General features: G+C 45.9%; 1 protein-coding gene across 1 annotated transcript; it reads left to right on the forward strand.

The window, feature by feature from the left end:
* Nucleotides 1-27,712: 27,712 nt before the first annotated feature.
* Nucleotides 27,713-106,068, forward strand: VAMP2 (vesicle associated membrane protein 2). Its single transcript, XM_069216278.1, has 5 exons — nt 27,713-27,835; nt 87,160-87,274; nt 89,773-89,931; nt 90,928-90,979; nt 98,745-106,068. Coding segments are annotated over exons 1-5 (345 nt in total). The 5' UTR covers nt 27,713-27,833; the 3' UTR covers nt 98,762-106,068.
* The last annotated feature ends 38,111 nt before the right edge of the window (nt 106,069-144,179 follow it).

A 144,179-nucleotide genomic window follows, 5' to 3' on the forward strand; every position in this document is an offset into this window, starting at 1 on the left:
TTGAGATATCTTATTAACTGAGGAACATGGAGTCTGCAAGATGCTGAAAACTAAGAATTGTTGCAAATACACACCACACGAGAGCAGAAACATTGTACAGTATGCAAAGAATATTTCCGATCTAAAGCTTGATGTAGAAATTCTAGAAACTACAAGTATAGTTTTAAGCTCTGCAAAAGGGTTCATAACAGTAACTAGTTGGCTTAAAGCAATTGAGGGAGGAGTTCTTAAAACAATATTAGTTTCTATATTAATAGTAGTAGGTTGCTTTCTTTCTACACTAGCAATATATACAGCAATAAAAATGATTTTGTTAAAGAAGAAAAACAGACACATGAATAAAAGAATGAAGAAACATTTGGAAATTTAGTGACAAAGTGAATGAAGAATATGAGGGATTGAAAGAAAGAGAATGTTTGAAAAGGAGAGATACTGAAGAAGAAGATGAAAAAGAACTCCACAATAAATTTGAAATTAAAATGTGTGATGGTTCAAAACCATCAAAGGGGAAATGATTTTAGATTTTAGTAGAAAATAAAATCCATTAATTAAATGCCATGTATGAGTGAAAACAAGGCCTAACCAAGGGCCACATTTAAACATGAACTTTGCTTTCAAAACTTTGCATGGTCCGTACTTGTTTGACTTTCTTGATTTGTTAACATTGACAAATTCCAATAAACTTTAATTCAGCAGGAAAGTTTCTATTGTAACTTTTGCATGGCCTATGTATGACGCCATCTTCCTATATCTACAAAGAAAGATATATTTGATTTTAACCGCCTGACCTGCATTGGAATTCCATAACTTGCTAAACTAATCTGAAACTTGCATCTTTATGAATAGGCTTTACTGCGGAGATATGTGGGATAGGAATTGTTAGATCTGGCATCCTTGGCATGGTTTCCCATAACCTTTTGCCTTCTGACCGCTTGTTTTTCTGGCTTCAGTTTGTGGTCGCTTTAGGATTCTGTGCACGTTACTACCGTTAACCAGTGCTAAATTGCAGGTGCTCTGTACTTTAAAACTTGGTGCTATTGACTTTCCACAATTGGCTTATTTATTTACTTGTAAGTCCCTAGTAAAGTGAACTATATGTGCCCAGGGCCTGTAAATTAAATGATACTGGTGTGCCTGCAACACTGAGTGTGCCACCCACTATAGTAGCCCTTTAAACATGTCTCAGGGATGCCACTGCAAATTCTGCATGTGCAGTTTTAAACTGTCATTTTGAAGTGGCAAGTGTACCCACTTGCCAGGCCCAAACCTTCCTTCTTATTATATATACATCATCCCTAAGGTCGTGCCTGATTAGCCCCAAGGGCAGGGTGCAGTGTATTTAAACAGCGGGACATGTACATTTAAGTTTACCATGCCCTGTGTTGGAAATGGCCTTTCTGCAGGGTCATCCCCAGACGTTTTGCCTTCTTCCTTCTCTTTTTCTGACCTCATTTTTGCTGGCTTTAGGACTCTGCGCTCTTTCCCACTGCTAATCAGTGCTAAAGTGCATATGCCCTCTCTTTAAAACATGGTAACATTGGATCTTACCCATTTGAACTATTTAATTTACTTATAAGTCCCTAGTAGAGTGCACTATATATGCCCAGGGCCTCTAGAATAAATGCTACTAGTGGGCCTGCAGCACTGATTGTGCCACCCACTTAAGCAGCCCCTTAACCTTGTCTCAGGCCTGCCATTGCAAGGCCTGTGTGTGTAGTTTCACTGCCAATTCGACTTGCCATTTAAAAGTACTTGCCAAGCCTAAAACCCCCCTTTTTCTACATATAAGACACCCCAAAGGTATGCCCTAGGTCACCCAAAGGGCAGGGTGATATGTAGGCAAAAGGCAGGACATGTACCTATGTGGTTTACATGTCCTGGTAGTGTAAAACTCCTAAATCCGTTTTTACACTGCTGTGAGACCTGCTCCCTTCATAGGCTAACACTGGGGCTGCCCTCGTACATTGTTTGAGTGATAGCTGCTGATCTGAAAGTAGCAGGAAGGTCATATTTAGTATGGCCAGAATGGTGATACAAAATTCTGCTGACTCGTGAAGTTGGATTTAATATTACTATTTTAGAAATGCCATTTTTAGGAAGTGAGCATTTCTCTCCACTTAAATCTTTATGTGCCTTACAATCCATGTCTGGCTGGGTTTAGTTGAAAGCTCCTTGTGCATTCACTCAGACACACCCCAAACACAGGATACTCAGCCTCACTTGCATATCTGCATTTTGAATTGGTCTTCCTGGGCTGGGAGGGTGGAGGGTCTGCCCTCACACAAAGGACTGCCACACACCCTACTGGGACCCTGGCAGACAGGATTTTAACTGAAAGGGGACCTGGTGCACTTATAAGCCACTCTTTGAAGTCTCCCCCACTTCAAAAGCACATTTGGGTATATAAACATACCCCTACCTAAAAGACACTTCTGAGGTAGACACTCTGCCCATGCTGGCCTACTTCCTGGGAGAAGGAAACTGGAACCAGAACATGCATCCTGCCAAGAAGAACTGCCTGGCTGCCGAAAGGACTCACCTGACTGCTTTCTGTGAAGGACTGCTGCCTTGCTGTTGCCTTGCTGCTCTCTGGCTGTAGTGAAGAAGTGCTCTCCAAGGGCTTGGATAGAGCTTGCCTCCTGTTCCCTGAAGTCTCAGGACCAAAAAGACTTCATCTCTACAAGAAGGACTCCTTGTGTGGTGAAATTCGACGCACAGCCTGCCAGAAACGATGCACAGCCTGCATCGCTGTGAAAACTTCACTGATCGTCGATCCAGAACGACGTAGCCCGACTTCGCAACGAGAAGATTGACGCAGCGCCAGCGTAGCGACTTGAAATTCGACGCACGGCCCACCGGAACGACGCACAGCCAAACCGGAACAACGCAGCCCAACTTCCAGAGAGGAATCGACTCAGCGCCTACCGTGCGGAAGAAAATTAGACGCAACGCCCACTGATTCAAATCAGTTCCTGTGACTTAGTCCCGCCAGCGCAGGCAATCCACACATCGTCCCCGGGGCGTCTGAAAACCCCGCAACCCGAAGAGGATCCACGACCGAGCACCAGAAGTTGCACAGCTGTCCCTGCGTGAAAACTAAGTGACGCATCACTGTGTGCTGCCCGAGAAATCAACCCACACCCCTTTGTTTCCACGCATCTCCTCCTCTGCGGCCCTTTGCAGATATTTTTCACACAAACCAGGTACTTTGTGCTTGAAAGAGACTTTGTTTGCCTCTAAAAGACTTAAGACACTTTGGCCCTCATTACAGCCCTGGCGGTTGGTGTTAAAATGGCGGTAATACCGCCAACAGGCCGGAGGTAAAAAAAATTGGATCACGACCACGGCGGAAACCACCAAAAAAGCCAGCCACTTTAACACTCCGACTGCCATGGCAGTAGCAACAAACACTGCGGCGGTAACCGCCAACAGACAGGCGGAAGACAATGTACCACCCACTCCATCACAACCCGCCAATCCGCCAGCTTTTCTGGGGCGGTACCAACGCCATCAAAAGCACGGCGGAAACAGGATTTGGAAGGGAAACTGCTCACCTCTCGACACTCAATGAAGAACCAGGACGCCATGGAGCCCGAGCTGCAGGTTCTGCCCATGCTGGTCTACCTCCTCATCTACCAGGAATACGAAAGGTGGCGGTGACAACCACGGTGAGTACTGCACCTAGTACCAGGGGAGGAAAAAGAGGGTGACACACATATGCAACACCCCCACCCCCACCCTCACCCCCAACACCATACACACAAACACATGCAGCAACATTACATTAACATCCCGTAACCCCCTGGAAGAAAGCAAGGACAAAAGGAATTGAGTTAAACAGTGATATTTTAGATATAGGCAGATATACGTAATACATAGAAAAACAGTATATACAAAAATATACAATATGTACATATGACGGTACATTGTCCATTCAAAATGTCCATGGGCCACTGGGCCAAAAATCATGGGCCAAGCCCACACTTGACTCCTGCCTCAATACAGAAAGAACACTGCAGGGGCATCAGGTCAAAAACACACAGGCACCTCAGGGGGATGTCGAAGGGGGGCACCTCAGCCGGAAGATGAAAAAACTCCACTGCTCCTCGAGGGGGCTCCAGGCCCACTGCTTGGTCCTGGGGAGTGCAAAGCCACATTCTCACAAGTCTCTCAAGTGGGTGGGTTGCCCACTGCTTGGTACCGGGGAGTGCAAAGCCACAGTCTCACAGGTTTCTCAAGTGGGTGGGTTGCCCACTGCTTGGTCCTGGGGAGTGCAAAGCCACAGTCTCTCAAGTAGATGGTTTTCACCCTGCTTCGTCCTGGGGAGTGCAAAGCCACAGTCTCACAAGTCTCTCAAGTGGGTGGGGTGCCCACTGCTTGGTCCTGGGGAGTGCAAAGCCACAGTCTCTCAAGTGGGGGGTTTGCCCACTGCTTGGTCCTGAGGAGTACAAAGCCTCAGTTTTCCAAGTGGATGGTTTCTTCCACTGGTCCTGGAGGGGGCCTTGTGCCCAGTCTGCTTCATCCTGCCAAGGATAGGGTGAGTGGATGCATTTCTCCACTGGTTCTGGAGGGGGCCTTGTGCACAGTCTGCTTTATCCGGCCAAGGATAGGGTGAGTGGATGCCTTTCTCCACTGGTTCTGGAGGGGGCCTTGTGCCCAGTCTGCTTCATCCTGCCAAGGATAGGGTGAGTGGATGCCTTTCTCCACTGGTTCTGGAGTGGGCCTTGTGCCCAGTGATGCGACACTTGGGGTGTGGCAGTTCACAGTCCCTGAGGCATGAGATTTGCAGGGAACAGGTTGCATGATAGTCCATGGAGGCAGGGCTAGACTCCATCCTGCGGCGGCTAAGGCTGCAAACTGGTGGTAGTGCCGGTGCTGGTGGGGGTGCTGCCAGTGGTGGTGGGAGGCTCCAGTCCTTCTCCTGCAGCCTCAGACAGCTGCCCACTGGGGCTGCTGCTGCTGGTAGTGGTCCTACTGTCAGCAGTGCAGGTGGCAGTGCTTGCGGCGGGGCCTGTGGCGGTGCTAGTGGCGGTGCAGGTGGCGGTGCTGCTAGTGGTGGAGGGAGGCTCCAGCCCTTCTCCTGGAGCCTCGGACAGTTGCCCACCAAGGCTGATGCTGCTGACAGTAGTGGTGCTAACGGCAGTGCAGGTGGCGGTGTTAGCGGCGGGGCTGCTGGTGGTGCTGGCTGCGGTGCTGGTGGCGGTGCTGGTGGTTGTGCAGGTAGCAGATGGTGGTGTGACCGAGGAGGCTTTTCTGGGTGGTTTGTGCTCCTTGGCCTTGCTGCATGCTGTCCCCCTCTTCACCTTGGCAGGTGGCGGAATGGTTTTGTCCTTTGCAGGTGTTGGTGGCACACTGGCTGGGCTGATGGGTGCCCCCATTGAGGCTCTGTGAGTTGCAGGTACCACAGGAGACGTCGACTTGGTGGCTGTGGTGCTGGCCTGGGTTCTGGACACCCTCACCCGAGGGGAAGGATGGGGGCGGAGGGGTAGGGAAGAGGTCAATGTTTGCCAGGAAAAGCTTCTTAGACACACTAAAGGCGGGAAGAGGGAGAGGGTTTTGGAGTGGAGGAAGAGGGACTGGTTGTAGGAAGTGTCTGTCTGCTGTGTTTAGGTGCAGGTGCATGGGCTGGATGCTGTTGTGAAGTGGATGGCTGGTGGGTGGGTGGGTGCTTGCGTTTGGGTACTTTGGGAGGAGGGGGCACAGACACACTGGTAGAGGACACAGGGGACGTGTGCATTGATGTGGGGGTGGTGACTGCCAGTGATGGGTGTGTTGTGATGGGCGTGCTGGTGATGGAGGTAGTGGATGATGATGTAGTGCATGCAGGTGTGAGTGGAGACGCAACTGGGAGGGAGATGGATGATGAGGAGGAGGGGGACACAGTGGAGGCAGTGGATGTTGGTGTTTCTGCATGGGGATGGTGCTTGTGTGAGTGCCTGTGAGATGAAGTGTGGTGCTTGTGTTTGCCTGAGCCACTTTTGTGTGGTGATTTGGGTGAATGCTGGTCTGAAGGTGTGCTTGGATAGGCTGGGATTGAGGGGATTGGGTCTGGGTAGAGGAAGTTGGAGGGTGGAGGCTAGAGACAGGTACAAGAGCTGCCATCAGGGAGTTGGCCAGAGCCTGAAATGCTCTCTGTTGGGCCGCCACGCCAGAGTGAATGCCCTCCAGGTATGCATTTGTTTGTTGCAAATGCTTCTCGACACCCTGGATGGCATTCAGTATGGTTGACTGCCCAACAGTGAGGGATCTCAGGAGGTCAATAGCCTCCTCACTGAGGGCAGCAGGGATGACGGGGGCAGGGCCTGAGGTGCCTGGGGCGGAGGAGATGCACACCCTCCTGGGTGAGCAGGCACAGGAAACACGCTGAGGGGCTGCTGGGAGGGCAGTGCTGGTAGGAGGGGTGGCAGCTGTACCTGTTGTTGGGGTGGTCACAGAGGTATCCGCCACCACCAGGGAGCTTCCATCGGAGGAGGAGTCACTGTCTGTGATCTCCCCTCCTGTCCCCGTCGTGGTGCTCCCCTCGCCCTCCGTCCCACTGGTGGCCTCACCATCAGTGGATTCGGCCTCCAGGCCCATGTGGGATGCAGCTCCCTCCGTCGCCGGTGCCTCTGCTCCTCCGCCAGATGATGCTAATGCACACAAGCACAGGCTGACAAAACAAAAAGGGGGGGGAGAGACAGAGGATACACTTGGTCAATGCCAGCAACACCACTACCGTTGACGTACACAACACACAGGGAGCAGCCCTATGCACTAGGCCATGCATTACCAGTCACTAGCCCATGGGGTACAATGCCTACCGCCATTAGCTGCACATCTGAAACCCACAGGACCCTGTCCAGTGGTAGATGCCCAATAACACTATTGGGGTAGGAGTCATTCTGAGCCTGCCCAACAAGGGACCTACCCTGCCATCTTCGCCCTGGCATAGGGGCACCCATTGCCCACATCCCCCACCCAGGTCACTCTTAACTCGTGCAAAGTCAGGTTTCAGAATCTGTACTCACCCCTTGTGGCTGCAGTGATGCCTTTAAGCGCCCATCCAACTCCGGATAGGCCACCGCCAGGATGCAGAACATCAGGGGGGTCATGGTGCAACGGGCACCCCTTCCTCGTTGGGAGGCCAGCCCCAGCTGGGCTTCCGCCGTCTTCTTTACCCAGTGGCGCAGGTCCTCCCACCTTTTGTGGCAATGGGTGCTCCGCCTGTCAAAGACCCCCAGGGTCCGCACCTCCTTGGCGATGGCATGCCAAATACCCTTTTTCTGGTGGGCGCTGACCTGCAGGGAAAAGACAGCAGAAAAAGGATTAGTCATACCGTCCGGACTGTCATACTCATAGCCCACCATATCCCTCCCATCCCCTTACGCACATACAATGACCACCATACATGCAGCACTCTGCCCAGGACCTCTCTGCCCCCCCCCTACATAAGGCTTACACACACAGCATTCCATACATTCATGGCCCACGCATCATGCCTACAGTGTACTCGCCTGTTTGTCTGGAGGACCGTAGAGTAACGTGTACTGGGGTAGGACACCATCCACCAGTTTCTCCAACTCCTCTGCAGGGAAGGCAGGGGCCCATTTCCCAGACACATGAGCCATTGTCGCTTCCAGTCACAGGTCACAGCAGCACTTGCAGCGTAGGTCCTCTCCTGTTGAAGGTCAGGTAGCAAGTGAGTGAAGAGATAGAAAATGGCAGTCACGTCCTTGGTGTGCCTACCTTCACCACCGACGTACATCACCATTGGCTCCTGGAACCCATAGGGTCCAATGATAACCAATGTGAAGTTGCGCGGCGGTCTTCGACCACCTACCGCGATGGCACACAATGCCAGCGGAATTACCTAATTTCCACTTGTCCCTCCTCACAAGTCAGGCAGCCGGCATTTCAGGGGGGGCACAAGGCCATGGCCTCTAACTGCATCACAGCAGACACTGGCACAGTAACTGACTGTCGGATTCACATACTGATTCTGTAAAGGAATAAAATCTTCATTAGTGCAATAGATGTGTGAATATGACCCTCTGCTCACCGTTTTCTTCCATAGGCTTGAACCGCTGAGGCTAAATATGAGATGGCGACATCCTCCGGTGTACAGACCCCTGGTGGACCTAGCGACAATGGAGGACAGACACATTATCATCACATACAGACTTGATTGGGCCACAATCCAAGAACTGTGTGCCCAATTGGAGCCAGACCTGATGTCAGCTATCCGCCAGCCCACAGGTATCCCCCCTCTAGTGCAGGTCCTGTCAGTGCTCCATTTCCTGGCAAGTGGTTCCTTCCAAACAACAGTGGCCATGGCATCAGGGATGTCTCAGCCAATGTTCTCCAATGTGTTGACCAGAGTGTTGTCAGCCCTGCTGAAACACATGTGCAGCTACATCGTATTCCCCCAGGTGGAGGATTTGACCACAGTGAAAGCTGATTTTTACACCCTTGGACATATCCCCAATATCATTGGTACACATGTGGCATTTGCCCCCCCCCCCCGGAGAAATTAACAAGTTTTCAGGAATAGAAAAAGCTATCACTCTGTGTATGTGCAGATGGTGTGTTTGGTGGACCAGTACATCTCCCATATCCTGGCTCTGTGCATGACGCCTTTATCTTGAGGATTAGCAGCATCCCATATGTGATGGGCCAACTCCAGAGGCACCAGGTGTGGCTAATAGGTAAGCTCAAGGTCCCTACACAGTATAAGTAGGTGTCTGGGTATGGGGTTGTCCCTAAGGGTTAGTGTGTGGCTCACAGTTGTCCCTCGATATTTGCAGGTGACTCTGGTTACCCCAGCTTCTCATGGCTACTGACCCCAGTGAGGAATGCCAGGACAAGGGCATAGGAACGTTACAATAAGGTAAATGGGGGTACAAGGAGGATTATTAAAAGGACCTTCGGCCTCCTGAAGGCCAGGTTCCGGTGCCTCCATCTGACAGGTGGATCCCTGTACTACTCACCCAAGAAGGTGTGCCAGATCATCTCTGCATGTTGCAGAACCTAGCCTTGAGACGCCAGGGGCCTTTTCTGCAGGAGGATGAGCCTGGAGATGGTTTTGTGGCAGCGGTGGAGCCTGCGGACAGTGCGGAAGAGGAGGCAGAGGAAGAATATGTTGACAACAGAAGTAATATAATTCAGCAGTACTTCCAGTGACACACAGGTAAGACACTGTAGCTTTACTTAACTTTCCAGATTTGTATTTGTTCCAAGGGTGTTTATTTAAGTGCTCATAAGTATAGGGGGATGTGCAATGGGCTGGGGTGATGGTGGAGGAAAGTCCAGGGTAGAGTCCAGTCTCTTGGTATCACAGGTGCATTGTACAATGGGGCATAGGAAGGGGAGTAATGGCAGTTCAAGGTGGACAGGGTGACAGAGTGGGACAGAAGGGTGACATTCAGGAGAGTCCTGGCAATGTTCTCTGGCTTCTGCCTGGATCACAGGGACCGTTTGCGGGGTGGTTCTCCTTCTGCAGGCGGTGGGGTGCTGGTGGGCTGTTGGTCCTGTGGCGGGGCCTCCTGTCCACTAGCGCCGGTGGATGGCTGTTCTTCAGTGTGGCTAGTGTCAGGGGCCCATTGGCCTGCCACTGTCTCCCTCATGGTCTTGCCCATGTCAGCCAGCACCGCTGATTGACGTGTCCTGGGAACAGTGGCATGGGCCCACTGGGTGGGTGCTGTGCTGGTGTTTCCTGGGGGGGGGGCTCTGTGGTGGTATGGGACTGTGGCAGGGTAACCTACTGTTCTGAGGTCCTGATGGGCCAGGTTGGTCATCGTGATCCAGGCGTGCAGAGCTGCTGTCATCACTGTGTGCCTCTTCTGTGGATGGACTGGATGTTGCTGGCACCTCCTCTCTGGTGACATTGAGTAGGGGTCCTGTGGGGATGAAAATGCAGTGTTATTGTATCTGCGTGTGCCATCTTGTGCATGGGTGTGTTTCCCTGTATGGTTGTGATTGCCCTGTCAGCTTTGCCTTGTGTGCGTGGTGATTTTGTGGGCTAGGTGATTCTCTCTAATGGGCATGCTGTGGTGATGGGTGTCCATGCAGGTCTGTGATGAGGGTCCATGGATTGGTGTGTCATGCAGGGCTTGGTATTTGGATGGGTGGGTTGTGATGGTGGGGTATATGTGAGGTGATGGAGTGATGGGGGCGTGGGTAGGGGTAGGAGTTTGTGATGGCATGCAGGTAGGGTGGGGGATATAGTAGTAAAGCTTTGACTTACCAGAGTCCAGTCCTCCTGCTACTCCTGCTAGGCCCTCAGGATGCATTATTGCCAAGACTTGCTCCTCCCATATTGTTAGTTGTGGGGGAGGAGTTGGGGGTCCACCGCCAGTCCTCTGTATGGCTACCTGGTGTCTTGCAACCACGGAATGCACCTTCCCCCGTAGGTTGTTCCACCTCTTCCTGATGTCATCCCTGGTTCTGGGGTGCTGTCCTACGGCATTGACCCTGTCCACGATTCTCCGCCATAGCTCCATCTTCCTAGCAATGGACGTCTGCTGCACCTGTGATCCGAATAGCTGTGGCTCTACCCTGGTGATTTTCTCCACCATGACCCTTAGTTCCTCCTCTAAAAAACTGGGGTGTCTTTGAGGTGCCATGGATGTGGTGTGAGTGGTATGTGTGAGGATGTGTGGGGTGATGTGTGGGATGTTGTGTTGTAAAGTGCGTGGATGGTGTATGGGTGATGATGTATAGTGCCTCTGATTGAGTGGGTGCTCCTGGCTTGTCTCTCTCTGCTTGCTCTCTTTTTTTCGCTGTAAGGGGTTGTGGGTAATGTCGGTGTGTGTTTTATAGTGGTGTGGGTGTGTGGGTGTGGTGTGTGTATTTGTGTCAGGTGTGTGTAGTTTGAATTGTCCAATGTGGTGGTGTCTTGTAGGTGTGTGTGTATTTTGAGCGCGGCGGTGTGTACCGCCAATGGTTTACTGCGATTGAAAGACCGCAGCGGTGATTCGTGGGTTGTGATACTGTGGGCGTACTCCTGTTGGCATAACGGTGTGGGTTTTGGTACCGCCAGTTTATCACTGACCTTTGGTCTGGTGGACTTGTGTGGCTGTCTGTACAGTGGCAGATTTCTTAGTGTGGGTCATAATACCCATAGCAGAATACTGCCGCGGTCATTGTATGTTGGCGGCCGTCGGCACAGCGATAGGCGGCATTTACCACCAGGGTTGTAAGGAGGGCCTTTATATCACTTTTCAGTGATGTCTGTACATTTACTTGCATCTTTGATCGTTTTGACCTGCATTTATCCAGATAAATATATATTTTTTTAAACACTGTGTGGTATATTTTTGTGGTGCTATATTGTATTATTGTATGATTTATTGCACAAATACTTTACACATTGCCTTCTAAGTTAAGCCTGACTGCTCAATGCCAAGCTACCAGAGGGTAGGCACCATAATTTGGATTGTGTGTGACTTACCCTGACTAGAGTGAGGGTCCTTGCTTGGACAGGGGGTAACCTGACTGCCAACCAAAGACCCCATTTCTAATATTGGGGATCAGCGGTGAGGATAGGACTTGTATTTGTGCAGTGATATACAGTAGCTAAGTATTTCACTACCTACCCACAGTTGAAGGTCAACTTGATTTTTTTATCTTTTTCTGCAATTTCATTTTTCGTGTCCATTTGTGACTAAAATCCTTAATCAACAAGACTCTGGCAGGGTCTCAAGCAGGAGATGAAGATTTTGATCTGGTTATGTTGGAGAACTACACTGTTAAACAGCTGAGGGCGTTCTGCAGGGATATGGGTGTACCTACCCAGAAAGCCTCCAGGAAGGAGGAATTCCAAATGGCGCTGAGGGCCTTGGCCGAAGCCCCTACAGAGAAGGATGTTGAGGAGGAGGGTCCAGAGGATGACCCCCTCAGAGGATTTTTTGCCCTCTTTAGATGAGATTAGCGCTGCAATTGTGCCCCCTGCAAAACCAGGGAGCGGTGTCTCTGATCAAGGCCTGACCGCAGAGGAAAGGAGAGAGGAGAGAGAGTTTCAGTTGCAGATAGCAAAGTTAAAAATTGAGGTTCAACAGGAGGTAAGGAGAGCAGAGAGATAAGTCAAACAAGCTGAGGCTGAAAGAGCAGCCAAGAAAATTGAAGCTGAGAGAGCTGAGGCTGCAGCTGAGAGAGCCTTGGCTGAGACAATTTTTTTGTTGGCTCATGAACTGAGTCTCAAGGAGCTAGAGATCAAGGCGAGACAGTCTGAGTCCAACAGTGATAGTGGCAGCATACATGCAGAACAAGCTGGAGAAAGAAAGGTTTGTATACCTAAAAATGTTGTGCCCAGTTATGTGGTGGGAGATGACATTGATAAGTGGATGGCTGAATATGAAGTTGCACTAAGGGCTCATGGGGTTCCTGTAGGGCAATGGGGGGCAGCCTTCTGGTGGTATGTTCAGAGACAGCACCAAACTCTCCCCACAAACTTGGGTAGACTGTTTTGATTTCTCTGGCACTGAATGGATGGGTGCGGGGCAGCAAAGTGGAAGATTACACAGGGCTATTTAATTTAATTCTGAGAGAGCATATACTCAGTCTTTGTTCTACAGAGTTGTGCCAGCACTTGATTGACAGTAAGCTGACTGATCCCAGGAAGCTTGCTGAGGAGGCGGACCTCTGGACTAGTACCAGAGTGTCCAAAAGGATATCTGGGAGTGACCCCAAGAAGGGTGGTTCCGGTTCCCCCCAACAGAGTGAGGGGGAGGAGGAGATGACCCAGACAAGTCCCAGAGTAAGGGGGGAGGAAAGAGATCCCATGCCCCATCTGAGAAACAGGGTGGTAGTTCTGGTGACAGTGGCCTAAAGCATCCCATTCCCAACCCTGCTGCTTTGAGTGTTCCCAGCTAAGACACAGGAAAGGGGGCGCTCTCTATCCAAAGAAATCACCCCCTGGTGGAACCTCTACCGGGGTGGCCATTGTGGCCTTAGGGGAACGTATTCCCCAGGGGCAGGTCGTAGACCATGCCTTCATCTCTTTTAGTTGGGAGGTGGACTCAGAGGGTAAGCTGGTGTTCCCTGAGGGTGGGAGCCATCATTTCCACCAGTTGGGAGTGAATGGGGTCCCAGTCACCGCTCTGAGGGACACAGGGGCTAGTCTTACCTTGATGGTGGAAAGAATAGTGTCACCAGAACAGTACACCGGCCAGGTGTGTAGAGTGACTCCAGCCATTGGGGAGGATTTCTTCCGCCCCATGGCCCTGGTGTCCCTAGAGTAGGGTGGGGTGGTGACCCAGAGGCGGGTCATAGTTAGTCCCCAGCTACGCACTGACTGCATTCTGGGGAATGAGTTACCCCTAGTGTCAGGAGAACTGAGAGGGTTGACCCCTAAGGGCGCCCTAACAGTAAAGCTGTCTGGCAGTACCACTCCCCAGAGGAGGGTATGTGTAGGAAAATGGCTCCTTGTTGCAGTTACCCCCTACTTTTTGCCTGGTATTGATGCTGACTTGACTGAGAAGTGTGGTGGGACCCTGATAACCAGGCCCCAGCACCAGTGTTCTTTCACTAAAAATGTACCATTGTTCCACAATTGGCACATCCCTGGCACACAGATAAGTCCCATGTAAAAGGTACCAGTGGTACCAAGGGCCCTGTGACCAAGGAAGGTCCCTAAGGGCTGCAGCATATGTCCTGCCACCCTAAGTGACCCCTCATCTAACACATGCACACTGCCATTGCAGATTGTGTGTGTTGGTGGGGAGAAAAAGGCATAGTCGACATGGCATCCCCCTCAGGATGCCATGCACACAAAATGCTGCCTGTGGCATAGGTAAGTCACACCTCTAGCAGGCCTTACAGCCCTATGGCAATGTGCACTATACCACAGGTAAGGGCATAGCTGCATGAGCAATATGCCCCTACAGTGTCTAAGTCTATTCTTAGACATTGTAAGTACAGTGTGGCTTTATTAAGTATATGGTCTGGGAGTTTGTCAAAACAAACTCCACAGCTCCATAATGGCTACACTGAATACTGGGAAGTTTGGTATCAAACTTCTCAGAATAATAAGCCCACACTGATGCCAGTGTTGGATTTATTACAAAATGCACACAGAGGGCATCTTAGAAGATGTCCCCTGTATTTTACCCAATCCTTCAATGCAGGACTGACTGGTCTGTGCCAGCCTGCCACTGAGACGAGTTTCTGACCCCCTGGGGTAAGAGCCTTTGTGCTCTCTGAGGCCAGAAACAAAGCCTGCACTGGGTGGAGGCGCTTAACACCTCCCCCTGCAGGAACTGTAACACCTAGCAGTGAGCCTCAAAGGCTCAGGCTTCATGTTACAATGCCCCAGGGCACTCCAGCTAGCAGAGATGCCCGCCTCCTGGACACAGCCCCCACTTTTGGCGGCAAGTCCAGAGGAGATAATGAGAAAAACAAGGAGGAGTCACCTACCAGTCAGGACAGCCCCTAAGGTGCCCTGAGTTGAGGTGACTCCTGCCTTTCGAAATCCTCCATCTTGGTTTTGGAGGATTCCCTCTATAGGATTAGGGATGTGCCCCCCTCCCCTCAGGGAGGAGGCACAAAGAGGGTGTAGTCACCCTCCAGGACAGTAGCCATTGGCTACTGCCCCCCAGACCTAAACACCCCCCTAAATTTAGTATCTAGAGGTGCCCCAGAACCCAGGAAATCAGATTCCTGCAACCTGAAACAAGAAGAAGGACTGCTGACCTGAAATCCCTGCAGAGACGACAACTGCTTTGGCCCCAGCCCTACCGGCCTGTCTCCCGACTCAAAGAAAACTGCAACAGCGATGCATCTGAAAGGGACCAGCGACCTCTGAAGCCTCAGAGGACTGCCCTGAAATCCGAAAGATCAAGAAACTCCCGAGAATAGCGGCACTGTTCACCCACAGCAACATTTTTGCAACTTTTAAAGAATTCACTCTTCCTGCGGGAAGCGTGAGACTTCACCCCCTGCACCCGACGTCCCCGGCTCGAGCTCCAGAGAATCAACACTACAAGGCGGACTCCCAAGTGACTGCGACCTCGTGAGTAACCTGAGACAACCCCCCTGGACCTCCACATGCAGAGAGGATCCAGAGGCTCCCCCTGACCACGACTGCCTGGAACAAAGAACCCGACGCCTGGACCAAGCACTGCACCCGCAGCCCCCAGGACCAGAAGGAACCGAACTCCAGTGCAGGAGTGACCACCAGGCGACCCTCTGCCTAGCCCAGTCGGTGGCTGTCCCGAGAAGCCCCTCCTGTGCCTCCGGTGCCCTGCACCGCTAGAGTGACCCCCGGGTCCCTCCATTGATTCCTATTGAATCCCGACACCTGCTTTGCGCACTGCACCCGGCCGCCCCTGTGCCGCTGAGGGTGTGTTTTGTGTGCCTACTTGTGTCCCCCCCCAGTGCTCTACAAAACCCCCCTGGTCTGCCCTCCGAAGACGCAGGTACTTACCTGTTGGCAGACTGGAACCGGAGCACCCCTGTTCTTCATAGGCACCTATGTGTTTTGGGCCCTCCTTTGACCTCTGCACCTGACCGGCCCTGTGTTGCTGGTGTGGTGACTTTGGGGTTGTCTTGAACCCCCAACGGTGGGCTGCATATGCCCAGGAACTTAAACTTGTAAGTGCCTTACTTACGTGAAAAACTAACCAATACTTACCTCCCCCAGGAACTGTTGATTTTTGCACAGTGTCCACTTTTAAAATAGCTTATTGCCATTTTAACTAAAACTGCGTATGATACTGCTCTAATTCAAAATTCCTTACTTACCTGTGTGGAGTACCTTGCATTTCATGTATTTACTTCCAATCTTGAATCTTGTGGTTCTAAAATAAATTAAGAAAATATATTTTTCTATATAAAAAGTATTGGCCTGGAGTTAAATCTTTGAGTGTGTGTTCCTCATTTATTGCCTGTGTGTGTACAACAAATGCTTAACACTACCCTCTGATAAGCCTTCTGCTCGACCACACTACCACATAATAGAGCATTAGAATGATCTAATTTTGCCACTATCTTACCTTTAAGGGGAACCCTTGGACTCTGTGCACACTATCTCTCACTTTGAGATACTATATACAGAGCCAACTTCCTACAGTATGTGAGCCCAGATGTGGAGGCAAGGTGAGGAAGGACTCACCCTTGTCCTCTGTTCAGCCTCAGGGTACACACCCTGGGCTGAGTGACCAGTATCAGGGGCCCACCCCTGAATTGGTGAGAATGGAGAAGGGGTGCAGGACCCCTGGGACTACTGTCCCCCATTCTGGGATGCCTCAGGAGCCCCCTAGGAGCTCCTTACCATCCCCCCAGCTAGAGGTGAAGCTCATCCAAAAGCCCTAATCAGGTTATCCACCTAGCAGTGGATTGTCTAGGGCCTGGCTCTTGATACTGACAGCTGTCAGTGGCGTCTGTTGGTTTCTGTCCTTGTGAACAGAGTTTTCCTTGGGTTGGGGACAGAAGTCAGACCCAAGGAATGGAACGGGCCACCTCACTTTGTTGGCCATGGTGGTACTGTCTACATACTGGGATGCATCTGTGAGCAAATTAAAGTTAGGAGCTTCACAGATGGGGTCCTCGGCTGATGAGAAGTGTTCCCCATGGGTCAATTCAGTGGCCCCAGAGAGTATAGACAAAGAAGCCTCACTGAGTTCAGAAAGGCGTAGAACTGGGAAGTGCCCCTGCAGTAGCGGGCCATTGTCCATGTTCTATCGCCTTAAGCAGGGAAGAAGTATTGGTTAGTCTACCCTGGCTTTAGGCTGGAAGGGGGATATGTTGGAAATGGGCTTTCTACAGGGTCATCCCCAGACTTTTTGCCTTCCTCCTTTTCTTTTTCTGACCTCATTTTTGCTGGCTTTAGGACTCTACGCACTTTCCCACTGCCAATCAGAGCTAAAGTGCATATGCTCTCTTCTTAAAACATGGCAACAGTGGATCTTACCCAATTTGACTATTTAATTTACTTATAAGTCCCTAGTAGAGTGTACTATATGTGCCCATGGCCTGTAGATTAAATGCTACTAGTGGGCCTGCAGCACTGATTGCGCCATCCACTTAAGTAGCCCCTTAACCTTGTCTCAGGCCTACCATTGCAAGGCCTATGTGTGTAGTTTCACTGCCAATTCGACTTGCATTTAAAAGTACTTGCCAAGCCTAAAACTCCCCTTTTTCTACATATAAGACACCCCAGCCCATTGGGCGGGTTGCTGTGTAGGCAAAAGGCAGGACATGTACCTATGTAGTTTACATGTCCTGGTAGTATAAGACTCCTAAATTTGTTTTTACAATGCTGTGAGACCTGCTCCCTTCATAGGCCAACACTGGGGCTGCCCTCATACATTGTTTGAGTGGTAGCTGCTGATCTGAAAGGAGCAGGAAGGTCATATTTAGTATGGCCAGAATGGTGATACAAAATCCTGGTGACTGGTGAAGTTGGATTTATTATTACTATTTTAGAAATGCCACTTTTAAAAAGTGAGCATTTCTCTGCATGTACATCTTTCTGTGCCTTACAATGCACGTCTGGCTGGGTTTAGTTGACAGCTCCTTGTGCATTCACTCAGACACAACCCAGACACAGGATACTCAGCCTCACTTGCATACATCTGCATTTTGAATGGGTCTTCCTGGGCTGGGAGGGTGGAGGGCCTGCCCTCACACAAAGGACTGCCACATCCCCTACTGGGACCCTGGCAGACAGGATTGAACTGAAAGGGGACCTGGTGCACTTCTAAGCCACTCTTTGAAGTCTCCCCCACTTCAAATGCACATTTGCGTATATAAACAGGGCCTCTGCCCCTACCTAAAAGACACTTCTGAGGTAGACACTCTACCTTAAAGACACTTCCTGGAGAAGATTACTGGAACCAGAACCTGCATCCTGCCAAGAAGAACTGCCTGGCTGCCCAAAGGACTCACCTGGCTGCTTTCTGTGAAGGACTGCTGCCTTGCTGCTCTCTGGCTGTGGTGAAGAATTGCTCTCCAAGGGCTTGGATAGAGCTTGCCTCCTGTTCCCTGAAGTCTCAGGACCAAAAAGACTTCATCTCTACAAGAAGGACTCCTTGTGCGGTGAAATTCGACGCACAGCCTGCCAGAAACGATGCACAGCCTGCACCGTGGTGACAATTTCACCGCTCGCAGATCCGGAACGACGCTGCCCGACTTCGCAACAAGAAGATCAACGCAGCACCAGCATAGCGACTGGAAATTCGACGCATGACCCACCGGAACGACGCACAGCCGAACCGGAATGACGCAGCGCCTGCCGTGCGGTAGAAAATTAAACGCAATGCCCGCCGAATCGACGCAGCTCCTGTGACTTCGTCCTGCCAGGCAGGAAATCCACGCATCGTCCCCGGGGCGTCTGAAAACCCCGCAACCCGAAGAGGATCCACGACCGAACGCTGGAAATCGACGCACAGCCGTCCCTGCGTGAAAACTAAATGACGCATTGCCTTGTGCGGCCTAAGAAATCAACGCACACCCCTTTGTCTTCTTGCATCTCCTCCTCTGCGGCCCTTTGCGGAGATTTTTCACGCGAACCAGGTACTTTGTGCTTGAAAGAGACTTTGGCCCTCATTACAACCCTGGCGGTCAGTGATAAAGTGGCGGTAATACCGCTAACAGGCCGGCAGTCAAAAAAATGGAATTACGACCATGGCGGAAACCGCTAACACAGACAGCCACTTTAACACACCGACCGCCACGGCGGTAGAAACAAACACCGCGGTGGTAACCGCCAGCAGACAGGCGGAAGACAATGTGCCACCCACACTATTACAATGCACCAATCCGCCAGCTTTTCTGGGGCGGTACCAACGCCATCAAAAGCACAGCGGAAACAGTCTTTGGAAGGGAAACCACTCACCTCTCGACACCCAACGAGGAACCAGGACGCCATGGACCCTGAACTACAGGTGTTACCAATGTTGGTGTATCTTCTCATCTACCAGGAGTACGAACGGCGGCGGTGGCGGCGACAACCACGGTGAGTACTGCACCTAGTACACAGGGGAGGGGAGGAGGGAAAAGAGAGTGACACACGCATGCAACACCCCCACCCACAACAACACACACACACACATATCCAATCACATCACAGATACACCCCGTGCCCCCCCTGGAAGAACGCAAGGACCAAACAAAATGAGTTTAACTACTGTAATATTCGAACAATCAGATAGCCCAGTAAATAATCAGTATATACAAATATTTACAGCAAGAACACAACTCCGTACACTGTCCCATGAAATGTTCGTGGACCAGTGGTCCCAAAAAACATGGGCGAAGCCCACACATGACACCTGCCTCAAAACGGAGAGAACACTGCAGGGGCATCAGGTGGAGAAAAAAAACAGGCACCTCGGGGGGAAGGGTAAGGAGGCACCTCAGCCAGATGATGGGGCAACGCCATTGCTCCTCGAGGGGGCTCCATGCCTACTGCCTGGTCCTTGGGAGTGCAAGGCCACAGTCCCTCAAGTGGGTGGTTTGCCCACTGCTTGGTCCTGGGGAGTGCAAAGCCACAGTCTCTCTAGTGGATGGTTTGCCCACTGCTTGGTCCTGGGGAGTGCAAAGCCACAGACTCTCTAGTGGGTGGTTTGCCTACTGCTTGGTCCTGGGGAGTGCAAGCCACAGTCTCTCAAGTGGGTCCACTGCCCACTGCTTGCTCCTGGGGAGTGCAAAGCCACAGTATCTCAAGTCGGTGACATGTTCCACTGGTTCCAGAGGGGGCTTTGTGCCCAGAGTGCTTCATCCTGCCAAGGACTGTGTTAGTGGATGCTTTTCTCCACTGGTTCTGGAGGGGGCATGGTGCCCAGAGTGCTTCATCCTGCTAAGGACTGTGTTAGTAGATGCTTTTCTCCACTGGTTCTGGAGGGGGCTTTGTGCCCAGAGTGCTTCATCCTGCCAAGGACTGTGTTAGTGGATGTTTTTCTCCACTGGTTCTGGAGGGGGCTTGGTGCCCAGTGATGCTGCACCTGGGGTGTGGCAGTTCCCATTCCCTCACCTGGGTGTCTGAGCCACAAGATTTTCAGGGAACAGGTTGCATGATACTCCATGGAGGCAGAGCCACACTCCACTCTGCGGCGACATAGGCTGCAAACTGCTGGTAGTGCCAGTGCTGATGGTGGTGCCTCATGTAGAGTGTGCAGGGTCCATGCCGTCTCCAGCAGCCTCAGACGGCTGCCCACTGGGGATGATGCTGGTGACTGTATTTGTGGCACCTGCCATGCAGGTGGCGGTGCAGATGGCGGTGCAGGTGGCGGTGCAGGTGGCGGTGCAGGTGGCAGTCATTGCGGCGGTGCTCACCGTGGTACAGGTTGCTGGCCTGTCATGAGAAATGGGGGTCACCAGTCCCTCACAAGGAGGCTCCGTGCCCTGAGGTGACTTTCCTTTGCTTTTGTGTCCCATCCCCACCTTGGTAGTTGCTGCTAGGACCTTGGCACTGTCCTCTTTGGTTCTGGATGAGGCCTTGCTGGGTGGGTGGTGCGTCTTTTCCCTTCTGCATGCTGGCCCCTTCTTTACCTTGGCAGGTGGCGGAATCGGGTGGTGCTTAGCTTCAGTAGGTGGCACACTGGCAGCCCTGATGGGTGCCCCCTCCGATCCTCCCAGACTTGCAGGGACCACAGTGGACGCCGATTTGGTGGCTGAGGTGCTGGTCTGGGCTCTAGAGATCCTGGCCCTAGGGGAAGGATGGGGGGCAGGTGTAGGGAAGAGGTCAATGTTAGCCAGGAAACGTTTCTTTGACACACTGGGACGGGAAGATGGAGGTGGTGTGGGAGTGGAGGACGAGGTAGTGGTTATAGGAGGTGTACGTCTGCTGAGTTTGGGTGAAGGTGCATGGGCTGGAGGCTGTTGTGAGGTGGATGGCTGTTGGGTGGGTGTGTGCCTGTGTTTGTGTACTTTGGGAGGAGGGCTCACAGACACACTGGGAGAGGACACAGGAGACGTGTGCATGGTTGTGGGGGTGGTGATTGCTCGTGAGTGGTGTGTTGCGATGCGCGTGCTGGTGATGGAGGCAGTAGCTGAGGATGTAGTGCATGCAGGTGTGAGTGGAGATGAGACAGGGAGGGAGGTGGAGGACATGGAGGAGGGGGACACAGTGGAGGAAGTGGATGTTGGTGTGTCTGCATGGGTATGGTGCTTGTGTGAGTGCCTGTGGGATGTGTGGTGCTCATGTTTGCCTGTGCAACTTTTGTGTGTTGATGTGTGTGCATGCTGGTCTGATGGTGTGCTTGGGATAGGCTGAGGTAGAGGGGATTGGGTCTGGGTAGAGTAAGTTGGAGGGGGGAGGCTTGACACAGGGACAATGGCTGCCATCAGTGCTGAGGCCAGAGCCTGAAATGCTCTCTGTTAGGCCGCCACGCCAGAATGAATGCCCTCCGCATATGCATTTGTTTGCTGCAAATGCCTCTTGACACCCTGGATGGCATTCAAAATGGGTGACTGCCCAACAGTGAGGGATCTCAGGAGGTCAATAGCCTCCTCACTGAGGGCAGCAGGGCTGACTGGGACAGGGCCTGAGGTGCCTGGGGCGAAGGAGATGCCCACCCTCCTGGGTGAGCGGGCACGGGAAACACGCTGAGGGGCTGCTCGGAGGGCAGTGCTGGTACGGGGGTGGCGGCTGTACCTGTTGTTGCGGTGGGCACAGAGGTGTCCGCCACTGCCAGGGAGCTCCCATCAGAGGAGGAGTCGCTGTCGCTGGTGTCCCCTCCTGTGCCCACTGCAACAACAGGTACAGCCGCCACCCCCCCTACCAACACTGCCCTCCGAGCAGCCCCTCAGTGTGTTTCCCGTGCCCGCTCACCCAGGAGGGTGTGTTAGTGGGTTGTCCTGGGGTCCCTGTAGTGGTGGACACACTGCTGATTGACGTCTCCTGGGGTCAGTGGCATGGGCCCACTGGGTGGGTGCTGTGGTGGTGTTTCCTGAGGGGGGAGGTTCAGTGGTGGTTTGGGACTGTGGCAGGGGAACTGACTGTCCAGAGGTCCCTGATGGGCCAGGCTGGTCATCTTGATCCAGGCGTGCAGAGCTGTTGTCATCACTGTGGGCCTCTTCTGTGGGGGGACTGGATATGGCTGGAACCTCCTGTCCTGTGACGTTGTGTAGGGGTCCTGTTGGGGTGTAAATGCATTGTTATTGTATCTGTGTGTGTCATCTTGTGCAATGGGTGTGTTTCCCTCTACTACTGTGCTTGCAATATCGCCTTGGCCCTTGTGTGAGTGGTGATTGTGTGCCCTGGGTGAGTCTCTCCCTTGGACATGCTTTGGTGATGGGTGTCCATGCAGGTCTGTGATGGTGTTTTGCTTTCATTAATGACCGAGCTGAAAACACTCTCTGGAATGCACTTCTTAGTTTAAAGAAGACATTTATTATTACTTCACCACGAGGTTCCTGAGAGAAGAGATTAGTAGGTTGGAGGCACACGTTTAAAAGTAGTCACAGCAATGAAAGGAAAATATATCAAAGTGATTCTCAATTGCAATGTACACAGCAAATACATGTGATTATATTATAGCATAACTTCTAAGCAAAGAATAAAAGTCAAAATTCCTCACCGTAGGGCCTATCACTGCTCTTCATCTTTCTCATGCCTGCAAGTTGATGACTCCTGTTCAACTGCGAGAAAGAGATTTTCCATCCATACGGGAGGTCAGGCAGCTGACGTCCGCTCCTGACTGAAGTCTCTGAAAATTCCCCCTCCCTGCTGCCCAGGGACACCGTTTTATAATGAAAAAACCTGCTAACAGGCCCTTTCGTCTAATAGTCAAAACATGCTGGCTACTGTAGATCAGAGTTGGAAAAGAACAAGCGTTGGAGAGTGGCCAAGTCTCCAAAGCTCGCTCCTTCTCAAGGCTGGGTTGAGGGGAAAAAACACAAAATATACGCTCCCTTATCACGCTAGGGTTTGGTGAGAACAAAATACGAAAAACACAGCTTGGTCTACCATGTGGAAAAACACACCTCATCTGCAATGTCTCAACTGCAATGTCTAACGCCACGATAAAGCCCATAGGCAGCTAAACTGAATACAGAATGTAATGTCTAATGCCACGTTAAAGCCAATAGGCAGCTAACCTAAATACACAACGTAATGTCTAATGCCACGTTAAAGCCAATAGGCAGCTAAACTGAATACAACATGTAATGTGCTACTGGTGAACATTGAACAACTAATATGCGCAGTGGTGAAACACAAAGTCAGTGGTCAAACACAATTAATGGCATAACAGATGGGTGTCCATGCATTGTTGTCACATGCAGGGCTTAGTATTGGGATGTGTGGGTTGTGACAGTGGGGTATATGTGAGGTGTTGGAGTGATGGGTGTGAGGGTAAGGGGTGGGGTTTGTGATGGCATGCAGGTATGGTGGGGAGATATAATAGTAAAGATATGACTTACCAGAGTCCAGTCCTCCTGCTACTCCTGCGAGGCCCTCAGGATGCATTATTGCCAAGACTTGCTCCTCTCATGTTGTTAGTTGTGGGGGAGGAGGTGGGGGACAACCACCAGTCCTCTGTACGGCTACCTGGTGTCTGGATACCACGGAACGTACCTTCCCCAGTAGGTCATTACACCTCTTCCTGATGTCATCCCTTGTTCTTGGAAGCTGTCCCACTGCGTTGACCCTGTCGACAATTCTCCGCCATAGCTCCATCTTCCTTGCAATGGACGTCTGCTGCACCTGTGATCCGAATAGCTGTGGCTCTACCCAGATGATTTCCTCCACCATGACCCTGAGCTCCTCCTCAGAAAACCTGGGGTGTCTTTGAGGTGCCATGATGTGATGTGTGATGTGATGTGTTGGGTGATGTGTGATGTGATGTGTGGGGTGATGGGTTGAGGTGTGTTCTTTGAGGTGTGTGGGTGGTGTATGAGTGATGGTGTTGTGTGCCTCTGGATGATGGTGTTGTCTTTGCTTTTCTCTCCATCTGCTTCTTCCAAATATTTTGTTGTAAGGGGTTATGGGTAATGTGGGTGTGTGTTTTATAGTGTTGTGAGTGTGAGTGTGTGGGTGTGGTGTGTGTATGTGTGTCAGGTGTGTGTATTTTTAATTGTCCAATGTGGTTGTGTTTTGTAAATGTGTGTGTATTTTGAGCGCGGCAGTGTGTACCGCCAATGGTTTACCGCGGTTGAATGACCGCTGCGTTGATTCGTGGGTCGTGATAGTGTGGGCATATTCCTGTTGGCGTGACGGTGTGGGTTTTGGTACTGCCAGTTTATCACTGACCTTTGGTGTGGCGGACTTGTGTGGGTGTCTGTATTGTGGAGGATTTCCAAGTGTGGGTCATAATACCCGTAGCGGATTTCCGCCGCGGACATGGTATGTTGGCGCCCATCAGCACGGTGGTCAGTGGACTTTACCGCCAGGGTTGTAATGAGGGCTTTTGTTTGCTTCTGAAAGACTTAAGACACTTTATATCACTTTTCAGTGATATCTCTACATTTACTTATTGCATCTTTGATCATTTTGACCTTCATTTATCCAGATAAATATTATATATTTTTCTAAACACTGTGTGGTGTATTTTTGTTGTGCTATATTGTGTTATAGTGTGATTTATTGCACAAATACTTTACACATTGCCTTCTACGTTAAGCCTGACTGCTCAGGGCCAAGCTACCAGAGGGTGGGCACAGGATCATTTGGATTGTGTGTGACTTAGCCTGACTAGAGTGAGGGTCCTTGCGTGGACAGGGTGTAACCTGACTGCCAACCAAAGACCCCACTGGTAGTGAAAAACTATTACATTTGTTTTTCAATAATGCAAGGCCTATCTCTCTCATAAATTAACTTTGGGGTTACCTTAAAGCAACCTTTAAGTGTAGCTTCCAGTAGGGAAAGATAGAATTTTGGAATTTGGACTCACAGTTCAAAATCCCAACCTATGGTAAAGTCGGATTTTAAATTGTAAGTCTGAAAATGCTAGTTTTAGAAAGTTGGCATTTTCTTACTTTAAAAATTCTGTGCCTCTGCCTGTCTCTGAATATACATCTGGGATGGGTGATAGCTGGGCTCTGTGCATTCCCTCTAGACAGTCACACACAAAGGGAGTTGGGGTGTGACATTTGAATCCTGGTGGCTCATCACCAGGCTGATGGGTCTTCCTGGGCTAGATGGGAGGGAGGAGCTGACACACCTGAATAGGGCTGTGCCTCTTCCCACACAAAGGGCTGCATAACGCCATGTAGAATGTCTGGAGCCAAGGATAGAAGGGGAAGGATCTTGTGCACTTCTAAGACCTCTCTTTCACGTCTCCCCCACATCAAATAATCAACTGTGTATAAGTACTGGACCCCAAGCTCCACCAAATCAGTACACTTCTGGATTTGAAGAACATTCTGCAAGGAAGAAGGACAGCTGTGCTGCCAGGAGGGACTGCCACTCTTCTCAACTGCATTGCTTTGTTGGCCTGCTGCCTCTTGCCTGGGAGTGAGAAGGACTGGACATTGCTCTCTACATCCTCTGTAGAACCAAGTGACACCAAGGGCTTGCCTCCTGTTCTGGAAGTCTCAGGGTCATCAAAGACTTCCCCTCAACTCTGCTCAGCTGCTGGACTCTGCCAACTGTGAGTCCTCGCTTGCCTGAGGTGCCAATACAGTCCTAGCCATTATAAGTGGGTTCTGCAGCTGTTTTTATTAAAATGTGATGCATCGAGGCTGTTGCACCACCCGGAACCGGCGCAGTACCTGCGATGCATTGCAGATTCGCCTACAATGCAGATTGTGACCGTGATGTCAAGGTTCAACGACGACACTGTGCTGATCCAAGGACACCGCTGTGAGGTTTGATGCCGATGCATCACATACACACATTCATCACAACAGAGCTCGACGCCAAGGAGGGATCCAACTGCGAGACTCGACGAAGGCGCATGTACCCGATTGCGCGGATCAGAACCACACATTGCATCTTCAATGCTTACTCCATCCCAGGTACTTTTTCATTGGGTTCTGCGTAAATCCTGTAGCCAGCCTGCCCTCCATCGCAGCTGGCCTGAACTGTAGAGTTATTCGGTCTAGCGTGACCTTAAGTAACCTTTCAGCGCTATTGACTTTACTGCACTATATTGCAGTTTATTCTTTAAAAATTCATAGTTTGAGTTCTACTTATTGGATTTTTGTCGTTTTGGTCTTGCTTTTCTCAGATACTCTATTTTTCTAAACATGGTGGAGTCTTTTTGTGGCGTTTTTCACTGTGTTACTGTAATTCAAGTCTTGCACAAATACTTTGCACATTGACTCTTAAGTTTAGCCTGCCTGCTCTGTGCCACACTACCGGAGGTTGAGCACATGTTAATTTAGGATGTGTATCTGACTTACTCTGACTAGGAATGTGGTTCTTACTTGGACAGGGTGCATACCTCTGCCAACTAGAGATCCAGTTTCTAAGAGGAATGATCTAAGTTAACTCGTACAAAATAGTTATGTGTGTCCTTTCTTTCAGAGACTAAGTGGGAAAGATTCCACATATACAAACTTGTGTAGAAATGTTAAGTATTGTATCTTGTAGTAGTACTGTTTTTGTTAGATAGACACTGTCATCCCAACTGAAGCTGACCTCGTCATCCTAATTTCAGCATATTTTATTGGCTGTTTAATGTCTGAGATTAAACTATGTATTAAATTGTGTATCTTTTTGTATTCATGTATAAAATGTCCCAGGGAAAGAACAGAGGGGATATGCTTGGCTTTTGCTTGGTTTGGCCAATTGCTCTCAGATTCAGTCTGTCTCTGAGGTCTCGACACAAGCAGATTTGCTTTCTGCCTGGATTATTCTATACCAGATGTCTATAACAGTATTCATTATGAGTACTGATAGTGTTGCAGACTAGACTGCTTCTTAAATCTATTCTTTTTGTCTAAAATGTTTCACTTTTACTGATTTAGAATACTAGAATAGGGATTGGTTGAGGAACATGCTTTATATGCAATGTTCTGTAAATGTAATTGACTAATAAAGAAAGACTTAAAATGTATGATTAAATAAAATCTTAAAAATTCAGTTAAACTCTTGATTGACTCCTGAAACATTATTAAACATATTGTTTATGAGAATTGCAGCTTGCACCTATAGCCCATACCTAAGATCCCCTCCTGTGTATTTAAGAGATGTGGACTATTATATAATTATAGGATCCTACGCTCTCCCAACTCCCAGGCATCACTGGTATGCTTGTCCACCCGGTTCCCGTAAAATGAAAGGAAAAAGACGAGACTGTGAAAAAATGCTACAGGAGATGACACGGACCTATTTGGTAACCTTGCTCCTCTGTTTAGTCTAAGGCTACTTTTCTCCTCTCTCCCAGAAACCTCGCGTCACCTTATAAAACGCGTCGCCATAAAATAACTGTTTCGTGAAACCTTCTGCCTGCCCTGGGTTTTCAGTAATCAGCTATTCGCATGCCCCCGTTTTTGAGGGTATACTAGCAATGTTAAAAAGAAAACTACAGCTCCCATAATGCACTATACCCGTGGCTAAAAAAAATGAGTTAGCTTGTGGTGTAGCAGAGGCCATACAGCCACATGAAGTTTCTCTCATCTGTGCCCCTTTTTGTCCAATGTCTCATCCTAAGGACTGGTTTCTCTCTCCCTGCAGTCCTTCTCCTGAACGTTTTCGTTCTATTTCAATTTCTTTTCGCCTTCCGTCCGGCGGTCTCGCTAGCTGTCACTCCCGTCCCACTTCTCAGTCTCTTCCAGTCTCCTCTCCTTCCCCGAGGATGCCGGGGTGAGTCAGGGCTTTAGGTTTGGCCCCGCCCTCCTTTCCATCTACAGCAGGGCCCGGATGTCCGTGACGTCAGTCGGCCATTTTTGTGCCAAAAGAAACAACACATCCAAGAGCCAGTGAGATATTCAGGGAGAGACAGGACCCGTGCACCTGCTCCAGCTTCAACATGTGAGTACAGAGGGGTCGGGGGGCGGGGAGGATATGGAAACAAGGGGGCACAAGGGGAGGGCTGTAGAATGTGCACAGGATGCCAGGGGTTGTGGAAATGGATGGGATGGGAAATGCATGGGGGAGGGGAAGGAAACGGAAAATTATGTAGAGCCGAGGGTGTAAATCAAGGGAGGGAATAAAATAAGAAGGAAAATGCAGAAACTGGGGTATACAGTTAGGAGGGTCATTCGGAAGGGAATGCAAACGAGCAATAAATAAGGATGGGATATGCATAAACTAATGCAGGCGAGTAAGGAGCAATTATGAAATGCTTCTAATTTAATTGCAAGGGCTAAAGTACAAACAAGGATTGGGAAGAAGAACGGAAAGCAAGAATGGGGATGCAAGAACGGAATACACGGAATTTGTAAGAAATGCAGGCACTGGTTTCGGAGAGGGGGAAATGGACAGACACTGGTTAAAGGGCAAACTCTGGAGTTTAAAACATGAAAAAGAGAGAAATGAAAAATTAAGGGCAGTTAAGAAGCAAGGGAAATATAAAGATGTATTGGTGAAATAGGCAAAGAAGGTAGGCCTGCTTCTGAGATTGCAGGCCTAAAAGGGAGGAGAGGGGACTATTCAAAGGTGAGGGGAGAAAATACATAGCTCGCTATTTATGCCGTGTACTGCAACTGCCATGTGTTTGTTTTCATGAGTTTCTGAATTGTTGTACCTAGCACACATCTGTTCTCGTTGTGCAGATGTGTTTCTTTTCCACTGTTGGTGTGGATCTGTGCTCTAGTTTGGGCGTTGATGTGCTGGCCAGAGTCTGCCTCCAACAACTGTCATTGGTGTGCGTGGATGTGTTTACCTTGGTTAGTGTGTTTTAATGAGTAGAGTTGGATTTGTCATGCAGAGTTAGCCGTGGGTGTGTTGTTTGTTTGAACTTGATTTAATATATTGCCTCAATGAATGTCAGTGTGCTGTATGTAGTTAAGTTGTCATCACCTTCATAGAATATTTTGCCATTTGTTGGATTCTTAGCACTTTTTGAGTCGGGAAGCCTTCTTGCATTTTTTGAGATGCTGGTCGTGACAAGGATATGTAAGGGACTGTTGTTCGTTTTAAATATGTTACCCAGTGTGCCTGGATCCAATTCTCGCTGTTGGTGTGGCTTTGTTACTTAAAAGGATGTGTTCGATGGTCAGGTGGATATTTAGTGTCAGGTGAGCATGTTTTCCAGCGCCGGAAATATGATGTCCGGTAAGAGCGTACATATTATTGTGGAACTAGCCTGGATAGGTTTAAACGCCTATGTTGTGTACGTGGGTAGGTTTTCTGTGGCAGGCGTGAATGCGTTTTCTTGGTTGGACTTTGACCGATTGTCCGGTATGTAAATTGTGCACTCAAACCTTCTTCTCCCCCCCCCCCCCCCTTTTTTGTTTTTGTTTTTTGTTTTTTTGTCTGTGCTGAATTTTGGCATGCCATCAAAACGTCTATGTTTTGTCGGAGGTTGGTCCGCTCTTGCCTAGACTAGGTTTCTATTTTTAGTCTGTGGTGGATATATTGGCCATGCTCAGTTTGTTTTGTTGTGTGTTGGACATGCAGAAATCTTGTACAGGATGGAAATACATATTACCTATGCTGGGCCTGAAGGCCTTTCCAGGGTGGACATAGATGTGCTGCCTGTGTTGCCCAGGGTGCACCTACTGGTGCTGGAGTATAAGTGGTAGCTAAATGCATTTTCCAGGATGGGAGTCCTGGTTATGATGTTTAGAAGCTAGCTGTTGGGGTCAATGTGATGTCAGGAGATGTAATCAACATGTTGTCTAAGGTGAAGCTGGTTGTGTTGCCAACGGCTTTATGCAGTGGACGAAAGGGAAAAATAATATGATGATAATGTAACATTATCATATTATTTTTCCTCTGGGAGCCACGTTAGGGCAGGACTGGAGGAGGAGGAGGGCTGGAGGCGGAGTGGTTAACGCACATAAGTGCGCATGACGCTTTGGCGAGCCAAACAGTCATGCGCACTGCATTTCTACATCCGGCTGTCCTGAACAGCCGGGAGGAGAAAGAGCACAGGGCCCTACTCCCTGTCTGAGTGCTGAGGCAGGGCACTCAGACCAATTACGATGCTGCTGTCATGCTGTTAACAGCAGCATCGTGATTGGAAGGGAGTCTGGAAGCCTTGTGCTTTCAGGAGTCCGAAGAGGATGGAGAGACTGAACTGTCTCTCCCAAAATAAAGGTAATTAAAAATGTGTGTGTGTGTGTGTGTGTATATATATGTGTATATGTATGTGTATATATATATATATATATATATATATATATATATATATATATACACACATATACACACACCAACGTTGACAAGTGGCCCCCACTCTATATTACAAATGGCTGGCACCAATATTTTGCGCATAGTTGGTGTCGTCTTGTCAACTGGGCTGTAGATGTTTTGTCCTAGAATGCAGCAGATTGTTGTTCTGAGTGGGTTTGCATGTTTATTCCGTGTTGAACCTGGATGTGCTATTCATGGTTGATGTGGATGCATTGTCTGTTGGAAGTTGATGGCTTATCAGGGATGTGATTAAGGGCCACATGTACAAACACTTTTTCCCATAGACACAGAATGGGGAAAAACCTTTGCTACATCTGGCCCTAAATGTCTTATCTAGGGTATACTTGGAAGGGTTGTCCACAGAATTTCCAGAAGCAGTTTCTTTGGACTGACTAAATGGAAGAGGTTTCTGGGGAACTCCAGGAAGGTGCTATCTTGGGAGGTCCCAGATTTCATGCTTATGATATTTCTGCATGGGTCTAGCATATGCAGGTTTGGGTTGCCTTGGTCATTCCATCTAGAGGTGATGCCTATTATAAGCACAGAGATCTTGTATAGCATGGGCCCAGATGCCTTATCCAGGGTGAGTCTTTGTGTGATGCTTTGAGAGGGTCTGAATTTATTTTCCATAGTGGGCATGGATGTAGTAGTGTGAGGCATGGAAGTGACATCTAGGTGGGGTTTACTGTTGTGGTCTCTGTGTTGGAGGGGAGTGCAGCTATGCAGTTACTGTAGTGTCCAAGGGGGTCTTGATTTGTTATTCAAGAACTGAAGGTACAAGCTGTAGTATATCGGGGTAGGTTGAGGATATCTAGATGTGGGAAATGTGTTGTTTTTTTGTTGTAGGTGTCAACATTTTATCCTGGGCGAGTATGATTGTGTTGCACATGACTGGCACAGATCTTTTGTTAATGGTTGTTGTCACTGTCAGAGCTGTGGACGTTTTGTCCAAGAATGTTATGGATATATTGTTTAGAGTGGATTTGGTTTACTTGCAGCGTTTGCCTAGAGTGGGTGTAAATGTGCTGTCCATTTCTGGCTCAAGTGCATTTTTCTGGGTTGGAAATAGCTGGGTTTTTTTTGGGGGTGGAGGGGGTATATTGTTTACTGTGTTTTCTCTTTTGACCTTAAAAGAATTTTGGGGTAGTCTTGAATTGGTTGTCTGTGATATGCATCGATAAGCTGATCCAGGGTATGGCTAGATGGGTCAGGTGGTAGCTAGGACTGAATGGGTTGCTGGAAGGGGAGACCATAGAGTAAATGGTGCAATCTACTGTGAAGTCTTTCAGATGTCAGACTGGGCCTGAGGGTGTTGATCTAGTATATGATCCTGAGTCCCAGGAAGTGTGGAACAGTGCAGACGTGGAGGTGTCATCCATGGTGTTTAAGGATCTGTTCTTTGGAGGCTTTAATACGGGTCTGTAGTTGGAGCCAGAGATCTGTTTTTTAGGGTCCTGGATTTTGATATTCTGGGCAATGGGACACATGCTAGTGGCTGTGGCTTTTTTTGGGTGGAGATGTGGCAAAATTCAAGTATCTGGTAGCCGGTATCTGGTGTGTAGGATGTGAACAGGGATCTAATATCCAGTCTCTGAGGCACATGGATCCGTTGTCTTGGGGTTGGGTTTGGGCTCTTTGTCTTCTGAGAGGGACATTGCTGCTTTAGTGTATGCATGGCTCTGGTGTGTCCACGGGCTTTGATCTGATATTGGACGCCTAAGGGGCATGGATTGGATGTGAAGGGTATTGAACTTTTTCCTGCCCTGAGGGATGAAACTACTCCTTACAAGACATAGAACTGTCTGTAAAGACCTATATTTGAAATATAGGGGGAACATGGCTCTAGTGTCTGGGACATACCTCCAGTATCTGGAGCTATGGCTCTATATCTAGGGACATAACACAATTAAGGGAGGACTAGGAGCGCATCTTGGTCTAGCATACACGCTCCCAAAATGCACATGTATACAGGTGGAGTATGCAGTTCTTTAAAGAATATGAAATGGAAGCAGAACAGGCAGTAGTTCGGAATACAGGGAGTGCAGAATTATTAGGCAAGTTGTATTTTTGAGGATTAATTTTATTATTGAACAACAACCATGTTCTCAATGAACCCAAAAAACTCATTAATATCAAAGCTGAATATTTTTGGAAGTAGTTTTTAGTTTGTTTTTAGTTTTAGCTATGTTAGGGGGATATCTGTGTGTGCAGGTGACTATTACTGTGCATAATTATTAGGCAACTTAACAAAAAATAATATATATCCATTTCAATTATTTATTATTACCAGTGAAACCAATATAACATCTCAACATTCACAAATATACATTTCTGACATTCAAAAACAAAACAAATCCGTGACCAATATAGCCACCTTTCTTTGCAAGGACACTCAAAAGCCTGCCATCCATGGATTCTGTCAGTGTTTTGATCTGTTCACCATCAACATTGCGTGCAGCAGCAACCACAGCCTCCCAGACACTGTTCAGAGAGGTGTACTGTTTTCCCTCCTTGTAAATCTCACATTTGATGATGGACCACAGGTTCTCAATGGGGTTCAGATCAGGTGAACAAGGAGGCCATGTCATTAGATTTCCTTCTTTTATACCCTTTCTTGCCAGCCACGCTGTGGAGTACTTGGACGCGTGTGATGGAGCATTGTCCTGCATGAAAATCATGTTTTTCTTGAAAGATGCAGACTTCTTCCTGTACCACTGCGTGAAGAAGGTGTCTTCCAGGAACTGGCAGTAGGACTGGGAGTTGAGCTTGACTCCATCCTCAACCCGAAAAGGCCCCACAAGCTCATCTTTGATGATACCAGCCCAAATCAGTACTCCACCTCCACCTTGCTGGCGTCTGAGTCGGACTGGAGCTCTCTGCCCTTTACCAATCCAGCCACGGGCCCATCCATCTGGCCCATCAAGACTCACTCTCATTTCATCAGTCCATAAAACCTTAGAAAAATCAGTCTTGAGATATTTCTTGGCCCAGTCTTGACGTTTCAGCTTGTGTGTCTTGTTCAGTGGTGGTCGTCTTTCAGCCTTTCTTACCTTGGCCATGTCTCTGAGTATTGCACACCTTGTGCTTTTGGGCACTCCAGTGATGTTGCAGCTCTGAAATATGGCCAAACTGGTGGCAAGTGGCATCGTGGCAGCTGCACGCTTGACTTTTCTCAGTTCATGGGCAGTTATTTTGCGCATTGGTTTTTCCACACGCTTCTTGCGACCCTGTTGACTATTTTGAATGAAACGCTTGATTGTTCGATGATCACGCTTCAGAAGCTTTGCAATTTTAAGAGTGCTGCATCCCTCTGCAAGATATCTCACTATTTTTGACTTTTCTGAGCCTGTCAAGTCCTTCTTTTGACCCATTTTGCCAAAGGAAAGGAAGTTGCCTAATAATTATGCACACCTGATATAGGGTGTTGATGTCATTAGACCACACCCCTTCTCATTACAGAGATGCACATCACCTAATATGCTTAATTGGTAGTAGGCTTTCGAGCCTATACAGCTTGGAGTCAGACAACATGCATAAAGAGGATGATGTGGTCAAAATACTCATTTGCCTAATAATTCTGCACTCCCTGTAGGTCTGAGCAAGCAGATCAGGAGGCGTCTGATTGGTTATAAGCAAGAGCCCTCGCACACCCAGACGGGTCTCATGCTTCATCATTGAGCAGCTCCTCGGGCTGGCACCGCAATGCCCAGCAGGCCCCTCGAGGGTCCTCTTTGCCAGAGGTCTTATAAAATAATATGCCGTGATGAAGTGTAAGTGGAGGTGCTATGTGTGTAGATTGGTGAAAGTGTGGTATAAAAATAACTAAGAGGGCCCTGAAAGTTATTTGTATACCACACTTACACCAATCTAAACACTCAGCACCTGCATTTACACTTCATCTCGGTATCTTATTTTAAAAGACCTCTAGCTATGAGCCCCCTAGAGGGGCCCGTTGGGCATTGAAACACCAGCCGAACAAGGAGCTGCTCAATGATGAAGCATGACTCCCCTCTGGGTGTGGGAGGGCTCTTGCATCTGAGCAATCAGATTCCACAATATGCTTGCTCAGACCTATTCCGACCTACTGCCTGTTCTGTTTTCTTTCCTGATTCTATATCTGGACAGCTGTGGCCCTGGCATCTGGGAGGAGTTTGCTCTTGTCTCTGCCCGACAATGATCCTATACCTAGTGATTTTGAATCTGTCTCATATGGGACCTTCATCGGGTATTGAGAACCATGAATCTGCAGTATGAGAATGTTTTCTCTGTTGGGCCTGGTGATCCTCTCTGTCCAGGCATGAGACTGTACTCTTTCGGGGAACTTAATTCCTCTCCATCGCTCTCCAATATTGCTCTATTCTGTCTCTGCATGGATCTGTTCTGTAGGGTCATGGGTGTGTTCTGTAGAGGGCTTGTATTTGCTCTCAAAGTGATCTACATCTTCTCCTAGTGGGATGTGACACTAGGAGTAGGAGCCCTTGATATAATGTCAGGGAGTTTTGGTCCTGTCCCTGATCCCTTCCACCCCCACCTATCCAGACACCAGGTCCATATCCACCTGCTCAGACATCCCTTACCTTTGTGGTATCGTTCATTAGCTAGGGGGAACATGTCTTTGATGTCTAAAGAGGCATTCCTCTTTTGTCTAGCACTCTGTAGATTGCTTTCTGGGGTTATGATTTGTTCTTGGAGGACTGTTCTAGGGGGCGCGATTTGTTGCCTGGCTGTTAGAGGAATCTTGCTTGTATGTTCCCATGGATCACATGTTTGAGGGGCATGAATCTGGTTTAGTGCACCTTGTGAGATTTTAAAGTGGATAGATTTTACTCCCCGTTTTTAAAGTAGTTTAAATACATTAAATTAAGTTGTCTCATTTATAAGAGATGCATGTAATTCCTTTGAGCCGCTTGCATGAAGGTTCTGTGTAAGGTGGTTAAATACCAGTTGTTCGAGTTTCTTGGAAAAAATCATAGGTTGTACAGTGAGCATCAGCAGGAGGTTTCTTTAAGATAATACAACAGCTGTTTTGTGAAAGAAGGAACAATGCTGCGGATGAGAGCGGTTGAACAGATGGAAGACCTAGTGCAAACTCTAGAGATAAGAGTCCGATATTTCATTATATGACACCTGCATGGACGTGAGGATGTCCAAGACGGTTTCACACTGGGTGAAGTAGAAAAAAATGAAATATAGGAGAGGAAGGAGCTGAAGGTATGTAGGAAAGTATGGGGCTGCTTAAATAGTAGCCATTGAGTATATGTTGGTAGTCGAGAGGAATGATGCAGTGACTGTTTTAGAAGCATGACATAGTAATGAGAAAGTGTTTTAAACTAAACCCCAGTGTCGATTTCTGATAACTTCCTGAATGAAGGCCAATTTGGTGGAGTTGAGGGTTGAAAAAAGATCCGAAAGGGTTCAATATGTGTTAATTAAGGTTTTTAGTGATATAGCACTTTCTCCACATACGAATGTGGGAGCATGTTTTTGTTAGAATGTTGCAAATGAAAGAACTGACCTATGCTTCAGGCCAATATTTTTTGGGAGTAAATGAGTGAGCAGGTTATTGAGAATTGAAAGCTAAATGGTTATTGAAAATCATAGGAAATTGAGTTGACAAGTAGGGTAAGATTATAATGAGCCTGATTATAGTAAGATGGGCTTGAACTGGTTTTGTATTTGTGTCTTGTGACCATGAATTTGGGGGCTAATTTTAGAGCCGGGCACATGTTTCCAACTGTGGGGTTCGACTATTATGACTGTTTGTTTATGGACCTGATTATGGGAACCTGAGAGAGTGCAGATTTTTATTTGTGGCTAATTTTGAAAGAATAACATATCTGGAAACATGTTTGTAGGTATGATTGGAGGATAGCTGTCAATTGTTGGGAGATAAGGTGATTGTGAGCTTGGGTCGGATTGAGGTCAATGTAATTTCTGTATATATGGGTGGGAATATAACAGAAACATCTTCTATTTGCTGTCTTTTACGTGTTTTATTTGGTTTCTTAGAATAATGCAAGGTTTGGAGAGGAGATAGGAACGAGTGAACAGGAGTACTGCTGTTGGGGGGAAAAAAAGATCCACTTCTGCCAGGTGGTCAAAAGCATCATAGAATCTGTTCTAGCTTTTTGAAGGGATCTCTAGTGATTAGGAAGATGAATTTAAAGAAGGGCGGGTGAGTTGACTGAGAGAAACATTTGACTATGAGATGGTTGTGGAGGGAAACTTTTGCATTGTAATTTTGCTATTCATATATCGGAGTGGAGGTGACATTCGTTCCTTCAACTGATCTATCACTGTTTTCTTAGCTGGTGGGGTACAGCCCATTCTTCTTCAAATGTCTAAGATTATCACAACAGTAGCACATTTTCCAGGGGCTTTAATTTTGTGAGGTTCATTTTGGATTTACCAAGCAGTTCACCTTTGTGACTTGCTGTTGTAAAGAACGGTCCACCGATTCTCATTAGCAATATATTTCACTAGAGAGGTAATCCAGACTTTTTAATCCAGAGTCGGTTCTGTTATTGTACTATTCTTATTGCATCATTCCTCTTCTAATGCTTGAAGGTGGGTCTTGGCTTTCTGTCTGTGCAGGCATTTTCGGACCGGACGTTCAGATTGCTCCCAAGCAACACTAGAAAAACTGTCACTCACACCCTAGTCACCAGCAAGTTGGACTAAGAGTTAACACCCTCTGTGCGGATCACCATGCAACTCCCAAGAAGATTACAAACCATCCAGAACTTGGCAGCAAGGCTCATCCTCAACCTCCCTCAATACACAGATGTACTCAATTGAAATTCCTCACACACACAGTGTACTGCAAAACTCGTCCCCATTTACCGGAACAGTCTCATCTTCTTATACCAGTCACCAAGACACCTCCGGTCTGCAGGACTCGCATACACAGAACCAGATCAGGAGGACTGGCATTCTCCTACATTACCCCCAAAGCATGGCACGGCCTCCCACTCCACATCCTAGCCTCATCCTCTCTTCTTGAATTCCACAAGAAGCTGTTGACCTGGCTTTTCAATTAAACAACCTGCCATAGGCAGGTCTGTGCACAACACATGCTCAGCGTTGATATACCCTTGCAGGTGATGGTGCACTTTACAAATACACATAACCACTGTGTCTGCTCTGCCAAATGTTTAATTTAATACCTAACCCCATGGATCTCAAACCTGATACTGAAAGATTATCTCAGATAGGATGCAACCTATCCCTTCTGAGCATGCGTTGGCGTAGGCATACAGCAGGCATGGAAGCCCTGTGTTCCACTTCCTCTTCAATGAATTTTTCAGGATGAAGACTTGTGAAAAATGTGCATGCTACCCCAAACTCATCCCCTGTGGGTTTCTCATATTATGAAGTTGCCCCGCCCCCAATGCTTTGAAAAAAAATAACAAGTAGAGCTAGCAAGAGGTGAGTGACAACGCCGTTCAATGCAACTTCCTTTGATTATACTGCCATCAAAGGATGTCTCTAGGCCTCTGGGGCAGATTGACTTCTCCCGCCATCCTGAGTAGTTCAAACTCCACCTGGCAGTAGTATCAGACTAACGTTTTGAAATGCCCAAGTTTGGAAAGTACAGGACTCTGCCAGATTGTTTTCTAAAGCACCTGTGGATGAATCTTCAGATGGGAGTTATGACACGTCCTATAGTGAAATTCTGAGTTTCTTTACAGGATTGTGCAGCTTGCCAAACAAGCTTTAGGGAATCCAGTAAGTCTGCATTATATTGCAGTCCTAATATTCTTCAAAAAGAACTACTGCATTGGAAAAACATTAAAATGGTTGATTTATATATACACAATGCATCTATGAGATAAATAATTTGATAATCTATGATACAGTGTACTTTTGAAATGTAACATTGTGCCTTATGTATTGCAATGGAAGCAGTCCTTACGAAGTGCAATAATACCCAAAACAGCCAACAGTATGAGGTGTGAGAGAGATTCCTGTGGGCGGAGCAAAAACTTACTCTTTGGAAATAGTAACAGCAGGTGGTGCAGAGTGCTGTGCTGACAAGTCCGATCTGAAAAGAAAAAGGATCGGTCTTTTAAAGAGTGGTCCCTGACGGAACCAAAGTTATCCCTATATACCGTACAGAGCAGCTTGGCAAACTGTGCCACATTTTTCAACAGTGGAAAATTATTGTGACCCGGGGCACAGATGACATTCATAATGTAGTCCGAATATATTAAAAAAAAAAAAAAATGTGGAAGGGGAAAATGGGGCAGGGACCCATTGCCGTTCAGCGGTCCAGGATCTGTTGTGTGAGGTGAAATTAAGACAAAAAATTTATCTTGTGGAGCAGGAGGTGTCAGAGGCCTGTTTGAGAGGACATCGAGGCAGAAATCAACTGCACTTGTCGGGGTCAGGGGTAGTTTGTTTAAGGTCAAAAATAGATCCATTTCTGTTGTAAAGGGCAAAGGATGTCTTGTTTGGGGGGGGGGGGGGGGGACACGCAGGCAGGGATCTGTACGGTATCTTCTGTTTTCTAAGTACAAATGTTTCCTCTCTTTATATACATACCTCTAGCGCTGGGTCTGATGTGTAACCTTGATAGGCAGGTGATTGGAGCTAATTACAAGTTGGGGCGGGGATAGATACAAATAGACCAAGGGATGTCGTGGAAAGGAATGAAGGAGACGAGGCAGGAGAAGAAAATTGAGCTGAAAGGGGAAAATGCATGTAAATAATACCATCAAAGACTGAAATAATAAAAGACCTGGACTGAGCAGAGGAAACGCCTGAAAAGAAAGAAAACGGTCCGAAATAAGTAGAAAATGCCTCACATGAGTATTTATACACACGTTTGCTCCGAGTTGGTGTTTTTTCTTGGCGTTTGGTGACAGTGTCTGACACGCTCTCTGCTTGTCCTTGCTGTGCAAACCCCCGCAGTTTCCCTCCGCCGAGTGGGATGCCTGCCCTTGAGGCCTGTAATCGGCCCAGACGGCTTTTACCCTCTAAATCCTCCCCGTGTCTCCTCCCACAGAATCCCATCCTTCCCTCCTAACTGGACAGAAAGTAAACGGTTCACGGGTAAGTAAGGGATAGTGTTCGAATGGTGGAAGATGAGGGAGTAAAGCTGTCTACTAAATGTGGGTCTGTGGAAGATGCGGCCTAGCATATTTCATCTCTCCTGTGTCATGTGTCTTACACCTTACCTCTTCTCATCCTGAAGAAACTACCTCGGTGCTCAGACTTTTACTTGTGGAATCCAGGACAGGACCCGGCTGCCGCCTGTAAAACATTCCATGCAGCCCTGTTATTGAGGATAAGGCAATGGTGGGATTCATCCGTCATCAGATTGTCCATGCTAAACCTGGTTTGTCCCCCATCCACGAGGCTCGACATCTCTGTAACTGTTTCACGTTCAACCCTGTTCTACTTAGTACACCATCTTTGCAAGAGGGATAGATTTGCTGCTGATTTACAGGCAGTGGCAAAGCCAGTAGGTCTGGCTTTAACACGCTAACATATTCAAGCTTTGTTTGCAAAAATGCTTTTTTGCCTACTTTGGCACATTAAAGCTAGACCTTTTGACTTTGCCAGTACTGGGTCACCCTGGAGATACAAGGATTTTACCGTTTCTCCCCCTTTCCACTTGCAACCAGAACATTTTTCGGCCTCTACTGGCAAAATGATACCATCTTGTGACTATTTGTGGTGGCAGCGGTAGACACTTGCCGACAGTGACCTTAATAGTGATCCCTCTTGCCATAGAGGCAAACCTGTGCATATTTGTTGAGGTAATATACTTGTCTGCCCATTCTTTAAATTCATGAACAGGAGTTCAATAATACAACCCATTATGTCTTCTGGGGGTGTTTTGCATTCCTTCTCTCAAGAATAGCTAATTTTGATTCCCTCTTTTGAAGCTATTGGCGAATATCTTAACATTTTTGAATGAATGAATGAACTTACCAACCCCAGGTCATGCTCCATCGACCTCCCCCCATCCCCCCTTCGCAAGACCTCTGCGACTCCCTTAACACCTTTTTCCATCGCAAGATCATGGACATCCACGATAGCTTCAACTCCTCGCCCCCCATGACCACTGCGGCCACCACTAACCCCAACGCACCCAGCCACACCAACCTCTTGCTCTCCTGAATCCACATCAACGACGAGGACACCATCAAAACCATGAGCACCATCCACTCCGGATCACCCTCCGAACCCTGCCCCCCCCGTCTTAAACCAAGCGAGCCCCATCATCACCACCCAACTCCGTATGATCATCAACAGCTCCTTCGAGACCGCCACCTTCCCGGAGAGTTGGAAGCACGCCGAAGTCAACGCCCTGCTAAAGAAACCCAAAGCGGATCCCGGAGACCTCAAGAATTACCGGCCCATCTCCCTCCTTCCCTTCCCGGCGAAGGTCATCAAGAAGATTGTCAACGGCTGACTGACCCGCATCCTGGAAGACAACAACACGCTGGACATCTCCCAATCTGGATTCTGTAGGAACCACAGCACCGAGACCGCCCTCATCGCCGCAACCGACGATATCAGGACCATACTCGACAAAGGCAAAACCGTGACCCTCATCCTCCTGGACCTCTCGGCCGCCTTCGACACAGTCTGTCACCACACTCTCCGCACTCACCTCCACGACGCCGGGATCCGCCACTAGGCCCTGGACTGGATCACATCATTCCTCTCCGGTAGAACTCAGAGAGTCCGCCTCCCTCCCTTCCTGTCTGAAGCCACCAAGACCCTCTGCGGCGTTCCCCAAGGATCCTCTCTCAGCCCAACCCTTTTTAACATCTACATGGCACCGCTCGCCAACATCGTCCGATCCCACAACCTCAACATCATCTCCTACGCGATGACACCCAGCTGATCCTCTCACTCACCAAGGCCACCGCCAAAACCAACCTCCACGACAGACTGCATGCCATCGCCAACTGGATGGAGACGAGCCGCCTCAAACTTAACTCAGACAAGACAGAGATCTCCTCCTCTGCTCCAAACGCTCCTCATGGGATGACTCCTGGTGGCCAGCCACTCTAGGAACCACACCAACACCCACCACCCACGAGCGCAATCTAGGTTTCATCCTAGACTCACTGCTCACCATGACCCAGCAAGTCAACTCCGTCTCATCTTCCTGCTTCAACACCCTCCACACGCTTCGCAAGATCTTCAGATGGATCTCCACTGAAACCAGAAGGATGGTCACCCACGCCCTCGTCAGCAGTAAACTGGACTATGGCAACGCGCCCTACATGGGAACCACGGTCAAGCTCCAGAAGAAACTACAACGTATACAGAACACCTCCGCACACCTCATCCTCAACATCCCACGCCAAGACCACATCTCAGCCCACCTCACAGACCTACACTGGCTTCCTGTCAACAAGAGGATCTCCTTCAAACTACTCATCCACGCCCACAAAGCTCTCCACAACGCAGTCCCTGCCTACCTCGACGAGCGACTCGCCTTCCACACTCCCATCCACCAACTCCGCTCCGCCAACCTCGCCCTCGTCACCGTCCCTCTCATCTATCGAACTACAGCCGGTGGCAGATCCTTTTCCCACCTCGCCGCCAAGACCTGGAACACCCTCCCCGTCCACCTCAGCAGACCCAGGACCTCCTGACCTTCAGGAAACGCCTCAAGACCTCGTTATTAGAGCAGTAGCAATCTTTCCCCTGTAATCCCCCCCCCCTTTCAGCACCTTGAGACCCTAGCGGGTGAGTAGCGCGCTTTACAAATGATTGATTGATTGAATGTTTAGCTATTGACAAACCACAATTGTATACTGTAAAGGCTTTCCATAATGTAACTTATTGAGGTATACATCCCACGTTTTTGGAAAAACTTAACTATCACCTTAGGCATTTTGTTAAAAAATATTTAATAATGCAACACAAGTGTAGGAAGTCTCCACCCTCATCCAGTAATGCAGTGTAACTGGGATTTTCAGCTTCTGTACCACTGGGGAGTGGTCTGAGAGCATGTGCTGTATATAGTTTATTATATACGCACAGTATGTGATATCAGGTCTGAAGGCCTAGTAGTCTTTTCTTGAAAAGTTGTTGCATGTTTAGGAATAAAATGAAAACCTATACCTCTACCCCTTATGCTTGATAAGCTATGTTCCACCAGCATGTGGGGTGGTGGTTTGATCTGACATGTATATCCCACTGGTGGCAAAACCGACATGTTAAGTAAAGAGTCCACTACTAAATTAAGGTCTCATCCACATCTTAATCCCGACTCCACATAATTTTGCAGCAGGGCATCTAGTTATTCAAAGTGCAAGGGCTAGTGTCTGTTAGGGGCTTATACATTTACATCTTTGCTCACAAAGTCCCCCAGCTTCCACGAAGAATCTACCTCCTGTGTCAGATCATATATCCACAGGAATTGTATTGATTGCCTAATAATAATGTCTACTTCTATTTGGCAGGAGTTGTATGATGAAAAATATCTACATGACCTCTGTTTCTGAGCAAAGTCCCATGAGTGTTCTGGGTCCAGGTTGGTCTCCTGAAACATTTGAGCCTTTCTAGAGGGGCCAAAACTAGCCTTGTGTTCTTTGGTTTTGAATGCCTCATATGTTCCTGGTTACAGATGTAAATCTATGTGAAACTGTGTTTCGCAAATATGTGGCAAGTAGTAACCTAATGGGACATCCAGTTCTGCATGTACTGAACCACAGCATCTATGAATTCTTGCTTGGCATAGAACCAACCCCACCTCAACACCCCTCCTTTACCCACCCCACCCCGCATCGACTCATACTGTTTCCCCCAAATTAGAGCGTAGATACCATTAACATTCTCAACCATTGACACTTTTGTGTGGATTGCACTGAGAGATGTGAACTATCCCCTCAACACACTTAAATCCACGCCGTAGCTTTTGTAGTGAGAAGCAATATAGCAACATAGGCTAGTTTCCCAGGCCCAACAAAATCTAATGCAATTAACAATCAATACCACTGACATAAATAAGGTGACAGGAGCAACAACGAGCCTCCGGCATAAGATCCATCGTTCTATTATAACTTGCAAGATCCTATTCAGAATAATTCGAGAGTGTCTGGGACCCAGGTTCACCGGCAGGAGAGTGAGGTGGTTTTTTTCTTCACAAGTTTCTTTCAGAACTTCAATGTCACGTCTGGCTTGGTAAAGAAAAAGGTGCGACCCTCGGATGTAGATTTGGTAGGATACAGCATGGAATTTGTAATCGTTGTAGAGCAGAATCTTTTGGCTGCTGCACCAATTTTGTGGAATTCAGGAAAAAAAGATGATCTTGGATCCTTGATTCTCAGTTTTAAGTTTCTTTCTTGCCATTTCTAAGATAAGGTTTTTATTTCTGTGTTTGAGTAGCCGGTCTATGATATTGAGTATGGGGGCATTTGGCAGGGCCCTCGGGGTTAAAGACCTATCGGCTGTCTCTACTATGAGCCAGTGTGAGAATTTTTCCCCTCTGAAGTCCTCCGACAACAGATATTCCACAAACTGTTGTGGTTTCCCAAAATCGGCTGATTCAGCAACTGCCAGAATTCTTAGTCCATTGCGCCATCAGCTCTCTTCCAACTCTTCGTTCTTTGCGCGCGTTGCAGCCACCAACTTTTCAATTTGGCCAAATGTGTCATTTGAGGACTTGCCTCATCTTCTAAATCCAAGCTGCTCTATTCAGCTTAATCAAGTCTGCTAGATTGCCTTTGTGGCACTTTTTCATTTGATCTAGTCACAGGGCCAATGTGTACTTTTTTGGCCAAGTGCCATAATATTGTTTGAATTTCAGTGGGATACATTTCATGTGATTCATAGCTAAGTTTAAGCAGTTGCCCTTGAACAAGTCCTACTGTTGTGTTGTGTTTTTTTGTTTGTCTTTCTTTCTTTCTTTGGGTTGGGGGTGAGACTTTGGTCCTTTTTCTGTCTATCCTACCAGGCAGCACAAGTTGTCTGGTCATAAGATATTTTGTAAATTACCAAAAACATACAGGGGCTTGGAGGCCACTCATTGCTTACCGTTGGTTGGGTTCACTATCTTATTTTCTTGCTTTTCTATTGGATGGCTTTTCTTGTTTCAGCCTGTCCATCTTTGTGTAGTCCCTTCCCTGGAGCACAGCCTTTTTACTACCTCTAGGATTGGCTGCCTTCTGTGCTTCCTCTGCTCCCTTTTAGAGAACTACTTTTTTTTTTTTTTGCTAAAGAGTATCAAGTTCTCTCCTTTTTAAGTGACAAGTAGTGAAGTAATCTTCAGTATGGCTTGATCGTCCATAAAAGTGCCAGGCTTTTCTTACTTGGTAGGTGGTATAAACTGTGCCGGAGTAGTCCGAGTCCATGGTCTAATAGGGTGATTTTGTTGAGAGTTTGGTTGGATAGCAAATAGATATAAACCTGTATCTGGGCTTCCATGTTACATTGAGAATGAAAATAAATTCTGTCTCTGGGAGATTCATATTTAGAATAAAATCTGTACTCTGATAAAACAGCTGGTTGCGAGGCAGGTGATTGTGAAGGTGAAGATTAAGCTTTCAGGTAAAGTTGGGTTTCCTGGGCATAGTGGTGAATCTTAATGCTATATATGGAAAGCAGTTTTTTTTTTTGTTTCACTGCTGCAGATATTTCTAAATCAAGTAGTCTGGGCTTAAAATACAAGCCAGGCCTATTTGATTAGACAGTGCTTGTTTAATTATTATCTTTTTTGCAAACGCATGCTTGGCCCCCTTTAACTGCAGCATTTTTAATTCTTATACTTTTGCACTTGAATGCGTATTGCATGTGTTTTCAAATGAAGAGAAATTTTTAAAAAATCACAAACCTTCCAAGGCCAGTCTAGTTGACTTTGCCTGTCTATCTGATTTGTTCTTAACTCCCTAGGCATGTTGATATTGACAGGATGGGTTGAGGGATTCTGGGGCAAAACTTTAATAAGAACTTGAGGAGTCAGTACATCACATAACCTTATCAAGGAGCACACATGGGTGTTCAGCCTAAAACGCTTGTTTACTGCACCGCACCCACTTTCCTAAAGTGAACCCTCCCCCAAATGGCTCCACTGCAATCCAAAACTGAGATCCTGGGCTTGATGCACTACTTCGGAATCTTGTTAGCATTAGAGTACACAAAAACGATTACTTTCCATTCCCATCTTTTGGATGGATTCTATTTGACATTTTCTGGACGTCGTTCAGTTCCATTTTCTGGACATCGTTCAGTTCCATTTTCTGGACATCGTTCAGTTCCATTTTCTGGACATCATTCAGTTCCATTTTTAGGTCGAGCGCGCAAGCACTCTGGCATGTTTTAATCTATCTGTGGGCTTTTGACCACGTCTGGGAAGTTTTGAAGTGTGCAAAAACTGAACTATATTAGAAGCTTTGATTACCAATAAATGTTCTCTCATGGATAGTGGGGAACCCTCCTTCATCTTTCTAGTCTGGTGTTGGTACCAGCTGTCTGTTAATGACTTACCCATTTTGCTGGGTCATGCTGCTCGTTTACCTGTGGGTATTGGCAATTGACACATTTGGTCATAGCAAAGTTGGGTGAAGTATAATCAGTTTGCCAGAAAAAAATCGGTAGAATTGAGGAGGTGATCTGATACTGAGACTTTTAGACATCAGTAGTGCTTTGTTTGTGTACAAAGAGATTATATCATTCAATATTCTCAGATTATTTTATTTGCTTCTCATTACACTAATCATGGGTCAAGTTACAGTTTTAGAGGAGACATGCCGTAGCCCTCCTGCATTGTGCTTTCAAGATAATAACTTTTGTGGACTCTGAATATGCATGCTTTCAGTCTTTTTTTATAAACCTTTAAATAGTGTGACTTGGTGCCCCCCAAATTCCATCTTCTCTAGAAGTTTAAATATGGAGCTCAGACATTGCGTCAAGAGTTCTTGTCATTGAGTAAGTCAACCACAACTAATATTTGTTTGCTTTTTGCTTGACCATCTTCAATAAATAGGTCCTGGAACTGCTATTGAACTCCCACAAGGGTTTACTTATAGAACAGAGGCAGGTGGCATCAAAATACAACTTATTTTTGCAAAATATTGTAATCTTGATCAATGTAGAAGAAGGGTCGTTATGAACAACATATTCAGATGTCCTTCCTTTCTATGAACAATTCACCAGTGATGCTTACACTCTATTGCTTGCTTGCTTGTTTGTTTAGATCCTTCCTATAGCTTTGGCTTTTACCACCTTCTAGCTGGTTCAGTGCAATTTGAGAATCTTCAAGACTAGAGAAGTACCAAAGCACTTTGGTATTTGAATAGTATCTTCCTAATCCGTTTTCATTGCACAACAAGTGGTACACACTGGGCCTCATTAAACCCTCTAACCAAATATTGACTATTTATTGTTTAAAAATAACACTGGAGCAGTCATTGTTTACCATTTTGCTCACTCTCAACTCTTGGAAAGCACCAACCATTTGTTTTAATTTTTAGGGGCATCTAGAGTTTGTATGAAGTCTATACACCTCGCTTCTTTTCCCTAAAGGAGTCTTCTGTGTTATTGTTCTCCACTATTTTAATAATTAGTGAAGTATTTTCTAAATACCTAACATACGTTTGTTTGTTTTTTAAAGATGTTTATTAACCCGAATCACAACTCTCCTGTTGTCTTCCCTTTTATTCCTCTGCCAAGTCCCTTCTGCTTTCTGTCTTTCTAGTGAATTGCAGCGCAGGTAGTTCCCTGTATAAACTTTGTGAGTAGTTCATTATCTAGCTAGTCAGCTAGAACTGCTTCCCGTTCACTACCAGGTGCCTGGTGTTTTTTGGGTTTTTTCTTACCCATTTTTTCTGCCTTCCTCATCGTCTTCACTGTTGGGGAGTTAGGAGTTTTGGAAACAGACAAATACCTTATAGAGTTGAAGTAACACTTGACTGACTTTGAGATTGCAGATCCTGAGTTGCCTTAGTGGGAGCAAGCCTGATGGCAGTGAAGGACAGATGCAGTCACAGAGTAAGCCAGGTAGGGAGGAGAACTGCCAAAAACCAATGCAGGATTATCAGGTGTCCAAGCAAGGATTGAAGGCTCATGCCACCCGTGGCTTCCATCAAACCCAGAGCACAACTGACGCTAGTGATCACTAACCCAGGGAGATTTAGTTTAGTTTTTGAGCATAAAGAGCTGCTGTGCTGGGTACAATGCGACTTCAAGCTCTCCGTGTGCCATCCTGCTGTTCTACATAGAAGAGTGTCCGACCAGTGTCTTTTTTTTTTTTTTTTTTTTTTTTTTTCTTTTCTCCAACAAGGTAAACTTTGTATATTTTGCAACAATTTGTGGCTCTTCTTGGGTGTTTGTGTTTGCTGTACTTGTATCGCAGGTGATAAGTAGTGCTCTACAAATCATCTGATTGATTGCAGGAGATTGTTTTGTAGGCCTTGCAGTTGTCGCTTTTGTTTCTCTTTCTGTGGTATCTGATAGACTAACTATATTGTTTGGGTAATTGTGGTTCAAAGTAGCTTTGACGATAATTATTTTTTTAATTAAAAAAAGGGCTATTCTTCTGTAACCATCATGTTTTTGAAAGTGCCGTTGTATTCACATAGTTAATTGTGGTGCTGCTGAGTTCCAAAATTATTTTAATGGGTGTTGTATGTGAGTGGTTGCAGTTGCTGAAAGCTGTGTAAATGCTCTGTTTTAAAACAGTGCTTCCCAAACTTTTAGAAGGACAACACATTTTCGGAACCCACCTGGCTTTGAAAATACAAAGGGGTGACCTTCTAATGTAATAATACACATTCTTTTTAAAATGCTGTGAATAACCAAAATAACATACTCTTTTGAATGTTTGTGTTCCTCTCTAACAGTAATTGTAAATTTCATGACCTTGACCAATCCCATTAAATAGGACTTTATTTATCTGCCGATAAAAGTGGCAGGGTGTACTGCCAGGCTAATGCCTGACAGTTGACCTCTATCTTTGAAGCACAGCAAATGTGACAAAATGTGGGTCTGGAACACTTTTTAGAGCTGGGTGCTGGCCATCTGTTCGCTCAAATCACAAGGCCTCTTTAAAATCTTGGTGTTGGTACCAGTGATTTTAGCAAATTTGAAAACGCTTTTGCAGAGGAGTATGGGGTAAGGCTAAAACCCAGTGGTGGTCACCATCAGGTAATTATAGTTAGGACCTAGTTTCCATAGACAAAAGAAGGGGGAGTCCCAGAACACGTTTTCCCCATTCATTTTTCCGTCGGACCTACACACCTGCAGCCCGACCCACTGAACGGAATTACACCAAATTTGCCATGAAGCTAGATTGTGTTCCACAGATTACACTTTTTGTGGTTTTGTGTGAATCTGTTCAGTAGTTTTGGAGTAATTTAAGGCCAAAAATTATAGATATCTAGGGACGTGGATCTTCAGCGTATCCAATTGTCCTCATGCTGATATCCGATTAGCTGCCGACACTTCAACAAGGAAGTGTTGGTAGCCATCTTGAGACTCTGCTTCAGCCGAATCCCAAGAAATAAAAGCAAAAAAGAAAAGGGGCCAATGTAGAGTCACCCTTATCCCTGGTGCCGGGGTCCCCGAGGGACCCCACCAGGGCTCAAAAGCATTTTTTTAACAAAAAACAAATCAGAAAAATCCACAGACGGATCTGCAGATTTTTACTAAATGTAAAAAAAAAAAACATAGAAATTCACTGGAAAAAACAAAGTTTACAGGGATGTTATAGTTAGGCACACATTTTAAACGTACACAATCATAGAAATTCACCAGTTATCGTTAGAGTTAGCTAAAGTAACTATAACTTGCCCCCTTGAGGACCATATGTGTCCGATACATTGTATAACCGGGTCCCTGGGATATGGGTTATTTCCCTGTGGTCCAGATGCATGAAATACTGGAAGGTTCACCTGTAGTCCTTCTTGGGAATACTTGTAAGGTTTTGTGCTAAAATTGGACGTTGGGACATAGTTCAGCACCTTTGCCGCAGTGGTGCTAGAACCATTTCCAGAGTGGGGGTGCTGACATCAATGTTACGTCACTGAAGATGCAGGGATTGTGAAAAATCTTAGCTTCACACAAAGTGTAGCAAACTTATTTAGCAGCAGAGTGGTAAGGGTGTACTATGTAGCTGGTGGTGCATTTTGGAGCACACTATTACAAATATATTACTAAGGTATCACTTGCAGTTAGCACATTTTCCATTGAAATTGCCACTAAATTTGCACCAACTTAGTTTTACTGAAACTATGTTTCGCATAAATGATAATGTGTGGAAATTGTGTTTCAGTGATTATTTATCAATTGCATATCGCCAAGTAAAAGTGTCTTGATTTGTTTTGATCCTATTAAAATCTTTGTTTCCACTTCAGAATTACAAAAAACAGTGTTTCATTTTTGCTTTCCTCACTGCTGGTAGACTCTGAAATATGTGTAGAGGTCATTAACAGGTTAAAAAAGTGTTACAAATGAATGACATTGTATAGCCTTTTCTTTCACATTCCAGCTAGATTCTCACATAGCTCACTTTAAAGACTCCTCTCATTTTGCAGTCAGAGAAGGAAAATTAAACACCAATACCGATGTTAAAAGAATAAGCAGCAATTTGTTAGATGACATAGCCTGAAATTTGACCTTTGTCTTCAATGCACAGTAAATGTAACAAGATAAATACAAAATGTAAAAGCATCTTTATGTATTGCTTTTGTGACCCAACAGAAATTAGCTGGCGACCCACAGTTTGGGACACGCTGTCTTAACAGAAATCATAACGTATGTATCCTGGGACTTGAAATTTTACATTTAACGTTGTAACTATTGGTTCAACAACCCCAGCAGTAAAATGCAGTTGGGTAAAAAGCCAAGATTAGCATATGGTGCCACACATAACAATGGGACACCTTGCAGCTATGAACGTTTTTGGTATGTGAATAGTCTTGTCATGTTTTTTCCGCTATCCATGTGCATGGTGACAACAGTCTTTTCAAATGTAAATGTCACTACCCCTTGCATTGAATATTTAAAGCCTGGGATGTTTGGCAGGTGACCTGCTATCATGACTGTGTTTGTAGGTCAATGACATAGCACATATTGGCCAGATTCTTATGAGCAAGCCATATCACTATTAGTGAAAAAAATTAAACATTTCCTAAATATCAAATATGATTTTAATGTTCCCAGGTTCTCGACATTGTATAAAATAATCAGGCAGGCCTAAAACATGCTACTAAACATTGAACTTCTAATCCGAGCACACAACTGGAGGAAGCAGAAGTTAGAAACAATATTTTAGTGACCTTTCTAAACAATAAAACTCGAGCACAGTAACCTTGTATAACAAAGTTACAATGTGTTGGCCCATTCAGGAAAAAATACAAATTACTCCCCTCTCACTTTCCTTTCTTTAAATGATATTTTACTTTGTGGTTGTGCTGGTGTGTCGTTATATTTTCACTGATGATAGATGTTTCCCTCTTGGTGAGGGTTTATCAGTTATCATAGGTGTAAACCTAAAACAGGATAGCATAAACATTTACCACTGGTGTCCACGAATGGGCAAGTGAAGGACACAAGTGAGGATTACTGGGCTGTAAATACATGGACTCTGGAAAAGAGAAATATCTGAGCGCAATGTGTTGACAGCAAAACAAGTAGGTTCGCCCAACGTCGGCCATTTCTATGTAAGAAGGATTTTTGAATGATGTACAAGGAAACTTGAGGATATGGTGTAATACATGAATGTCATGATTTTATAGCTTTCATGGGTCCCATTGTCCCTTTTATTTAATGGGGGGAATTCAAAAGTGGAGTAGTGTACGCAGACAGTGGAAGAATCCTTCCAAACTGGTGGTGTGAAACGATAGGTTTGAGGATATAGTTGGGCCACCAGCAGCACTTTTGGTGCGGCATCGGCAACACATGCTGCCCCTGTTAGTAGCAGGGCAGTTCACCGTCATGTTGTAGGTGCAGCACATAAAGCATGTCAGACTTTAGGCTGGGCTTTGGAGGAGGGCTGCCAGCACATTAGATTCTCTTTGTTCTTCCTTGTCAGGCATGTCCTGCTGCTGTTGCAATTTATTCACAGAAGCAGTGGGGTTTGCTTATGCTGCTAGATGTTGAGCGTACCCAATCACCATCTAGGCTTCCATTATTTAGGCTGTGTGATGTTGCTCAGTGTGAGTTTTTTTAGCATGCTGTTTCACTATTAGAGGAGTGTTGAAGATAGCCCATGAGCAGCAATAGGACAGGATCATTTGTTCTTGAAAGGCCGTCTCCACCATCTCCCTCAATGGACCTTGTAAGCCTTGATTCCTTCCAAGAAAAGAATGCCAGAAAATCACAAACTAAATTTCAATTTGCCTTTCCTAAGACTGCCAGGTGGTCCACTCCCATGACACAATCAGCTAATCCTGGCTTTGCATCCAATGGCACGTGGCCTTCCTGGCTGGTTGTTTTGCTTTTATCCCTGCCCTTAAAGACTGAAAAATCCCAGTATGGAAAGTGATGTTAGCTGAAAAGCCAGGACTAGCTGTATATGTCATCCATGACATCAAACCACTTGGTAGGCATGTTTTAGCTTGTAATCATTTGTAATAGTGTTAACCTGATAGACATATCAAAACTCACCCTTTAAACTTAAGAGTAAAGAAATAACCTGCAAGGAAGTTTCTACATTATGGGCTCACTGTCTTCTTTCACTGCCTTCATACCAATGCAAAGTTATCTCAAACCATGTCTAAATGTGAACCATCTAACGCTTCATGTGGAGTATATCTGTCGCCACCGTCTGGAAGCAGCTTGTCCTCACAAAAGAGTGAGCGCATAGGTTCCATGACTGACATCTCAGGACCACAGAGGCATTCCCAAAATTCAGGTACAAGGTGCCCTGCGGTTGTTGTCCGCAGCTTCCTCCGTGCTGTACAACACTATCCTAACACTTACTGTGTCTTTCAAATCACTGTGTTCTTGGAAACTCTTCTGCAGTCCTCAGGAGCGCTTCTCGAACAGTCGTACTCTATACAACCAACATCATCAGTACTCTCTCAGGTCCTGCTACTCTGAAATGAGTTGGCTTCAAATTTTTCACCTTGTCTGAGGTCGATTTCTCAGATGTATCTAGTTTCTTCCTCCCCTGGATACCCCTAAGGACAGGTCAGTTTAAGGACCCATGCCCATCCTGCAATGTCCTCTTTAGAGTGGCAGGTCTTTGTGGCACCTCACTCATCAGCAACGCCGTGCCTCTACCCACCATTTGGCTGTATCTTCAAAAGGCCAGACAACAGTATCCGCTGCATTACCGCCAAGCGATTTCTCCTTTGGTAGATTGAACCAGTCACCTCACTGCTGTTTTCTGTCCACTGTACAACCTTCCCACAGTGTCTTCAGTTCCAGGGGCAGAGGCCGAAAGCCTCGACATGAGGTCAGCTATGTTAGCCTAACAGGATTTCAGCCTTCCTGCTCTCCACTACCCCTTCTGGCAGGTATGAAAAACAGCTTGTTTCTCATCCAAAGCAAAAATTATTCTCAGCTCACAAACTTTGTGAGGAGTTACTCTTTCTTTCACATTGTGTATTAAGAGGACATTGATAATGCCAAGCTCTTGAGCCTTTAATGGGGAAAAGGATAGTATCATCCTTCACTAACACATAACAAAGCTACAACATGGGAATAAACCATGGTAGGCCCACAGGTGCCTTGATGCCACACACAAATAGCCAATCATGCAACTTCAGGGTGGTCTCTGGTACAGGTTATCACATAGAATGGATATGTGTCACATTTTATTCGTCTGAACAATAAAAGTGTAAAGGTATCCAAGGTTAAAGGTGTTAATCACATTTATTATTGCATTGAAAAATTTATTCACATTGTATAAGAGTTGGCTTTATTCCTTTGTTCACAGTTGCGTGGACACCTTTCTTTTCTTTCTAAATTTACAAGAATTGTGACTTTATTTTGCATAGTGGATCAGTCAACACGGGTATTGCCCTGGGGCAATTATGCGCGAATCTTTTTCAAAGCTGTAAATCATTATGTAAGCTACTACTAATGTTATTACAATGAAGCGGAATATTGAAGAAAGGCCGCTTAAAAGCAGAGTATAGCAACTTACTGAGTGTTTTCACTGGGAGGGCACAGCAAAGCAAATGTGAATCATACGAGAAAACAGAGTAGATGGTGGCGCTGACTGTTGTACCATGTAGTGCCGGTCAGCCTATGTAGATCTGAGGAGCGGCACATCACAGACAGCAAGTGTTTTTTTTTTTTTTTAAGAATGTTCAAATGTTATTGAAACAGAAGAGGAAGGAAATAAAAGCATATGAGTAGGAGAGCCCCTTGAAACTACAAGTTATTTTGTAGAATTATACTGTAACTTAATTAGCTTCCTCTCCATTCCGACCCCCTGCCGATTCTTCTCTAGTGAGGTCTTTCCCGAGACTGAATGAAAAACACTATTCGGGGGTGAGATGGCGGGCAAAACAAACACGGTCTGGGATGCGGCCCGAGTATTACCTGTGGCTGAGATTATTTCAAGTTTTACATCCATCGCCTTATTGTATGCTTCATATTCGGTGTCTGAGTGCGAGGGGTATGAGCAGATCTGGGTCCCTGAAACCAAGCTGCACACGACCGGAGAGTCACAAAGAGGCCCAAACTGGCCCTGAGTTGCTTGTGTTTTCATTTGAAGAGGTCCTGGCTTGGCAGTTTGGACTGGACTGTTCTTAGTGAAGCAGGGACAATGCTGACTTGCATATGGCGTAGCGTAGCCTAATCTGAGGTGCAATGGCGAGCAAACAAAAATGATGAACTGAATAATTTCCAGTGGCTGAGATTAATTGAAGCAGTCCATCATTTATTTGTTGCATTCTTCTTCTGAGGCCTATACTTGCCGTCCAGGGCTACATGGTACAAAATAGTCATCAATTTCCTAGTATTTGCTCCCACCAAGATGCCCCAGCGTGCTAGCATCACCACATTTCGGTCCCTCCGTTTCCCATGACATCATGCCTGTGGGTCCCGAATCCCATTTGCATTCCGTACTACATACCTCTCAACTACAGACCACATGATACTTCCTATCCTGTTAACACAGGTGGCACGAAGCTCCCAATTCCTTCTTTCCCATTCAACAATGATCTTGCGTTGATCTAACTCATTACAGAAATACCACCGCCGGCTGCACAAGCAGCACCACCCTTCCCCAGTAATCCATTCTTCGCTTCTTCTGTGGCTACCAGTGATCCTTGCTACCATCACCTGACTAGGTTCTCTTTCCCATTCATTTATGAATTACCACTGCGATCTTTTTCTTGGTTTTATCCAGGCTTGAGAAACTATGCAATATGGCTGCCTACCTTTACCTGTCCTACTGTCTATTCTAGTTGATTTTGTTTTTACTAATTGGATATTCAAGCACTGACTAGAGGAGATTCTTCTAATAATTTTACTCTTGTAAACTTGTCTTTATATTTGATGTAAAAGCTATACTACCAAGAGCACTGTCCCTCTTTTTTGTGTACTTTGCGACTGATTGATTGATTCATTGATTAGAGCACTGATGGCAACAATGCAGGCTTCACCTTTTCACCGATTAGGAACAACTGGCGAATCACCAGTGCAATCTTTTCTCCCTCAAGAGTACAAATGTGGCAATTGCTGAGGCTGGATTCCTTCATCAAAGTCTAGATTCAGAATGGCAGCAACAGTGCAAGCTTCCCACTCTCACAGAATAGATTCAGGTTCGGCACTAGCATTGCAAGCTTCTGTTCCCCTCCAGAGAGCTGTTGCTTAACTAGCAGCAATTTAAGCTTCTTTTCCTCAAAGAAGACGAAAAGCATGAGAGAAGCAGAATCACCTTCCCTCGTCACGCAAGGCAGCTGCAGTGGGGGCTTCTCTTCCCTGCAGAACATAGTCAGCGCTGTAGCAGTAGTGCAAGCTTCCATCCATCATGAAGCATTTAGAGTTATGTCATCAGTGGTAAGCAGATTACACGCAGATCTCTGAAGCAGGTGCTTAACCCCCTGCAATGAGTGTGCAGGTGGATAAGAGTGTGACTGTGTGAGTGCTGCTACCACGCACTCGGGCATCAATCCAAATCGGCACTTTTACGGCGCTTTGTCACGCTTCCTGTTTTTACCTGCAGTGCTGTCCGTGGTGTTGTCATAACCTGAAAGCCCTACCGCAGTCTGCAGCCTTGCTGCTGCCACTTCCTGTAAATCTGACTGTTGCCACTCCCGGGCATGTTTGTGCCCTCAGATCTCTCACGCTGGGGCCTTGTGGTGTGGAATGGGCAGAAGAGAGTAGAGGGGGAGGAGAGTGGTTTATGCCACACGAGACTGTTTAAAGATCAAATATCAGAAAGAGTGTGAGCGTCGGTGCTGCGTTTGTGTTCTCCAACTCCTTTGGTCCTCCTGGTCTCTATCTTCACCTTGACCTATTAGACGTACCCAACCACCTCTCTCTATTCATTAATCAGTGCTATCTGCCCCACATTCCCTCCATATGTCTCTTTCGTGCTCTTTCCACCCTCGATCTCCTCGTACTCCTAACTCAACTCTCATTTCTCTCTTCTCATCTCACTCTTTCTTCACTATTTGTATTTTCACTCTCCTCCCTTATCCTGTTCACCCTCACACCCTTCATTCACAGACCCCCTTTTGCAGAACTTCTTCACTCCCTCCCTACTGTTACACATACTTCCTTCTCATTGTCCTCTCTCTCACCCCCTTTTTATCTCGCCTAACTTCTATCTTAGTTCTTTCTAATTCCCTCCTCAGTACCTAGGGCTGGTGAAACAGTTTTTGCTATTCTAGGTGAAGACGTTCCTCTGACTTTCCCTAGCGCACGCACGCACGCACACACACACGCACACGCACACGCACACACACACACACTCTTTCTCTCTCTAATCGTTAATATCACTTTACTTTTTCTCAATCCTTCCTTTGCCTCACTTATCTTCCTGTCTTCTCGTACCCTTCTATCTAGGATCCACCCCACTCTCTCGAACATGTACTCCTGCACCCTCCTTTCACTGAAATGCTACACCTACACACTGCCTGCCACCTCTTAAATCCTCCTTTCTTTGCAATCCCTCTCCGTTGTCTCTTACACCCCAAGGCTCCCTCCACTGACACAGCTTAACTTCCCTTACATTCGCCCTTCGCTCAACCATATACCTTCTTTTTTCACCTCCTGTTTCCTACACACACTTTAATTTTTTCAATCTGCTATTGAGACAGACGCACACATGCCAAGGAGGGTTGTGGTTTTTAACTCTCTCTGTCACCAGTTGAAATGTTAGATCAAAAGCTGTGTGCCACAATTGGGACATGTTGGCTCTATGCTCTGCTAATTATGCCTGAAGAGAAAATCCTCTGAAGGATACTTCGTGCAGTCAGGATTTCTACACGAAAGAAGGGTAGTTAGTTGTGAAAAAGAAGCAAAATAAATTTTAGGCTAATACACAACTGGCAGGACTTTGTGTTGATTCCTTGGTTTTTCACATATTGAAGAGCAGCGGAACAATAATAAGTCTGTACTGCATGGAGCTGGCTGGCTGTCTCGCAAGTAACTGTGCTCACGTCATGTACACACATACCAACCTGTTCGAAAAGGTTTTGAATGCGCATCCACTGGGCGCCTTGTGATCCATCCTCGGCACCTGTTCAAACTCTTGAGGACCACCACTGGCTACGGTGATTGAGGTACCAAAAATTACTTTCACTAAACAGGAGAACAACGACTAACGAGACATTTGTAGGAGTTAGAGAGGTATATGTTGTTTATATGACTGATTACCATCACCACACAAACTTTTTAAGGTTTAATTACAATGAAAATGTGGTCCAGACAACCAGGGAGTATGTTTTAATGGGTGTTGGAGGGTTGATGACAATTCGTAGATAGAGCATTTCAAGCCAAGGGTAGTGTCAGAACGGATACTGTGATATGCTAAATGTTTGTTCAATTTGGGAAATTGATTAGAAAAGGCTGCGCTATAATTGGGCAAGGAGTAACGAGAGGAGAGACATGCACCACAGTTGAGAGAGGGTCAGAGAAGTTAAGAATTATGATTGGCGAACCTGAATATATTCTGAAACACAGAAACCATGATACAAAATGTATGGTTTTCAAAACTATAACCCATGGAAGGCGACCAGAAGAAGCTCAGTACTGGTATATGGGGGTCTGTGCTTGGCTGGTGAATTTTGTGAATGGATGGGTCGCAACACTAATTGTGCTAAGAAGATGCTTGTGTTAAGGGCGTTAAGGGACCACCCTCCCTATTTAATGGTGAAAGGAGGGGATTCAGATCAAGGGGGGATTTATGAAATAGCAAATGACAGTGAATGATGGGTTAGGAAACGGCAGGTTCAGTAGTAAGGAAAACGCAAGGTGTGTTGTACTTCCTGTGGATGCTGTGGAGCCCCAGGTAAAAGGAAAGTAAGCTTAAGACACAAATTGGGCCCAGAAGGGATTGAAACTCGAAGTGTGTGGAGCTATAGAAGAGAACTCTAGCTGTTGTTTGGGCCGGTGTGTCAATTTGGAAGTATACAGAGACAAGGGATACCATGAGAGTAATAATATACTCCTATGGAATAACCCAGCTCTTCTGGTGCTGGAAGGTCCGGGAGTTAGATGAGGGAAGACCAGTAGATAGATCTAAGGATATACAGGGCTCTGGAGATCACAAGGGGTCATTAACTCCAGGATGGTGAAAGAAGACCAGTAGCTTTCACAGGGAGGCCACAACGGCAACTTGGGTGTGATAAAGTGGGGACTGGCATTTATGGAAGGGGTGCTAAGCTGAAGAGGGCTGCCAGGTGGCAGCGTTGCCGAATGCCAAGGCTGTTTACTCTTTATTTCACTTCATGTCTCTTTCTTTCACTGCCCCACACTTTCTTCCTCTCTGTCTCATACTTGAACGTTCCTCTCCCTCCATTTTCATCCTCTGTCACTGTTTCCTCATCCTTCTCGTCTTCCTTCCTTTTTCGTTCTTTCTCTCTTGCTGTGGGTCAAAGTCTAATGATGAAAAGTAGGTCCTCGTTCCCCAGAATGAGCGTTAGTGTCCGTCATCTTTACAAATTAAGCCCGCTGGTTAAGGTAATGTGAACAGAACAGTGCAGCCGTGTGTGTGAGCTCACGCTTGTCACATTATTATATAGACGCGTGTGGTCGGTCGCGGCATTTCGCCCAAAGCAGCTTGCTAACCGGCCAAGTGCGCAACGCGAGAGCGGGGAGCGCTGTGCAGGAAGAAAGCACGAAGATTAGAGCGCACAACCCTTGACCAAGGTAGACGCGGCTTAGGAGGAAAGCTGATTTAAGATCGTCATTATCCGGTAGAGCCCACAGTACAGATGGACAGGGTAGGAGGCGGCACTTCTGAGACAAGCGGTGCCAGGACCATCACAAGCCGTGGCCATTTAGCAACAGAAATCTACCGATTGCTGGCGTAACGGCAAATACAATTACAACGGGGTTCTACGAGTTACATTTAGAAGCAGAACGTAAGATCACGCACAGAGAAAATCGTTAAGACCCGACAAAACGGTCATAGGATGGGCACTTTTTTTTTTTTTTTTACTGGTACTCCGAAGTGTTATTTTGAAAAGCGCCAAAACCTTTTGTCACACTTATCAAAGGATAATAAGCTGCAAACATGTCTTACCATTTTTGAAAACTTCTTTGCACAGATCAGCAGTTTAGCGACTCCTGGAGTACCTAAGAATGTTACTAATTCTTGCCTTTAAAAAAAATGGTATATCCCCTGAACGTACTGGTCCCAAGACTTCCATTTCGCGCACCTAAGCAAATCCTGGATTTTGAACCTGGACTAAAATACTTCCGGCTCCAGTGAAAGATTACAATCAGTCCCTCCGGTGGCCGCGTGGTGTCGCGGTTGCTCTACTCTTGGAGAAAGCCGCAGGCAGATGGCTTGGCCATGTCTGCGACTTGCAGGTGGTGTGTGGACCTCTCAGCGCTAATCCTCTTTCACAGCAGCTACAGTATTAGTAATCTTCTCCCAGTGCCGCTTCCACAAATGGTCTTCTAAAAATATCTGTACGACTGTCCATAGAGATGGCTAATAGCCCTTTTCACGCAGGAGATTGCCCATGGTATTCTCTAAATAGAACCCAGTAATTGGTTCCAGTGGGAGAATATTCTGAGAGGGGGTATATTTAGTTTTGGGACACTCTGTCCGCTTTCTCATTGAAACGAGGCCTGCAACTATCTCCTCCACAGGGAGTCCTTCCCGGCAGCCAGCGGACCTCCACCGAAGCATCTGTTTTTGCAGGCCCTCTAAACCTCCGCTTACGGGGGGCGTGTAAACCAGACACTTCTCAACCCTTATCCCTGCTCCTTGGCAGACATACCCTCTGTCCACCACAGACCGTGTCCCCCACATTTCGCTCTTCCATTGCACCTCCTTCTGGCCGCACTAAACTATCCATGCACGCGCTTGGATAACCTCACGGGTGATTAGCCGCGCTTTACAAGTCCTGATTGATTGCTCCATGACTGCCCCCTCCAGTCATTGCTCTGAGTGTCCCTCAGTCCGCACTCTGCACCCGACGTACGAAGACCGGTCGCAAACAGTGGTCACAAATTGTGCAATGACGTTTTGCAATGCAACCTATGTACTACTAGGTCGCATCACAAAATTGCCAGTTGCAAGTAGGTTGCAGAATGATCTGCTCAATTAATATTTATTACACAGGTTACAATTTGAGACCCCGTGATTGGCTGTAAAGGGAGAGATGATGGCATGCAAAAAGCAGCAGAGCACCACTGTATGGTATTTGCATTTATATAGCGCTTGCTTTCACTTCCGAGCAGTTGAAGCACTTTGTACCAAACAGCATGTTGCTCTGATGCCTAAGGTTAGCGTTAATCTAGTGGTCATTGGTCAGTGAGGGCTAGGGGAGTAGCATTGTGCTCTCAATAAATGAGACAATGAAGCACTTTGCGCCAGGTAGCATGCCCCTCCGGAACCCAATGTTAGTTTTTAATCTAGTAGTTATTGGGAAAAGTGTTTTGCTCTCAAGGGAACTGTTCCATGCATGTCCACAGGTATGTTTGTGGAAGATTAACTTAATAGGAGTTGGGTGTGATAATTAGCAGAGAGGGTTATGTGAGTTTATGCAGCTGACACCATCCTTGTGTTTGTGTTCCTAAATGAGAACTGTTTTAAAAAGGAGCCCATAAACCTTACAAAAACTGCTGTTGCTTTAAAAAAAAAAAAAAAAAAACTCAATAAATAGTTTCTTTTCTGGGGAAAACATTGGGGGGTAGCAGCCAGCGATCTCCTGGACCATTGCCTACTACCTCCCCCTAAGACTACTGGCACTGTTCACAAAGGGGAATGAAAAACAAGGGAAGACCTTACCACCTCTGTTAGAAATGGGGTCTTTGGTTGGCAGTCAGGTTACCCCCCTGTCCAAGCAAGGACCCTCACTTTAGTCGGGTCAAAGGAGAAAAACACCTGGTTAACCACCACTCACCCACTTGGTAGCTTGGCACAAACAGGCAAGTTTAACTCCAAAGCAATGTGTAAAGCATTTGTACCAACACACACAGTAAAGCAGTGAAAACGCTACAAAATGTACACCACACAAGTTTAGAAAAATAGGTAATATTTATCTGTCAAACAAGACTAAAACAACAAAAATCCAACATTCACAAGTTAAAATATGAATTTTCAAAAGATTAAGAGTCTTACTCCATAGAAAACAATAGTAACATGATTTTACACAAAGTACCTAGTTTGTGTCAAAAATAAAGCTGCACAGGCAAGTGAGCATTGGAAAAGTCAGCAATGAGTCTATTCCTTACTGCAAGTGAGGCCGTGCGTCGTTTCCTCTCCGGTTGGGTCGATGAGGCATTTTTTTCCTCCCTCGCAAGAGAGTGATTCATCGGTTTCCGGGCAGAGCACCTCAGATCCGCACAGGTTGACGATGACCTTGACACCCAGTGATGATGCGTGAGAAATCCGGTTGCACGGTTTTATAAAACTGCGATGCATGGGGTTTGCGTCATTATCAGCAGCCGCAATAGGCTGTTGCGTCATTTCTCCAGCTGCAATGCGTCGATCTCCCAGCCGCAGAGCGGGTGGAGCGTTGATTTTTGCCACAAAGCGGGTGGCACATCATTTTTCAGCTGCGTTGCAAGTGGTGTGCCAAAAATTCCCCTGCACGGTGTTCTGTGGGTGGATTTCAGTCTTTGTTCTGCCAACTTCTCCTCTCAAGGGCCTGGGACTGGCTAGGACACCCACTTGGCCGGGCAGGAGTCCCAGCAGAGAGTCCAGGTGCTGGTAGAGGAAGTCTTTGATGGCCCTGAGACTTCAAATCAGGAGGCAAGCTCAGTTCAAGCACTTGGAGATTCTTCTCAAACAGGAATGTACAACAAAGTCCAATCTTTTTCCCTTTTCACAGGCAGAAGCAGCAGCTGCAGGATAGCCCAACACAGGCAGGCAGGGGCAGGGGCAGCACTTCTCCTTGGCTCTTCAGGTCTTCTCCTTGGCAGAGGTTCCTCTTGATCCCAGAAGTAATCTGAAAATGTGGGGTTTTGGGTCCACTACTTATACCCATTTGTGCAAACTTCAAAGGAAAGTCTCTGTTTACAAAATCCTGCCTTGCCCAGCCAGATTCCAGGCTCACACTAGGGGGTTGGAGACTGTATTATGTGAGGGCAGGCACAGCCCATTCAGATTTAAGTGACCACTCCTCTCTCCACTCTAGCTCAGATGGCCCATCAGGATATGCCGGCTACACTCCACCTCCCTTTTGTCTCACTGTCTAGAGGGGATTCACAAACAGCAGAACTGTCAGTCTGACCCAGACAGGGAATCCACAAACGGGTAGAGTCCCAGAATGGTTTAAGCAAGAAAATGCCCACTTTCTAAAAGAGGCATTTTCAAACTGACAATTTAAAAAACAACTTTACCAAAAGATGTATTTTTAAATTGTGAGTTTAGAGACACCAAACTTAATATTTCTGTCTGCACCCAAAGGAAATCTACACTTAAATATGATTTAAAGGCAGCCCCCATGTTAACCTATAGGAGAGATTGGTCTTGCAACAGTGAAAAACAAATTTGTAAAACGCACCAGTACCTGTCCCACCTTTAACATACACTGCCCCCTGCCCATGGGGCTACCGAGGGCCTACCTTAGGGGTGCCTTACATGTAGAAAAGGGGAAGTTTTAGGTCGAATTGGCAGTTTAAAACTGCACACAGTGGCAGGTCTGAGCCATGTTCACAGGGCTACTATGCGGGTGGTACAACCAGTGCTGCAGGCCCTCTAGTAGTATTTGATTTACCCGACCCAGGCACCTCTAGTGCACTTTACAAGGGACTTACTAGTAAATCAAACATGCCAACCATGGACAGCGAGTTACACGTACATTTTACACAGGAGCACTTGCAGCACTGGTCAGCAGTGGTAAAGTGCCCAGAATACCCAAAACAACAAAACCGAGTCCAGCACATAGTCAAACCATGGGAAGCAGAGTCAAAAAAGACAGGGGAGACCACACCAAGGCTGCCAGGTCTAACACCCCTCTTTTTAAGGCGTTGGTAAATGACCATTGCTTTAACGCAAATACTACCACAAACCATTGATTGATACCATTATGGATCACACTTGAGACTCCTCTTAATTGGAATGTGGAGTGGCTTGCAAAACCTATTTTGTAAGTTAGAAATGTTGTCTTACGGGCAAAATGGGTCAAGTATATAGAAAAAAGCCCATTCCCTGGTACAAACCTTGTGATTTTGCAAAATGCATAGCTTGCAGCCTTCAAAAGCTCTCTGTATATAAAGCTCCAACTGTCCTATGACAGTTCTCCACTCCCACCTTGGTTAACGCTCCTTTATCATGACTTTTACACTGTCTGCTGTTTTGTGAGTTGGCAGCTCGCTCGAGTGTGCCTCAGCTTGGAGCTACTGCACTCACCGCTATTTCATGAAAGGCCTATATGCATAGCTGTGTCAGTGCAACCCTGTCCGCACCTATGGCAACTTCTGCTAGCAGATGAGTCCTCAGCAGCTCACGCTCCTTCAAGGCACCGTAGTCCAGACCTGCTGCACCCTCTTCTGTTCCGTGGCTGGTCTCCACCCAACTCTGTAAATGCTCCTCATTCCAGACCTATTGCAGCAGCTGTTATTCAGTAACTCTCCCATACTTGGCTCAGTCAGTTCACCTCAGTGCAACACCCTCTCCTATTCCAAGGTTATTCCCCATACACAACTCGGTCAATGCACCTTTGTCTCTACCATCTGCTATTCCTTGATTCCAGATACAATTGTGTCAATGCACTTCTGTTCTGCCCCATGCCCTGCTTTGGACTACACACACCAGTTCATTCTGAGTCCCCAGTAACTCTGTATTCAGGGGTTGTGTTTGCAAACTAGTCAATTTTCAGAGTTGCACAAAATTTGTTGCCAGAGAGTCTGTTCCCACACATAATCCTCCAGATATTACAGTATTGCCTCCTCTGTAGATCTTGCTGGATTTTTAACTGGCTAAGAGCTAAGTAATTATAACTTGTGTTGTGGAACCTGCACTAATTTCCACAAGAGGAAACTGGTCAGCAATGTAGTAAACCTTAGGTTTTAATCTGCAGCAAAACTCCGGTTGCACAATATTAACCCATCTGACCGTCCAAACTTAGAAAGGAGTGAGGAAAACCATAACTGTGCTGTTACTGCTTTTGCCTGGGAGGTGTTTTCACTTGAAAAATACATGGTACATAGAATGAGTGCCACGGTCTAAAGGAACATGCCCACAATTGTGGCTCTGGAAATAATCCCAAGAGTAGAAGAGTTTGGGTAGGGTCAGGGATGTGCAATTCTTATCACCAATGCCTGGGACATATTGTTTGGGGGTCAAGGACAAAAAGATTTCATGTTTATTTTGTCCTAGGGACACGTAGGTCCAACCCCCTACAGCATCAACCTTTTGTCTGCTAGTTTTCAGAGAAGGGAACTGCCTGCATATGAGGTAATATGTGTGTCCGTAAGTTAATACTGTTCAAACTTCTATTTATGGTTCATTAATGAGAAACATTCATTAGTAGTATGAGCGCTGTAAATAAATGTTTTAGGGTCACACTGCACTACTGACAGTGCTCCAGTAAAAAAAAGTGTACATACGTTTGAAAAGGTTAACAATATGAGGCTGAGTATAATGCTCCCAGAATGCTCTCCGATTAGATGGAAATGTTTGCAGAAGCTTGTAAGCAAGAGTGATGATTCTTTGCTTTCAAAATAAAATGTTCAGAAAAATATAGGAACAGTAGGAAACATTTCGCTACTATGACATTTTAGGTGCTATTTCTTTGAAGCGTCCTTTAGTAGAAAGTCTTGATGCATGCTAGTATTCCCCAAAAATATTCCTAATGGAAAATCAGTGTGACCATTTTCAACACGATTATGGGAAGCATAAAAATAAACACGCACTGGCAAAGCCAAACCACTCAACCCTTTTTTGTGAGTCTTTTGTTTTGTCAATGCATGTCTTGTTTTGACATGGCTTTTGTAACACTTTAATGTTGTGGGAGCTGCCAGGCCCTCACCATTGTAGCAAACACTGGCAAAAAGAAAAAAAATGTTTTTGGTCTCAAAAAGCACACATTGCACTAGTGGTGTAACAAAGGTTCCGCAGCCACCCCTCTAGGGGGCCCCCTAGCATAGGACCTACCCTGAGTTGTCTCGAGGGGGGCCATCTCCATGTTCTTTACAGAAGGGCCCCTCCAGTTTCATCATGTCACTGATTGCCACAGTAGTTCCTGGCATGAAACAAAACTATGTTGTGTGCCAATATGTTCCTTGTGGAAGAGCAGAATGAGATTACTCACAGTAAAGTCAGCCGATAGAGAAATAGAAGTTTAATAAAAACAAAATGTCTTTGTTAACGCAAGACCTAATTAGGGACCCAATTCTTGAAAAAAGTCACAAAAGTGCACCCATGGTATATTTCTTTGAATTAGTGGCTTTCATAAATTCACAAGAACTTACAGAAGTAGACTAGGAAATCGTACACCCACAAAATATATGTGAACTGTATTTTAGCACGAGCAAATATGCATGCGTAGATTTGCTCATGTGAAAATCTATTTAGCAGTTACAAGTTCACTTTCCCCTCCAACCACTTTTTTCTCAACCCTGGAAGAATTTCTACGTCTGCCACGTCAGGAGTAAATTTCCAACCTTTCTCATTATGGGAAAAGATTAGAGGAGAGCTAGTGAAAATCTTTAAAACATGCAAGTTAGGTTTGCAGACTCAAAGGCATTCCAGCCCTGGAACTATTGCCTACTGTTTCCTCTGCGGAATGGTGGCAAAATAAGGAAATTGCTATGGTAGGGATTGATATTGCAAGTTTTCAAGCCCTACTATAGTATTTAGCCCTGGCATAATCAGAGAGGCTATTATCAGAGCTCTTACATAATGAGATTGCTGCTATAATTTGTCACCGCACTACAGGCCACCAAACGTACAAACAGAATTTTTTACAGGACAAGTAGATTTAAGAAGCAACCTGTCCCATGGACAAGTAGATGTTTTATTAACTTCCACACCCCTGAGGGTAGATAGTGATTCACAAACTACCAAATCATAACCGCACATTCCAGATGTGCAAGATTTCAGGTTACTAAACATGACATACAGACAAGCCAAGAATTATATGAAATGTGTTTGGCATATGCTGGTGGAATTGTGATTCTAATCCCTTATTTCTTTGAGTACCTGTTGAATGCAAACAATAGTAAGTATTGTGTAACCTAAGGATAAACCTCGGCTACACCCGTGTTCATGTTCCTACACTCAGTTCTTGAAATGTTAAACCATAGCAAACTTCCTATTTGGGCAGTCTGGTGTTCCCTACCTACACTAACATCAAGGGCAACACATATTGCATTCATACTAATCTTGCATTATTCAATGAGCTATATCAATCAGGGACATTTAAGGTATTCACTAGCGTATAGGTGGTGTGTGAGGGTGCCTCTGGACACCTCAGTCAATAAAGACACTTGAGTGAATATGCTGTGGCCTCCACTGTTGACTAAAATTCTTGGTGCCTGTCCAAAACCCAACATTCCTTTGTTCCTGAAGCCAAGAAATCCATTCCTCAAGGATCCTTAAATCTGCAAGAACCCATCAGTGAAATAAATATTCATCTGCAACTAATAGTTCCTGAGGTATTGTGCTTTTAAGTTTTAAGGTGACCTTCAAATCATCTAGTGTGACTCCTGTGCCATATAGTCACTGAAATATATAAGCTGGTACCAGCTTGTCTTTAAAAGATCCAGTACCCAGAGAGCACCAAAATAAAGCCACCAAGACCTGCCGGATTTCAGATACTGGTCTCTGAAGATCATTTGAGTACCCTAGCCGTTGCTGGTCTGCTGAGAGTCACTGATGCATCCTTCAAAAAGATTTCCTAAAAGACCTTTGGGGGAATACCGCATTCTTCCAGTTCTGACCTTTTTATGACCTTGCCAATGGGGAACCTAAATAGTGTTTTCCCAGTGGTCACTGGCCGGAGACTCGGCCTATATAATTTACTTTGAACTGGACTGTTGCTCTAGAAGACGCTTTTAGTGTCTTCTGTTGTGCATCCGTACAGGAGTTGCTTCATGACCCCACAGTGCAACATTGAGATGTTTGTAGCTATAGCTTATTGAGGGCACGAGTTAGGCAGTTAGGGTTTTAACCATTGTGGTCTGTATACACTATTCTAATATCCTGTTCTTGTATTAAAAACTTTTTTGTTTTCATAGAAGTTCTGGCCATTCGTCTTATTGTGAAGACGTTTGTGTTCTGTTGTCCTCCGAGCTTAAACCCTTACCTTCCTAGAGTCACCACAGCTACTAAAAGAAAGTCTGCGTCGGAAAATTCAGTGAAACGTATCAAGCATCACTATCCAGAGCTTCGAGACTGGTTGAAGTGGCTGTTCTGGACCTGATCTGTGATCTGGAGAGAGGACCAGACGCGAAGCTCTGGGTAAGATCTGAATGGTACATGGGGAAGGCTGGCAAAGACCAAGAACCTTTTCATGCAGCTTCTGAATCCCTGTCCACTTGTGTGTGCAGTATAGAAACTGACAAAATTCCTTTCTAGCCGCTCCCATTCTGGAAAGCTGGAGCAGCCGGTGAGGATGGCCGGAGCGCGCTTCCACATGCCTTGTGTGTCCAAGACTGAAGCAGCCGAAGCAACAATAGAGATCCAGGGGCATTAATGGATACACGCAGTATTCGTTTATATGCAGTGACATTATCAATCATATTTAGGTATATATGGGATGTACATTATCTCACCAACAGACTAATCCACTATCTCTACCATCTCTCACGTAAAGCAATTTAATGAACATTTAAGAAGGTAAACACAAATAGATAAAGCCAAGTGCTTGAATGATCACACAGTAAAAGTTTGTGAAGTGAAAAAGAGTATATGCAAGAAGGGATAATCAAATATATACAGTAAATGGGAAACTTCGTAGTGTTCATAATCATGAACTTTGTAAACCTTTTTTATTTCAGGCTACTGTGTTTTGACCTCACAAAAGACCAGGAGATCATCATCTGGACAAATCCGTTTTTTGAGTCCAAGCACTAAGGCCCATAAGACAAAGGCAACACTTTATCAATCCAGATCAAACGGTGGCAACACTAATAATAGGAGTGGGCATAGTAGAGTTACAGAGATGGAGACAAGTGTGCCAGCTGCCTATACTGGACCTGAAAGTTGCGTCAAAAAAGGGGGCGGGGTTAGAAAGAATAAAGAATAGTGAGTAATAAGTACAGCACTTATAGTGCTCGCCAGACATTGCTCACGGAAAAAGATTCGATTATTCAGATGGTAGCATAAGATTTCGAGCTAGACTCGATCAAAGTTGAAAAGTCTGAAATAATTACTAATTTGCTAGCATGTGTATGTGAGCAAATGCTGACACTACACAAAATAGGTTACTTACTAAAGTGGGTAGCACAACTTTAACTGAAATTATATAGTATCACGAAAAGAAGGTATGGAACCAAACAAAATAGTAAAAAGAGGCAGAAAAAAATGACTTGCATAAACTGAAGCCGACCGATCCCATGTGAGGTGGGAAGAACTACCTTATCCTGATGAGTTCAACCAAATCCTTCCAGTCGGCTTAGCAACCTACTTGAGCTGTTGACTTGCATCATTGAAAACCCCCAGAGTTGCTCCTCACCCTGTCCACTGTTCTTGTTTGTTAGGGCTACAGGAATAACGATAGACAGAAATAATCTCTCCTCAGATGAACCAGTCACATCTCCATTGAAGAGCAGGCCTGGTGGACACCTGTACATGATACAGACGAGGTGATGCTGATCAGAAGTAAAGTACCGTCTTGAGACGCGTCATCAGCTTGCTGGCCTTCGTATAACATAAGCATAACATAACAGGTGCATTTGGAGAGCACTCATTCACCCCTATGAAGCCTCTTAGTGCTATTGACAGAAAATGTATGTTTTTTTACCAAACTCAGTGTTATTTCTTTCAGATGATTGTTAACCAGGTAAATAGGCAGCTGCTAAATCCATGACTTATACAAGTTATTTTTTCAATCAGATGATAATATTTTAGAGAAACCTCCAATCATGTGTTTGGAAGACACTCAATACTCGCATCTATCTATGCGTGGACTGATGAAACTATTTCTGGTTTAAGGTAGACAGTGAACGAGCAGTATCACAAAAATCCAAATCTTCAGCTAGTTATGTCATGACTTTCCCTAAAAAGTTGAAGTGTAGACTTAGGATCAGATGAAAATCAGCGTAGTACACAAGAGCACCTCGTATTCCAAAGGGAAGGAGTTACTGAGTTGAGGGGCGTGTGGGTGTATTGGGATGTGGAGTTACGTATCTTACACATCCATTGAGATTCTTGAATATACAGTTCTCCGTCAAGGAACGTGGGGCTCTGCACTCCGAAATGTTCAGATCCTGTTTGGTTCTTAAAATTAACTTGAAAATGTAATCATTTTTCTATTTATAAAGTTCACGCGTTTCAATGGTCGAGGGATGACACGCAACGTACTTTCTTAATTAGTTTCTCCCAATGGACTGGGACTTCATAATTAAGTTAACTAGTTGAGCAGACAGCCGGTAACTGCATGTCTCATGCACGTTATGATTTAATCAACAGGTTGCAATGTTTTACAGAGAAGAATAAAAACATAGAAAGCCGTAAAAAGCATTTGCGTGCTTGGTGAAATAATAACATAATCTTTCGAATGTATCCCTTTTCCTTGTGCTATTTACTAATTCAAGTACAGAACCAGCAATGGAAATTTTCTCTGCCGCGTTTCTACCTTCTATTCACCAGTCTCAGTTATTTTTCCCAGAGTTTACCATCTTGTCTAAGTGTACAAACGATGCAGTCAGATAGAAGTATCATAGGTTTTCGCACATTATCTATCACTACACAAAGTAAGAGAAAATCACTGTAAAAATTAAACAAAAAAATCATAAACCTGTTTCCTCCCAACTTTTTTTTTTATATATCTCCTTATTGGCATTTCTTTGTGATACATATAATCATCACTTCTTACATTTGCTACGGTACTGTCTGCCTTTGAGTTGTGATGATTTCGAGTAATCGCTGGTGTGAATAGGTGCATATAAACAATCAAACCATAAATGTAAACTTTTAAATCTCTCAAATACTGTTGTGCAGCCGCCTGTAGAATATAAGAGTCACCAACAACAGTTTGGAGTATTCCAATAGTGACATCTAAAGAAATAACAGGTTATTCTGTGTTTTATGATTATACAATCAGAATATGTGTCCCTCATTGCACTCTGTTCGTCCTTGTCCTGGTGGTGTTCCCATTCCGTGTCATACCTGTGCCTCTTGTTGTGACCTACAGGGGTATATCATCTTACTTAGTTTGAAGGGTCATCAATGGTGTATCCCATCCTGTGGTGGGGGTTCCTCTCCACAGTTCTTTGGATATATAGGCCATAACATTGATTTCTGCGGTGCACCATTTTATCAAGTCCTGGAGCCATTTTGAAATTGGCGTGGCGTAGTTAACTTCTAGTTCATTGCTATGCTCCGCTTCTGTAGGAGCAGGGCCAGATCTAGGAATCTGGATGCTTTATTGGTTTACATACGCCTGGCAAATCTTCCCAGTAAACACACCGCTATCATCAAGGACAATCGTCTCTCCATAAGCCAGTCATTACATCTAGCATGGACCTCCAGGAAACTTGGGAATTCTGAAGGAAACCCTGGATAGATCTTGGCTAATCTGGCTGGGGATAGGGATGTACAGTAGAGAGAATTATGTTGTGTATATTTAAAGCTTGGGTTCCTAGTCCACGTCCTATTCCCAGCAAGCTTTGATTGCGCGGAATGCCCTTTTGCAAGGGACTGTGGGTCTAGTCTTTTGGCATAGGGTTCTCAATCAGTTGCCTTTGTCCAGTGAGCTTAGTATATTTTGCCTCAGCGGATCCATCTCGACCACCAGCCATTGTGCCAGCCACACCAAATAAGCGGCCACAGAGTAGCTCTCCAGTTTAGGTACGTCCATACCACCAGTCTCTAGAGGGTTCATAGCCTTTGCCATTTAGAGTCGCCTTTGCTGGGTGCCTGAAATGACTTCAGAGAAAATGGCCCTCGGGTACCTGAAGAATGCCCTAGACAAGCGAAGACGGAGGGCTACGAAAAAGTAAAAATATCTGGGGAGAACCATGATCTTGAGTACAGCCGCCCATCCCAATGAGAAGAAGGGAAGAAGAGCCAGAAAGTTGTTGCACCACGTATATTAAAATACATTTATCTAGGTTGCCATCCTTCCGGTCCTTCTCTGAATGGTAAACCTGGACACCCATGTATTTAAAGATACAGAGTGCCCAGTCCAGGGAGGGGGCCTTAAGGACCAGTGGAGATTGGCCATTGTTGTATTGTGAAGAGGAAGCAGTAGGATTTATCCCACTCTATCAGTAGGCCCAATATGCCCCAAATTCCCCCAACGGTTCCTCCAGTTGGGGGAGGACATCCTTTGGGTCCCTCAGAAACAGTAAAGCGTCATCAGCATACCATGCCATTGTATGGTAACTGTTTCCTAGCTTGTTCCCCCAATCTGGACCCCTGTTATGGATAATGCATGCCAGAGTCTACAAGGACAAAACAAACAGGATTTCGAACAGAGGACATCCCTCTCTAGTATCCCTATATAATTGCCATATGTCAGAAAGATCATGACAGTCACACCCAAGCCGGGGGCTTTGTATATTGTAATTGTAATTGTAATCGTATTTATATAGCGCTTACTACCCCTGATGAGGCGTTGAAGCGCTTTTCGATGAGTAGCACGCTACTCCGGTACCCAACAAGAATTAGTGATGGATTAGTATAATTTAATAAGGAGTACAGTTTTAGTATTATTATGAGTTAATTTGAGTTGCGGATATGAGAGTTTGTTAGTTAGATTGACTGGAGTAATGGAGGGGTGGAGGAGGAAAGAAATCCAGAAGTGTTAATTGGGAGTTTATCCTTCATTTACTCAATCCAAAGGCTTGAGATGAATAAAAGGGGGGCGGAGGGGAAAGAGGATGTGGAAGGGTTAGGGAGAGCATAGTAGCAGGGTGAGATGAATGCAGGAGAATTTAGTAGGGTTGTGTGGGAGGTCACAGAGGTAGAGTGAGGTTTGGTGAGTTAGATGTGGGGGTGGAGGGATGAGCTTAGGCAGAGATATTTAGGAGATGAAAGTGGTCGAAGGGATTTGGGATGAGTCCGAGTGAGAATGGAGGATAGTTTGATAGAGACATGACATAAGAGTGATGAGTAGATAAGTGTGATAAAAAGAGAGCAGAAATTCATAGAAACATGCCAGGCACAGAAACAACATATACACATACATACACACACATATATATATATTTATACACACACACACATGACTATACACACACATCTGCACATACAATACATAATTAGAATCATGGGTAAAAAATACTTAGTCGTCCATCCATCATCCTGGTAAAAGGTGGGAACTCCCCCACCTACCTCGAGGGTGGACGGGGCGTGGCCCAGCGGGCGGAGCCCACAGGTGCTCCACAAAGGGAGAAACCCTCCACTCTGTGTCTCCAGCAGAGGAAGACAGAACCCGCGCGTCCCAGTCAGACACAGACCACGCTCCAGCACATCATCAGCTCACCTCCAGGAAGGATTCCAGATCTCCTCCGCCATGGGATCTCTGAGCGCACAGCCCCGCCCCGCCCCATCCCTGCTAAGCCCAAGAGCCAGGGTGGGCCGTCCTTTCCAGAAGGTGAGCTTCAACCGCGGCATCTGCCGCGTCCTCATTGTACACTAGGGTACGTGATGGGCCACGGGGGCAAAACGTCTTCAGCAACCTTGTGTGCCCCCGGCAATGTCATTGCCACTAGTGCGTCCCCGCGGAGATGTCCTCGCGCCCCTGCGCATCAACAACGCACCACGCGAGTCGGCGGTGGCAAACGCAGTGGGGTCGCCTTGGAAAGCTGTCCATCATCCTGGCAAGAGGCGGGAATTCCCCTACCTACTTCGAGGGTGGACGGGGCGTGGCTCAGCGGGCGGAGCTTACAGGTGCTCCACGAAGGGAGAACCTTCTACTCTGTGTCTCCAGGAGAGGAAGATAGAACCCGCGCGTCACAGTCAGACACAGACCACGCTCCAGCACACCATCAGTTCACCTCCAGGAAGGACTCCAGATCTTCCTCTGCTGTGGGATCTCTGAGCGCACAGCCGTGCTTCATCCTTGCCAAGCCCAAGAGCCAGGGTGGCTTGTCCTTTCCAGAAGCTGAGCTTCGACTGCGGCACCTGCTACGATTATGATTGTAAGTGCTTCCTTTGAGGTTTAGTTTCTGTAAAATGAGCATCGTGGCCTACACAACCGGAGTATTTTCTACGAGTATGTCAGTAAGCGTTACCTAGCATGTTTTATACGCCCCGTTTATATTCTACACTAAGGGTACGTGATGGTCCACGGGGTAAACGTCTCCAGCAACCGTGTGTGCCTTTGGCAATGTTATTGTTACTAGTGCGTCTTTGTGGAGATGTCCTCGTGCTTCTGAGCATTAACAACGCACCACCGGAATCGGCGGTAAACGCATTGGGGTCGTTTTGGAAAGCTGTCCATCATCCTGGTAAAAGGCGGGAATTCCTTTACCTACTTCGAGGGTGGACGGGGTGTGGTTCAGCGGGCGGAGCTTACAGGTGCTTTATAAAGGGAGAACCTTCTACTCTGTGTCTCCCGGAGAGGAAGATATAATAACTGCATACACATCATGGGTCCCTCGATCCCCAAAGCCTGACGCACTGCAAGCTGATAGGACCACAATATAGTATCAAAGGCTTTTTCTATGTCCAGAGAAGCCACAAACTGGGTCTCCATAGAGTGGAGTAAGTGGCAGAGGTTAATATGCGTGTTCCAATCACGGGACAAACCTACATTGGTTCAGGTGTATCAGACCCAGCAAGTAGGGGGGAAACAATTTGCTGTAATTTTCCTTAGTAGCTTCTGTTCCCATGCTAGAAGGGGCTGCGGTCTGTAAGATCATGCACCTAGTGGATCTCGGCCTTGCCTCTGTACAGTCACAATGGTGGCTTTGTGAATGAAGATAAAAGTTGTTTTGAGCATGGTTTGTCGTTTTTCATGTTAATGACTAAAGTAATGTCCGTTGGAGTTTACAAAAATGCAGACAGGTTTTCATCATAAATACACACTTGTACCAGCCCCAAGACCCTTCCATGTGGTGTGGTCCACATGACCAAAGAGTGTCTTCATCTGAAAAACAATCTAAGAAGAGAGTTCTTCTATACCTCCTTTGCATTTGAGCGATGCAGCCTAGCTACATTTACAAAGGATTAAGCCTTAATAGAATCAAGGCTGAGGCTAGGAAGAAACTTGACCAGTCTTTGTATAATGTCCAGCAATGACGAGCAGTCTGTGTCCCTTCCTTGAGGCCGGACTCCAGCATGTGCTGCAGAGGCATCTGCTCTCAATGCCAGTCAAAAGCCTGACTCTTCCTAATTGCCACTTCTACCATTTTGTTCTTCAGGTAAATAGATGAATAATCCTTGGAAAGCTCTAAATGACTGATATATATAATTAGTATGAGCAGCAACACCAGAAGACCCCAAGAATGTAAAAAGTGACTGGACAGATTCAACTCTGACAGCTGGTATATTTTCACCAGGATCTTGGCCACCTCAGCCCCGACTCTTTCAGCATACTCTGTCTTGGACATTTGATCATCTTCTGTATAGGAAGGCACAACGTGCTAGCCATGAAGATTTGCTACCGGGAACCCTACATTTCCTCTTCAGCGAATGTGGACATTGGCCAACCACGCAGTGGAAGCTTACTTCCCTCTAATTTCTTTATTTTCAATTTGGAGGTTATCAGCCGAATCAGGAGATGGTGAAGAATATTATGCGGGTGGTACTGTGTCCTGCAGCCGTACACCAGGGCTTGGGTCAACCTCTGTATTTGCTTGCTAAAATGACTGGTTTAAATTTTGCAGTATCACAAAGCTGCGAGAAACCCAACGAGGAATAAGAATTATTACCATCTGTTTTTTTTAGGTCTGACTGAACACAGCTGTTGCTAGAACTTAAGTGATAAAATAAAGGCGTACAAGAGAATGGTTCCGCCCAGACATACGTTCCTATAAGTACAGCGTTTGAATTTGTCAAAAGCAGTGTGCATCCCCAGAAAGAGTGCTTTCCTTCCACCCTCCTTTGATCATTTGTTTATCCAGCTGCTTCAGCCAGGCTCCTTATCAAGTAAAGCTATTGAATCTGGCCTCTCAGTCACGCACATTCCCCTGTGATGGATGGAGCCTGGCCTTTAGGAGCAAACTAATGCCACTTTGATGCTATTAAGCAACTTCTCTTAGCTAATTAGTTTGTCCTTGTCTGGTTGCTATGGTTGAAAGCCTATGCTCAACATAGCAGAGCTGTGTTGGTTATAGTGGTGAGCCTGCGACCAAAGCAGTAACCAATATCTGTTTATTAAAAAAAGGTTTTGATTAAGCCAGTGGGCCTTAATTGTTGCGAAAAGTATATGTTAAAGTCAATAGGCATTTCATGCTGGATTGTTATTAGTATATTAAAATCTGCTGAGAGGTATTTTGTTACATGGAATCCCACAGTTTACCCTAGCAAACAAGGGTTACCTAGTCTAACACCCAGTGGGGATAAAAGATTTTCAGTATGGTAATCCTTGGATGGCTGTTTTAGTAAACCAAGCATTTTGTTTTGCAAACTAGATTATTGTTTACTAATTCTGTGACTATGCCTGATTGTAGCTTTGTTGGAAAGCTTTTGCTCAATACAGTAGGTCCGATTTCATCAAGGTGACAAGCCAATGATAAAGGGTACAGGCCAGACTGGTTTGCTAGTAAAAGTAATGTCGGACTCTATAGGTCTGATGTCTTTATTATAAAATGTTATGAAAAAGGCAGTAGGCTTAGCGTATTTATTGAGAAAGGCATTTGTTAAAGCCAACAGACGCTTCATAATTGTTTTTAATCACCCCATGTTACAGGTTATGGACCGGTATTTTGTTGCATGAAATCTTGCTGATCACTACAGTAGGGAAAAGTTTTTATGTTCCTCATCCCCTGTGACAAACCTGGGGGTAGAAGATTTTCATTGGGATAATCCTCCTTGGGCCCTTTGAAGGGGGGTATATTTTGTTTTCACAATTTTGTAGTATATATTTGTGATTTTATAACTGTATGCACCCTGGCCTTCTTAGGACTGGTTTTATATTGTTTTGACAACTAATTTTATACACATTTGTAAATACAGTACTGTGTACCTGATAATTGCCTTATGGAAAAGCTTATGCTCAACACAGTAGGTCTTAGTTGGTTATGATAAGTAGTCAAAGATTATGGCTATACGTCTGGTTGGGTCATTAGGCAAAATTATGCCAGACCTCCTAGTTATGATCTATTTTTACAGAAATTACAACAAGGGCAATGAGCCTCATTTTATGGATGTGAGTGACAGTTATTTTTCTGGTCACATCCACCTTAAAATGAGTGTGCTTCAGTGGCAGTCTTCCCCCCCCCCCCCATTTCTTTCTTTGTCGTGTTTTATTTTAATTAATTTTTAGAGCATACTAAATCTCTAAGATTACATTAAAATAAATTACTATTATGGCTCAAACGCATCCTTATAGAGCCGCCATTTTGGAAAAGGGTGGAAGGGTTGCTCTGAGGAGTAATTTTCTGTCTTTATAAGACTACTTGACCCCCAAAACATATGTTTTGACACCAAAAAGAAGTATATAGGTCTCATGGTTCCTGAAATATTACATCATCTCTGCAACACATCCACCATTTTTAAAACCGTCGTCCAGAAAAATTCGACCTGCAATGATCAGCAATGTCTACTACAAGCTAAATTACTTCTCTCATGATCCAAAAACACAAATCAAAAATGAAAGTCTCTGGACAACATTTTTTTTTTTTACGCGGTATATCAGTGAGCCTGGGTTAAGGGCATGCATGAGGTCTTACTGAATGCCTGAATCCATAATTGACTAGGTACACATTTTTTTTAAAAGGCAGACCCATTGGCACTGCCAGTGCTAGTTTTGCCCATGTTGTGTCCCCGCCTGTTATTTTTATTCTTTGTCCCGCCTCTCATGCACAGGACAGAAAATGGTCCCATGATCATCGGTCTTTATTCTAGACTCTGTTCTTTCTGAGGGCTTGTCTGACTCCATCTCATGTTCTCGAACCAATGCAATCTGATGACAATAAAGAGTTTTAATAATCACTTGACCACTTCCAGGCGAGGTACCACCACCACTCATCTGTAAGAAAGAGCTACTCCACTTCTGTTAACCTTCAGTGCCGCACAGACTGCTGTGAGGCCCAGAAAACTGCTAGTGCAGGCCTCGTCAAGAATTTTGGAGAAAGGTGGACGTCTCAGATACTACCCAACATCTCCAACTAACAAGTGTTGCTTTCCTTCCGATGCAAAGCCAGACTCCGAGCATCTGCTGCAACATGCTGTTTTTCTGCTTTCACCAGTGACGCAACGTCACAGGGACAGCACCTGCCACACGAGTGAACAACTTAAAAGAAGGGATGAGGCGTGTGCGGTATCTGCACTGTTATCCTCTTATGTAGAGGAGGAGAGGTGAAAATGTGGACAAAGAACACAGCCGCACCTACATAAGGATTGAAACAAAGAGAGCTGACCTTGTGTAATGTAATCTGGGGCTTATGTAAGGCGCTCCAATGACCTTGGTCCTGAGTTCACGATATACAAAAACTGCAAAAAAAAAAAAAAAAAACAACAAAGATGATGATGATAAATTCATGACAGAATAAATCACCACAAACTGTTTAATCCTAGTATCGAAATGGAGACCATTGTACTGTGCAACCTGAGACACTTTGAAAGGCAAACTCTCACACTCCTGCGTCAAAGTTTGGCTGTCCAGGGCCTTGCTTCCCAAACTCCCATCCATCCACGAAGGTTGGAGTGTGGACAGGTGTGGTCATACCTCCCAGCTGCCAATTTTGCAAACTTTTAGAATGCATGCTCCTGGATACTTGGTACCTGGAATAAACTTAGGCAGGGCCACTGGAATTATCTGGTAGGAGAGGACCAATTTTCTGCGACAGGGTTGATTAAATTATGCAGCAAGAAAAGGCAAATAAGACGACCTAATGCAGAACATTTTGTAGTAATATTAGTTCATTATTTATTTTTTTGTTTTGGAGGATGACTATACAACTTTTGCAGAGTCTTCCACTGGACTGGAAATCATCTTGCCCCCTCTACAGTAACTTTTGATCTGTTTGACCTAGAAACAATTTTTTAAATTAAAATCTGCAGATTGTCAGCAGATGATGGATTGCGTAAAAAGGGCAGCAAAAGCATAATTATGTGGAAAAGGCTGCTGCTGTAGTATTGCCCAATTCCAGTGGCTTAGGCATTAAGCTGTGTAGAGGACAGTTGTAAAACACCAAGACTATGACCGATAGAAAAGAATAAATTACAGAATTTGAAAAATCAAACGTATCTATGTCATAGACTGTATTTATCTTTTCCCTACTGTGGTCTGCCGTACCCAGTCACGAATTGCGCAAATTAATTGTGAGAAACCGCTGGCCCTTTCATTCTTCCTGCATTTGTTTTGACCGTCCCATCTCACTTTTTTGTATTTATTTTTTTCTGAATCCCCATTAATCACTGAGCCCACGTTTCCTTTTGTAGCAGTTATTAAAGGCAATTTTCTGCAATTTCCAACCAATTATCAGTCACCTGGCCAGCAGCGTTGTCAGCGGCAGGTACCATAAAATGTTTTTACGAATAAAGTTATCCATGTTTGCTATGTGCTCATACAGCGGTGTGGGTTACCTCAAGCAAGACTTGCACCTTAGCAATAACAGAATACATCTCTTTTACCATGGTACTATAGAGGGTGGCTTACATACGTCTCCTGTAAGCATACAAATTCATATATCACCCAGAAAACTTCACATTTTTTTCTGAGAGGCATCTCGTTTTGAAGTATCATTTAGTGCGGACTTTTGATATTTTCAGGCCCAGCTTTGACATGTCACTAAACCCCTGTGAGGTGTAGGCATATTTGATTTGGAGATTTTTCTAGTGATAAACGTTTGACCTTGTGGAATTAATGATTTATTTGTTGATGGGCAGTTATCAGAGATTTCTGGGCTGTACCATCTGAGCATCTTTCGTAAATAGACTAGAGTGACTGTTATTCCAAAAACCACAGGCGTTGGGGGTCTTTAAGCGTATCAACCTTTCGGTCCACTTGGCCTGTGATAGTATAGAGTGTCTTCAGCACCCAGTAGTTTTGTAGCGCTTTGACTCATGATTAAGAGCTTTGGTTCTGTGATGATGGATGGTAAATCTGGGGACTTTAGGCTTGGGAGAATCACCTTTCCATTGAACCAGAGTATAACTCCTTGCACACTTGTTGACAAAGCTACAAAGCAGTGCTTCTAACTTCCAGGTATTTGCTTTCAGTGTCCGTCGCTTAGTCTATCTGCTGCTTGTCAAGGGATGCAGCATCTCTCCCTTGTCGTACATCAAGCAATGCACTATAGTTCTCAATAATGTATTCACAGGTAGTCCTTTTTAGGTTGAGCATTCAAGACCTCTTGTTTTTACTTTATTATATACTTCTTTGTGGGTTCTCTGCTTTTTCATTTGTTTCTTTCAGTGTCCTTAAAAAATCCTTGCTTGCTAGTGGTCAATCCTTCCTCATTGTCCCTCCTATTTGTCCGTTGTACACTCCCCTGGAGTATATCCCCCGGACTTGTACCTTTCCACTTGTCCCACTGTAGCATCTGCTTAGGGACTACCTTTCCCTTTCTATAAGAGCATTTGACCAGAGCACTGGATTTCTCAGTAGCTCCAGGTCTGTTTATGAAAATAGGCTGTAAATCATGTTCTTCTCTTGTTACATTTACTGTGCATTCAAAGATGGAGGTGAAATGTTAAAGGTTGTTTTCCGAGGGCACCTGGTTCCACCTCCTGCTGCACAAAGAGAATCGTGACCACAACTATTTACATCCAGTAACGTGCTGCTGATGCGATTTTTAATGTATATTGCCCCATTTTAAGATGGCGGCTTCACGTCATGCGCGATGTCATTAATGTCATGACGAGGCCGTCTTGTTTCTTTTGCCGTTTGCTTGTCTTTAGCTTGACGTGTGTGCTCCGGTGGCTGGCACTTAGCTGCACTTTCTTGGGAACTCATCTGCACTGGAGGCAGCTGAAGTGAGTAGCTGGTGTCTGACACCACCCGCAGTAATAACCACGCACCAGGTGTCCGAGACAGCGGCAGACCTGCACTGTACACACAGTACGCCTGGTGGGCACCTCCGCAACCTCTACCGAGGTCACCTTTTGAGTGGAGATTGTTAACCCACACCCTTCCTCCCCAATTTACCGAGACAAATCAAGACACTGTAAAAGATGAATTGATGTTTCTGTAAAGAAGTCTCTGAAAGTTTTCAGTGACCTGATTTGTTTCCTAAATATAGGATAACTTGGCTGTTTGGATAAAGTCATTTTACCAATCACCTGGCACATTCGAGTCTTAATACAAAGAACTTTGGATAGAACGCATTCATTTATTACCATTGTTTGCGAACTCGGGGGACACCTGATGGGGGGAAAAAAATCGCATTTGTCCCAGCACCTTCTTAAATACCTGATGGACACTGGGGTGTCTCTATTTTTACTGGGGAAGCAATGGATTCAAAACACTCCCCTGTTACTAATGTTTTGTCCTCACATATGTTATATTGTGCAAATACTCTGCTCCCTCCTGCACCCTGACCACCACACATTGGCCGCTGTATCCTGAATAGTGCTATCCTGTACAGTGTAACAAAATAACACCACTTCCCTCTACAGCACAGCTATTTCCTGCAGCACAGTCATACTCACCGGCACTTCCTTTCCAAGCAACACACCCTTGCAGTCACCAAGTTCCCTCTAAAACTTACCAGAAGGATGTATTCTCATGTTTATAATTGAGCCTGTGTCTTCCAGGTGCTCTGATGCATGACAAGTTTCATTTAACTTATGGATTTGACTAGTCTGTACAGAAGGCTTGCGTACATACCCGTTTTTGAGCTAAACTTGGGCTTTTGTTTAAAGAGGTGGGGCAAATGATACATTTTGTACAACTTCTACACTGGATTGTAATATGTTTCTACTGTGACTTGCACTCGAGTTTAAAAATTTCAAGATCATCTATATTTGCTGGTGAGATCCAGCTTTCCGTTGGACCTTCGTGGGTTTGGAGTGCCTCAGAAACATGCCACTGAGTAGCGCATGAAGGAGGGCTTCATGCTGGAATACCATTGACTTTAATCTGCTTTCTTTAACAGTTGTGCACACTGTTCTTTCTGTTCCCTGATTTACAGCTTGCTTACTAAATACCAAATGGAGATTATTTCCTCACTCTTTTTCTGTACAAAGATTGTGATGTTTTTCATTCAACCCAGGGCCGGCTTTAGCTCTGGTGGCGCCCGGTGTGACAATCTTTTTTTGCGCCCCTCCTGCCCCTCTTCTGCCTCCCCTTCCCTCAACCCCACCTCCCCATTACCACCTACTCGGATTTCCTCACTACAGTCTTGCAAAGGTGCCCATCAGCCCTCCATAGCCCCTTTTTTCACATGCATTTCATTTGTTTTAAAGCGCTGGTAAAGGCTGGCTTTACTAATCCACTTAGCTCCCCACCTAAAATACAGATCTGTTCTTTGCAACAAGCATATTAACCCTCTGCACTATTTCAGGGAGGGTCAAAACTGCCACTAGACAAAACCTCTGAGCTCACTCTAGCAGGAACATTAATCACAAAATTATCTTGACATTTTTATTGTTGCCTGAAAGTTGGAGTCGCAAGGAGCTCTGCAGTAGATGCTTTTACATGTTATGTTATTTCTCAACACAGTGCCACCCCCTGAGTTCAGTGCCCCTCCTCCAGGTTAGTGCCCTGTGCGGCTGCACCAGTCACACTGCCCTAAAGCCGGCCCTGGTTGAAATCCTAATGTTGTGCAGAGGGCAGATCCGTGAATCCATAGAAAGCGGAGCACAGTGCGTCATTCTTGATCTGGGAAATTAATGAGGCGCCTTCCTGGAGAAAGAGGCATTGCTCGAGAATTACAAAAAAACACATTCACTGGAATTATGTGGCAGGGGTGACTAAATTATGCAGCGTAATGCAACACATTTTGTGATAGCATTACTTCACCATTTTGTCATTTATACTCATGATGGAACCAGTTGTTTAACACCCAAACACAGCAATAAGCAGCTAAAGGATAGCTAGTCAACGATGGCAAAGGGACTTCCACTGTGGCAACATGTTGCAAGTGTTTATCTGTTTGTGCCTGAAACATTTTTTTTTTTTTGTTTGTTAATATTTGCAGATTGTACAGAATAGGATGGATTATGTGGCAAATCGATAATAATTATGCAGAACATGCCACAGTTGCAGAATCGCATAATTCCAGTGGCCGTGCACAAGACTCTGGCACATGGCTGATCTGAATTTTCGTTTAATTATCATGTGCTGTGTACAATTTACTTGGCATTGTGTGCTGTCGGCTAATTGTTGAAGCACATGTAAGGGCAGGTCTCAGCTAGCAGCTTCCTCTGCGGGAGGCGTCCTCTTACAGCCAAGCAATTGTCACCCTTTTTCCACCCACTTCAGCTGTCTCTACTGCCTGAGTCGCCTTGGTATATTGTCTGCAAACTAAACTTCTAGGAAATGTCCACCCACAAGTGACTAATCAAAGTCTTTCACGTATTGCATTTAGCAGATTATGGTTGTCACTGCCACAAGGTGTTTTGAGAATTTATCTCCAATTATGCAGAAATAATATTCTGAGGACCTTCTCCACTTTATTGTAATGGAATCCTGGCTCCTTGAAAATGCTGATTAGCTGGTGTAGGGTGAAGTCTTGAGTTGTACCCACATTTATCCACTTCACACCACGTACATCCACTCCACTCCAAACCAAAACACATAGGTAAAAGACATAATTTAGGTCATTAGCTTTACCTCCCACAAATGCCAGAGCTATTGGCATTTCCAAAGCTTGTTTCGAAGGGTTGTGTGAAATTTGCATACTTTGCTTTTGGATAGTTTCATACAAATTCAGGAAAATTATGTGGTGTTACATTTAATTACACAAAACCAGCCTTGAGAACTGAACTTTACCACCAAATGCATCCATTTTGGACTTAAAGGTGCATTTTGAGGTGATAAAATAGTGCAAGAAGCCAAGTGCTACAAACAGAAGTCAGACACGTCCTGCTCGTTCGTGTTATTTCCGTGCACTTGAGCTACATTTTTACCACAAACTGCTTGTAATTATTTGACGTGTCTTAAAAGTGAGGTTTTGTGCGACAAGTATAATACAAAATTACGAGAGATTACACCAGCATTACAGAAATTTCAACTGGGCCTTCTTTTTCTCTTCTTCTCCAGGGACAGAAGCTGCTCAGGCAGAATCCCTCCACTGGAGGAGTTTGAAAACTTCATTCCTATTTCCTAGTCACTCTATTTCCAGCAGCACACAACCAGTTATGGATGGTCGGTGCTCTTTATACAAGTTCTTTGATGGTATTTTTAGGTCGAGCGCAAGCGCTTTGAACTGTTGCAAGTATTGTGGGCTTTTAACCACGCCAACCTCACAACCATCACTTTAACTTGTTCATGGGCTTGCATTTCAAAAATCACTGTCATTGGTAATTTCTTTAGGTTTCGCCTGCTTTGAGGCTGTTTTTGTCACTTCTTGCAGACTGCCCCAGTTACATGGATTATTGAATGATTGCCGACATACTTCAATGTGGGAGAATAATTTATTTTGTCTCTCCCCTTCCTGCTGCATGGCAGCCATGGTGCTCACAGCGCTAGCAAGGATAACAGCGTGAACTCGATTGGTGGTACTGGAATGCTGCTCATATTGTTCACATTTATCTAATCAGTCATTTCTTGTGGCTCTTCCCTTAAAACACTTGAAATTGATGAATGCTTTACTAAAATGGAAATCCTCAAAGTGAAAGTGGCTATCCCGGCACAACGGGAGAGCTGATACCACAATATTCACTGCACTCTGGAAACACGACCAATAATGCTTTGCAAGCAAATTTTTTTTTTGCTCATAACTCAGCCTGTGGTGGCCCTGTGACAAATGGAACCACCACCAAAACGCTCACGACAACGTGCTCTTTCTGTCTACACTAGCCTAGTGGGGACCCCAAAATAAAAAACCCTCCCACCATTCAGTGTCTGTTTAATCCTTCTCACAATATGGTTACATGACCATGTTTCTTATAAATTATATTTTTGTTATGGTGCCCTCTATGGACTGTTTTGAGCATCACAGTATAATGACAAACGTTTATTTCTGGTAAGTTTATAAAATGATTGTATATTATTTAATAATCTCTTCTTATTACAATTATGACCATAATTGAGGCCATCTTAACACCCTTATTACACTATGACTGTTTGAACACTCTTGATATGTTTGGGTGACTCTTCTAGTTTATTTCTCTTGTTACTCCTTTGTGGCTGTCTTGTGTCTTTTTTGGGGAGTTGTGTTAAGTAGCCAGCAACTATGATGAAGGGGTGGTGAAAGTAGTATTCTATTGGAATTAGTATGGCATATATCAGGATGCTAAATGGCAACATTTTCATTTTTTTCTGCAGGTATAGGAAGAAGGTAAATGGAAGTTATTTAGTTGTATGCAGGACCACTGGAATTCTATGGCAGGGAAAGATGAAATTATGTGGCAGGGTTGACCAATTTATGTAGCAAGAGAAGTCCAGTTATGAATTTACAATGCCAATAGCGCTAACTCAAGCAAATGCGAGACCTATTGTATTGCAAATGCTTGTTATTATTTTGTATTCTTAAGCTGTCTGGACAGTGAAGCATGCAGGAAACAAAGAACAGACATAGAGCCGGCTTCAAAAGCAAGTTGCACAATATATGTTAACAGTAGCAAAGCACCACTTGCAGCATATAGGTTTACAAGACTGCTCCTCTATTCTTTCATTGCAACCAGCATTACAGCTTGCATAATGATACATTCCATACGGTGTATGCATATATAATGGGCACTGTACAAGTATGGAGTCTATTGTGTAGTAATGACAGTTGCTTAAGTTGAATGGTGTCTCTTTTACGAAGAGTAATTTCTGCCACTTGCATGAAGTTATAGGACTGTATTAGCACTTGGGTTCAGTCCATGAATCAGCAGTAGCTATATGTTCAGTACTTGCTTAACTTGCTTTACCTATTTATATGGCACTACTGTTTTAGACTTCGAAAGGTTAGTGGGAAGAGTTGGCATGCTTGCACTCAAACCTCTGACTTGCAAGTTTCACAAAGATTCCCTCAGCTGCCAGGGTTTTCCCTGTACTCTATTGGTCATTTAGGCTACTGAGATTGCACAACTGATAATTTGGTCCCAGAGGCGCTTCTTCCTTTGTAAACATGTGATGTGATGTGAGTGTGGTGTTACAGGTTAGAGTGATTCTGGACACAGAGTTCTGAATGTTCTGCAGCCTTCTGGTGAGTTTTTGTTGATCTCTGTAGAATGAGTGTCCTGAAGTCCAGTTTGATTGTGACCAAGATGGGCATGATGGTTTTCCGGGTGCTGATTAGAAACCATTAAAAATCTTCCTCAGCATCTTCAGGGCATGGAAGCATGAGCTGGAGATGGCATTGACTTGAGAGATCATGTCACGTTTGCTGTTGATGATCCTGCGGTGCTTGGCGTGGGTGGTGAGTTGTCACTCCAAGCTCTATTGACCACCAAGTGGAGTCCAGTGGTGATGTGCTCTTCCTGAAGATCACAATTCAATGTTGTCGGTGTTGAGCATTAGACAGGATGCTGCTACTGTAATCTGCAGGCCTGAAATTAAAAATGTAATTTTTATGTTAAACATGTTAGATTTTAAGCCAGCATCAAGAATCTGTTTTGACTGTAGCACAACCTGTGTAAAATATCCACACACATCAAGGATATCTGCTTCAGTGTGGTACTGTGAATCAAATCAAATCATTAACATTTGTAAAGCGCGCTACTCACCCGTGCGGGTCTCAAGGCGCTAGGGGGAAGGGGGGGTTACTGCTGCTCGAAAAGCCAGGTTTTGAGGAGTCTCCGGAATGCGGAGTGGTCCTGGGTGGTCCTGAGGCTGGTGGGGAGGGTGTTCCAGGTCTTGGCTGCCAGGAAGGAGAAGGACCTCCCACCCGCCGTGGAGCGGCAGATGCGAGGGACGGCAGCGAGCGCGAGGCCAGAGGAATGGAGGAGACGGGTGGGGGCGTAGAAGCTGAGGCGACGGTTGAGGTATTCCGGTCCCTTGTTGTGGAGGGCTTTGTGTGCGTGGGTGAGAAGTCGGAAGGTGATCCTTTTGCTGACTGGGAGCCAATGCAGGTGTCTCAGGTGTGCGGAGATGTGGCTGTTGCGGGGTACGTCGAGGATGAGGCGGGCTGAGGCGTTTTGAATACGTTGCAGGCGTTTTTGGAGTTTAGCGGTGGTCCCAGCATAGAGGGTGTTGCCGTAGTCCAGGCGGCTCGTGACGAGGGCGTGGGTCACGGTTTTTCTAGTGTCGGCGGGGATCCAGCGGAAGATCTTGCAGAGCATGCGGAGGGTGAGGAAGCAGGCGGAGGACACGGCGTTGACTTGCTTGGTCATGGTGAGAAGAGGGTCCAATATGAAGCCGAGGTTGCGGGCGTGGTCTGAGGGGGTCGGTGCGATGAGTGTGTTGCCATGTAGAGATTAGACTATGGGTGGATTTCTGTCACTGATTGCTGTTGATGATCATTAGACATGTGTTATATCAATGCAGCGGGGTTTCCAAGTGACTTGCAATAGAAGCTTGATATTCAGAAGGACCTAGAACAAGTCATGTTTTATCTCACCCATGTGGAAGGATTCCTTTTCTGTGGTAGTTGTACCCTTTTACTTGTGCTCATTTTTTTAAAGCTTTTTCGTTGTGCCTCTGAGTCTCAACACCTTCTCCCATACATGTTTTGCACACATCTACTGGACGTTCATGTCTTTGTGTGCCTAGCGTCTTACGGGGCCTCAATCCTCCTCCTGACACAGGAAGTATAACCCCTTTCTGCAGCCCTGTGCAATAGGCGCTCAGTGCTTTCCTCTGGGTCTGCCAATTGTCCATCCCAGGATTAAGCTCTGGGTATTATAAGCTTTCTCATGGGGTCCTAGTTGTTACCTGGTCATTAGACTCTTTCCTCTGTGTCCTTCTTCCCTCCTAATTTAGTATGTCTGTTTACTGAGCCCTCTGTTTTCTGCTGAATCCTTGCCCCATTCATCACACCTGTGACATGATTTTTCTTTCATGGGGCTTGTGCACCCTGCCCCACCCTCCCCACACATCTGGTTGTGGCTTTTCTGATCCAGGGCTAAGGGCCCTAAAACTCCTTAATTTACTGATGTTTGTCTCCTTCTGTTTGTCCCCCAGGTCTGCTCCACCTTCTGGACCCCCTGCTGCTGGTGGAGAGGGTGGTGCTCCGGCACCTCCACCCAACCTGACCAGTAACCGGCGACTTCAGCAGACTCAGGCCCAAGTGGATGAGGTGGGTGCCAGGTGTGGAGGGAGAACTGACAAAACTGTATCCATTTTATTAATCCTCATTTGTATACCTCTTACCAGAGGGACTTATATTGTGTTCAAGACTGGAGTGTGCTTTGTTGGGTGGGAGGCTAGTTCTTCCACATAGAAATCCTTCTTGTGTTAAAGTAAGAGGAAGAAGACTACTGCCCAGAAGAAACTTGTATTGTGCTGAGATTAGGAGGCGCACCTGCTCCATCAGTACCCCAAAAGCCTGAATAGCCAAAAACCAAAGGGCAAATTAGCTTCCTGCCTCATTGTGGTGGATTAATGATGAATGTGAGAGAAAAAAACACTAGCGTACACAATGCATACCACGCCATTAGTAAAATAATCCTCTCTTTCCAGGTGAATTACCACTACTAGAGTGTACAGACAAATAATACTACAAGAGGAGACCACACACCGCCAAAGCACCTTTTCTGAGGAACACAACCGGTGCAGCCACACACCTCCCAGTTTTGACACCATTTATCCTCTTGGGCGACACAGCTCCCTTGAGGCACTCCACACTTCCCACGTCACCTTCCGTTCTGCCCCTCAGTAACTGGGTGGATGTAATGCCTGTCAGGTATTCTGCATTATTTACTTAGCTGCCTTTTTGTCGTCACTGCCACACAGTACAACACACATAAGGCACTCAGTGTACTCCAACCTACTTACTGTTCCAGTCCTTACTGTCACATGGGGGCACTGCACCTTCCCCTGGGGCAATCAAAGAGAGTAAAAGGCACAGTGAACTCCTCAACGTTGCAGCAAAACATGCTCAAAACTGGGTCTATTAGCACCAGGCCACAAGAACTTTACACAAACTCTTCGATGGTAAAAGAGTTTGTAAGACACCTCGTCCTAAATCACCTAAGCAGTGGCATATGCATCTCAAACCTGGCAGTGCTAATGTGTCAAGATGCCACACTGCATTCATAGCGCAGCCCAGCACTAGACCAGGTATCCACTTCCTACACGTGACCTCCACCGGGTTGACGGATATGTCTCTTGTTCTAGTGATAGTTCCAAAAATAGACCAGAGCACAAGCATCCTTGTCTACAACATCTTCTCCCCAAAAACTTGTGGCAGCCCACAATTGTCCACGTTGCAATTTGTGCAAACTCTTGGAAAGCTCCATCATCCCTGCTGTCTCCCACACGAGCAGCCAGTGAAAGATGCATAAAGTCCCCACGATCAGACAGAAGATGAAGTCTCTGTTCACCTTGACAGTTGCATGTCAGAGTGAAAGTGGGTCTGTGTTGCCACAACTCCATCGTGGGGTCTGCGGGAAGACAGGTAGTAAGAAGTTAATGCAAGCATAACATTTGTGGACCCAAGCAACTATACAGAAAGGGCTTCTTCGTTCATCACAAAGTCTCAAGCGATGTCTTAACCCGGGTTTCTGCTGCTAAAGTCAGTGTAATCTTTTTAACGATCCGCAGAGGATGAAGGGCCTGCGCTGTCTTGCACCACATCCTACTGGCTGACAGCACTCTGTGTGATCGTACATGCAGACAGGGCGTGATACGAAACAGGATAGAACATAAGCATTGGTCCATAATCTTAGAATGTGTTTGCAAAGTCCCTCCCATCCCCTCACTCCCATCCACGGATTGCCAGACTGTTTCCTTGAATATATGCCTCGCCTCACATATGGAATCACAGGTGTATGGAGGTGCTACTTGTTCAAAGTTCTCTGATTTCACGAGGTAAATTCCATAGGTTAGAAGTGCATTTTGGAGATAGTTTAAGGGGGTGTTGCCAGCACATTAAAAACAGGCTGCATACATTACAAGCTTTTACATAGTCTTATTTTTAAGATTCTATAAGGGCACACCACTCTTTTCCACCCTCTGTCTCTATTTACTGGGCTGAGGCAATGGCTTCACCTGCCCTGGTAGATCCAAGGTGGGCTGAGGCAATGGCTCCACCTGCCCTGGTAGATCCAAGGTGGGCTGAGGCAATGGCTTCACCTGCCCTGGTAGATCCAAGGTGGGCTGAGGCAATGGCTCCACCTGCCCTGGTAGATCCAAGGTGGGCTGAGGCAATGGCTCCACCTGCCCTGGTAGATCCAAGGTGGGCTGAGGCAATGGCTCCACCTGCCCTGGTAGATCCAAGGTGGGCTGAGGCAATGGCTCCACCTGCCCTGGTAGATCCAAGGTGGGCTGAGGCAATGGCTCCACCTGCCCTGGTAGATCCAAGGTGGGCTGAGGCAATGGCTCCACCTGCCCTGGTAGATCCAAGGTGGGCTGAGGCAATGGCTTCACCTGCCCTGGTAGATCCAAGGTGGGCTGAGGCAATGGCTTCACCTGCCCTGGTAGATCCAAGGTGGGCTGAGGCAATAGCCCAGTGTTGACTTGTACCCATTTCTCCATCCTCGCTGAGTTCCCACTGCGCCTTTTGTCACCTGCATTTTTGTGTGTGTGTGCGCATTTGCATCTGTGCATACTTTTGATTCTGGTCTCCTGACACAGGTGGTAGACATTATGAGAGTGAACATGGACAAGGTTTTGGAGCGGGACCAGAGGCTATCCGAGCTGGACGACCGTGCGGATGCCCTGCAGGCCGGAGCCTCCCAGTTTGAGACCAGTGCAGCCAAGCTCAAGCGCAAGTATTGGTGGAAGAACCTGAAGGTGAGCTCATCTTATTTGTACCACATCTGCCTTTCCAGTTCTGCCCGTGACCCCTGCCCAAGTACCACTTTCCCCCACTCCCACACCCCTCTTTTGCTCCCTACTCGCACTGGTACTCTTTCCATCCTTAGCCAGCCTATCCTTGAATGCATCCTTCCGTAGTTGCCACTGTGCCCCCAGTATTTATCCCCTTCATCTTGTCTTTTGGGACCTTTTTCCACGCAGCCCACCCTGCTCCAGAGTCCCTCTTTCCTTCCCCGATCAGTACTTTCCCCCTCCAGTGCCCCGCCTTTCACTTTTTCCATCTTCACACACTCTGAACTTGAGCTCCACCTTCTCTGACGATCAGTCCCGTCTCAGATTATTTATCTGGGTCCAGTTAGGCCTGTTCCAAAGTGCCTCTCTTGATTCACACCAACTTTGTGCCTGACCACCAAACACATTTTTCTCTGGATCGCCTCTCTCCATACCCACCCATCCTGCCTCAGGTCGCTTCCCGGGCTCCTCATCCACCCATCAACATTTCTCTCAACACCTGGACCCCACTACTTGTAAACATGTGACCCTGCACCACTTCGCGTATGCCCGATGTGTGAACCCCTAACCCAGGTTACTTCTCTTTGATAACCTCCTAAATAGGTAGTAGCTCTTCCCTTTTTCCATTAATCCCTGATCCCTTTTGTGTCCCTCATTCTCTTTCCTCTTTTTCTGTCCGAAATAGAGCTATTCTCACCTATATCCCAATGCCTGAATCTCATTCCTGGTATCTGATTGAAACTTACTCCCAGCTGTTTTATTGCCCCAGTCGTTTCTCTCCCCCCCTCCCCCCTCACTGTCAGACCCTCCCACCCCTTCCCTCTTATTGGTTTATTTCTGTAAGTGCAACGCTCCCGTTGTCTCCCCAGACTCGTTTTATGATTTCCAGCCCTCTTCCGACCCACTCTTAATTTCAGCACATCAGTCACACTCTCTCACTCTCTCTTTATTTTCCCACAGATGATGATCATCCTGGGTGTAATCTGCGCCATTATCCTCATCATTATCATCGGTACGTAATCACACAGGGTCTAAATTATAGTAGCCAGTAACTCTCCCGGCCAGTAGGTTTCACTGTAAGAAACTTATTTGGCGCTCTCCCGTGGCTCTGTTATTTCAGCAGTACGACTGCCCTGTCCTGCAGGTGTCAAAATAAGAGCAGCATTGGGTATGCAGACCATTCTCTGATTCAAGTTGTCAGCACACTACAGTGTTGTCCAGCAGGCAGTAGTGAGCTCGCCAAGGTCCCACTCCATTAATTCCAACCTCGGCCAGTGGGCGTCACTGTAAGGGCAGTGAATGGCTCTTTCTTATATGAGAGTCTTTACTTTGGCTGCGGTTGCGGCTCTTGCATGGAAGCTTTGATGCTCCATTTTCTCCAAGAGAGAAACCTATATCCAGGATGGACTCGTCCTTAAATTCATACTCCTACTTAAGAGAAACATTTTCTGCCATCAAAGAGGTCCTAGACCTCCGTTGACAACATTTTTCCTTTATTTTGTTATTTAGCTTACCTTGTTTTTTTTTTATTTACACAAGTCCAAAGTTTTGCAGGATGTCTCCTTTAAAACCCTAGCTCTGCCTCAGTCATCACACTCCATAGGTGGCTTGTGCTTTCATTGTTAGGTTGTTCCTACAACAAGGGGCAAACTTTGTGGTTGGGAAAGTCATTTTATGAGCTACCAAGAACATACATGGGCATGGAGCCTGCTCATTGCTTACATTGGTTGGCTTTCCAGCCACTCTCATTTGACTGCTTCCTAGCTGACGGCTGTTTGTCAATCTTGAGTTTGTCCCTCCCATGGAGCAATGCCTCCTTATCCATCTTTGATTGGCTGGCTTCTATGACTCATCCGCTCGCTTTTAGGGAACTACTTTTTTCGTAGCATGTGTGGCTGTACTCACACATTCTCCTGCAATCTGTTGGACTCCGACATTTGCAACTTGTTTTTCTTCAAAGTAGTCTTTGGAGTCACAGTATAGTGATCTCTTCCGATAGTTGGTAATGTGCATAGGTCCTGGATCCATTTTTAGTTTGTTTTCTGCACAGCTGGTTAGCGTAAATATGGAGCATTAGACAGGAAAGTGTGGTGACCATACAAGAAGTTAAATACTGATAGTTTAAGTGAAAGAAAGTACACCTGCAGCAACCAAAGGCTTCTGGGGAGGTGGATGGGCACATGTGAATCTATAGCACCACATGCTTATGAACCGATGCATAGAAGGTAAGTAACATATTCCATTTGTAGAATGTTTGGCTCCCCCTCCCTGCCCCTGGCCTTCTGTTATCCCATCCGGATTTGTGTTGCTCCCTTTCAGCTGTGTCCTTTTGCCACCCTCTCTCCCCCACTCTCCACATTGCTCTCTCGTGTGTCTTCTAATTTACTGTGTTGCTTCTAATTTACTGTGTTGCCTCTTTGCTACTTTTCTTTTTAATTACAGGTCCATCTCGGATTAGTAAATAAAAAAAAAATATATATATCCCGTTGTAGGTTGTTGCATGTGTTATGAATATGCATGCATACAAACTTAAGCAGTGGTTGCTTCATTGCGTCTTTTTATTTTATTTTTTAGCCATGCTGCACAGCAGCTGTAAAACTCTTCAGCATGGCTAAAAAAATATTACAAAAGCAAATCGTTTTTTATAGGCGCTACCTGTTGGCTTTGCCAATGCTTGTTTCCAAATGTTTGTGAATTTTAGGACATGTGCTTTGACTTCTGTTGTGTTTTTATGCATCTTTTTTCTTATCTTACTTAAGTTTACATTTATATCGTATTCCTCTCCTTCATCCCCTCAACTATGTTGATAGTTGCTTCATCTAAAATTAGATTAATTATTTCTTAGCCAGAAATAAGGGCCTGGGTTTAAACCCTGGTGTGCGTAGTACTAGTGACATTTTTTTTTTTTTTAGGCCTTTTGTGTGGCCTTTCCAAAGCCTGTCCCATCATTGAGCTATAAAGTAGGAGTTCAACTCCTGCATTCTTACTATACTTGACATATCTTTCATTTCATCTTTCAACAAATGCTGAATTCATTTTCCATCCCCCAGTTTGCAGCCAGGGCACCTTGTAGTGACTTCTCTAGCCTTTTTGAGCCTGTCTTTTTTGCCACTGTCCATGTCCATTAAGTCATTATGCAGTGGTGATATGCTAAAGCCTCCTAGCTCTTTAAGATAGCTCCCCTCCATGCATGCGATAGTCTTCCCCAATCTGTGGCTCATTCATAAAACTGCAGGGGGTTGGAAAATTGAGGGAGGGTGGGCCTGCATCAGAACGTCTACAACTAGCATGGAACATTTAACAATGGCAGGAGTTACAAAATCTCTTGCCTTTTGAAGCCTTGGTTGACAATTCCAGCTGCAGTATAGCCTGATGGGTTAGCCACCAATCAGCCTTTGCAGATAACTCATGGCATAGCGAAGCATGGTGTGTAGCCAAGTATCTTTACAGCCATGTGTGGGCTGATGTCTGTGCAAACGTTCCTACAACACTGTTTGAAATCAGTCAATCAAAAATGAATTCTGAAAGAAACAATCTATCAAAAATGTATAAAGCTCTGCAAGTCACCTATGATGGTCTCAAGGCTCTAGAGTGGCTAATTGCTTGGTGGTTACCTGTTCATTTGAACAGCCAGGTCTTAAGTCCTTTCCTGAAATGCCGGTGCAGAGGAGCGGTCCTGAGGTGCAGGGTAAGGTCGTTGAAAGTTTTGGCCGCTATGTGACAGGAGTGTCCTCCGCTGTTGCATTGTCGTATCTGAGGGGAGTTTGTGCGGGAGAAGCTGGTGGATCATAGGTATTTGTTCGGTCAGCCGGTGGAAAGTTATGCATTTGTTGAGGTATGCTGGTCCCTTGTTTTGCAGGCCTTTGTAGGCATCCTGAATTGGCATCTTTTCTGGATAGGGAGCCACAGAAGCTTCTTGAGGTGGGGTGTGATGTGGGTATGTCTGGGGAGGCCAAGGATGAGTCTTGCCTCTAAGTTTTTGTATTATCTGTGTTCCCACTGTCCAGCCTGAAGGTTAAGACTGTCTTTGTGACTATTCTTCTGGTGTTGATAGGGATCCACCTGAAGATCTTAAGGAGCATGAGTAGGGTGTGGAAGCAGGTGGATAAGACTGAGTTAACCTGTTTCCTCATGTATAGCTAGCTGTCCAGGGTGATGCCGAGTTTGCTGGAGTAGTCTGTCTCGGGGGGCGAGTACAGCAGGCCACCATTCGTTGTTCCATGGCGAGTTGTTCTTCCTGAAGATAAGGACATCCGTCTTGTCCGTGTTGAGCTTCAGACAGTTGTCCTTCATGCTGTTGGCGACATTCATCATCTGTGGAAGTTGGCTCTGGCGGTGGAGGGTCTTCTGACAGTGAGAGTATGAGCTCAGGAGATAATGTTGAGTTTGTATGATCTGACTGTGTTGGCCAGGGCGGGGTTATGTACTTGTTGAAGAAAAGGGGGTTGAGGGATGATCCTTGGGGGACCTCGCAAAAGATCCTCTTGGGTTTCGAGGTAAACAGTGGGAGAAAGATTCTCTGTGTTCTTCTGGTGAGGTATGAGGCCATTCATTTGAGGGCGTCTCCCTGGATTATGATATGAGGGAATCTGTTGATCAAGATGTGGTGGGACACAGTATTGAAGGGGGCTGACAGGGCCAGGAGGATGAGGGCTGTCGTTTCACCGCATTCCAGGAGGACCCTGATGTCATTGGTTGCTGCGATCAGGGCTGTCTCTGTGCTGTAGTTGGCTCAGAATCTGGATTGAGAGGGATCCAGGAGGTGGTTGTTTTCCAGGTGTTCGCTGAGTTGCTGGTTGATTGCTTCCTCAAAAACCTCTGCAGGAAAGGAGACCAGGCAAATGGGCTGGTAGTTCTTTGGGTCTGTTGGGTTGGTGGATGGTTTCTTCAGACGGGGTCTCACTTCTGTTTGTTTCCAGTTCTCAGGGAAGGAGGCAGAGGTAATGGAGGTGTTCAGGACTTTTCTGAGCATCTTGTTCCCGAGGCTAAAGTCATGGTGGGGGCAGGGGTCCTTACGTGCTCCAGAGTGCACGGAGTTCATGATGGAGATAGTGGTTTAAGTGGTGAGAGTGTCACTGTGATTGAGCGGGTGTTGGGGTTTGTGTTCATGGGTGTGAGCAGGCTGATGCTGTCAGTGGTGGAGGGCTGGGGTTCGAAGTTTTCATAGATAACAAAGGTTTTGTCATGGAGGAAGTCTGCCAGGGTGTTGCACAGTTCGTGGGAAGGGGTGATGTGGTTCTCTGCGGCTGTGGAGTTAGAGAACTCGTTCACAATGGTGAAGAGCTCATTGCTGCGGTTAGCGCAAGCTTCTATGCAGTCTTCTAGGGCATTCTTCTTGGTTTCTTTCAGGAGGCGGTGGTATGGTTAAATGCTGTCTTGTAGGTGGTAAGGTCTTCTCATTTTTTTCTGGTGGGCCATTTTATTTCTAGTTGTCAACAGGTGCGTTTGGTGGATTTCAGTTTGGCGGTGAACCAACTGGGTCTTCTGGAAGGTCTGACATGGAGGCGACTGTGTCAGTGCACTATGTGATCCTCTGGGGGAAGTTCTTTGCAGCCTGATCTGGGTTGATCTTGTGTCTGAGGTGTGGAGTTGAGAGCTTTTTTCCACTGGTCTTCTGATACTTTTCCATTTTCTGCTGGTGGAGCTGGGGCAGGGTGCCTGTGTTGGTAGGACCTGAGATGGTGAGGTGGATGTTGTAGTGGTCAGTCCAGGTGGTTGTACTTGACTTTGTTGCTGTAAGTGAAAATGGGGTCGAGGGTGTGTCCTGAGATGTGGGTTGGGTCGGTGATGAGTTGCTTGAGGCCGATGTTGCTGCTTTCCAGGAGGTCAGTAGTGCTGCTGTCGCGGAGTTCATTGAGGTGGAAGTTAAGATATCCTAAGAAGGGGTAGTGCTTGGAGTGAACAGCGATTGAGGCGATGGGGTCAGGGATGGCACTGCAGAAGCTGGGGCCTGGTAATGGTGGTCTGTAGAAAAAGGTGCCTCTGATGGTACATTTTCCATCGGTATGGAGTTGGAAGTTGAGATGCTCCATAATCGGGGTTGAGTCATCTGAGGAGATTTGCAGCCGATGATTTCTTTGTAGATGATGGCAATTCCGCAACTGTGCTTGTTGGTTCCAACCCTGTGTGTTATCTTGTAGACTTCGGGGGTGGCGATGTCTTTGGGGGGTTGCAGGGTTCAGCCATGTCTCTGTGAGGACAATGATGTATGGGTTAAGGGTGGAGATCATATCCCAGATCTCCGTGGCATGTTTGCCAAGTGATTGTGTGTTGAGTAGGATGCACTGGAGTTGTGCCTCGGTGGTATCTGTAGGTGTAGTGGATGTAGTTGGGTTTGCAGTGTCTCTGCCATTCTTGGTTGCTTTGCAGCAGTTGTTGTCAACACGCCCAAGATCCACCGGTCTGAGGTCAGTGGTAGTGTAGCTGTGGGCAACGGGAGATCCAGGGTTCTGAGCGTGGTAAAGGCGTGGACGGGTGCAGGCGGGCTTGCCTTTGTCATGACCGCTGCGTAGCCTCGCTGTGGCCTCCTTTAGGTTGGTCCTGGGAGGAGTGCTAGGAGGCTGGAAGCGGCAGGCGAGAATGAGGGGGAAAAGGGCTGCAGTGGAGGTGTGGCAGAGGTCAGGGGAAACTGCCAAGAACAGTGGCCAAGCATGCAAAAAAAAAAAAACAGGATGAGAGGAAAGCGGGCACAATAGGAGTCAGAAAAATGGGCGAAGCACAAAGACAGGAAGGAGAGCAGGCAAAGCATGAAGAGAGGAAGGAGGGCAGGCAAAGCATAAAGAGAGGAAGGAGAGCGGGCAATACAGAAAACGGGTAAAACAAAAGCAAAGTAAGATTTGGCAAAGCTAATATATTTTGCTGCAGTGTGCCAATGCATGTAACTCAAATGCTGTTTTCATGTGTTGCATGCATAAATGCTGTTTGATGTATAATCCTGCCCTGCAAGTTACCAACGCTGGGAAAAACTGCAAAAATTGCTTTATTTTTGGAATGTATATAGGGGATAAATCGAATTTCACAAATAGCATGATAAATTAGTGTACTTTTCAGATGTAAAATGGTTGCACATGCATTAAAATGGAAGCACTTCGTGAAGGGCACAATGATGAATTAGCCAGATTGCGTGAAGTTAAAGAATAATACTCCCCTGAGGGCAATCATAATCCACCCTACCTATATTTTAAAGGATTGGGAACAATACATCTTGCAGTCAGCTGTGCTGTTAAGCCGAACCTAAAAAAAAGAAGACATCAAAATTGCACATGTTGTTGTACCTGGTGTCTGAGATTAGAATTCACTGCATCTCCACAAGGCTGACCCACTTTCTCTTAAAACTCGGAAATGAAGTCTCGCGTCAGGGGTCCTGAACATAAGAGCTGTTCTTTTCAGTTCATTCATTTTCTGTTTGAAGAATGTTTCTCCGACCGCTAGTTTAGATCCTTATTGAAGAGGTTTCTTTGGTTCCTGTGGGAAGAATGTGAATGTGCAACAGAAACTTTGTTGGTCCCACCTTTTAGTCATGGGGATATCTCCATATGCAGATGTTTGTTGCTGCGAAATCCATGCAGTGTTTCGGTATCTTGAGTCAATGTATCTTGAGGATACCAAGTTCGTTTCCTTTTGGTAATCAGGAGGAGGAAATTAATTGTTTGGCGCATGTGATTGTTGAATCAAGTGCTCCCGGAGGCATTTCTAAAATGCCTGCTTGGGCCACACACACATGCCACTGTTCTCCTATTTTCCAACAGACCGGACCGCCTTAACCAATCCTCTGTGTGGTAGTCTTTTTCAAGTCTGTTTCACTAATGGTGCTTACTGGCTTCTGAGGGCTTTTAATAGTAGATTCCAAAATAACTCCTCAGTCTTCTGCAGTCATCAGACTGTAGATTGAGACCACTTCTGACTTCGCTCCGCTCCCTACCAGCATACTTGGTAGACAAAGTGACCGCCTGGTGAAAGAGGCGTGCTGCGGTTTGGAATACAAATAATATGGCTGCCCCTGACAAAGAAGTGCAAAGAGTATCGGAAGCAATGAAGCACAGTACGAGTAACGCCTAGAAGGGACCGTACTCCTTACTGAGTAACTAGGTCAAATTATATCGAAAAAGGATATATTGATCGGGTGAGAATGAAGGACGCCAGGGTCACAGGAAAGTGTACTCTAGGGGTACATTTTTAAAAAAAAAATTGAATTCCCGGTAAGTTGAGCAGTGAGGATGCTGTGATGGTTAAATTCTGATACTTAAATGATGGCTCTTGGTCGTGTGGACTTTTTCTGGGAAATCAAGAGTACTTTATCTCGTAGTAGTATTTGCTGTTTAAGATGTAGTTAGTGACACCTGGCATTTTTTCCTGTTCTATTTTAGGACTGGCATTAGCCACAAGCTTTTGAGAGATATATAACTGTATCTATTGACTTGTTGTTGTATCATTCACATTTTTCTTCCACCCACTAAAGCAGGGGGTATATAGTCAGCCCACTTCAGCCATTGGCTAACATGGCTGTTAATGACAGCATTCTGGTCGTTCATAATGAGTAGATCCACAAGCAAACTATTTCCCTTCAGTACCAGGGACTACTCTTCCAATGTCTGTTTTTTTAACCCAAACAAAGGATGTAATTAAGAGATTGTACAGAATAGCTTGTGTTACAGGTAATTAACTGTTAATTCCATACAGTGATTAGATGCTTTTTTCTGCAGTGTATAAGTCATTGCTCTTGACTTTATTTATTTTTTGTGAAACGTAATCCTCATTGTCCTTTCTTTGCTCTGCAGTGTACTTCAGCACCTAAGGGATTCGCCAGAACAGCTGTTTCCCCACCGTTACGACCAGGGAGGGCTCGAGGGATCCGAATTTCCTATATCTCAGCCATATCTTCCAGTCCCCCCTTCACCGGGGGCTCCGTCGGAGCCCTCCCAGTGTGTGTGTGTGTGTGTGTGTGCGTGCGTGCAAGATGTGTGTTTCCTGTAAATATAGCCCAACAAGCTCTTTTTGTTATTTATACATATATATTATATATATTTTGTCTGTATGTAGAATTTTGTTACTAGAGGATTTTTAGACGTGTATTTTAATTTACGTCCCTCTGTACCTTTCGCAAACTTTAAATGTCTTAATTCAGATGTAGGAGGACCAATTCCGCTTGTTGGTAAGCAGCCTAGGGTGGGGATGGGTTACAGGGGATTTAGTGGTAAGGGAGCAAGTGTCTGAGCCACGCCCCCTTGTTGGCGCCGGTTCTTACCTCCCGCCTTCTCCATTCTGCAGCCATTGCATCATGACTGACACTACCCAACACCCTACCCAGGTTGAGGGGTTCGGGAGAGGTGCACTTTGGTCTTGGGAGTGCCAGTGCATTATGGCTGTGGAAAGCCCCTGTGTTGGCAGAGACAGAGGGAGGCAACCGCAGGCCGCTGCCCCACCTGCAGCGGAGTATTCCGCCGCTGCCACCAACTGCACATGAAATGCTTCTGTAACATTCCTTTATTGTACTCTCGAATCTTTCCAGGGTGTTCTCGGGTGGGAGGGGCTTGGAAGAGACGGATTAATGCCAAATCTTCCTTCGCTGCGACTTCTCAAGAGTGTGAGGTGGGTTCTATCTCACCAGCAGCACAGTGTACAGCCAGCACTGCTTGGTATTTCTGTACGCTGTGTGTGTGTGTGTGTGTGTGTAGCAGAGTATGTAAATATGGCACACGTTGTGTCGATGTAGCAGAGCTGGTAGTGCTGTCTCATACCTCTGCCTTCTTGGAGGGGGAAACCTGCAACCTCCCTCTTCTTGCTCCTCAACGAGGGGAGAGTGGCACAGCACCGCAGGCACACCACATTTGAGAACTTGAGGCACAAACTGGTCCAGTTGCTTGTCAGAGCACCTTAGCTCACTATCGTTATCTTGGCACAAAACATACATTCCTTATCGAGGAAACTCGGCTGCAAATGACAATTAGAAATGAGGCACCGCTGCCAGCGTTGCCCAAGCACTGCCAGGTGACATGGACCGCTAAGGATGTGCTGGCATTTAACAAATATATATCATGGAAGTGAAGTATTCGACCCAAACTCCACTCAGTCTCCAGTCTCTTCCTCCACTCCACCCCAAGTGTCACCCCAAAGTACTCCAGCGTCTACCTTTGCAATCACTGCCGATGAAAAACGAAGCAGGGAGGGTGGGAATGGTGTGCATTGCCAGGAGATGATGCACCCTGCCAGGAGATAGTAGCGCTTGCTGGTTAGGGCTCCTGGGTGTTCTTCGCTGCAGCTCTGCCTCCTTGTCCCTGCATAGCAGGGACCAGTCACGTAAGGTCTTCCTCTCCTAGTCTACTGTATTTAGTGAGAATTGCAAAAAGTCAGATCATTGGTAAAGGGGTTGCAGTAGTTTGTGCTCTGTACTGGTATTTAGCTTAGCAGTAGGTAGAGGGCCTTGGTTGTGTGGTAGGTGCAGAGGGCAAATAGCAGTTTCCTTGGCAGGAAGGACTGGGGCACGTATTTGTGCTCCTGAGTGGAGGGACTAGGATCCACAGAGTTGTGCCCCGGGAATGGCCTGCAATGACTGGGGTGTCCTCCAGTGCCATCATTAGCCACTGGGCAGGGTTCCTGACTGGAGAAGCTGAGGGGGATGGGTCTCTGATTTGTAGGACGGGCCTGCAGTCCTATGGCTGTGTCTGACAAGTGACCCAACACCACCACCACAATTGATGTTGAAGAAGGGAACAGACTGTCTTCCCTGTAGACCTCAAGAGGAAGGACTGGTATACAAGCACTTTAGATTCTCTGGCAATGATACCAAAACTGTGTTCCGAGGAGTAACCGGGAGCCACAGACCTGTTTTCAAATGAGTGAGCGGAACCCACTTGTGGGACTGCAGATGGCACATGGCTATGTTCTTAGCAAAAAGACTCCCTTTGGGGTAGCAGATAACTCTATGAAAGTTTAACAAATCTGTAGGAGGAGATCAGGAGCTACAGTTCTGGGTATCTTACCATAGGGATCATGGCCCTGGCAAATTAGAGCTTGCAGGGGGGTGTGAAGCTTCAAGGCCCCCGTGCAGTGCGTCATGGTGGAAAAACGTGGGGTTAGGGGGAACCATAGTGCTGTGGATCTGGGATGAGGGACCAAGTATCTAGCTCTGTGGATCTTAGTGATAGGGCTTGTGTCCCAGCGTTAGTTACATAATCTGAAATGGCCGGGCCCCTAATGCTGTGAATCCTCCAAGTGCAGCCAGGAGCCGTATGCCATAATGTGCCATTAGCCATGAGGGAGAGACCAGGGACCCTTGCTTTTAGATGTTAGAGGAGGACCCAGGACCCCAGCACCGTGGATTTAAATGGAGGAATGGTGCTCCAGCAGGGCAAGGAACCTGGGTCCACCAGTATTGCTCCTGTTAGAGGAGAGCCCAGTATTATGAACCCAGTTAGAGGTCCCAGGGCCCATAGCTATGGATCTTGGTGGAGGGACCAGGAGCCACGTTGCTTTGGACTTTGAAGAGGAATATGGGGACGCTACTCTGCAGATCTGAAGGGGCAGACCAAGATTCCAAGCACTGTGTATTTTAGTTAAGAACTAGGGGCCACAGCAGCATGACCTTGGTGGTTGAACCAGGGACCCTAGTGCTATGAATATTAAAGGGTGGATCAGCGTTGTCAAGGCTGGGTCTTATAGTAACTGCTCAAGGACCATAGTACAGCACCCTTGAAAGGTGGCCCAAAAAAGTAAAAAATATTGTACTTCACAATTGATTGTACCGAGGGAGTGTGCTGCACTTTGCCCCAAACACTGTCCTTAATGCAGCCCAGTGGTATGCAGAAGAATTGTGAGAATTCAGCAGCTCTGGAAAGCTATTCGATGCAAAGCTGTGACAGAGCTAAACAGGAAGTGCAAGTCTCCTGTCTGCAGCTCAGACCAACAACTATTGTATCCTGGCTATAGGGTCTGTGCTGCACACTGGCTCCTAGATGCCGCCACTGCCACCCAAGCTGTAGGCCCCAGCTCACTTTGTGCCATTGTGCACAGCGGCATTATGAGGTTCATAAAATCCACGCGCCGGTGGTCCTTTTCAGTCCAGATTCTGTGATCAGGTGAGTCACCATTTTTTTGTTGTGGGCTTTCCATTAACAAGGTGTTTCGTTTTTGGCATTCTACTCTTGATCCGCTAAACCATTTAGACTAACACACCTGAACACACAGGTTTGAAAAGTAAATAGCCAGGGACTGTAACATGCTGCCCCTCATAACAAAGTCCGCTGGTAACCTTGCACTGTGTCTTTAAATACTTCGGTCCATTCCTGGCCAGCCAGTGAAATGGATGGCGCCTAGGGGGATGTTAGAAAAGTGCTTGACAACAGTACTGAGCATCTCCATCCGAAGCGGTATCCCTAGCGCTCGTGAACACGTATGCGGGTAGTCACTTGCGCACTAATTCTGGGTGTCCAGTGAAAGGCAGCGCAGCTTGACAAGCCTGCAATATACAACAAAGCTTTTCAACGTTGTGTGGGTGAAGTGAACAAGAATGGCCACATGGTGGCAGCATTGCCTTTCTGGCCGCTAGAGAGTTGAGCCATCACATGCATGGCAATACTCAGTATGTGATTTTAAAACAATGGCTGCATTTTAACTTCAATTGAGACAATATAGTTCCTCAATATTATTTCTAAATCTCCCTCTTAACGGTTGCGAATGGCACGCCATCATTTGGGAACAAAGTTCAGCCGAAATACCTTGCAATTGCCCTCTGTAGACCATTCCTGAAAACGTCTGAAAAAATGCAAGTGGTCCATACGTCCACCCTTATGAGGCCTTTTGATAATTTCAGTTATATTGTGCCCAGTAAGAAAAATGCTCCTACTATCAATAGAAATATTGATTATTGTAATTTTTATTTGCCATTTATGGAGCTCACAAGTTGCCAATAGTAGGCATTGCGGTGCTTGTGATAGTCCATCAATGGCTTTCAAAACAGTGCTTATCTGACACGAAACGAGCGACATGACACCGAAACCATTGAAATGCATTGGATGCTGTCACGACCTGTTCCAACATAGCAAGGCGGTGACTCAGCAAGGGCCCTGTTCTAATAATGCTAAAAATAAAAAAGCTTTGGGTGCAGTGAGGCAAAGGTTCCAACCCCCTATTTAAAGAAAAAACACTTGTGAGGTACAAACATTCCTCAGCAACAAAGGGACTGGCAGTGTATAATTTGTGCTTGTTGTTTCCGGTGCTGAGCACCGGCACTTATTTTTCTGCCTCAAGCATTTGCTGCGAGCAAAAGAAACACATGGGAAAGACGGAGGAAGAGAAAAACGAAAAAACGCGTCACAAAGGCAGAAAGTAGAAAGCTTCAAGAGTGAGCTGATAGGGCAGGGAGTGGCTTTATATGAATTGAAGAGGCCCGAGATGGCTTCAGGATTACGCTGCCTCAGTATTCCATGTTCACACATTGAATTGCAGCAGCCGCGTGTTTATGAGGAGGGCTCTGGGCACCAGCACCTTTTTATTCACAAATTAAGCACTGGGGACTGGTTAGTATTCCCCTGCCATCCCTATAGTTTGTGGGAGGCAAAGCAACCGATCTGTGTCTTGTTCAGATATTTCCAGGACCTGAGCAACGTTTCAAGCTCCACAGCATCAAAAATAGGAGATTTTGGAAGTCAGACCCTATGATGATGATGATGATGGTGGTATTAAGGAAGGTAGGGCTGGGCACTTTGGTTAAGAAGGAGCTGGGATTGAAGGATAACCTCATAATTTTATACCATACTGCCCAGAGTCTTCCGTTTAGCGCTGTCCCTTTCACTTGCAGGGAGGCGGCAAGCGGAGTAACTGGTCCTCGGACCTTGATCCTGGAGGCAGAGCTGCAGTTGTTCTGGGTGGGAGCGTAGTATGGGCAAGTCTAGGGCAAGTGTGCTGGAGGTAGAGGACAGACAAGGCTGGCCAGGCTGGTGGCGTTTACTTGACAGTTGTGCCCTGTGTCGTCTATAAGACGGATTAGTTATAGCACAAAAAATATTTTTTTCCGGTAAATGAGTAACCCCTCGTGACTTCATATCTTCTTCCCAATGAACTTTTATCTAGTCTATCTTCCCACCTTCCCGACCCTCGCCCATAAATCTAGGAACATAACTATTCAGAGAAGAAGATTCAAGCTAGAACTTGGATGGCTCAAAAACAGTAACTTATGATTTGTTTGAAGTAAGATCTGACTGTAAAGGCACTTGAAAAGACACCCAAAACTGGGGGTCCTTGTCATTTTGGAGGGAAGTGACATGTGACTCCGTGGGTGGCTTAGACTGCAGGTAGCAGCAGTTTCACCCCATCCAGCGTGGCAGGTGGCCATGGTTTGAAGTCATGTATATTGGCCAGCTTCCACTAGATTTGCATTTTGATAGAATTCAGTCGTGATTGACTTGTAAGACCCTTTTGAATGTTCCAGAGCCATCTGCTGTAGTGGTAAGGGAACAAGCAAAGCTATTTGTTTCCAGATTGGAAAGGAGGTGATAACTTGCAGGCTCTTCCGAGAGATGTCCAATGGTTGCGTTTGTAGACATCTTTTTAAGGTTGAATTTCCCACATTGTACTACAGTTTTGGAATTTAATTCATTTCCAGAATACAGTGTCCAGATATTATGGATATTGCTGGCTGGGAGAGGTAGGTAGGAGGTGGAAAATGCTAGTTGTCTGTAGTTGGTGCCGTTTCAGCCACTTGTGTCCTAATTCGGCCCACCACTTCACAGATTTATAATGGGGTGTTCCTGGGAAACATATTTGTTTGAAGTACAAGATTATTTTTGTCTAAAGGAGAAGAATTTGCAGAGTAAATTCAAGCGGCTGAGGGGTGTTTAGAGGACGACTGAGGAGGAATCTGGAAACAAGAACATTAACTCTAAAGGTGGCACAAGGGGGCCTTAACAAACAGGTTCTAAGTTTGCATTTACCAGCCAGCAGTGAGACCGGAGCCCAAGATCTGGACAGGTTTCAAACAACACAGATAGTGAATTTGTCAGGAAAATGACTAGGCTGCTTTCATGGGGAAATAATATATGCACCCACGCTGCCTGGGGTTCAGATGCTGCTGCCTGGGGTCTGGTCATTGCATGCCTTGAAGGTCATCATATTGCTATCACTGTACCAGCTGCCTTGTGTAAGCCAAGTGCTATTTGCTTCAGTGCAAGGAAATGTGGCAAATAGCTCTGGTTAAAATAAAACATGTTTTTATTTATTATGGGATCAATCCCAGTGCTTAAGTCGTTTAGGGGGGCTGATGAGGTCCTAGGCGACACCACCATGATGTTTCATTAATGGTTTAAAAATGCTGGTCTAACATTGTCCAGGTACCAATGTTTTCAGGCTCTGGTGGGGCAACTCCTCTTCCCCAAAAGGTGATTGACACTGATCTTGTATGTCAAAAAGAGCTTATTCTCTAAACAGTCTATGCCTAAACTCCCCCTGTCTAGTGTGTGGTGGGCTCTGTCCAGCTACATATCATTGACTTTAGACTGTTCTATTTGGAAGAGACCAAGTGCTATCCAAAAGCATAGTGGATTTCTTGAGAACTTTTACCCCCAGAATATGTGAACACAAAGGAATAGAGCCTATGCAGTCTTTCATACTAGCCACGATGGTCTTAAGTGTATAGTTAGAATTCTTAATGTCCTTTGCTGACTTCTTTACATTACACTAAATGTAGCATATTGGTATCTCCTCATGGCATCACCCTCTGTTCATTCACCCTCTGAAATGGTTGTTTGAATGCATACTGACCGAGGAGCACCTACTGAAATGTAACATGCACCTTAAAATGTTTTGGGTTGAGTTGCACATTTTACACAAGTTTTTCCTTTGATATTACATATTTAGGGGGTTAAGGATATTTTTCAGGAAATAATTTTTAGTAATTGGCCTCAACAGAATGGTGATGATTTTTCGCCCACTCTACATCCCCCATAAACTCTGATGCACAACCACCCTCGGAGTCTCTGATGCTGCCCACCTTCATGATTTAAGCACTGGGTAAGACCCCTCGGGAGAACGCGATCTGAAGAACTGAAACCACGAGTGATTCTGGCTGTGAAAAAAAATGTACTATTAAAATGCCCTTGAAGAATTCTACTGAATGTGTCATTTATTTTCTAAGCAAAGTTGGCAGGGCCATTGGGACTCTTACTAGAAGGTGGGTCACAATTCTGGAATCAGCAAGAGAATTATGGACCACTCCATCTATTCAGTGCATAGTTTCTTTGGTTACTATGAAGGTGTAAACACCAAGTTCACCTTTGAGTCAGTTTAATCTCCCAGCACTAAGTGCTATGTAGGATGGGCTGTTCAACCAGCCCTCTGTAAGTCAACAGATTGTCCCAGCCAAGTTTCAAACATCACCATCTACTACAAAGCAAACACTCTTCTGGATTATACACATGCATACAATTGGGAAGGGTTTAAATGGACGAACTATGATTTAATATAAATGAAAGGTTCAGAACATCGTAATCACGTGCCAAGACATTCAACAGGTTGGAACGTATTCCATAAAAGTATCGCATTGGCGTACAAGACAGCAAGAGCCACGAGACCGTTGTTTACAATACCTTTAAAACAAAGCGCTTGCTATACTAACAAAGGCCCTAGAGTGAAGCACATGGATGACAATTATGGATTTCACAATGATAAGCATACACAGTTGCAAACAAATGCAGACATTATGCAGTTCCCATTAGCATAACCCCACTAGTTGTTGTGACACAAGCATAGAATCTCTTGTGCTTATCTATTTTTTGAAGAGCAGAGGCACCAGTAACTGGGAAGTTGTTGGCAATAATTACATATGCAGGTCTTTCTAGCCATTTTTCAGGCTGCAAGCCAAGAGTTCAGTACTGTTTAAAAAAACAAAAAAACTGTTGTGTTTGTGTGCACTGAGAGATATCAGTGGAAGGAAATTACATCATCACACAGAACTGTGCAAAGCTGTATGAGTATTGAATACAAACCAATTCCTAAAAATAGTCTGCAGGGTAATTTACACATTAGTCTAGCATTAGTTTTAGTCTGTGGCACCAGAGGTGCTATGTTACACTGTATAGAACACATGTTGAGGAACTCCCTCCTAGTGATTTAATCATGAGTTCATAAAACAATTTAGTTTTGTCTCTTGGTTTAAAAGCAACAGCCACAATATTCTGTTTAAAATGCATCACTGTGGCTAGTGTAAACATTTACAATCAATTATTGTGGTATTCTTAATTTTGCTTGATCTAACAAGTTATAATACAGAGACAAATAGGAACTGACAACTAGGTCTATGCGCCAATTGAAACGGATTACCTATTGTCATTCCATTATTCCCATAGTACTGAACAGCCAATGGCAGACACTACTGAGCCTTGAGAAAGTGGCCATGGGATGCAAAACACCTAGAGAAACTGTTCTTAAAACATGACCTGATGGAATATATTTCGATTGGTTTGATGTTTGCGTTGATAACACAAGTCAAGAGACAGCTGTATGTAATTTCATTGAAAACTTATTTCATGATATACCATTACTGAGAAACCATTTCACCTACACTGTTCGATGGACATTTTCAGAATGAATGGCATTTACCATTTCATAGAAGTAAATTCACAGAATGTCTTTTTGTTCAAATTTGGCTTTTGCATGCTTATGTTTTGTAAGGTGTAAATAGAATGTTTGCACGTCTTGGTTTCAGAAACTATTTTGTTGGAGTTATTTGTTTGAGTGCTTTACTTTAGAGGACCGTTTCAGATTTATATCTTTTACACTGTCAAACAATTACTTCAGATGCTTTTAATTCACTGACCTCTAGCACCAATAAACACCACCCAAACCTGCCCCTTACATCCCTAAACCATGAAAGTCCTTTCTGCACCTAAACTTCACCTATCCCAGAAACCTGAAAACCTCCCTCTACACCTAAACTACATGTATCCCTGACCCCTACATTCCTCCCATCCCTAAACCCTAAAAGCTATTCCAACCCTACAGTCCATCTATCCCTGGACCCTAAAACCCCCATCCCTAAACGCCACACCTCTTTTTATGCCCAACCCCATAAATCACTAACCCAAAAAAACCACAAACATACCTAAACCCCACCCATCTCTAAACCCTGACAAAAAAAACTCATCGCTCCTATCCACCATCCATACATGACCCTAAAAACCCCTTTCTGTATCAAAACTTCAAAAATCCCTGAATCCTTAAAAACCCTCACTACTCTAAGGTCTGCCCAACCCTGACCCCTAAAAACTCTTAACAACCCCAAACCCCTACCCATCACTGAACCTTAAAAACACTCACCATCCCTAAACTCTACCCATTTGTAAATCACAAAACCCTAAAAGCACTTTGCACCCCTTAACTTTGTTCATCTTGAACCCTAACATAAACCCTCATCATAGCTAAACTCAAACCATTCATGATATCTAAAAAAAAATATATATATATATCCCCACCCCTAAACTTTACCCATCCCTGAACCCTAAAACCCCTTTATGTGCCTGAATTGCACCCCTTCCTGGCCCATAAATCGCCTCAGCATCCCTAAACATTATTGAACCCTCAACCAATAGTACCCCTCACTAGTCCTAAACTTCACCCAAGTTTAAATTAATTTAGGAATTCCCCTTAAAATGTTTTCTTTAGTTTTCATTTTATTTGTAGGTCTTTTAAACTGTCTTTCCTTAAAATTGTTTTTCCATTATCTGGTTTTCTCCAGGGCAGTTTCTCAGTTTTCGTTTTCCTTTATTTACATACATCAAAAGAGAATGTAAAGTATTTTATAAGGGGGGGGTGCCTTGCCCACTAGAGAGAGAGTGAGATAGAGAGAAAGAGAAAATAAATATATATAAAAAATATGTATATCTTTGATGGCATGTGTAGCTGCAGATACACATGCTATGCATAGTCCTGCCATCTAGTGTTGGGCTCGGTGTGTTACAAGTTGTTTTTCTTTGAAGAAGTGTTTGAGTCACGGGATCAAGTGACTCCTCCTCTTCGGCTCCATTGCGCATGGGCATCGACTCCATGTTAGATTGTTTTCTTTCCGCCATTGGGTTCGGACGTGTTTCTTTTGGCTCCGGTAGTTTGAGTCGGAAAAGTTCTAAAAAAAAAAATCTCTAATTCGTCGGTATTGTTTCTATTGTGTATCATCTCTCATCAACACTTCGGTACCGTCAGATCCAACATCTTTACTCGCCCTTCGGGACACCCGTGCCCAACTCGGGCCTGGTCGGGCCGACCGCATGGAAGCCTCATGGACCAGACCCCATTTTGCTTCTGTCCTCGGTGCCACACCAAGTTTCCATATACAGACCAACATCTCGTCTGTACTCTCTGTCTCTCTCCAGACCATCGAGAGGATACTTGTGAGGCCTGCAGACCCTTCCATTCGAAGAAGACTCTACGAGACAGAAGAGCACGAAGGTTGGAAATGGCATCAAAAAGCACTCAACGTCTTGACGTAGAGGAAGAGGAGATCATGACCACCGCAATCTCCATCCGAGGGTCCGATTCCGAACAGGAGTCCGAGGAGGACTGACCAGTCACGACAGGACAGCATGTGAGTACGCCTGCCCCTGTGCAATCCAAGCCCAAACATAAGGCCCCGGGAACGCCACTGCCAGAAGGCCATGGCTCGACACGCAGAAAGCCCTCCTGTGACCAAGCAACAACTTCGGCACCGAGAAAGGCCACGCCACCGAAGCCTTCAGACTCGAGCCGAAGCACTGGCTCCGATACAGGCAAACACCGACCCTTCGAGTCAAACCTTGAAAATCGCTTTTCGGAGCTGAGGCCAACATCCACGCCCGGCCTTTCGATCCCGAGAAAATTGGCTTCAGAGCCGAAAAGACCCAGTTGCACAGAGGAGCATGAACTTTCGAAACAACTTAAAGAAAGCCATACATTTTCGGAGCAACTCACACAGATGGAGGACATTGATGAAAGACAGGCCAGAATTCACATTCATAAAGACACTGGCAAGATCATAACTGCACCTCCTCTGAAGCCTAAGAGGAAGCTGGCCTTTCAAGAACAATTGGACACTGAGCAGCCACCGGCTAAAGTGCCAAGACCTAAGCAAAGGTCTCCACCTCCATAAATTTTACCTCCTCAGTCTCCTCCTCATTCTCCTCACCCGCTTGTTTCTCCACCTACTACTCCTACACCTGCACAGTCTGCTATACATTCACAACAGGACAATGTGGATCCGTGGGATCTCTATGATCCAGATCCCATTCTGGATAACACCCCAGACTGCTATCCTTCCAAACCATCACCACCGGAAGATAGCACTGCATACACTCAAGTTCTGGCTAGGGCGGCATCATACCACAATGTCGCCATCCACACTGAGTCCTTTGAGGATGATTTTCCTTTTAATATATTATCCTACACACACACTACCTACCAGTCCCTTCCCATGCTTCCAGGCATGTTAAAGCACACACATCAAATAGTTCAAGAGCCAGTCAAAGCCAGGATCATCACTCCCAGAGTGGAGAAAAAATATAAACCACCTCCCTCTGACCCGGCATTCATTACTCAACAACTGCATCCTGATTCTGTAGTTGTACGTGCAGCTAGGAAAAGGGCCAACTCTGAGTCATCTGGTGATGCACCACCACCGGACAAGGAGAGCAGGAAATTTGACGCTGGTGGCAAAAGAGTAGCATCGCAAGCAGCCAGTCAATGGAGGATAGCCAACTCCCAAGCGCTCTTGGCTAGGTATGATAGGGCCCACTGTGACGAGATGAAAGATATCATCCAGCATCTCCCCAAAGACCAACAAAAAAGGGCATAGCAAATAGTCGAGGAAGGACAGGCTATTACTACCAACCAAATTAGATCAGCCCTAGATTCAGCAGACACAGCAGCTAGGACAATCAATACTTCTGTTACTATTCGGAGACACGCATGGATTCGGTCATCAGGGTTTAAGCCTGAAATTCAGCAGGCTGTCCTTAATACGCCATTCAATGAAAAACAGCTTTTTGGCCCTGAAGTTGATACGGCCATTGAAAAGATAAAAAAAAGGCTCAGACACCGCTAAAGCCATGGGTGCTCTGTATACCACGCGATACAGAGGTTCATTTTGAAAACCTCAATACAGGGGTGGTTTTAGAGTGCAAACACCTGAGGTATCCACCTCACAATCCCAATCATCTTACCAGCCTCAATACCAATGAGGTGAGTTTAGAGGAAAATATAAAGGCCAATTCCCCAGAGGTAGGGGAAAATATCAGCCAACAAAACAAGCCTCACAGTCAAAACAGTGACTCTCTCCATCTTTTCCCAAATCACACCTCACCTGTGGGAGGAAGACTACAGATGTTCCACAACAATTGGATACCCATTACAACAGACAACTGGGTAATGTCTATTATCTGCAATGGTTATTGCAGAGAATTGCCACAAATTCCCCCAGACATACCTCCAAAACCACACAAACTCTCCTCCCAACACATCTCCATGTTGCAAGAAGAAGTACAATCACTATTACTCAAACAAGCCATATAGCTTGTACCACAAAATCAGATAGGAACAGGGGTTTACTCCCTGTACTTCCTTATTCCCCAAAAAGATGGAACCTTGAGACCAATATTAGATCTCAGAACTCTCAATCTTTACATCCTATCAGAACATTTTCACATGGTAAAACTACAAGATGTAGTCCCACTGCTACAACAGCAAGATTTAATGGCAACATTAGACCTCAAGGATGCGGGGGCGTGGCTTCGGGCGTCAAGATGGCGGTCGCACTCTGAGAGTGCTCTGGACCCCTCTGTCATCCGCCCATAGTTAGCGCGGTCCAAGGGAGCTGAAAGACGCCGTTTCGGACACCCCTGTGACCCTGGGTCTCGCGGGGGTCGCGCACGGCGAAAAAAACGGAGATCCTGCATTTTATGCCCACGCGGAGATCAGGCCGATCCCGGGAAGGGAAAACAAGATGGCGACCGCGACACGCCCGGCTGGGCCGAGGCCAGGCCGATAGCTGAGCTGATGGCGTGTGCGGCAGGCTGAAAGAACGGAGAGAGTCCCTGGGGGGGGCCTGGACTGGGCCCCGGCGGCGGATCCCTGTGGCCGGATGGCCGAGGAAGAAGACACCGGGTGAGCGGCCCGCCCTGTGCACTGACCTGCGGGTGCAGGCCGGGAGGCCTGGACCCCCCACCCATCCTGCCTGGCCCGCGAGACGGAAGTGAAGCGGCCGGGCGAGGACAGGAAGACCGCCGCCGCCGCTGCTTGTTCCCCCCGCGGCCCCCTCCTGGTACGTAATAGGGGCTGGGGCCGCGCGGGGGTCGGGACTCGACTGGAGGTCGGGCGGGTCCGCCCGGGAGGACGAAGACACTACCCGGGGCCCAGGAGTGGAGGAGAAGGAAGGAGAGGGGGTCGACGAGTCGTGGAACCCCCCCCCCCCTGTCATTGCTACGGTGAAGGGGACAGGCAGTGGCCCACCTCCGGATCCCATTCAGATCTCCGTCCAGAGGGGGTTTGCCAAGGCCCACACCAAGAGCTGGTAGCAGACCAGGATCCGAGAAGTGGAAACACACACCCCAAAACAGTCTGAACTTTGAGGCCTCGACCTATAGACAATTGATCCTTGTCGAGACAGATCTGAGAAGTAGAGGCCAGCGTGTGGAGAAACGGGGCCCTTTACGGAAACACCAGATCCTGGGTGTGGTGAGACTTGAGCCCGGATCTATAGTGAGTCCCTTTCGCCTAGGCAGAGGGTGAGAGGAGGGGAGCTACCGGATGGGAGCCAACGACCAGGTCTTTCAACGGTACCGGCAAAAGATGCTTCCACAGGGCCCAAGAGAGAGTAAATTAGACCAGACGACGCCCCTGAGACAGTGACACCCCACCGTCCCTGCGCGGAGCAGCTCAGCGATACCTTCCCTGGTCCAAGACACCGGAAAACAAATTGAAAACCTGGGCTTGAAAACATAAATACGGGGAGTGTGACACACCCGGCCCCCACCCGGGCACCACGATGGGAAAAGACAAGGCGAACAAACAGCCTCCACCCTCCCAACAAAAAATCGATCAGTTCACCACGACGACGGGCCAGCGGGGAGGGGGAGACACAGCCAGCGGGGGTCCGACCCTGGACGGAGTGAGCGCCATTCTCCAAGCTATTCAATCATCGCAGGTAGCCGTAGAAACCAAGATCGGAGAAGTACGAGTGGATATGGGCCTCATCAGACAAGACCTTAGAAATGCAGTAAACCGAATCACTGAGGTGGAATCCCGAGTTTCCCAGAATGATACTGATTTGTCTGACCTCAAAATCAAAGTGGCCCAACTGCAGACCCGAACCAACGAGCTTCACCGCCGTGCAGAGGATGCTGAAAACCGGGCAAGACGCAACAACTTACGCTTTATCGGCTTCCCCGAGGGTATAGAAGATGACAAGGCCTCCGAGTTCCTAGAGAGATGGATCAAAACGTGGATGCCGGACCAATCCCTCTCGCCCCTGTTCGCAGTTGAACGAGCCCACAGGGCACTCGCACCTCGCCCCCCTCCGCGCGGCCCGAAGCGCCCAATGATCGTGCGATTTCTTAATTTTAAAGACAGAGACAACATCCTTAAAGAAGCGAGGAGGTTGGAAGATCTTTAATGGGAAAATCACAAAATCCAAATTTTTCTGGACTACACCAGAGAGGTCCAAACCCGCCGCAGGTCGTATGAGCAGGTTAAGCAAAAACTCAGGGCAATGCAACTTTCGTACATGCTCCTCTTCCCTGCTCGCCTCAAAGTTCTCATGGCTGGGAAAGCATACTTCTTCGAATCACCCGAGGAGGCGTGGGACTGGCTGACGGAGGAGGGCATCGGGGCCCGGAGGGGTCCCCCGGGGGCTGCCGGGAAAACCCCTTGTATCGTACCCCCCTCTTCAGAGGGGCCCCGGAGGAGCAGGCGACGCACCAGATCTCGGAGAGGTAGGCGGAAAGACCTGAACACTCCTGCGGACGGTGAGACGGCCCAAGACTCAGACTCACAGACTGAGATCACAGCAGACGCTCTTCCGGGGCCTCAGACACCGGCCCTAGCGACAGAAGATGGTCGCCTGAGTCAATCTCTGGTGCTCGGCTGACAAGTCGTGTGCGGCCCCCTCGTTGGACGCGGGAAGAGACTGGCCGCGCCTGATGTGCTCGGGCAGGCCCCGGTGGGACTGCCGTTGACGACACCGGAGACCTTCTAAAGTATGGTGTTGAATGCTCGTTTTGCGACCGCTAATTGCAATTGATCCGAAAGAAAGGAGGGGTCCACCACTCCACCCCAACGACAGCAATGCTGGCTGTCTGGTTTTGGTTGAGTTTTTGGGCGACAGATGCTTCCGGGGTGGGAGTATGGGGAGGGGGGAGTTTCAGGGGGGGGGGGGGGGGGAGTTTGAGTTGGGTTTAAAGGGCTACGAGTTAGTCAGCCTGGTTTGTAACTTTAAGATTTCGCCAAATTGTTTGAAATGGTCGTCCCTGGGTTTACACCCGCACACTAAATCTTGCGTAACACCTACACGCCTCACGCTTGGCCCTCGATGACCCAAGTCCTTTCCTGGAATGTAAATAGCCTATTAGACAAGATCAAGAGATCAGCAGTATTCCAGACTCTCCGTAGATATTCCCCCTCCTAGGATCCAGATGCCCTATGCTCGCGCGAGGAGGATATGATAGAGTATACCACGCAGGGTTCTCCAGAGGCTCTAGAGGGGTGGCTATCCTACTACACCGATCTTTACCCATGGTGATCACAGCCACGCAGTCCGACCCACAGGGTAGATTCGTAGTAGTCACAGGGACTCTTCAGGGGCACCCATTAAAACTTGTATGTGCCTACGCCCCTCCAGCGGGGCTTGACACCTTCCTACTTTCGCTCCACCGAGTGACCTCAGGACTTCCCCAAGGGACCACCCTACTGGGAGACGACTTCAATGCGGTCCTTGACCCTACTCTGGACATATCTGGGGAAATCACCACCAATAGATCTCAGAGGGCTTCAGCCCTAAGCAATTGGGTGGAAAGCCTCGGCCTGTGTGAGGTGTGGCGCACCTGGCACCCCAGAGAGCGCCAGTACACACACACGTCCGCGGCCCACCAGACACAATCCAGAATAGACCTTGTGTTTATGCCCGCTCTGGACTTCTTAAACATCACCGGGGCAGAGATTCTCCCCCGAGGGGTCTCGGACCATGCGCCAATACGTATCTGACTAGGCGGAGTAGACCCCACCAAGCGGCCTATGTGGCGCCTGAACGCTTGGCACCTGCAGGATAAAGATTACACGCAGGAGCTCAGGAATCACCTCAGTCAATATTTTGAACTTAACGTAGGTTCGGTTCAATCCCCGGGAATAATATGGGCCGCTTGTAAGGCTACTCTTAGAGGGCACGCCAAACACATTCTTCGGTCCCGTGAGCGAGACCAGAACTCCCAGATCTCTGTAATGGAAACCGAGGCCCTAAGACTGGAACGCCAGCATGTAAACTCGGCTTCGGCCTCTACCATGAGGCGACTGACTAGGGTGAGAGAGGATATCAAACATATGATGCTGGAGTCGGCCAAACACATGTGGAGAGCTTCAGCAGCCCGAATATATGGATGGGGGGATAAAAACGGGAAACTGCTGCACTGGCTAGCCACCCGCCCCATGGCTGACAGAATTATACCCGAGATCCTAGAGGACTCGGGCTCCCTTGTTAAAACATCTGCAGAAATTTCACATAGTTTCGCCTCCTTCTATATGCCAAGCACCCACGCCCCCCCATTGAGAGAGAGACCCCACTACTAAACGATATTACCCTTCCGAGGGTGTCCCCAGAGGCGAGAAATAGATTGGAGAAGGCCATTACCCTTGCAGAGATTGGCAGTGCAATATCCAGCCTGGCAACGGGCAAAACCCCAGGCCCGGACGGCTTCCCAGCAGAACTATATAGTAAATGCTGGGACATCCTGGGTCCCCACCTACTTAACATGTACCACGAAGCTGAAAACCAAGGCCGCTTCCCCACTGAGATTGACCAAGCGACAATTGTGGTGATCCCCAAAACCCAGCCCCCTTCACGACACTGCTCAGCGTACCGGCCCATCTCGCTCCTAAATGTCGAATTTAAGGTACTATCCTCGTTCCTTGCCTCCAGACTAAAGGAGGTAATGCCCACTCTGGTTCACCCTGACCAATGTGGCTTCATGCCTACCCGTAGTACCAGGCACTGCATCAGGCGGTTACATCTGGCTTTGGCACACCGCAAAACTCTGTCACACAAATACTTGGCACTACTTCTACTTGATTTTGAAAAGGCCTTTGATACGGTGGATTGGTCTTACCTCGAACAGGTCCTGCATAAAAATGGGCTCGGACCGAAATTCAGAGGATTAGTGAAACTCCTATACTCTAATCCGACTGCCCGAGTCCGGGTGAACGGAGTAGTCTCCGACCCGTTCCCCATTGGCCGTGGAACGCGACAGGGATGCCCGCTATCCCCTCTACTTTTTGCGCTAGTAATAGAACCCTTGGCGATACTACTGAGAAGCGACCCATTGATTGAGGACTGGCACTGGCCCATCGGTTCGGAAGACCGAGTGGCATTGTACGCAGACGATGTTCTCCTGTATATCTGCAACCCACCCAAAAGCGGCCCACGCGTCCTAGAAATCCTGAGACTTTTCGCAGAAGCCTCAGGACTGATCCTGAACCCAGCCAAGTCCCTGCTAGTCCCCCTACACCGCTCTCGCGACTGTATAGACTGGCAACGAAACATCCCAGTTCAGAGAAACAGCTTCAAATACCTAGGAATACATATCTCACTTCTTCCCGAGTTAGCGTGGGAACTTAATATCACGCCACTAACAAAGAAAATCAAGCTCGACCTCCTGCGCTGGAAGGTGCTCCCCCTGAATCTACTTGGCAGAATAGCGCTGTACAAGATGATGATCCTCCCCAGGCTCCTATACCTCCTACAGAACTTCCCACTTCCCGTCCCCACGAAATGGTTCAGAGAGATGGATTCCTTAGCGCGCCAATTCATATGGGGCGGAACTCGCGCACGATTGTCACTTAAAACATGTCAGAGGGACATATACGAGGGGGGCTTAGGCATGTCTAATATCCAATACTACTATCTAGCGATGCATACACTTGTAATTAATGACTGGGTGGTAGGTGGTTGGTCAGACCCCCGCATACAAACTAGAACTACAAACAATGGGCTACCCACAGATCTTCGGCACCCTTTATGGGAATCCGATCCCTCGAGATACCCCAGATGTAACCAAAGTGGTACTACAGGGATGGCGGACGGCTCAGAAAGTGACGGGGTGGTGGGGACGCCTTACCCAACAGACCCCGCTATGGCACGGGAGGCAACTGGAACATGTGGCAGGCCTGGAGGGCCTTCAGACCTGGGACAACATAGGTATCTCCACTCTGGGTGATATCTGGGAAGGGTCACATATGCGGTCCTTTCATGACCTCCAGAAACAATACGCCTTGAACAAGACACAGTTCTACCGATATCTTCAGTTGCGCCATGCCCTACTAGTCCACGTACAGACTGGAGACATCATCCCCGAGCATAGCCCCATGGAAGCCAAGGCTCTGATGGGAAACCTGGGCAGAGGAGGGGTTTCCCAGATATATCGCACCCTAACTACCGTCGCGGCGGGCCCCCTGGGAGGACTTCGCAAGAGGTGGGAGGATTGGGTGGGTCCCATGGAGGACATGGATTGGACAGAAGCACTGATGGCCCCGCGCTCTCTTACAATGGCCACTCGCCTCCGATTAATACAAACCTACTTTCTGCATGCCGCATATCTCACGCCCGACAAACTACACAGAGCGGGCCTCCGCTCCTCGGCGGAATGCACACGTTGTGGGAGCCCCACAGCTGACTTCTTCCACATGGTATGGGCATGCCCGATAATAGCGGCCTATTGGGGTGCGGTTGTGCAGGAGATTTCTGGGGTCTTACAAGAGGAGGTGGAGAGGTTGCCAGTGCCCCTCCTCCTGGGGGTCATGGGTGACATTGGGCTGCGAAGATCAGACCGGACCTTTTTAGGGGTGGCATGGCTGGTGGCCAAGAGGGATATAATGACAGAATGGAAGGCAAAGAATGCGCCGACACTGATTAAGTGGAGACGGGGGTGGATTGGTGTGCGCAGCGTGAGAAACTTATATATGAGGCCAGAGGTTGCTTAAATAAGCATAACAAGATATGGGGGAGGTGGGAGGGCACGGCAGGCTTTTAGGTTTAAAGATTGTATATTGTATGTATCAACAAGGTGTGGGGGGGACCTAGGACTCGACCATTATTATTTAAATGCCTGTTGGCATCATGTTGATTTGTATTTATTACTGTTTTCATGCAAAATCAATAAAAATTTCTTTATAAAAAAAAAAAAAGACCTCAAGGATGCATATTTTCACATACCCATCAATCCAGCGCACAGAAAATATCTCAGGCTTGTAATACAGGGAGAACATTACCAGTTCAAAGTGTTACCCTTTGGGATAGCAACAGCTCCCAGAGTATTTACAAAATGCCTGGTGGTAGTTGCGGCCTTCCTAAGAAGGCAACACATTCATGTCTTCCCATATTTGGACGATTGGCTAATAAAATCCAACAGTCGTGCACAGTGTCAAAACCATACACATTATGTAATACAAATCCTACACACTCTAGGGTTCTCTGTAAACTACCAAAAATCCCACCTGCGCAAATTCAACAGTATTTAGGTGCCACACTATAATGCAAACAGCACTTGCAAGCCCAAGTCTATAAAGAGTGCAAGCATTCCACAATGTATTAGCACAAATTCACTCAAACCAACAGTACACAGTCAAATTTGGAATTAAACTGTTGGGCATGTTGGCAGCATGCCTCGCCATTGTCCCAAATGCAAGATTAAACATGCAGCCTTTACAACAGTGCCTTGCAAAACAATGGTCGCAGGCACACAGTTAACTTCAAGATCTAGTGTTGATAGACCGCCAAACACGCATATCACTTCAGTGGTGGAATTCCACAAATCTAAACAAAGGGCAGCCATTTCAAGACCCTGTTTCTCAGACCATACTTACAACAGATGCATCAATGATTGGGTGGGGAGCACACCTCAACAATCACAACATTCAAGGACAATGGGACACCAATCACAAACAACTTCACATAAATCACCTAGAATTGCTAGCCGTATACCTAGCACTGAGAGCCTTTCAGCCTCTTCTCATTCACAAACACATTCTTATCAAGATAGACAACATGACTACAATGTATTACCTAAACAAACAAGGAGGGACCCACTCATCACAACTGTCCCTTCTAGCACAAAAGATTTGGCATTGGGCAATACACAACAACATTCACCTGGTAGCACAATACAGTCCAGGGATACACAACCAATTGGCAGATGTTCTCAGCCGAGATTATCAACAAACACACGAGTGGGAAATTCATCCCCAAGTGCTTCAGACATACTTTCATCACTGGGGGACACCAGACATAGACCTGTTCGCCACCAGTGAAAACGCAAAATGATGAAACTTCGCATCCAGGTTCCCACACTCTCTATCCAAGGGCAATGCTCTATGGATCAACTGGTCAAGGATATTTGCTTACGCTTCCCTTGGTCCTCCCCCCCCCCCCTTTTCCCACTCATTCCATTTCTAGTTAACAAACTGCGTCAAAGCAAACTCAAACTTATAGCACCAACGTGGGCATGTCAACCCTGGTACACAACACTGTTAGATCTGTCAGTGGTACCACACATCAAACTCCCCAACAGACCAGATCTGTTAACGCAAAACAAGCAACTGATCAGGCATCCAGATCCCAAATTCTCAATCTAGCGATTTGCTCCTGAAGTCTTAGAGTTTGGATACCTATATATTCCAACAGAATGTATGGAAGTAATTAAACAAGCAAGAAAACCCACTACCAGGCAGTGTTATGCGAACAAATGGAAAAGGTTTGTGTTTTACTGTCAATCTAAGCAGATTGCTCCTCTGTCAGCGTCAATACAAGACATTGTAGGTTACTTGCTTCATCTGCAAAAAGCAAATCTAGCCTTCTAGTACATCAAAATACATCTCACTGCTATTTCAACCTATTTTGCAAAATATACAACTCACCTCTCTATTTAGGGTCCCTGTTATCAAAGCCTTTATGGAAGGACTAAACGCATCATACCACCAAGAACACCCCCAGTGCCTTCATGGAATCTAAATATTGTACTCACACGACTCATGGGTCCACCATTTGAACCTATGCATTCATGTCAGATTCAATACCTAACATGGAAAGTTGCATTCCTAGTTGCAATTACTGCATTAAGAAGAGTTAGTGAAATCCAAGCTTTCACTATTCAAGAACCATTCATACAAGTACACAAACATAAAGTGGTACCTTGAACAAACCCAAATTTCTACCAAAGGTGATATCACCGTTTCATATCAAACAGTGGAACTCCCACTCTTCTTCCCACAGCAGACTCTGTAGCAGAAAGAGCGCTGCATACATTGGACATTAAAAGAGCTATAATGTATTACATTGATAGAAATAAATCATTTAGGAAAACCAAACAGTTATTTGTGGCATTCCAGAAACCACATACTGGTAACCCTATCTCAAAGCAAGGACTAGCTAGATGGATAGTAAAATGCATCCAAAGATGTTACCTAAAAGCCAGCTATTAGTAACACCAAAAGCACATTCCTCCAGGAAAAAAGAGGCAACAGTGTTTTTCTTATTTTTTTTTTATTTAGGAAATATACCAATGACAGAAATCTGTAAAGCAGCCACTTGGTCAACACCCCCATACATTTACCAAGCATTACTGTGTAGATCTGTTAGCAACACAACAGGCCACAGTAGGACAGGCTGTACTAAGAACACTATTTCAAACAACTTCAACTCCTACAGGCTGACCACCGCTTATGGGAGGTAAAACTGCTTTGTAATCTATGCATAGCATGTGTATCTGCAGCTACACGTCATCGAACGGAAGATGTCACTTACCAGTGTACATCTGTTCGTGGCATGTTCTGCTGCAGATTCACATGCGCCCTCCCCGGGAGCATGTAGCCATTTAAGGTAAAACATTCATTTGTACATATGTATATATATCTTTATTCTATTTGCATGAACATCTCTTTTCTTTATACTCTATCACTCCTACCTTACCCTCTGCTGGAAAACAATCTAACATGGAGTCGATGCCCATGCGCAATGGAGCCGAAGAGGAGGAGTCACTCGATCCCGTGACTCGAAAACACTTCTTTGAAGAAAAACAACTTGTAACACTCCAAGCCCAAGACTAGATGGCAGGACTATGCATAGCATGTGAATCTGCAGCCAAACATGCCACGAACAGATGGGTAAGTGACATTTTCCATATATATATTTATATTTAGTTACTCCTTGTGGATGATGCGTGCCCCAGTGCCACACACTGCTAATACTGTATCCTGGCCTTTATGTGCCAACAAAGTCCCAACCTGCATAGATTTATTAGTAAAGGGGTTCACTTCCAAAACAAAAACTGAAAAACATGATGCCAAAACTGAAGTGTTTTGTAGTTTCTTTTAAAAAATAGTTGAAAAAACACAAACAAATTCGCAACAGTGAAGTTGTGTGAATTGTGAATCGGTATGGGTTACTTAGTTAAACCTCCTTTTGGGAAGCAGATTGATGGGGCTCGTCCAGGAGAAAATGACACCCAGCTGCAGAATCATCGTGGAACCACTAACCTGATAGCAGTTTGAAAGAGGATTGTAGCCACATTACCAAAATAAGTCTCATCACAGACGTCCTCTCCAACACCTGAACTATGGAACAACATGCACCAGGGACGTGCAAGCTTCTCTAATATTTGGACTTCACCCAAAGTGGAGGTCTTTTTGGTTTGACTAAGGGCGGATGAAGACAGAGAATCCTTTCAGTTCACTTTTGTTATTAGGGCTCCAACCTTCCCAACCAAGATCTTCCAAATGCAGAATAACTAAATCATATTCACTTTGAACATTCAGCAAGTCCCCTGGCCTCCCGAGAAGTCTGTCTCGCACTTCAGCTCATAAGAATGCTTAGCACCTTATGGGAAGAAAGATCCTGGTACACATGCGTGGAGATGTAGCTATTGTAAACATACTAAGTGGGCTACTTGGCATTGGCAGTACAGATGTTGCAGAGCCAGCTGTGTGTAGCCTCAAGGGTGCCCCGCCTCCCAGCACACTGCTAGTTTTGTCAAGTTTCATCCCTTCCTAAACATCACCTACTTTCAGCAGAACTCTTCCTTGCTGAACACACAAGAGATATGAGAGAAGGAGCCCTGTGCTTTCTGTGCCCAAAGGCTGACCGGAGAAGACGTTTCCACCTCCTTGCTTCTTGGCTTCCAAATATCTTCCACATAACCTTCAACAGTGCATGCAATCCTTCAGTGAATCCATGGATCCTGGGGTGGAGTGTGCATGGAATGGTTATGTCATAGCATTGCAGAGAGAGCACAGGAGGTGTCAAAGGAATAGAGGAATCTGATTTCTTGTTAAGGTAAGAAATTTCATGAATGACAATCGCGTGCCTCTTTGACATCTTATACACTTTGCAGTGTAGATGTACTGCTTGCAACTGAGATTCAGAAATAGTTCTCTCAAGCCCTCAAAACCCAAGAGACCACTCGATGTTCTAAAACACATTCATTATGATCTACTGGCCTGCTAGCATTCCAGGCATAACCAAGAGTACTTGGAGGTTCTTATTATAGAAAAGTTTAATTCTCAATAAATTTGGAGCCAAGTCTATTGTAAATGTAGATTTTTCTAGTAATTTATGACAAAGTCTTAATTTTATTAAAGACAGGGAGGCAAGTATTATGCTTCTCTAACTTGCTTTATTCACAATAGCAGCAGTCAAGAAGCTACAATTCCCATGATGCTAAGGGTAACAGAAAGCCAATGGGAATAAAAAACGTATCGGGTAAAACACCAATAGGAACTAGGAACATAGTATAATCGCCATACTTGACTGCAACCAGCTCTCTTTCTTGATGCGAGAAGGTTAGTCAGTGTGAGGAAACAAAGGAAAAATAGCTAAAACAATGGCAACTGCCAACAGTCAAGAGCAATGTTCTTCCAAAAAGTTAATCCAAGACTGGTAGAGAGGAGGAATCCAACACTCGGGAAGTGACTGATGGTGGCATCGAGATGGAACACTGGACGAAGTTGTTGAAGATGAAATTCTCGTCTGACATTCACGATGAGTTTTGAGGTTCAGAAGACGAAGCTGTTAGGGAGGGAAAAAGAATCGACAAAACAAGCGTTCTAGAGAATCAGTGCTGGAATAATACTCACCTTGTGTCTTTAATAAAATTAAGACTTTCCGTCATAAATTACTTGGAAAATCTACATTTTATGGCAAGACCGTAGGCTCTCATTATGCTTGTTTAAAGCATGTTAATTATTTCAGAAGTTGATGTATGAACTTGTTAACAATAAAATGTTCTAAAGACACTGCCATTGGACCAATCAGCTGATCTCCGAATGTCCTCTAGTCTAGAACCCACCCAAAAAGCTTTGGAAGCCATAGCTCCTCTAGAGGAGTGAGCACCAAAAACAGAGGTGTCTATACCTGCCAGGAACATTACCCAATGAACCCATCTGGCTAGAGTAGCCGAAGAAACGGGTTTGGGAAAAGAAAAAGGAGCTGGGAACAAGAGGACGTTCTGAGATTGGCTGTGCGATCTTCATAAGCCTTGAGACATTGACCTACGCACAATTTAGGTTGGTTGGGAAAATACAGATAAAACACTGAGCGTAAATTAGTTTTGGTACGTTTGTTGATGGAGAACAAAACTCCTGTAGGGGAAAATTGACAAGAGGAAATATCCAAGGCTCTCACATCTGATAAACGTTTGATAGAAACTAAGTAGAGTATCATAGTGAGTTTAGCTGAAAGCATTTTTAATGATTAGTCTGTATTATCTTGCCAGGAAAGAAACCGATTCAAAACAACATTAACATACCATAACTTTGAGTACTTGGGTAAAGGAAGAAAGGAAAACTTCACTCCCTTTAAAAGACGACAGAGCAGGGGGTGTTCTCCCACAGGTTTTCCGTTGGCGTAAGCATGTTGCATGGAAATAGCCGATCTATACAGGTTGATTGTTCTGTAGGACTTACCTCCATTGGCTTGGGCGGCTAGACAATCGATTATGAAGATTATATCGGCTGAAAATGGATTGAGGTCCCTTCCCACACACCAGCTTGTCCAAAGAGACCAGGCGGAACTGTAAGCTTTCCTGGTGCCCAGAGCCCAGGCTTTGTTAATAAAGTCTGAAGCTTCTGCTGAAATAAGAATGGAAGATCGGGAAGGCCCGATACTTTCCAGGCCGAAAGAGTGAGAGTGTTGTTGAGTAAGAGGGGGTGCAGATGACCCAGAGGGTTCCTGATCAAGGAAGGAAAAGTTGGAAGGAGGACTGGGGAGTCGATCGCCAGTTCCAAGAGAGGGGGAAACCAAACGTGGGATTGCCAGAAGGGAACCACAATTATTAGCATTGCCCTCTGACCTGAGCGAGGACACGGGTAATCATGATAAACAGAGGGAAGGTGTAACTGAGAGAAGAGGACCAGTCCTGTAGAAAAGCATCTGAGGCTAGTGCTGAAGGATATGGTCGCCAGCAGAAGAACAGGGGTAATTGTGTGTTCAGACAGGAGGCAAACAATCTATCATGAAAGGTCCACACTTGTGGAGGAGAGATTGGAAAACAGAGGAGTGAAGGTTCCAGTCGCTGGCATCTCTGAGGAGGAGAGAGTGCCAGTCTGCAGTCTCGTTGAGGGAACCTGGAAGGTATTCTGCAGTGAGAGAGATTTTGTTGTGAAGACAATACTCCCATAGGCTTTTTGCTAAATCCGCTAAGGGCTTTGACCTGGTACCCCCTAAATGGTTTATGTAGTGGACAGCTGATACATTGTCCATACGGAGGAGGATGGTACATTGCACCTTGTCTTTTGCTAGGCTTTTGATTGCAAAGGAGCCCGCAAGCATCTCTAAATAATTGATATGCAATTCGGACTCCTCTGAAGACCAGGAACCGCCAATCGAGATTGGACCACAACGGGCGCCCCAACCCGCTAGGCTTGCATCTGATTCTAACACATGATCTGGGGCTGAGGCAAAGATAGTTCAGCCGTTCCAGCCATCTAAATGGTCTATCCACCATTGAAGCTCTGAACGAGACTCCTGGTCGAGAATGATTGTTTCCGAATACGAAAGGCCTTTTCTGAGAGGATGAATTGTTTATCTTTGAAGAGCCCGGTAATGAAGGGGACCGGGAAAGATGGCCTGGTTTGAGGAGGAAAGGAGACCCACTATTCTGGCTAGGTATCTGAGAGAAATTTGGGAACTGTGGAGACTCTTTAGAATTTCTGATTTTATAGATTTGACTTTTTGTTGAGGGAGATGTAGGGTAGCAGAAGAAGAATCTATTACGAACCCCAAGAATTCTATTCTTTGGGAAGGGATAGTAATAGATTTTTCCTTGTTGATGAGGAAACCTAGTTGGGACAGGAGAAAACACGTGGTTTGGAGATGAGACTAGAGAGAGAGAGAGACGGTTCTGGTGCATAAGGAGGATGTCGTCCAGATGGATTAAAAGCCTGATGCCTCCAGATCTGAGATGAGCCGTTACCGGTTTCATTAACTTTGTGAAGCACCAGGGTGCTGACGAAAGGCTGAACGGAAGGGAAGAAAACTGGTAAGTTTGTCCGAGCCACTGGAATTGGAGGAATTTTCTGTGGTCCACATGGTTAGGAACGGAAAGATATGCGTCTTGAAGATCCAGGCAAACCATGTAATCTGAAGGAAGAATATCTCTTAAATGGACTATAGTTTCCATTTTGAAGTATCTGTATACAGCCAAGTGATTGAAAAAGCTCTGAGGCTGATGACCGGTCTTAATGTTTTGTTTTTCTTTTGAACTAGAAAGAGAGTACTTTGAAAACCTGAGGGATCCGGGAGGGAAAGTTGGATGGCTTGTTTCAAAAGAAGGGAATGAATCTCTTCTGAGATGAGAGAAGACATTTCTGCAGAAAAACATAGAGGAGGGGGAGGGTATGTCTGCCGAGGGGTTGAGTAGAGTTCTATTGAATAACGTTGAATTGTATTGAGGACCCATGGATCTGTTGTTATGGTGTGCCATTTTCCTGCAAACAACTGAAGGCGACCCCCTACTGGAGGAGGGCCAGAAATGGGGCATAGCTTGTGGGGTGTTGTGTCTGAATCCACATTGACCTCGACCCCGGTAGCCTCTGCCTCTTTGGGGGTAGAACTGAGGTTTGAATGACTATGTGCCATATGAGGAGTTGAAGGGGCCTCTGAGTCCTTGCAACCGAAAGGAACGGCCGAGAGAGCGGCTCCTGTCTGTACCGGCCCTTGCAAAAACCTGTTGGGTAAAAACTTTTTTTTTTGATGGATTGCTGGGCTTTGTCGATGGAGGCAAAGGTAGAGACAAATTTGCCTAGGTCTTTAATGAATGAGCATCCGAAAAGGAATCCGTCCGCCTTGATACCTGGATCCCATGAAGGCAGATTAGCCAATTTGGGGTCTACTTTGAGCAAAAGACCTTTTCTTCTCTCGTGTGCAATAGTGGCATTTGTGTTGCTTAGGAGACAGAAGGCTCTCTGAATCCATAGGGAGAGTTCCATAGGGTCAATATCTGAATTTTCCGTTCTCGACGATTCTGCCATGTCAAAAATATGGGCCAACACCCACCGGGTCTAAAAGTTTGTCTTGACAATTCAACCAGGCCTTGTCGACTCCCTTACGGGGATCGTTGCCGAATTTTGAGAAGAAGGTAAGTAGGGGTTGGTCTATGGAGGGAGTAGAGGTAATGTTGGAGCAAAGGGAAGTTCTTGGGCATTCAGATCTTAATTTGGCCCTCATGTTTTTGTCCAAAGGAAGTCTCAGTCTGGAAGCATTGTAGTTTCCTACGTGAGAAGAAGGGAACCATTCCGTGGAGTTGGGATGGTGAAGGAGGGAGGGATCAAACATGGGATTACCATCTGAGTCTAGAATCAATTTGGCTGCAAAAGAGTTAGAGGAGGAAAGGTCCAATCTAGGTTTTTTTTTGGGAGGAGGGGAGGACTGGGATTGGGAACCCCATATATCTGAAGAATCATCCATATCCTCTGTCACCCTTATCATCATCTGTATCAGAAATATGTGAAATTACAATCTTTTTTGGTGCGCTCAAAGTATGTTTGGTTTTGGAAGTACACTTTTTCGAGTTACCTTTGAATTCCCCTCCTTAGAAGGAGGCCTGGGAGGAGACTCGTCCTCAACCTGGGGTGAAGAAACTTCACCAGTCAATGCAGCGCCATCAGTGGTGACTTTAAGAGGGTTTATTTGGGCTGACAAATCCTTAAATTTACATTTTCTGCTTTCCCCGCAGAATGGGCCAGTAAGGATTTGGAGACCATACTCTGTACAGAGGATTCAAGGTTTTTGGTCATTTTGCCCATAGTAACAGAAATGCTTTAACCACAGCCTCATTGATACAATTACCAAAATCTTGGTTAAATATATCATTGTCATTTATTTGAATGCCGAGAAGAATTATCACTATGCATTGTGAAGGAGAAAAAACGAGGTGAAATAATAACAGTGCAGGAAAGGGTTAATTCTCTGTGAGAAAGCACCGAAGGAGTGAGTACACGCCCAACGGGGCGTGACCGGTGTTGAAGGAAGGACAAGCCAAGGAGGCGGAGGCTCCGACAGCCGGAAAGGCAATGAGGACGAATTATCAAAAATTCTCAGAGGAACAAAGGCAGCGAAACAACCAGACGATGAGGAACAGGTCGGAAGTGGCAAACAGACGTTGCGACTGTTAAACTGAAGTACTAGCTCAAGCAGCAGTCTAGGAGGTGTGGGGGGAGGGAGGGTGGGAGCGCCGAGTGTGAAAGGTTTAACGTAGCGAGTGAGAAAAGAAAAGGCTTGCACACTATAATCAAACACACAGTATAAACATAAATAAAACCACCAATAATATAGTTATAATAAGAAAAGGAATGACACAACACTTATCTTGACTGCGAGCAGCAAGAAAGAGGGCTGGTCGCAGTCAATTATGGTGATTATACTGTGTTCCTACTGATGTTTTACCTGATACGTTTTTTATTCCCATTGGCTTTCTGTTACCCTTAGCCTCATGGGAATTGTAGTTTCTTGACTGCTGCTATTGTGAATAAAGCAAGTTAGAGAAGCATAATATGAGCCTCCGGTCTTGCCATAAAATTCAAGTGCCTTCTCAGAGGGATCTTAAAGAGGCCATTCATTTAATAATGTTAACATTGTTCTCAAAGCTCAATCTCGTCGTATCAAACAAAAACCCCTCCCAAAAAGGCTATTGCTGGTTACTGTTAATGATACACAGATGCCGAAAGAGGGCTATTTTTCCTCTATCCTGGGCAGCCCCTTGAATGGTAGCAAACAACAACTTATTAAGAAGCATCATAATCCACACAGAATGCATAGCTTCCCCTACTCATAGTGTAACTGGTTAGACGGCAGCACTGTAAGCTGCAGGAGCTTCAGCAAGAAGTGGAACTGTTGCATGCTACCTCGGGTTCGTAGCATGCTATGATCTGTGCTATGTCTGGCTTTCAATCAATCAAGCAGTAGATCTGTAGAGTGCTACCTGTCACTCGTGAGGGTTTCAGGTGCTGGCAGGGTCCAGATGATTGGTGGAATAGCCAGGACTTCAGGGACTTTCAGAACTCTGGAAGAGATGGAGCTGTCTGGAGGTGAAATGGTAGCACGTTCCATGTCTTCGGTGCTAGGTAGGAGAAGAAGTGACCGCATCTGCTACGTCAGATGTAGGGGGGTAAGGGTTATGGAAAGGGAAGCAGAGCGGAGGTGCCTGGTGGGCTGATGGGAGTTCAGGCGTTGGTTCAAGTAGGAGATCCACAGTTATGTAGGACCTTGTATGCATGGTGCAGGAGCTTGAACTGGCATCTTTTCTGTACGGGGGTCAGTGGAGTTCCTTTAGATAGAGGGGGGATGTAATATGGGTTTGTCTACGGAGATCCAGGATGAGTCTGGCTGCAGCATTCTGTATGGTCTGTAATCAGGAGAGGTAAGATGCGATCTCTGCGTGGAGTGTATTGCCAGAGTCCAGTTGGCTGGAGATGAGGACCTGGGTGATGGTGCTTCTTGAGCTTTAGGGGTAGCCATCTGAATATCTTATGAAGCACGTGGTGCATGAAGAAGGAGGAGGAGACGGAGTTGACCTTAGTCGTCATGGTTACCTTGGGATCCAGAATGATGCCTAGGTTCCTAACATGGTCTGTGGGGGGTAGGAGTTGGTTTGAGTTCTGAGGGCCACAAGGATGTGTCCCATGAGCAGCGTTTGTTTCTGAAGATCAGTACTTCTGTCTTATCTGTGCTGAGCTTCAGGCAGTTGTCCTTTATCCAGTTGGCGACATCTGTCATGCAGTTGTGGAAGCTGATCTTGCTGGTGACTTTGGAGAGGAAGAGGATGAGTTGTGTGTCGTCGGTGTAGGATATGATGTAGAGTCCATGGGTTTTGATGATGCTGTCCAGAGGTATAATATAACTGTTGAAGTGGGTGGGTCTCAGCGAGGATCCTTGGGGTATCCCACAGATGATTTCCTTGGGTTTGTTGGTGAAGAGGGGAAGGCAGACTTTTTGTGTTCTTCCAGTGAGGAACGAGGCGATCCATCTGAGAACGGCTCCTTGAATGCCTATGTTGTGTTGCCTTGTGATGAGTGTGTGATGGAAAACCATATTGAAGGCTGCGAAGAGGTCTAGGAGGATCAGCGCTGCAGCCTTTCTGTTCACTAGTTGATCAGAAGGGCACAGTTTGGGTTCAGAGCTGCAGTACTAAGCGTGTGTTCTACTTGGAGACCTAGAGGAGCACTGCCCAACTGCAGCATGAAGAGCTCCCTTCTGGTCAGTAGGCAATGCCTATTCATGGGTATGTTTGTGAAAATGGGCCACAAGCTTTGCAAACATTCTTTTACAAGTATTTAGTGTCCTATTAGATCTGGGTATATTGTGGCTTGCTTGTAGTCCTCTGGGGTCATCGTCCCACCAAAATGTAATTACTGCCATACAGCGTGTACATGTAGTCATCAGCAAGCACTACAATAGCATTCTCAAATATTATTGACATTAATAGCCAGTCACCATTCCTAGTTAGGGAGGTGCTAATTCTTTTAAGAAAAATGCTCCAATTTCTGAGCGTAACAATAAGATGGAAGGCTTTTGCACAGCGTGTGAACTCGTAGCAGATATCAAGATTCCGGTGTGTAACATACTCCTGCGTCCTGTCTCTCTCTCTCCTGTTCTCAGCTAGTGTGTAGTCAACTAACAAGTACCAGAGGGGAAAGCTGCTTCTCAGAAGAGATTTTAACACTGCTAAACCCCCAGACCTTCATGTCTGGTACTCTTATGCTTCCTGTGTGGCTAGGTCAATGGGTGCTGACAAATATCTGAGATGAGGACTTTTGATAACCACTTGTGTTCCCAGGAGTTGGGCACTAGTGAACTCCTATTTGGTTCACTACGTACCATTGTACTTCTGGCTCTCAAACAGGAGCTTGTGTGACCTATCGAGACTTACTGCAAGAAGTAGTTTATTGATGTATTTTTAGCAGGTTGGAAAACTGGGGGTCTCTAGAAGGAGCATGATAGCGTAACCAAGTACACTTTGAAAGCAGCAGTGCCTACGTAAGTAAAGGTGTGACCTCACACATCTTGACTAGAATACTATGATAGTTCGCAACCTGAACCACCCATCAAAGGCAAATAACTGAAATAAGGAAGCAGCAGTATATGTAACAGTTCATGTAGCTCCCTTCTACCTTTTCTCTGATTTTTAACAATATTACATTTGACATGGGACATGTAAAATCTAAGGAGGCCACTAGAAACATCATGAAGACCGGGGCACAATGCTGAGTGATTTTATCAGATCATATTAATCATCAGCTGAATATATGGATTCCTTTGTATGGCACAAAGAGTTATAAAAAGAAGGGGCTTAAGGGTAGGAATTCGAGTGGGTGGTTTGTTTTGGTAGACAATTTTTACTATGTGGATTTCATTCTAATGGTGTCTTTTATATATTGCTCATTTCTGGGCTGCTCCTGAGGTGCGGTGAGTCATTGGCTAGGTGTGGTCAGCATATGCAAGAGGATCACAAAGAGGACTGTGGTACTCGGGGACCATGTTGCTTCTTTGCCATGTGCAAGTAGCACAGAGAGACAAATGGAGGTCACCTACAATATGGAGCAATGTAAGGATATACCAAGATGCACAACATAGCTTCAAATTGCCACCTCGCGTGGGAGAGCGACCGCAGTGGCATAGTCACGGAGCCAGCAATTAGTTTAGGTAAGACTCGACTCTCCACGGTAATTGTGCAGAGCCAAAGTATTGGCCTTAACTAGTTGCTTCTTTTCTGGACCAAGTTCCTGATCGTCTGCTCTGGTGGAGAGAGTGCAAGTAAAAGGAAGATTAAACTAGACAAGGTGGGCTCCAGGGTGAGTTTGAACAACAGGTCTGGGCTGGCGTTTCCTAGCCCAATTGTCTTGAAGATCTGGCTTAGGCTGGGGGTTAGTGGCAGACAGAGCAAAGTATCGGGATTTTTTTTCCATGCAGCAGCATGTTACTCTAGTATAGTGTGTACTGTGACCTGGCCTCTAGGTGTCTCTGTGACCTCTTGTTGTGTGTGTTTAAAATAGGCCAAGATTGAGAATGCTGGTGTTGAGACAGAAGACAGTGCACATTTCTCACAGTGCCTGTTAGTGGGGCACAATATTCTTCAGAATACATGCTCATCCTGCACATGGCACAGCAATAGTCACATAAAACGATTCTAATTGTGATTCTATGCAAAAGTGTGTGAACAAGGTATACCACCGTTGAAATATAGACGGGGCGAACATCAATGAAAATGCAGTGCTTACAGGTGAGTGTGTGCATTAAATGTGTGACATCATGGTGAAGAGAAAGAGCTGCAAGGCAGTATATGAAGAATACAGGGGAAAAAGGGTGCAGAAGAGGAAAGAGATGAGCTGTGAGATATACAGGTGGAGAATGCAAGAAAGATGTGGGGATTAAAATGGTAACTACCTAAAAGAGTGAAAGACTGCAGAGGCAGTGGCATAAAAAAAAACTTAAAGACACCCCCCCTTCCCCCCCCCCCTGCAAAGTACCTATAGTGGGGGCCACCTTCCCCCTGGACACAGTCAGGGGGCTCCTGCCAGTTCACAGTGTTATGTCCGGAGGGGGTCCCCTGGAACTTGCAGGCCCCCCTGCACTGCAGGGGCTATGAGGGGCCTTTGTTATGTCCCTGTGCAGAGGGAATTGGTGTGTAATAAAGAACACGCTCCAAAGACCACTACTCCTTCCACAGACTTAAGTAATGATTAATTCATGAACCATTTTCAATTCTAATTACAGCAAAATCATTGTTGTTACTCCTATATCTGATACTGCTGATAAGCACTTGCAAAGCCAGAATGTGCGGTTTGTTTTGGGTGCATGTTCGCCGCTTTGTAATAACAGAAAGCTTCCAGAGAGGCACCAACGTAATGGGAAGCACCGGATCTTTGTTTACATGGCAGGGTCTTAATTCTGTAGGCAGGCCTTTTCAAAAGGATTCCTAGTTTTGCTTCTTAGACCACGCTGCTTTTAGAGATCCCCCACTTTTTTTTTCATCCCGCTTAAAGTTATGCTTCCACCCACCACTGCATAGACTAATAGGCGATGTGTCAGCCACTTCAGCTACTTGCTGCCTTTAATGCGTGTGGTGACATTTTGCTTGTACATATCCCAGCTAAACATTAGACTGTACACTGCAGTGCACGGACTGTGAGGCCAATCTCTGTTCTCACTCCACTGTCATTTATTGATTGGTTTTTTTATTTTATGTTTGCGACGGGCTATTTTTTATTTAGTGTTTTGCAGACCTATGAACACCACTTTTAGATGACCGTAGTTTCAATTTTTAATACTTATAAATTTTGCATTGTATATTTGTGGAAAAATAAAAAAAATAGGCGTGCCAAGGGCAGACCTACTGGCTTTGGAATACTTGTTTGCCTTTACCATTGCTCATTTACAACAGCACCCGGCTCACTTGAATAAAGTCCACACTTCATGGAGCAGATATCAGAGCAAGACTGATGTTTCAGTTACTTCGCTGTATTGCCAGGAGAAGCACCAACCAACTGAAACGTTTTAATGCTAGTTAAAAAAAGACGCTCCATCGCAATTGGCGGTGACCTATCACTGAAATACCACATTTTACGTATTTTCAGTAATTACTCTAGCACATGGGTACTCGCAAACATTTTCCCAGGGGCAAAAAGTTGGGTCTGTGGCGCGCCTGGGGGCCGTATTGATGCCAGGGCTGTGGCAGTCAAGTGGGGTGGCTGGGGGAATTGGGGGCAAGGTAGGTGTAGGAGAAGCAAATGATATACATCTAGTGGCTGAAATAAACAATGGAAAACCAGAAAACCAGGAATGAATTTCGGCTTACCCACTTTTCCAAACTGTGTGATCCTAGGCAATTGTTTAGTCTCACTTCACTCCTTTTTCAGCATTATCACATTTAAGATGACCTCGAAATACATGATTCATGGTGTGCACTGCACATAACCTGCTTCTATGTTTGATTTAATAAACTATAATGTTGTTAATGTATGATAGGAACACAGGCCACCCATAAAGTGCACATACCAAGTGACTGGCCTCTTCAATTTACTATTGGTTGTGTTCTCAGGATAAGGGAAATAATTAATGTTTACAAATTTATGTTTCCAAATGTATGTTTGCAAACTATCACTTTTAAAGGAATACATATCAGTGCACTGATAAAATAAATTGTACTAAGGCAAAATGGTTCTGCATGTTAACTAAATTCATTTTTTTTTTAATTTTAAAGAGACTGTCTTAGTATTACACTTGTGCTGCACGATGTCTTTAAAAATGAAGACGTTTCTAAAGTTAACTGCAGGAGTCCCTAGTTACTTCCTTTCTTTAACACCAACTAAGTTTGAAATAAATTATTGTGTGTGCATTTAATATTTTTGTTGTTAGTGTAAAATCGTGCAAACAGCTGCCAGTGCTCCTGTTGCCCAAGGGGCCGCATGTAAAAGTCAGAGGGGCCGCATGAGGCCCGCGGGCCGTACTTTGAGTATCCATGCTCTAGCACATTTGAGTCTATCAACACCTCATTGATATTACCATCAGAATAATTGAGCGTGGTACCTTTTCTGGCTGTTTCAGGTCCTGGGAAAATCCATGTGGTGCCATAAATTATGATTTTTTTTTTTTTTTTTTTTTTTTACAAAAAATACATTTTTTTGCTTACAGCAATCTATTATACTTTTTCAATATAAAAGCGCATTTAGTCTATCCAGCCATTTTGTTTTCTGCCACTAGGTGGCAGTAAGACATTTGATTTTGTTAACTGCATAGCTCAGTCATTTCACTACACTGCATATATTTTTGGTATCGACTATTTTATTTGTAGTAAAGAACAGAAATCAAGGAACCAGTTAGGATGTGTCTCGGCGCGTTTTATGTTTTTAACGGAGCTGGACACTAGCAACTGGCGTACCTCATAGCTGTAGGTTTGTATCAGGATCTGACGTCCCTCTTAATACGCAGACAACTAATTTACTGTATCATTGAAGCTGTCAATAGAAACAGAATCCTCATCAAGAACATTAAGCGCTGCATCAGCCCGAACCTGACACTCTTATTCCACAAGTGACGACATACCATCATCCTCTTCGTTAGTGAAAAAAGAGATCTGTCAGCACAATGACAACACCAACTATGCTTTTGCATTGTGTCCATCCCTCTTTATAGCATCCCACAGTGGTTATCAGACTGTAACTCTTGCAGGGCTTGCCGAAAAACTCAACTCTCTCAAAGCCATCTCCTACAAAGAGGCCTTGAACAAAACCCTCTCCAGGCAAGCTCTCTCACACTTAACATCCTCGACACATCCCTTACTCGAGGCATCTTCGCAGAAGTTCACAAAACTGGCCAGATCCTCCCCTTCCAAATGAAAACCGCATCAGCCCCTCTCCAACTACTTCCAATCTCTTACCTACCCTCCATGGAGAAAATCTTAATATATATATACATTCAGCTCCCAAACAGTTAGGAGCGCACCAGATCACATCAACTATCTCATGCACAACTACCAACCTAGCTTCTGATCACGCTGCAGCACAGAGACGGCTACCTTACGAATCACAGACTGCACCCTCCTAACCACAGACAAAGGCGCCCACCACCTCCTGATATTGCCTCTAACACCACAGATTGTCACAGCTTCATCCATACTTTCGGCTGCTTTGCTGGGGCAGAGAGGTAACGAGGGAGAAAATATGTCAATGGCTTCTGCTTCTTATCCGAATTTATTTATATATATCAGGCCTTGTAGCTACTGCTCTCTATGTCTTCCCTCCATCTCCTCTTCCAGAGCCCTGCTCTTCATTAGAGCAGTCAATACTGCACTGCCTGGATCCTAGAGCGCCCTTTCAGCGTTCCCTGGAATTCCTTTATGATGTAGCAGCAATGAAAAATATCTTTTGTTTCCCACTGTTGCTACATCATAGCAGTGAATAGGCAGAGTTAGAATCTTGTGTTCACGATAGAGGAGCTCATTGAGACCAACACATACAAAAAAAAAAAACACATTCCAAAGAAAAGTGGGTGTTCCCGGTATCTTCTGGGGAGCAGGTATGACCTCCAGTGTTGTTCTAGCGATTGCATAGCAAAGCCCTAAATTCACCTCATCATAACAGTCTACAGTTAATGCCATCCTACAGAGAGGGATGATGAATGCTTTAATAAACTGATATCCTTGGGCGTTTCAGTTCTCGTACGCCAGTTATTGAGGGCTGGGAGTCAGAATGGTAGTTATATTGTATATCACAGGCTACATCTAGTTTTTTGTCTTCGTTTGTCCAGTGTTTACGGCGGTTAGGTCAGTTGGTCTGTATCAAACCTGAGGTACCGAAATGCTAGGAACCCAAAAGTGTAATGGGGGCCCAGATGATTGAGGTTGGGTTCTGATGGCAACGGAACAGGGGGCACAGTCAGGAGTACCAGAGGTGTCCACTGTATGAGGGGCCTCGGGCCACTCTTGTCGGTGATGCTCATACTAGACGGGATCAGTAGGGGCTCTAATCTGTCTCCCTCCATTTCCAGGCAGGGACAAGAACTGGACTGGTACCACTGGTTGGCGCACAGAAGGTCTTCTTAAACTTTAAGATTCTGTATCACAATGAAGGCACAGGTTTGGTGTCAGAAGATGGTGGTTGGTGGCACCCATGCAGAATGGTTCTCGCCTGGAGCTGATGGAAAGTAGCTTGTGGTTTAGGCAACTCCGACACCTGTAACTGCAGAAACACGGGAAGTACAAGAGCTCTGTTTCGGCAATTCTGAGTTCAGCATAACCTTGGATACACCACAATCTCATGCATCCTGCGAACCTGCCTCAAAGTGGGAACCTCTCTTATTCCGTTTGGTTACAGAATCAGGAGACAGAAGTTACTGGGGTTGTCTCAAACTTAAGGCCAGACTCCCTGTCCACTGCGGGGTCATGGCCACAAGCTCACATTTCCAGAATGTAAGACTCCCGGGGAGTATGTTGGGTGGTGGAGCAGTTTTGACACAAGGTGCAGTCCTTTGGTATCTCTGGCACATTGACCCTCTAGTGATGCAAATTACCTTGGTCCTTCATTTTCTGTCCAGGACAGCCGGGCTGCAGATTTCCGTGGCTCCTGGTCTGTTTTCCTCAGTAAGTTCTGGTCTCTACTCAAGCTCCTAGTCAGAGTCCAGGGCTGACAGCCCTGCTCCTTGGTGCTCAGCTTCCATTCTGAGTCTAAGGGGCATATTTATGAGAGGCTTGCACCGCCAGAGCGTCACTTTTTTTTTTGTTTAAACATCCGGCGGTGCAAGCCTATCCACCATACCTATGAGGCCATGCAAAGCCACTATGGAGTAAGACAAAGCAGCGCAAGTCCTTACATTGCCTTACTCTGCACCAGGGAGACATTCCATGGACGTTGTGGTGGGCTGCAGACAAAGAGGTAATGTAAAAGTAGCCTGACTGGTTTTATCCAGATGATTTGCTGGGTGAGCTATAATGGGAAAAAATAACACTTCTCAACTCAAATATGACCAGGCCTCCAAGAAAAAAACAGACCTGGTCACCCAGAGAAGATGAAAATGGCAGGATGGCCTAGCTGTCTGCACAGTGCGAGTCCTTTCATTGCCACTGGTAGACAACCACATTCACATACTCTGCATTCTTGCCTGCTCCCTTTCCCCACTGATCAGTCTGTACTGTAAGCTGCTCCTCTCGTGATCATCTACTCGTTATGTTGCTTTTCTTTCCTTTTCCACAATGGTACGAGTTAAGGCCAAACTGTGCTCCAAACAGTTTACTTGCAACACTGTTCACTGTCACCGCAGTGATGTGTCTGAAGGATCTGATATCGCTTAAGCAGAGTAATCATGACCCCTTGTTGCAGGAGAACCAAGGGGTAGAGCGTGGGCTTGGGTGATGGGTGTGGTACCAATTCTATTACAGGACAGAGCGTAAGCAGAGCACGCTGTCCAGGGGTGCTCCTCCTGCACAGTTTGGGTTGGTCTCAGGGCCCAGTCCACAGTTGTTAGTACCCCACTGGGATGGTGGAACAATCGCCCCTCTCCTGCCCAGTATGTGGGTGACTTGTTCCTTTCGATCCAGTTGGCACTCCATGCCCATGAGCCAAAGGCCTTTTAGGAGCAAAGCCTTGAATTACTCTGATTCTGTGTCTGGGCTTGTTGTTCCAAAACAGCTGTAGCCTTGTGAGTTCAAAATGGCATCTGTTTTTATGTCTCGCCTGAAGGAGCGTGCATGTGCTGTTGCTTTGATATTTATTGTACCTTAAACAAATTTTAAAAAGAGGACTTAGAGCCCAATCATTACTTACCATTGGTTGGCGTCCTCGTCTGTCTCACTTCTTTTGTCTTCACTGGTCAGTGGCAGCTGGGCTGCTTTCATTTTGCTGGCTGGTCCACCCAGATGGCTTTGGGAGGATTTGGGATTCACTTATTTAGATTTCACAGACATGCACCCCCAGGATTTTGGTATCATCTTTCTTTTGATTCAACACATAGACAGCAGCTTGGAGCCAGCACATAGCACATGTATAACTCCACTCCACATAATGCCACTCTACTCCACTATACAACAGTCCACTTTACGGCACTTCACTCCCCACTACCCGACTCCACTCTATGCCATTCCACAGTAATATACTCCACTCTACGACACTCAATACTCTGGCACGCTACTCCACTCTGATATTTTACTGTATGCCACCCCACTCTAAACAGTTTACTGCACTCTACTCTGACACTCTACTCCACTCTATGAGACTACGCCACTGATTGCAAAGTCTATCAACTTTCAGTACCGCTGGGAGTTCCACTGGGGAGTTGGTCTATCCTCTTCTTAGTAGCACCCTTCACATCACTCTTAACGGGCGACAAGGTTGGTGCTGCTCCTTATTCTGCCACCCCTCCAGAGGCCATGCCATGCTCAGTGCAGGTAATAGTTGAGTGGAAAATGCCTCTTGCCCAATGAGAGCAGGGTCACACTGTAAAAAGTAGCAAGGAAGGAGGTCATGATTTCCGAAGCTCTCAGTATTGTTCCACATCTCACAGGTGCTAGTGAAGTATAGAAAAATTATAGGTAAAACAAAACTTTGACTCTAATCCTGCCTGACTGACAAAGAGCCACTTTGATTTCTGCAGTTGGTCAGTAGCTGCTGCAACAGAGAAAACCTGACTGTCTTACTGTCTCCTTTAGCAGGGATGTGATGACGAAAACTGTGGGTTCATCTCCAAGCACTCCACTTGCACCAACTGTCTACTTCCTTAGTAGTGGGCTGGTGACTCTGAACAGAAGTTGCAGAACATCCCAGAAGGCAACTTCACTAACATGTCTTCATGGCTTTCAGTGTTGGATTCATATTTTTTGATCTTTAGTGCCAGGCTAGAGCCTTGGAACCCAAGGGAGACCTTTAGGTCTTGCAGAGGTGGGTAGAGGTCCTAGCACCTGTCACTGCAGCTAGTCCCTTGAACACCAGATGGTGCCGCAACCAATCCTGCACAGACACACTTCCTACATAATAACTGTAGACTGGCAGACCATGACCAAGATTTAATGCCTGCACTAGCGACACAAGGACTTGTGCCTGGCAGGCGAGTGCTTTGTAGTCCCTGGTGAAGGTACTTCTGGCAGTGTCTATCGAGACCTTGGGGTCCTTGTTGGAGAATGAGGAAACTTGTACTCTGTTGCCTGCTTCAGCCTGTCCATCAAGGGCTGCACTCTAGTTCTAGCTACACATTCTCACCGGACAACAAACATTTGAAGAAAAGTCAACCTTGAATTTGGCATCTTACGATCTCTGGCAGCAACTACAGGTTTCTCATGGACAAGGTGATCTTCGTTATCAGGGACTTCCAGCTCAATCAATGCTGATGATGGCCACCTTGCAGTAGAAGACTGGGCCTTCCACGTGGCCAAGGAGGCTAAAGCCTTGTGCCACGTGCCAGTGGCAAGCAATAATAGCCAGCTATTTACAAGTGACGTGCTTGACTACTTGATACCTACACAAACCGAGGGGTCTACACCTTCAATCTGATCCTGCTAAAGAAACAACTGAATGTGCTGATGTCCGGCTTTAATGGACATGAGGCAAGCATTTTTTTATGTAATTAGAGCATCGTGTAGTAGTGCACTGCCATTTACAGACAGCACATTTTCCATTGAAATTACTACTAATTTTACACAGACATACACTTTTACTGATAAAACTATATTTTCCACAAACAATAATATGCAGAAATCGGGTTTCAGTGAATATTTAATATTTGTGCATCACCAAGTAAAGCGTCTTGATTTGTTCTGGTCCTATTAAAATCTTTGTTTCCATCACACTTCAGAATTATTATATTTTTCTTTCCTAACTTCTGAATACGTACAGTTCAAATGCTGGTATTCACATTTTGTTGTTTCTGTTAAAAAAAAAAAAAAAAGATACCCTACAGCCTTTGCTTTCACACTCTCTGTACACCAGCAAGATTGGCACTTAATTCACTTTTTTGTATATGACTGCAAAATGAGGGGAGCTTGTGAAAACCAATTCCTGTGTTAACAAAATAAGCAGCAAGTTGTCAGAAGACATAGCATGACGTTTAACCTGTCGTTGAAGTGCAGCAAATTTCACAAGATAATTACAGAACTTAAAGGCATCTTTATTTATTGCATGTACTTTTTTGATAGCAATTCTAATAAAGGTTCAATAAACACACGTGCCTGGCTCTTAGTGCCCAGAGACCACGACAAAAACCACACAATACCTTGTGTGCTGTGACACGTGCACGTTCTGGAACACAACACATATGACTTTATTTTAACGCTTCTTACTTCTCACTAGCACCTTGAGTTTCTCCTGAGCTGTCCAGCAGAGTTAGAAGCCTACAAATAACACTGGTTTATAAATACTGAACTTGTTAACTTTTTGTGGAACAGTAGCTCCTGCCTTTGTTTAAAAAATATTTGGTTAAAATTAGTAACACTTTGTGTGGGTTTGCTTCATAAAAGTTACACAAACCTGATACAAAGTATTGTATTTAGATTTAGGGCCTGATTTGTATGTTCACAGTACGGATACTCTGCCACAATGGCGGTATCCATACCGCCAAGATTGTGGTCCGCCCGCCGGACATAAATCCGGGTGGAGCCTTGGTTTACTCGCAGCAGACACTACTCCATCTTCGCTGTGATTAAACTCCTCTGACGGCCTGACAGAATAAGAGCCATCAGAGATTGACCTCCAATTCCACCCACCTAATTTAGATGGGTGGCTTAAAGGTCAGTTTTCACTGCCCGTCAAAGCCAATGAAAACAGGTATATGCTCCCCTTGCCATAGGAGACAACTTCCATGGCAAATGGACCATTTTCTTTTTTTTTCAGGAAGAAAATCCTGCTTCGGGATTTTCTTTTTGTAAATAAAAAAAAGTTTGATGGGTGGTTCTGTCAAGTTTACAGGACCATGCATCAAACTTTAAACAGCATTAATAGGAACCGCTGTTCCTGTCAATGCTTTAGAAATGGCGGCCGGCTGTGCAGTCAATTCTAAATTTGGTGGGCAGAGTAGTCTCTGTCTGGCAGGTTAAGTCTTCTGCCAGGCCAAAGAAGATTACTCCATCCACGAAAACATAAATAGGGTCCGAAGTTTCCAACATAAATACTAATTTGCATTGGAAACTAGCCTACGGTAAACTTTGTTACACAGGGGCGTTCCATGAGTGGTGCATGTGTGTTCCCACCAAGTTGTGATGCAAATCCCTATCTACTAACATTGGTAGGCAGGAACTAGACCAAAAAGTTGTACTTCATGCAGGCATGGGTTGGATTTGAGAAACGTTTTCACAACACGTACCCATCTTTGGACCTACAAAGTGGGAAAATTGTTAAACTATGTCAAAGCCTAATACGTTGTACTGGAAGTGTTCTACCAATACAAAACCTACACTTGACATCACACACACAGCCTTGTACTATGCTGCGACGCTGTGTGCATTCTGAAGTGCACCAGCGCAGGGCGAGAGAGAAACAGCGCCATACCTAGCAACGCAGCGACCTTGGTTGAACTCCCGCATTGCATTAAAACTTAGTAAATTTGTGTATTAGTGTCATTCATGGGAGCACTTTGGACTAAACGTTTTTCATTTGTTCTTCTGGTTGTTCAGGTTTCCTTGTACTAAAATACTGACAGTTTCCTAAAGAATCTTTACAAATCAATATCTCTGACTAAACATTGGCCTTCACTGCCTACTATGAAAGTGTGTCCACATCCTGTGCACTAGAAAGCTACTGTGCTCGGTCTATGCCCCGCAGGCCTAGAACATAACATACAACCCAAAATAGGAACATACCCGCACGAAGTCCTTTTTAACCGCTAAGAACACAAAACAACATATTGTGTCTGGCAAAAATGCCTCGTAATGATCTTGCTGTAAGTTCAGGTTTCAGTTCAGCATGAGCTTGGGTTGTACTCAATGCACTTTCAGGACACACACTCTGAAGCACAGGCAATGTCTTTAGTTAAGCCTGGGGACTGGCATTTTCAATCATGAAAACGTGTCCTTTAGTCAGCATGCAGATTCACAGAAGTGTGAGTCCAGCGGCAGTCTTCCTGCAGCTTGAACTTTAAAAGATTTGCACATAGCCTTGTACTGCCACTGTGCTCCTACAGCCAATGTAAGCCTCTTTCTGTCCACTGGTATTCATGAGGTGGTAGGTCAAAGATTTGAACTGGTTACTGCGATGTTCCTTCTGCCTGCCAAGATCAGACAATCTTGTTCACAACAGATTCCTCTGAGCCTTGATGGGATAGGGCTCAGTCAGGGACCTTTCCATAAACGCCTTATGGAGCACATCATACACAGACATCCACGTAAACGTGTTGGTGCTGAAGGCAGTGGGCATGAGCTCAAAGGCCTTCCTTGAAGTGGTGACGATATTCAGTGATAATCCCACATACAACGCTTAGACTGAAAAACAGGATGAAACACAATCCTCCCTCCCCCTTCTGACTGGTGGTGGATTTGTGGTAATGGGCTGTATACCCGATAACCTTTTTTCTTGGTATGCCACATTCCCTGATGCCTAACCCGGATGTCTGAACAGCAAAATACCCATTCCTCCTGAACCTCTTTTTGACTCGGGGTGACCAGCCTCAACTCTAGAAATAGAGGCATTGACTCTTGGATGAGCCGGGCGCCTCAGCAACGGGGGATGCTTCACTGGCTGATTACTCAGGAAATGCCTTAGACCCGAGGGTCTTTCGCAGAATCTAGGAGAAGTGGGTACTCGATCACAGTGGAGGCTCCTGTTTGGTCTGTACATAGTGGACGTTTCCTCCAACAACTGGATATCCTCGCAGTTCTGGCAGCTGCAGATACCCACAACCAGCGTCCTGTACAGCAGCCAGTGTGCATGGTACTTGCCCTGCAGTATGCCTGAGGGATTACAGGGACAATGTCAGGTCTTTCTACCATAACATGCAATACCTATTTAATGAGACCACCAAGCACTAACTCATTGATCTGTTACGCCTGCGATCTCGAGTCGGACGTTGTGTGGCCATAACATTTCAAAATCTTGTTCTCCCATCTCATGCATAAGTCACAGCCTCATTGATCCTGAAGCAGATTTTGTGTAGAAAGTTGTCTTGGTCACCAATGCTTCTGTAAGGCTCATTAGCGAGAAGCAGGCCCCATAAGCAACAGATCCATGCTTCGGAGTGTTTTTAAGGCATGATGTTTCAAAGAACTCCTCCATCATTTGCTCCAAACGTTTGATCCACATTTCACCTGAAGAAAAAGATTCTTTCTTGGTCTCTTTTCTGAAACCTCAAGCTCTTTCTGCTCAGGCAATTCAGCATAATATCGATGATCAGAGCCTTCACGAGTTTTTATCTGGGCAGGAACAGTGAACTCTGCTCCACCATGCCCACTTGTCTTTCGCATGATCTTTTGTACCCAACATTAGGGGTATCTCTTCCAGTGATTGCCTCTTCACATCCAACTGGAGAAAGGCAGTTTCACTGCATTCACAAGGTATGTGTCTGTTAGAAGTATCTCTAAGGCGGATAGATGGGTTCTTTCGTCTTATTCTAAAAGCACTACGTGTGTGACCATTCTTCATAAGACTGTGCAATTTTACCAAAGATGTCGGTCTGCTTGCATAAATCATTGGCTGCTTTCCTTCTTTTCGTTATTTTTCTCTTGCCATGGAACCTACTCACTTATTCTGAATTGAAGAGACCAAGTGGAAAGGAGCAGGTTGAAGACACCTCCATGCTGAGTCCATTACTCCTAATCCATTGACTATTGCAATCTCTCTGCCCTCTGCTATCAGTCAAAATCATCACAGTGATTCTAATGAGGATCTGTGCAAGCTGTGCTCCAGCAAGACAGGAGGTGATGTGGTTGATACTGCATGCACGCACTGGCCCCGCAAGGCTCCAGTTTAGCATCTAGACAAAGCAATTTCTGGTCTCTTTACTAGGTGACCCACAGTCGCTAGGGGAATCGTTCATTTTTACCTAC

Source organism: Pleurodeles waltl, chromosome 12, assembly GCF_031143425.1.
Source record: "Pleurodeles waltl isolate 20211129_DDA chromosome 12, aPleWal1.hap1.20221129, whole genome shotgun sequence".
Taxonomy (NCBI): Eukaryota; Metazoa; Chordata; class Amphibia; order Caudata; family Salamandridae; genus Pleurodeles; species Pleurodeles waltl.

Excerpts from the sequence above, each read along its gene's own strand:
- VAMP2 (XM_069216278.1), top strand. Across the intron at positions 87,275-89,772 it reads CTCAGGCCCAAGTGGATGAG|GTGGTAGACATTATGAGAGT; the intron begins GTGGGTGCCAGG and ends CTCCTGACACAG. Across the intron at positions 89,932-90,927 it reads ATTGGTGGAAGAACCTGAAG|ATGATGATCATCCTGGGTGT; the intron begins GTGAGCTCATCT and ends ATTTTCCCACAG.